The sequence below is a fragment of the Thermobia domestica genome, chromosome 13, assembly GCF_964235325.1.
Source record: "Thermobia domestica chromosome 13, izTheDome1.hap1.1, whole genome shotgun sequence".
In the NCBI taxonomy this organism is placed as follows: Eukaryota; Metazoa; Arthropoda; class Insecta; order Zygentoma; family Lepismatidae; genus Thermobia; species Thermobia domestica.
In genome coordinates, this window is record NC_137466.1 from 140,728,960 (window position 1) to 140,873,138 (window position 144,179).

General features: G+C 35.8%; 1 protein-coding gene across 1 annotated transcript; it reads right to left on the bottom strand.

Annotated features, from left to right (window-relative positions):
• Positions 1–2,877: 2,877 nt before the first annotated feature.
• Positions 2,878–110,992, bottom strand: LOC145668598 (cytochrome P450 9e2-like). The gene is made up of 5 exons (XM_081736622.1): positions 110,747–110,992; positions 25,235–26,217; positions 15,974–16,192; positions 11,977–12,228; positions 2,878–3,086 (listed from the first exon to the last, which is right to left on the bottom strand). Exons 2-5 carry the CDS (start codon positions 26,151–26,153, stop codon positions 2,899–2,901), a joined length of 1,578 nt encoding a protein of 525 aa, XP_081592748.1. The 5' UTR covers positions 26,154–26,217; positions 110,747–110,992; the 3' UTR covers positions 2,878–2,898.
• Between the last annotated feature and the right edge of the window lie 33,187 nt (positions 110,993–144,179).

Sequence of the window (144,179 nt, forward strand, 5' to 3'; positions counted from 1 at the left end):
TGGTGTGAAAAGTTAATGCCATATGCTGCGGACGCCCTTCGGCGTTCTTACAACAATTGCGCAATAAACATACATATTTGATGTAAAACTGTTATATTGTTGTAAAACAAAGCAAAAGCATCAATATCCAACAATTTTTTTTTTTTTTTTTTAAGCATTTCCGACGACCTATGCGACCAAGCTCAGCAGTCAACGTGTTAATTTGGAACGTTCAAATTTCATCCTTTTTTCACTGAAAAATATCGATAATTCAACAAGGAAATAATTATACTATAATAATTTAATTTAAATTCATCGTAATTTGGCACATGGCAAACATCAGTATGGTAATTGAAGGGGAAGAAGGAGGGAAATTCCCATTCACCTCTGAACACTTTCCAGGAACCTCGTTCATTTTCGCTTTCTAGGCGGGGGAGGGAACTTGGTAATAGCATCAAACCTTCATGTGTAATTACAAAAATTAAATTTATAAATAAATAACAAATCATCAGTTTATCACGCTTTAATTGATAATTTATGCACAAGATTCCCTATCGCAGGCGTGGTAGATGAAGTTTCTGTTCTTCATGAGTCGACATTGCCAACTGACATGGTCGATATGAAAAAGATGTTGTATGGTGATAGAGAGATGATACTTGTTGCTGAGTATTTCAAAACTGACTAAGAAAAATCGTTATCAGACTTAAGTCTAACAAGCAGATTGTCGATGAGGAGTTGCAGAAATCGGGTAGAAGTATTATCAATTTCCAAGACAGAGTGCGAACGGGGATTTCCCCTTATGAATTTACAGATGACTGACATTAGAAATAGACTAAGTGCTCAAACATTGTTTAACTTGTTGTTCATCATTGTTAATGGACCACTGCTAGACAAGCTCAAAGTAGACGAGCTAGTTATTCCTTGGATGAAGGATATCATTCCGCTGTGGATGATTTACCACGAAAAAGTTATCAACAGGAAATAAACCAGATTTCAGATTTGTTTTAAGTTGGCAAATTACGAGTTATGGAAAATGTATACTTGTATTAGTAATGGCTTATTTGTGTTATTCAACTTTGTACCTAATTTTTAGTAAGTCTCTTCTTTGCTTTAGGTAAACTACTTTGAATAAATATTCATAATAATTGCAATTATGCATATTTGTAACTTAAATTTAACGTGGTGTTTTAGTGATGACACAAATTACAATTATGAGCATACTTTATGGAGATGCTCTCACATAGGGTATCCGAACACCTTTATACACTATGAAAAACTGATTTTTCAAGTCTTTTGTGAGAAAAATACTGTGAACTGAGAAACCATAACCTTTTCCATATTGTACAGGGATATTTTCCTGCAAATAGAAGTTTCTTTTGGAATGCGTTCAGAAATTAACACTTGCAAGAATACTCTTTTAGTACAAGTATATTTTAGGCACACACTAATTTTCCCCACCTCGAACTGTTTCAATTTCCTCATTGACAAACACTTCACCATTTTATATCGTAAAGGTCAGATCCACGGTTATTCTAACAGAGTGGTACTTGAGCGAATGACTAGAAATTCAATTAGTGATTAGTGACCCGATTAGTGACCATTTCAGTCTTGTTTTATTACATGTGTAAACTCTTTAGTCAGTTGATGACGATGGATTTTGGTGAGTCAGAGTAGGTCACAGTGGATGAGAGTGGTTCATGGGTGGTGGATCACGATGGGTCAGAGGGTCACGGTGGATAGTGAGTCGTGGGTCAAGTTTTCATTGACCCACGCCAACTCTGGGATTCAGAAATGTTCACCGCGAAGAAGTGAATGTAATATATTGTAAATTTGTGATGTATTTTTGACAAAGGCTAACTATTGTTATGGCTGCTGCTGGACGACCGCGTGTGTATTCACACTGTATAGTTACATACTGTATATTTGAAATATCTTTTGTTGTAGTTATTTGAAAAGAGTGTCCCTTTTTTTCTTTTAGCAAACTTAGTTGTTCATTGTGATAAGTCGTTAATATTATTATAGCAATTTCCTTGATGTAAGTTTTTTGTGTATTTTAAATATTTTATGTTATAAATATTTGAAATAAATGTGGCTTTTGTGTGTAAGTTTCTGTCACTTATTTATGTATAAATATGGAAACACTGTCAGATCTTCTGTATATGGGATATTTTCTTCCTAATAAGATCGTTAAACGTAATGGGAATTACGCAAAGTGGGAAGACACCCCGATATTAGTGTCCAATTTATAGTTTCCGGGATTGCTGAGATGAATAGTGACACTCACAATACTATTTAAGTCGAAATGCAGCATCCTTCAGCATGGGTGAGAAGGGTAAGAACATAGCATGTCCAAATCCGATATTATCTATTATTTTACATAAACCATTTTCTTCATGCGAACAACAGGCATTTAAGCAGGTCTGTACATAAATTAAATATTACTTTAATTAAATTTGGTTATTAGATACTAAAATTATGTAATAGAATTTAGCTCCCACGACGAAAGAGACAGTTTTCAAATGAATTCACTCTTAAATAATTAAAATTTCAGTTAATTTCAAGGAAGACAGAAAAAAACAATTCCTAGAATAAATCAGTGAATTACGTAGAAAAGATGGCGCTAATGTTCACACTTTTAAGGCTAGAATACATATGCACATATATATACACACACATACATATATACTCAAAAGCACTTTATCATTGTTCACATCAACCTCTTCGTCTGTTCAAAACTGATGTAGTAGCACCTCTCGAACTAGTTTCCGCCGATCCTTTTACAGTATAGTGAAAAGTTGAAATTGATAAATTAAATATATATAAAGAAAGATAAAAAAGAAAAGTTTCTTCCATAGGAAAATAGTGCAAATATTAAAAAAAGAAAAACTACATCTATATTTAAAAGTTTTATTTATTTATTTATACTACAATATCTTGATAATATTCTCGTTCTCTTAGTTTGATCAATAGCTTCTGTTGAGGGTGTATAAAAAAGCTTCTGGGGTCTAATTTAAAACTTTGTAAGGTGTCCTCATAAGCGTATAGTTCATACTTGTTAACCACTGAAAAGAATATCACTTTGAGTACTAATCGGGCGTATTGTGCAGCTGAAATAGAGAACGAAAAAAATTAGATTATTCCATTTTGTACACTATTTTGTACACTTACCACAGTCATATACAAAGTATGTACTTTTAAAAAAGAATGGCACCCATGTTTATTGTAGAAAATCCTTAACTCGCCCTATGGATAATACATCTTCATGCTTAGATTTCTCACGAAGAAATTCAAAAGAAGAAAGCATATAAAGTACGGACAGGAATAAAATCGTCATTAGTTTTAATGACGCTTTTGTTAGTTTATTTTTGTCATTAGTTTTAATGACGAACAACTTTCCTATAATCCTATCTAGAAGAAGAAAAATAAATAAAAATGTGTATTTGAGTATGGTAAACACCATTAATCTGAACTAATTGGGAAAGGGGGATAAGTTGAACGGATTAGCAAAAGTCCAGTTTAACTTAAATAACCTATTTAAAAATAGCAGAAAGTACATTAAATTCCTGTTTATGTCAAAACAACTGGAGTTTATTATGTGTATTTCAATTTAAAGAGCATAGACCTAAATACATATACTAGCCCTACTATTATAGTAAATTGTTAAAAAAAATACACATAACGGAGTACATACGAGTACATGCATCATAGCTCGTATTATGATATGCCCGACGTACCTAGCTTTGTATGACTCGAAACTCTTGCTGCTGAACTTGGTTTGAAGTACATGTCTATACTATGTTAAGATAGTGTGGAATGCCCCTAGTATCCACAGCAATGAGCAAATACAGTAAAATATTCTTATCTGTCAATCTGATTGTTGACTTAATCGTCAATCCGACATTTAAAATCAGACACTATTTTTTGCCTGTCCGGATCAAGCGAAGTTAGTCTTATCTGGGTTCGGCTTAACAAGGTTTTACTGTATTTTTTTTTCAACATGGTTGCACAACATTAAATGTGCTGCGTTAAAAATACTTTGTTAAGTTACTACAAATTATGTTCATCAATAACAACCAAATAAAAAAATATTGTTTTTGCCCTGGTAAACATTCTAATATTATATTATATATATATATATATATATATATATATATATTTGAAAAATTCAAAATTTTAACATTTTATGTTGTTTATGTTTCTGAGATTTTGATTATTGAAAAATTACTAATATATTACAAATGAAAGATTGTGCAGATTACTATATACCAGTTGTTCCCTCCAAGTCTTCCTGCAAATTACTTGCGGGATACTTACAAATTACTTATCTTCCCGCAAATTGCTCCTCCAAGTCTCCCTGACACGTTAGTGACATATCTTGGCTTCAGATAGGAGAAAGAGAGCTCAGGAAGCGACAATTGTTGTAGACTACTGATAATCAGCGTGACTGACATGAATGAGTCCTCTTGCGTTGTTAATAAGTATTGAATATCTAAATATCTTCGCCTAGGTATTTATGCAACATGTAACTGTTATATGTTTGAAAGTTAGCATATTAACGTTACTCGCAGAGAGAACTGGTTTTGTTTTATAAATAGAATAGTGTTAGCGGATAGTTCCCTTCCTAATGAGATTTATGACACTTGATCATAGTTTACGATAGACAGAATGACACGGAGCTATCTCACTGTACAAGCTGACTTCTAATTAAAATCAGCCAGTGATAATTTAGCAGAAACGGAACAGAAAGTTATAATACTCGTAATAAAGTTTCGTGATCGTAATGGTATTATAAGGTAAAAATAAACGAGATAGGAACTCTAACAAAATTAACTCTAATAGCCTAAACTACTTTCTACTTTGTTGGTCTGCCAAAATGAAAGCTGAAACCCATCTCGTCTTATGAAAGTTTTTGTTACTAATACACAATGCAAGATGAAGATTACTGTGTGACATCCAAATCGTCAATAAATTCAATAATAGACAATGAAAGCTTTTTTGCTCTTGTTTTACTATTCTGATACTAAAATATTTTTAGATACAGTACGTAGTAGTAAATTAATTGATTTATCTAAATTTGATTTATCTAAATAAAATATCTTTCATCGAAAGAAAATTTGTCAATTTACAAAATTTTAGATCACTTTTAACTCTTGTTTTACTAGTCTGATACTAAAATATTTTTAGATACAGTACGTAGTAGTAAATTAATTGATTTATCTAAATTTGATTTATCTAAATAAAATGTCTTTCATAGAAAGAAAATTTGTCAATTTACAAAATGTTAGATCACTTTTAACTTCAATTATATTTTCAATAGTATTAAACTGATACTTAATATATTTTAAGTGACTGATCCATCCCTACTTTTATTGCCCCACACATTTTTGTGGAATATCCTAGGAATGCTCCAGGGAAGCTTTCAAAACTGAATATAACACTTCCTTGACATCCATAGTGTATCGTGTTGTCTAGGATCAGTATCTTCCAGATTACAATTTAATATCAGCATGTTCGGACTTACGTCCGTGTAATTCTGAATGCAACTTTCATTATAACTAATGAACATTATTTAATGCAAATTACTGTTTAATACATTTATTTTATTTTATGATAAACTTATTCCTGTAGTCGACTTGACCAAGTGCTGTGACTTCAATATTACGAGCCCTTTCGTTCAGAAAAAAGGAAGATAAGTCACCATGGTCATGTAGGTTGTTCAATGTAGAAAAATATTGATTTTGATTAGTATTTTTTTATTTTATAATATTTTATAGTGATTTATCAACTTTTGATATGACAGAGATTTGATATGAAGATACATTTAGAAGTGTTTGTTACTTTGAAAGCTATTTTAATAAATGTTTGGGAATATAGTTTTTCTCGTTTAGGTATAATAATAGTAATACCAATGTTAAACCTAAGATAAATATTCAAGGTTGTATAATTTATGCAGTTTGCTTAGACTTAATGATATTTTAGGACTTATAGTTATTTTCTCTTCCGTCAGGTGTTTATCTCAGTGTTCTCCGCTCTTCATCCTCTTTCATCATATATATATATATATATATATATATATATATATATATATATATATATATATATATATATAAACTAATGACTTATTTCAATTTAACTTACTCTATTATACATTTCATGAACTATAGGAATTTTATTGCTTCCAAAGTGAATCTTTTTAACAATGGTGTAGTGATTATTGTTGGTTTTAATATATCTAAAGTCGACTGCACTAATATAAACTTTTCTCGTGATATAAATTATTATTCAAAATCCAAAGTTAGAATTTTATTCAATACCTTGAATAATCTGAACTTAAATATAGATTCTAAGGTCTCAAGTCTCAATCAAATTTTAAACAATATATATATATTTAGTAAACATGTTCTACCCATGGTCCCTCCTAATGTTCTGTTAAATGTCCATCTAGAGCACCACAGATATTGAGATATCAATGTTTTGTTACATTATACTTGAGTATAATGTATCATAGTTCGTAAAATTTTGGAACTCCCTATATATATATATATATATATATATATATATATATATATATATATATATATATATATATATATATATATCACAATTTCAGATGTGATATGGGCTATGGATCAAATGTGAATGTTTTAAGAGTGATATATTTTCATGTTCTAGGTTAAGGTAATTTAGGTTAGAATAGTGTAGGTTAGGATAGGTGTAGGTTAAGGTTACTGTATGTGCCGATATTTTGATTATGTGTTCCTGTATGTTTGTAAAGTAAAATTTTAGGGAGAAAAGACACAGAAAGTGAAAATGTTTCCGTGCACAGAGGGCAGGTGACCAAATGTGTATAAATCCTGTCGCCGGAGTCACTATTTGTTTTCAGAGGCACAAAAGCAACAAAATAAGAAACATTTAATATGAGAAGTTCTAGCCCACTCACCATTGTATGAAACTTTAGTATAAATTGAACGGATTAAGTGTATTGATGTCAACTTGAAGTCGAGATACCAAGTATTATGATCCTCTCAGATGTCAACATATCTCATTAGTTTTATCAGTAGTACTATTCATAAAAAAATATTCAGTAAAAAACTCAGTATGAAATGAAACATTATTTCTATGTTGTCAGAGTTTTCCTGTTTAACTGAAAAATCGAATATTCTAGAAACATTGAAAGATTTTTTTTTTTAATTTTCATATTGCTCAAGATGGAGCTGTAGCATGTGTGTAATCAAAACAAAAGGTTTTCTTTAATAAAATGTAGAAATTGTAATCTGAACGTTTTCTTTCGAGTAGAATTGGTAATTTAAAGAATGCAGTAATATCGAATAACCTTTATAGTGAAAATTTTAGATATGTAGTTACGGTGCAAAATGCATGAGCAGTATTAGATGTATTTTTAACTTCCAGTGGAAGGTGAGATTTCACAAGTTTCGAGTAATAGAGTTCTTGGTGTGACCGTCATAAGAGACGACCGAATACTGTGATTTTTTTTATCTTCAGTTTTCTTGTTTGTTTTTTCAAAATTCTCAGTTTGGATAATGATTTTTTTCTTTCCGTTGCACTAAAAGAATTTCTGTTTTGGACTTTTTTTTTTTTTGGTAGGGTATTCAAACACGAACATCAAGTTTTCCGTAGTCCTCATTGTCAGCATAACTTAGAGGTTGACATCTTGTGTCGGTAGTTTGTGGTTTGCAACCTTTTGCACGAAGGGTTGCGGATGACAGACTGCAGGCCTGGATGCCGGGCTGTGAGTTGTAATGGAAGAGGCTCGGGAATTATCTTCTTTGGGCAAATTTGAGTTCCATTTTCCGGTGACCGCGTTTTGGTGAATGGATCAGTGATTATTGGTAGCATACCTGCACCGGGCCCAGTAGGTTCGCAACCACCAGTCAGTGATACATTTACACAGTCCATGGTCCGAAGGAAAGTGAACATCATTTTCACACACACATATATTTTTTTTATTGTGAGAGAGTTACAGTTTGTAATATCATAAGGTAAACATCTTTATATATATATATATATATATATATATATATATAGAGAGAGAGAGAGAGAGAGAGAGAGAGAGAGAAAGTTAAATAGTAACATGGAAAATATTTCATTGAATAAATATATCAACCTCGTTGCATAACAGGTTAATGATACAATGGTGGATATGGTTAATAACAATGTTCTAATAGCAGTTTAAAAAATATCCGAGACGACATTCTCGTACTCTAATAAGTTTACCTAACAAAAAAGAATGCCCATAAGAAATATAAAATAACTCAATTGACTAATAATTACGATACGTTTTCATTTAAATTTTAGGAAGCAACTTCTGAAAAAATACTTTAGTAAAGTTCAAAAAAGCTTAAAGAATAATACCCAAAAATTTTAGAAGTTTACTAACAATCGAATCCAATCAAACCTAGTCCGTTATAAAGTTCATGAACTATTGGAATTTTACTGCTTCCAAAGTGAATTTTTTGAACAATGATGTAGTGATTATTGGTAATTTTAATATATCTACATTAGACTGCACTAATAGAAAATTTTCTGATGATATAAATTATTATTCAAAATCCAAAGATAGAATTTTATTCAATTCTTTGGATGATATTAAGAAAATTAAACATGGAGTTACATTTTAAGGAAAGTAACAAGGTGGTGTTGGTAAATGATAAGGTTCTACCAAGCTGTTCGAAGCTGTTTATCGTAAGGATGATTCAAATGAAAGTTATTATTATTTAATGCTTAGTCAGGTTTGCAGTGACGAATTATATGTTACTGTTGAACAGGTAGTTGAGGTTATAAAAGTTATTAAAGCTTCTGTTGGTCTGGATTGTATATCGATTCTTATAGTTAAATGTATTTTTGTATTAATTTCTCCAATTTTGACATCTTTGTTTAACTGGAATTTTGCTTCTCATATTTATCCGAGTGTATGGAAAGTGGTAGCTGTAACTCCAATTCCTAAAACCGATGGAAAGGCCATAAATTATACACCAATATCTTTACTTGATCTTATACCTAAGATTTTTGACCCACTTATTTTTAATACGTGTACAACTTTGTTCATTATCGTGTTGTTTCAGATCAATGTGACTTTATAAAGTGTAAACCAACTGACTTAAATTTAAATAGATAAATTATTTTTGTTAATCCTGTTGTCTCTAATACAGGTCAAGTCGAACTGGTACTTTTATTTGGCTAAGGCTTCTGATAAGATTTCTTCTTTTTTTATATAAAAAAAACTTTATCTTTTTATATTCTTAAGTCTTTAATACTCTGTGTTTCGGTATATGGTTGTAAATCATCTATGTATACCATTTCTTTCGGTGTCTCACAAGGATCCAATTTTGGTCCTTTGTTATTTCTTACATATGTGACTATATCGCAGGTACGCCAAATTACTTGATGGTTTGTAGGCTTGCTAAAACACGTTTTGCGTTTATCTTTCCCAATTATGGCAGTACTTTTAGGAGTAAGAGCTGTAGCTAATATAATGATTGGTTTTACTAGAACTTTTCGATACTTCAATGTCTTCCTGATTTCGTCTGCGAGAGCATTATACTTACTGACTTTTGTACCAAAAATTGTACTATGTTGTGATTCAGTGACACTACTAGATTTATGGAAGTTCCTTCTAGATCCATTTTATTGATAATGGTAATGTCGGATTTTTTTGCAAGTACCGTTATATCCGTTGTCATTTTTCCATCCCAGTATAGGTTATGTTTATCGTTTTTAAGTAGGCTACTAGATTTAGCTATTATTATTATTATTATTATTATTATTATTATTATTATTATTATTATTATTATTATTATTATTATTATTATTATTATTATTATTATTATTTGTGTTCAAATAATAATCAGCAGAGGTGCTTCTTCTCACCATTTGTGGTAGACATTATCCCTTCCACTTTTCTAATCATAAGAAAGAAAAATACACATATACATGTAATAAATTAGTAATTGTGTGCATTGTAGAGGCGAGGAAAAGAATTTTTCTTTATTTAAATATTTTCAACACATTATCCCTCACCACCGACTTCAACTGAATATAAACTAACCTAAGTATTTCCTAACCTTAAAAATAAGATTTTTTTTTAAAAAAAGAACAAAATTATAATGGAACTATTTTTAAATCGGAAGTGGGTGAGGGCTTAGTTCACACCTACACAATTTAATGGTTTCGAACCTAAACTATAAGGATTGTACGAAAACCTCAAACATCATATACAACATATTATGCCAAAACAGAATAATTTTTACGAGTTATCACGGAATGTTTGTCAAACTAGAGAGGGGTAAGTCTCATTTTACTCGCTTATCACATGTATAATTATTAGATAATCGCAAAATAACTTTCCACATATCTACACTTCAGGAATCAACTAGAATGTTTCTGTTGGTCTGGTACTCCTTTTTACTCTTTCTATACCATTGCGTTCGTTTCTATATATTTTTCTATTTTCTCAACCTTATCCTTCATGAAATATTTTTAGTTGGTTATTTTTGTATATCTTTCCTTCTTTACAGGGCATATTTCTTCTGTAATCTGAAATGTAAGTAATCTGATATGTAATCTAGACTGTTTCAACCCTTATTTTGACGTATTCACCATTCTGAATTGAATAAAGTTTTATGTTTCTCCATAACTCCATATTAATATAAATCAATTTTATCTGATTTTTTCCGTCGGATGTTTTCTCTGATTTCTTCATAGATTAAACAATGCAAAATTTGAAATCAATTATTGGTCTTATCATAACATTCTCATATGGCATGTGGACATTTTCGTCTTCAGAAGAACGCTTTTCTTAGTTAAAATAAAACATATTGGAACAATCAATCAAAACTCATAGAGTTCATTGTGTTTCGATTTTAGCGTCAGATCGAATTTTATATTCTAACTAGCAATATAGTTACTCATTCTTCGTACAGGAAAAATATATTTATGGACAATACTTGAAAGGTTTATATGAATTTTCTTTTTCCTTAGGCTGCGTATTTGAATTGTAATGAAATGATAAAACCCAACTCAAGACCTCCGTCGTAGCTATATGGTTAGTACTCGCCTTTGGGGCAGGATACCAGGGTTTGACTACCGGTGGTTGGGATCCCACATTAAGCTGTAACTGTTAAGAAAATTTCAATCTAAAGAGGAAAAAGAAAGGCACTTCTATAATATCAACATGTCCATTTATTTACTCAGGAAGTTACATATGTGAGGGGTCGCTTAGTGGATAAGATGTAAAATTTGGTATATAAAATCTTAATTAAAAATAAGGGAATATATGTTTAAGCGTTTACTAAAATTTCGTCGTAAGAGGGATTATTCGTATAATATTGGAAGTTCTTTTTGTTTGTTTGTTTGTTGTTTGTTAAGAAAATGTTGAAATTAAGAACTACTATGTTCGAGGTGTGAAATTCGGTATATAACATCTTAATTTAAAATAAAGGAACGCGTATTTAAGCATTTCCAAAACTTTCGCTTGTAAATGAGGAAGGCGATATTCCTATTACATATAAATTTCCCCATCTTTATATCTATACTGAAAACTTGTTACAATGTTTCGTTCGAAAATTCCACTTCTGAAGGGAAAAATTTCTATAATATTCAAATTTCCGTTTTATAATTATTAAACTCCATTCTTACCATGTGAAGGACGGACACCTCTGATAATTTTTAGTAAGGATCTTTTATACCAAAGTTTATCTGTCTAACTTGATTGACTTCTAAGATACTCTATTCTAGACATACTTTTAATCTCCATTTTCTTTTCTTAGGATACTCATTTTGATGAAAGTGACATGATAAAAATCTGGTTTCAGTCAATTCTATGTTCTAAAATCCATTCATTCATACAAATTCATGTTTCAATGGTATGAATTTATATAGGACAAACAAACGTTGTGCCTTATATACTTATAATTATGATTAATTCTCAAACGACCTTAATGTATATTTTTTAACTATTTCTAATGTGGAAGAACTTACCGACACAAGTTCGTGGACCTGCCCCAAACGGTAGAAATGAACATGTTGGTCTTTTCTTCTTATTCTCTTCGCTAAATCTTTCAGGATCAAATTTCTGAGGCTCTGGGTAATAAGTTGGGTCATAGTGAAGACCTTTGATGGATACATAAACATGCATCCCTTTCTCTACAACGAAATTTGTTCCTGGGATTTGGAATTCTTTAGAGCATATCCTGTTTGTTATTGGGAAAGGTGTGTATTTTCTAAGTACCTCTGTAAGATTTTAAAAAAAAATGTATATTGGTTTACAGTATTTATACATTTAAAGTACTAGTATTTATATTAATTACTACATACACTATGAAACATGTAAAACTCAATTTCATAAATTATACCGTATTCATAAATATACGGGGGTATTCAAAGCTCAAGGAAATGAAGTTCAGTTACCAAAGTTGTAAGAAAAAGAGACAAAGTGTGTATGGTACGCGTATACATGAAAAAGTTAACACTTTTTTCACTATGAGTGTTCTTTACAAACAATATGATATATATATATATATATATATATATATATATATGTACTTTAAGCTCTGAAAGGAGCTTTAGACAGATAGCTTAAGATGAAATGTGTCCAAAATGACCAGAAATGAACTTAATTCCCTTGAACACTGAGCACCCCATACAAGTTGTTGTCACCGACCATGGATTTTGAGTGGCGTTGAGATTTTGATAGAAAACCTAGAACTGTCTTTTTAGGAAAACCTAGAACTGTCTTTAACTTCGTTATCACATTATCCTGGATATCAACGATGACATTTTACCGTAGACTTTAGTTTTAAGAACAGTTTGAGTGAAAAAATAAGATGCTTTAATTCCGGAATAAAGAACAAACAAACAAACAAACAGGAAACCCTCTTACAATAAATTCACTATAGCATCCCATCCCTCAGTTTTATACTAACTCTCAGGCGCACACACACCTCTATATGGATCGAAGAGATTCTGTCTGTCGTGGGTTCGAATCCGCCCGGGACATGGACGTAATGTAAGTTCTTTCACCATACGTTCTGCATCGTCTTCCTTAGCCTAAAAGGCAGAACCGTAGAAGGTAAAACTGAGAAATTCAACAACATTGTACAAGAAAGAATTGAATATTGCCTGGCGACATGATTTTAGTAAGTGTTTTCGGGCTATCAGCCAGGTTAAGATATTGACATCTGACGTTTCGAATGCAGACGTTGCATTCATCCTCAGGGATTGTGATGATGAATACAATGTCTACATCGAAACGTCGTATATCTTCATCTGGCTGATAACCCGAGAACACTATAACAAAATTTCTACTATATTATTAGCATTTAAGGAAAAGAAACTTTCTCCAAAGATGGAATATATACCAATTGATAGATCAAAGTGATATGTGTACAAGCTCATGCGTAGTTTAAAAAAAAAAAAAAAAAAAAAAAACTTGAAAAAATTAATTTCTTCGTAAACATAAAACTTGAAGTTTAATGAGAACCGTCCCAGCTTTACGGTAAAACTAATACTGAAGTATTTTCTCATGGAGTTTTTCATTGTTATACGAACAAGACAACAATTCATATTGATCTTAATGAGATATAGGCGAAAATTATGATTGACTCTTAAACTTTAGTTCCTATTTAGTTAAAATATTGTCCAAAGATAAGACAGACATACATCAATCGAGAGTTCGTATCAAACTTATACAAATGGTATGCTTAAGTGTTATTTCTGATGCGTAGTGTCCGAGAAAATCAATTCGTTCGTTACTTCTGTTCAAACAAATTGTTTATTTGTATTTATGTACTGTATATGTGAAAAAAATACGCTGCTAGTTATTAAAATGATCGTGGTCTTCTGACAGGACACACATAATCCTAACAGTTACGAATCTAGTATTTGTAAAATACAAAATAATACAAACAAAAATTCCAATCTTGTAATTTTTATATCAGTGTCTACAGAGATACTTTAAACTTCTACAGTCCATCACAGTGTCGGAACTGTACCCTTATCGATTTAATGGAAACACTTGCAGTTAGGAATACATCAGATATCTGGGTTGGCAACTGTCTAACGGCAATCGCAGCTCCGGGCTATTGGCGGTTCTGTGTTACGAGAAACTCCGAATTACATAAGGGACAATATGCAATAAACTGAGCAGACCGTGATATTTTGAGAAGATCAACCCTTTTTATCTCCAACGAAATACATATTGGCTTAAGTCAGTTTTGTAGGCTCTGATATTTGATAAATTCTTTACCTGTGAGCCATGAATTTTGGAAGTTTTAGTTGTACTTTCCTCGTGTTAATAAATTACGTTATGGACTATATTTCCTCATTGTGTTATGGATAATAAGTTATATAATTAAATTTGCAACGTTCACGTTCACACAGTTCCATTCAACTACTAGGTTTAGGCATTAAACGAGACAGTAACATGGTCAGTGACGCTGCAAAAGTCTAGTATTGTAAGATCTGGACATTAAAATGCCGTAATACAAGAATTGAATTAGATTGAACACGTTAGTTTTAATAAAACTATTTTTCATTGTGAATAGAACATTCAACAAACAAAACTTGTATTATATTATATAATATCAATAATGTTTTGTGATATTATATATCAAAATAAAAAATGTAGCGCATTCTTAAGAGTTATGGCCCTCAGATAATGAAAAGTAGCCCAAATAGTAGCGTGTCGCCCAATTTGAAATTTTAGCAGCGAGATCATTTAAAAAATCGCCCAATCCGCTACTTGCAGCCCAATCTGGCAATACTGGTCCCTCATCTCTGTTGGAAGTAGAAGTTGAAAAAAAAAAAAAAAATGTTATTTCTTTCTAGTTCTCTACTTCTTAGGAAACCAGTATCCATCTAATTTATACAAGATATCTATATTAGTTATTACCTACAGTATACTTCTGTCTACTAAAAGTACAATCCAAGTCTTATCGGAATCTTCACTTTAAAAAAAAAAAAAAAAAGTAATAAATATACAAATAAAAATGTGAAAATAAGAATGATATTCCATTATTTGTTCGGCCTTACTTCTGAACCTCGATACACAAAGCACTGTACAACTAAACCAAGTGAATTTTTACAAATAAATGAATATATGATCAAATAAGTTTTGAAAGAGGGGTAGTTAATCATGTAAAATTTTAATAATTCAAAAATAGTTTTTTTTACATTCAATACGCTTTTTAAAACAGCAGTCTATATCATGTAAGCATTTTGATATTTATCATAAAAATATGTGGTTTCATAACATATATTAAGTGATGTACGTATTACTCTCCCATGTTCTAACCATTCTGTAAATATTGAGCATATCATTTCGAGTACTGTAATTGAAATAGGCAGAATTTTGTGTTTGCTCAGTATTCACATTGGAAATGAACATATCAGCTAATGTTTAAAAGGTATCGGAAATATTCATATAGCTTTTACAGAAAACATTTTAAAAAAGCTGCTTCTTTAAAAAAACACAATAGCTTCTCGGCCGTTAAAATTTTGTTATTATTAGCAAGAATTATACTCATAAAAAGGCTCATATACAAAAAATTCGCAGCATATAAATTAATTTTTGTTTCAAAAGGCAAATTTCAGTCTGCAAATATATATATATGTTTCAAAAAGAGTAAACTTTAGTCTCTAGATAACATATTTTCTTACAAAAGGACAAATTTTAGTCTCTAATGACTTTTATGGTTTAAAAAATAAATTTTAGTGTATAGTAGTGTTTTTCTTCCTTTTTTCTATGTTTCGAATGGACAAATTTTTAAATCTAAATGGCAACTTTTGTTTCAAAAGACAAGTTTTTACTACTTCTCGTATATTATATCAGACCCTAGAATTGACAGTCTCATGTAAGTATTAGCGCCTAAATAGACATAGCGTAATACAATAGGGTAGTTTGTTAAATGATATTTCTATCTATTATATTATTTGTTATACTTAATAGAATTATTATTGCAGAAGTATGCTCATTTACCTGAAGTAAATTTATCCAGATAATCCATTTTCTGGAACGCTTCATACGTTAGTTTACCATCACACGTTTCCAATGTGGAGGAAACTTCATCGTAAAGTTTCTTTTGGACATCTGGATTCATTGCTAACTCATAAAAGCCAAAAGCTGACACTCTCGCATTTGATTCCCCGCTTCCAATTATGTATGTGGCACCAAATGCAATAAAATCATCTAATGTATCTGAAATAACAGTGAAAACTATATAAAAGTATTTAAAACTATTTGAATTTACGTATATCCTATATTTTATGCAAATAGTACGTATTTTGAATGAAACATTAGTTGATGGATATTGATGAGTCCTTTCTGGCTAAATTTTCTGTGTACTTCTTTGGGATGAGAGAATCCTAGGTTCATTTCTAGATGATAGTGGGTTATTTGTATTTTTTGTTATTTTAATATTTATCTCTATTTTGTTCTAAAAGTTCCATAGAAATAAACCAATGTTGCAAAATCCGGTCTTGAAAAAACTAGACGCACTCTAGTTGGCAGATCATACAAATATACACTGAGAAAATGTATAAAAAGAAACAGGAGCGAAATATACCTTTTTTTCTGGTAGGACACAGATAGATCATAAGATATTTGGGTGTTCTATGAAGTATTCGAAAAATATTATTTGTTAAAACAATGTATCAGAAAAGGAGAAAAATATCCTCTTAAGAAAGACAACACTCACTCGACAAATCATACTGCTGGCAACACTAATTACCATAGGTCATAGAAAATGGAACAATAAGTAAAACAACACTTACAATAGCAAACAACTTACAAACCTTGTTTTAATCTTGAAAAGAGGCCATCTGCTAGAAGCAAACTTGCGAATACCAGTTGCAGAAAATCTAGAGCAGAGTTTTATATAATCAAGAAATCCGCTTAATAAAAAGAAAAAGATTTGACCGAGCCATCACTTGCTGCGCTAGGCACAGTCATGATTAAGTTAGGAGATTAAAAATTCCCTGTTACCATAATTTAATTCAACGTAACGCATATACTCGATACTATGGACGAATTTTCCTGTTAATACCTTCTCCATTTTATATTATCTTTCCAATGTTTGCTACCACCTGTAAACTGTGTTTTACCTCTGGTCATCAACTGAGTCTGATTTGTTTCTGAGCTCTGACAAGCCTTTATCAAACAATTTCGAAAGACTAATTCAATCGGAAGCCCGTTAACTAAGAAGGAATCTTTCCAAAATGTTCGCTTACCCTCCCTGAAAACCCATTAACTAACTCTATGGAATCCGGAGGTTCAATGCGGCGTTCATAAAAGCCCTCCACTTACTTCTATCCTTAGCCAACTGGATCCAGTTTCTACCTTGTATTCCTATTTCTGCGAAATCCATCTTAATATTGTTCTCTTATCTGCGCCTAGGTTTTCCTAATTGTCGTTTTCAGATTGGATTTCCAGTTAAAACTTTAAAAGCGTTCCTATTCTCTTCCATTCTGGCTACATGACTTGCTCACCTAAGCCTCCTAGATTTGATGACACTAATAATGTTTGGTGCACGATATAAATTATGTAAAGTTCATTCAACGAACCCTCTGATCCTGATGTAAACATTGCAGAATGGTATTACTCCGCCAGTCATCGGATAATTGGCTATCGGTGAGCGCTTCTTTCGAGAAGCACGTGTTTGTAACCTGTCCGTGTTTTACATGCTTCCCGCACGCAGCCATATTGTAAACTGTGATTCGCGCGTAAGATGGGCCAAAGCCACCTTCTACGCATGCGTATTCTCTTTTGTTGCATTAATTCAATTTAGTTCTTAGATAAAATGTTGTTTGTGTTATTTAACTGTAAGGAAATTGCATTTCTGATGATAAGCATTATAAGCAACAAAAGCATTGAAAAACAGCTTACTTAACAATGGACTATTTTCTTCTGCCGCATGGATGTTCCAAGGCTCTTTAACCAATAAAATGAAACAATCACCACATGTATTTGTTTACATGAGGTATTGAACGTTCCTTGAATAAACTTCAGTTCCTCGTTATAAAGTTTCCGCCAATCATCATTCCCGTTTTACTTGGGTCCGAGTATTCATCTTAGAATCTTGTTCTCAAATAATTTCAGTCTGCGTTCTTCCCTCAAAGAGACAATGTTTCGCAACATTAAAATGTTTAGTGATAAATATTACTGAAATTATGTTCTATTTTATATCCCCATATTTTTCTGGGGTAATTCTACAGCCCAGCGGATCATTTAAAAATAAGTAACAACACTATAATTCTTTCCAGTTAATTTTAAATTTATTAACTAGTCATTTTGAATTATGTAACACCTAAGCTTATTCTTTCATTAAATTACTTACCTACAAAACACTCTTCATCTAAAATGATTTGTTTCCTTTTGTTTACTTTAGAACTATGTTATAATATTTGATTTCCGGATAAATTCTTATCTTATTTTATGTTATTGTAATACTGCACGTGGATTTGTAAGGGCGTGGCAAAAAATTGGCATAAAGTATACATAATTCAAACATATAAAACTCAAAGCATTTAAAATAAATATTTCTTCTAAGAATCTCATTTCATAATGATGTTACTTAAGTTTACTAATCTGACTCATCAATTTGCATATTATATTCACAAATTATGTTTACGTTGCATTTGTTTTATGGTCGATTGGACAGTGTTAATATACATACAAACCGACGCGGTAAAGCATGTCAGTTACGGAATTAAAGAATTGAACTTCCAGTTCCATTGTTGACGTGACTTTCATCTAGAGCTGTGCCATATCCGGATTTGAATATCGAAAATCGATATCGACAGAGATCGAAAGTTGATCGATATATCGAAATATTGAAAAATATCGAACTAGCTTTACCATCGAAATATTGCGGTACCAAAAAAATGGATGAAAAACCAAGTTATCTTTTGAGAAGTCTAAATACGAAATAATAGTGTAATAAATAAAAAAAGATAAACGAAGATGTTTCTCTCTTTTATGTAGAAAAAGAAAAATATAATAGGACCTCCGATGTTTATTTCAGTTTTTGCAACTGTGCTCAAGAAAAACGCATCTGCTGACCTTACGTGTGTTTTCCCTATAAATACCTTGTAAGACATTACTACAGTAATAAGGAAAAATTACTTATGCATTGTATCATCATCATCATCATAGGTATTCTGCATTATTCCCAGGTCACTTGCTGCAACTGAGAGCTTCCATGCTCCACGGTCTTCCGCTAACCTCTTCATCTTCACGTACGATTTTTCTGTTTTGATATCGTCCATTGATTGTAGTCTTCTCTGCCCCCCTTCTTTCCTTCTACCAAATCCTCTAGCATGTACCTCATGATCTAGTTCCTTCTTAGAAAATGTCCCAACCAGTTTCTCTTCCTCTTCTTAATAATGTCTAAAATTGTTCTTTTCTCCCCTACCATTTCTAACATCCTCACACTCGTTTCCCGCTCGACTCAGCTAATTTGTTCCATTTTTCTCCCCACCCACATTTCGAAGGTCTCCAGTCGTTTTTCATCACTTTTGAGTAATGTCCATGTTTCTGACCCATACAATACGAAACTCCGGACGAAGCATTTTATGAGTATTTTTCTCAACTCTTTATTCAAGGTCCTACAAAATAGTATTTTCTTCTTCCTAAAGACTTCTGTCGCCATTCCTATCCTTGCTTTTATTTCACGTTCACATTTCATATCATTACCCAAGTATTGAGAACTAGTGACTTGTTTTATTTTCTCCCCTCCTACTTCTATATTTGGCACCGATCCCTTCGTTCTAATCACCATGACTTTTGTATTTCTAACATTTATTTTTGTCCTATATTCTTCACAACCCTTCCTCAAGTTTTCTAACATCTTATTGATTTTCTTTTCAGATTCTGCAACAAGCACCATATCATCTGCAATCTGTATACACCTAATCATTTTACCTCCTACTGAAATGCAATCTTCATTTTGTAGACTTTTTCCTATCTCTTCTAGACAGATATTAAATAATGTAGGCGAGAACTCCTCTTTCAATTGCACTCTCATCTGTCATTCCTACCCCTACTCTAACACTTACTCATTGGTTCATATATAACTTTCTTATGAGTCTGCGATCTTTCCATTCGAACCGGGCTTTTTTTTAAGAACTTCCAACAATAATTCCGAATTCACGAGGTCAAAAGCCTTTTCTAGATCAATAAATACAACGTACACCTCTTTCTCTTTTTGTATAAACCTTTCACCGAAGTCACAAAACAATACAAAATTGCGTATTTGACATACTAGCATAAGTAGGCCTATATCAAATACGCTATTGGCTCTTGTTGACGACAGCATACAGTAGAAGAGTGTTGTGTCCATTCATCCCCCAAGTTGTTAACGTTCTTTCTTTCTCTAGGTGTGATTCTGAGTTCGATCTTCGGTTCGATACTTGCTTCGGATAAAATAAACCGAGCGTGGTTCAGATCCCACTGGAACTAGTAGATCTCATCTTTTTAGTCTTGGTGGTGAAAAGGGTGCGTTCAATCCAACCAATAAATGAATAAAACCTAAAGTGATTTAGTAATAAAATAGAACTAAAGGAACTTAGCATTATATTTTCAAAGGGTAACTTTATAATACCTAACAATTGAAGGGGTGAACGCAACAGTGATCTAACTCACATTTTTAAAAATGGGGAAAAATCAAGTTAAACTTAAACACATGTGGTTTTTGTACAACATATATATATATATATATATATATATACAATATATGATACATTCAACCACTTGTGGTTACTTTTGATACATTGTGCAAAAAGCACATGTGTTTAACTTTAACTTGATTTTTCTCCATTTTTTTAAAAAAATGTAGGTTAGACCACTATTGCGCTCACCCCCTCAAATGTTCTAAGGAGCAAACAAATATTAACTTATAACGTTTTGTAATATGATCCAGAGTACACCAATTGACTAACACATGAGTACAGGTATAAGTTCAATTTTCTGCCAAAAGATGGCTCGGATTACGCAGGATGTGATAAGCTAAGAAGAAGATGCAGAACATAGTGGAGAGAAGACATGAAATTCAAGTTACCATGGTCAATTTGCACTGGAAAAGTTAACAGCTGTGAGAGAAGGAGAATAAAAAAAAATATTCAGGGCCTCTTTTTATAGTTACTGGAATAAAGTTGCATAATCTTGATTTAGGAGGACAGGCCACGCATTTGATTAGGAGGCAAGAACAGTAACTGATAGCTGTCGGTCAGATTGCAAATTAGAAACACAACAGTGTAACGTGAAAAAAAAAGTAATTATCAAAAGATTGTAATTAGCTACTAGTGTAAAGAGAAGTTGGGAAATACCTAATCCAAAATGGATTGACCACAGTTAATGACTATGACTTACACACGCGCGCGCGAGAGAGAGCAAGTTTTATAAGATGAAAATATGTTATGAAATACTTGTATTGATTTATGATATACTATTTGAAAATCCTTTCTTCGCACGGGGGAAGAATGAAAGGATAGATTTATTGAAAGGATTTCAACACTATCTCCCTTAGGATACGCATTTCAGTGAAAGTGTAATGATAAAAACCCGGGGCATAAGACAATCTAATTTTGGCATAATATTTTCGACATTCTTACTAACTCATGATACGCTCTTTAATCAAACTGACATGACGGAACTCCAGTTCGAGATATGTAGTAACTATGTTCTAAAATTCATTTCAAAAGGATCAACCATTTTCCCGTGATGATATCACAAACTTCAGATAACGTCTATTTCAATATGGTGAAAGAATATGTATCATGCCCCCCCTCATCCCTTTAAAACGTCATAGAGTTTTTCCTTCCTAAAAAAATCTAGAAAGTTTCTACATAGATCTATTCGACTAAACGTGGACTTAAATTTTGCCACCAATCAGCTTAGTGAACCCGAAACCTATGGATTCGACAGTAATCTCGGTCATTTGGACGTTTTATTTTTCACCTATTCTATTTCCCCTCTCAATTACCGATTGGATTGAATTTGGACTTAAACGGCATCAGGGGTGTCATTATTTATATCAGTGATCCTGAAAACTAGGGCGTGTATTATCTTCTATAGTAAGATTTCATTTTTTCCAGATTGTAATTCATGCGTGTACTGTATCTGTATTGTGTATTTAATCGTACATCTGTATTGTGTGTTTTGAACCAAATTCAAATCTCTTCATCTACGAGTTTTTTTTTTTTTCATTTTGTCGAAAGTAACTGTACAATACGTAGTACTATTTTCCTTGTGGGTGATATGAATTTGTCTGAAATAACCGGTAAAAAATTGATTTTCTACAATCAACCAATAAATTCCGAACTTGCTATCATTTTATATTATATCATGACATGGAATCACTCAATAATGTTACAAATAGCTCACGGAAAACATTGTATTTAATAATAAGTAATCTTTCAAATGCAACAGTAGTAAGAGAACCGCACCCATTAATTAAATAGGATAATTACCACCCTTCTCTCGTACAATCTTTCTACACATTAGACTATCTACTCTAAAAAACAATAGAAATATTTGGTTTAAATTTTAAGAAAGGAAATTATATAAATGCTTACAATGAATTAGCGAGAATAGACCGGCAATATTTAAACAAAAACAAATATACGGATCCAAATAAAGCAATAGAGGAATTCTATAAAGTAATTAAAGAGCTCAATTCCAAAAGAGCCTAAGTCAAAAAAAAGTAAGTTTTTCAGAAGACGAATATTCTGTGTGTGTTTCCATCATTCCATTTCTGTAAAAGAAAAGTAATCCACATAAAACAAACTTGTAATTGCCTACTTTTCGTAAAATAACTGTGAAATAATCATCTATAGCAAGAGTTTTATAAGTGTTTTTAGGCAAGAGTCAGAAAATAATTTCAGAGAATACCGCTGACTCTCTAAGGACATTTTGGAAAACAACTCTTTTTGCCTACAATTAATTTGACTTATGGAGTTTTGGCATGAAACCCTGTTCAATATACGGAGATGTTGAAATAGAACTTAATACAACTAATATTTCAAAATTGACAAAAATTGACTTAGGCTCTTTTGGAATCCATCCCTTCAATTTATGACATATTCAAGAAGTACTGTATACTCTCATGAAAATACCGACGCCAAAAAGATTTCCTTGCCGATTTACTAAGAGTATAATATAAGAAACAAAAATTAAATGGCAACATCACACTAAATGGGTTAAGGGGAGGAGAACGACTAATCACCAATATCATTACAACGAATATTGCGAACTACGTAAAGAAATTATGCGTAAAATAGCAACAACACATAATGACTTAATAATGCTGAAAATAATATAATCCAAGACACAAAACATTTCTGAACTTACAATAAAAATAAATTCCGACATCTTTCTCCTGAGTCCATGACGTATATCGGACAGAGTTTGACTAAGAATGATGGAATTACGAAAGCTTTTGCTCAACACTACCAGTCCATTTACAATCAATCCTACTCCTTAATTAAAAATAATATTAACTCACATGAGAAAAAATACCTACATGGGGAATATCAAAATTTATTCCATATAATGAAGATCAGTACAAGAGATATTGAAAATGCAGTAAAGAAACTGAAACCGAATAAGGCAATTGGGTCTGATAACATGCGACGTTATATTGTGAAGGGTTTCAGTAATATTTCGAAACATCCGATATATAATTTATTTAACCTCTCAATAAGGACAAATGTTTTTCCGGACATATGGAAAGAATCAGTATTATGCCCGGTCCCGAAACCCGGCAATAAAAATAGTTTAGAAAACCTTTGTCCAGTAGCTATATTACCAACAATTGCAAAGGTACATGAAGGTGTCATTTATGATTAGGTCATATGTCATGTTAAAACTGCAATTTCAATATACCAATATGGCTTCTTACAGAAGAGATCCACGGTAATAATGAACAGGTAGATATTATATATACGTTTTTTTTAAATAAAGCATTTGATACTGTGGATCATGATGTACTAGTTCAAGAACTTGCCATGTTCAATTTTACTCCCTATGATATTTTTAAAAAAAATCTTAGTTATGTCTACGTACTCAAGACATGAACATAACGTAGATAAACCGTTCTGTATTTAAAAAAAAAAAAAAAAAAAAACAGAAGCTTTCGTCTAAATTTCGGAGTCCTTCAGGGATGTAATCTTGGGCCTGTTTCGTTTCCATTACTTGTATTTATTAAAGATCTGACACTTGATATTCCTAAGTCTCATAAAGCACTCTTTGTAGATGAATTGAAAATATTCGTAAATGTGAAATCTACAGATGACTGTCTACTCTTGCAATAAGGTCTGACCAATATACTGAAATGGTGTATTAGCAATAGAGTTGAAATAAATAGTAGTAGGTGTAAAATCATTACATACAGTATACGTGAAAAAAAAGTTTGACTTCACTTATTCGATCAATAAAATAAGTTCACAAAAAGTAAATACAATTAAAGATCTAGGTGTGATATTTGGCCAAAAAAGTAGCTTTTTCGTATCGTGTGGCAAAAATGCATATAGAAACCTTGGGTTTAATATTAGAACAACCAAAGAATTTACGAATGATAACTCTTTGAAAGCACTTTTGCTTTCTTACGTAAGATGCAAACTTGAATATGCCTCACTTTTTTGGAGCACTTCTGTGAAAACACACAGTCAAAACATTAAGCAGATACAAAACAAATTCTTACGTTTTCTCACATAGGACAGGATTTTACCTAAAATATGAACCGTATGATAATTTACTTGGTAACTTTACACTTCAGACACTCGAACAAAGACGAACGTTGAATGACCTTCTTTTCTTACACAGACTTTTGCATAACAACATAGACTGTATAGACATAATTGCAAAGATAATGATCAGGTTCCATCACTTAAAACACGCAAGGGAAATAGTGGCCTGACATACAATTGCACTGCATGTCACCTAGACTACATGGAGAATTTGTGCTACATACAATAAAATCAGTAAGGGTTATAAACATGTAGACATATTTAATTGTTCTGAAAAATCGTTTAAAAAACTAATATTGGGTATTTTTCCAAACAAAAAAAGGTTTCAAGGAAAATGCCTTATTGTAATTTAATATTGCATATTCAAATATCAATATCTTTATAATTTAACATTATGTATTCAAGTACCATATGTAGACACTATAATTGGCCAGTAATGCCTGTTGTGTTGATAAATAAACAAATAATAAATTAGTCTAAATTGTATTAAACGTACCTTTTATGTTATCGGTGCTGTCATCATGTTTTGGCAAAACATCCTTCTCACTTTTATCCATCGAGTCATTCATTATAGATTTCAACTCTGAAGTTTCACTAGATGACATCCAATCCACAATAATGCTCACTAGATCATTTCTCACTATCTGTTTTTCAACTCTCTCTTTATAAATGTCCTTAATCATTCTTTTACTAATTTCAACAATGCTATCTTGAGCAATTGGTAAATGGATGTAACGCACAACCCAAGGATATTCTGCTGCAATGAAAAAAGCAAGCATTGTCCTGATGGATGGGGCTACTGCCTTTTTCAAATTTTCAACAACTTCAACAGCTAATTTGTCACTAATCCCACCAATAGATAGTGAAAGCTCAAGTGCTAAGGTACAACCAATATCTATAACATCCACTGGTTCTGACGTAGCAGCCGCAGTTGCAAATTTTTTAACAGAAAACCGTCCAGCTACTATGAATGGTAGAAACATTCTTTTAATTTTAGTTATTCCGAACAGTGATCTCGCTCTCTTAGAAAATTCTTTATATTTTGGTCCTGTAACAAAGAATCCTAACTTAGATGCTATTGGATCACCATCTGGGTCAGGTTGAAATGATCTATCATAAAAATGTTCGAAATCGTTAACGAGCATACTTTTAACCAAATCGGGATCACATATCACTATTACAGGGTTCGGACCCAGAAACATGCCTCCAAAACCTTTAGATTTCAATTGTTCATACACACTAGCAAAAAAGTCTGCTATACATTGGCGAAATAGTACTATTGGTAAAGCGTTACCAACAAATGGAAGAGGTTTCAAGTATGGAACTTTTCTGTCCTTGAAATATCCATTGTTCCACGTGAAAATTATATAAGCTATTATGAAAAGCAAGATAGCTAATATGAAAAGTTCAGTCATCACGATATATATTGGGTTACTTCTTGAGGACTAGTACCAGGTAATGTGTTTCTACTGGATTCGCCTGAAAAGACAAGAAAAAATATAAGAACACAAATAATTAATTTGTTTATTTTCTTATAATGCAAGTATATAATTTACAAGAATTAGAATTACATTGGATATTACAAGAATTAGAATTATTTATAGGGATGAGCAAATGCAAGACCAAGACGGTCTTGGTCTTGTTCTTGCACACCCAGTCTTGGTTTTGGTCTTGCACTGGAACCCTTGGTCTTGATCTTGGTCTTGGTCTTGCATACCCAATCTTGGTCTTGGTCTTGGTCTTGCATGCAAGAGTCTTACAAGTCTTGCATTTAAGAAATCTCAAGCTTTTCATAAGTAAATTTTACTATGGATATAAGGGATAATAAACTCTACGATGTGCCAATAGTAACGGAAATACAATGCATGTTACTAAATGTAATATAGTTTAACTTTGTGTAAGTATGATGATAGTGTACAACATAAGGTGATGACCTTTCCGTTTTTAATGGGGTGCCCACGCTTCACTACTTGTAAGATATCCCTAAATCACAACGTTTCGTAATCTGTTTATATTTTTTAACAGATCCAACACTCCACTGGTTCCCAAACTGGGGAGGCTACCCCTGAGATGCATGAAAGACGGCACAGATTATTGAAGTACCATTAATTGCAAAATTATTTTTACACTCTAAAGGCGTCAAATTTTTCTTTTCAACCACGATTAGCTAATCCTTGTATTAATCAAACTTCTAATTAAATATTGAGATTTTGTTTTATTGATTCCAATATGTACTCTATGGGGCAGAAACATTAACATTACGCAAAAGTGATGAAAAAATCGCAGGCTTTCAATACATGGGCATGGAGAAAAAAGGAGAGAATTAGCTGTGTTGAACGGACAACGAATGAGAATGTGTTTTTAAAAAAAATAGCAGTAGGGGAAAAAAAGAAGAATTTTAGATATTGTTAAGAGAAGGGAGGGGAACTGATTAGGATATTGTCTGGTGAAGAACAGTATTATGAGGGACGTGCTGGAGGGTATTGTGGAAGGAAAGAGAGGGAGGGAGCGAAGGAGACTAGTTGAAGGAAGGTATTAAAACAGAAAATTGCTACCTCAAGACGAAGAGACTAGCTGAGGACCACCAAACGTCGAAGCTTCTCAGTTGCAGCAAGTAACCTGCCAATAATGGCAGAATAGCTATTATAAAGATGATTATTTAGCAATATTGTCTAAAAAAAGAGAGAGAAAATTAAAATAATAATTATTATAATCAAACCTCTTAATATTTTAGAATAATTAGAGTGAAAACTGAAAACGATTCAACTTCGATGTCCTTTGTGGAAAATCAATTTATATAAATACTTTTGACTTTGGAAATACAAAATAACGGCATCAAACTCCAAGTTGTTTAAAGTCTCACTTGTGAATATGGATTACTGGCATCAATTACCCACTTCGTTGGGTTAAACTTAAAATAATAGTAATAATAATAATAATAATAATAATAATAATAATAATAATAATAATAATAATAATAATAATAATAATAATAATAGGTCTAATAATAGTAATATATGCAGTTATGTTGGTGAGATAGTTGTTTGAACAGCGTTGAACATATCGCATTGTGCTAGCACGAATTCGATATAATTTCAAGAAATAGAAGAAATAGTTAAATATGCTCAAGAAAACATTTTGCTCCTGAATTACCATGAAATTTGCTGTTACAGTGAAACATATATTTCTTGTCAGAAATCATTCGATGAAAAGTGCATACCCTTGACAAGTACATACAAGTGCTGAAAGCAATTCAAAAACACCCCCATCCTTTTATGGTAAAAATGGGACGCCTGTTATCAATGGAACGCCTCTTATCAGCACAACTATAATGAAAAGAAAACCATCAGCAACTCGACATGCTTTCAAGATTCAGTCCTGTGTACAACTTTGTTTCAAACCATCAGGTTGTATTCTAGCTGCTGATGCATATACTGCTGCGTATGTACTGATTAAGTACTTTACTCGATTGAACTGTAACGTAAATCTTGTACTCGATTGGACTGTGTAGATACCATGTTTGGAAGTCAACCACCTCAGCCGAACCCAGCTAAAGAACGAGACGTACGGAGTTTGTCCGCTTTCTGGATCCAGATGATGTTGTTTGGTACAAGGAAGTGTTCCGTCAAGCCACACATCAGGGATGGAGAGGATAACCTTCACGAGTAGAATTTATCAGCTGTGCATAATGCATAGACTGTTTCCAGTGCCCAGGATTGTTACATGTCCAGTTTCTACATAATACATAGACTACTTCAGTGTCTTATTGTTGCATACATATTGTTACGTTTACTTTATCTGTGTTTCTTACTTTGTAATTACTTTTCTTATTCGTTTTCACAAAGTGTATTACACGAGACGTGTGATACATATACACAAAAATCCTACAAAGTCGTTCTCCCTATATAAAAAAAAAGTCTATAAAAGACTTTTTCCAAACATTCATATTTATGTTATAATGAAACGAACTGATTGTTCATTTGTATTTTGTAGAAAAAAAAGAATAAATCTATATTTTTTCTTGTAGGGTGCACATGCAGAAACGTTATATAAAAGATAGATCTCTATTTGAAATGTTTACACGCAATTTTCTCAAAACATGCTTTTTCGTTATGGGACCTTATTACATAGAACTCCTCAATTAGTAGTTGTAATGGAGTAAATTAAAAGCAACTTGCAAGTAAGAATACTTCTTGTGTTCTTTGCTGCATAAAATTTATCGAAGATTGTGCTGGTGAACGGCAGGTGCAGTGTTCACAATGTTTCAAGTGGTAGTGTGAAACTAAACTGAATATCGTGTGTTTGTATGTATATGTATAAATAGCCAACAAATTGTATAATCATGTATAGCTAAGGAATGCTCAAATTATTCTGAATGGATAATTTTATCTAATAAATTCTGGCATAAAAAGAAAGTTACTAGTATTATTATTTCCATTCTTAAATGTCATAATAACTACCTTATGATAAAAGTGATATTTCGTTGTTGCATATGAACAGAAAGTGAAACAACATTCATTTTATGGTCGTAGAAATCGAAAGTTTCCAGTGGACTCGTGGGTCCACTTTATCCGACCATCATCTCATCAACCTTTCATACTTCTGATATAATACGGAAATAACCACAAAAATGAACACAATGTAAGTGAAATTACTGAATTCAAACATAGTATAAATGAACAAAGAATTGTTTTATTACAGAAATGTTCAATAGAGTTATATAGATGGCCATGTGTATTGAAACATAAATGTAGAAACCTGCACATGGAATCCATTCCTGGTAGAAGAAGAGATGTTTTGCTTGAATCTTTCATAATTTGGCTATTTTTGCTTGGACATATGACAATGAAAGACACATGCTTGAATCGTTCCCCACATAGTTACACAGAAGTCGCCGCCGCTGGGCCTACATTACCAGAACTTCCTCTACCGCAAGACAAAACATAAATAGTTTAGCCAAAGAAAAAATTGAATCTAGTCTTCACAAGAATCCTAATGTTCTCGAATTTGTAACATTTGCAGAGTTACTATTCCAAGGTAGGAATAAATTCTATGCCCCACTGCACTGGTCTGTGCCAATGTGAAAAGGAGCTTTAATATCTACTAAAATGTTTTTCCTCGAAATAGAAACGCGCTTAGTGAGAGCTACATAGTTTATATTAAGTTCCTTTCAAGCAGATAAAATAACAGTTATGAGAATAGTTGAGGGACTTATAAGCCCTTCTATTATCATCAATTATAAATTTACAAACCGAATAGAACTTTATTTTCCTTCCCTTTTTTCCTACGAAACTTCCCCTAAAAGTCCTAACTATGGTTATCACAAACATCATTTATGTTTGTGGCAGTCATTTCTCCCACAACTGCATTGAAATCTTCCATTACAATTAAACATGCACCCGTCTTCTCCCTGTCTATAATTTCTTCTATTTTCTCTTAAATTTCCTCTACTTCTTCAGTTGTATGCGAAGTCGTCGGTGCGTATGTCTATATCACAATTAGATCTTTCTTTCCTTCTTTAAGTTTTAACATCATAAGTCTATCATCAACAGACTTACCAAGAATTATTCCTAAATTATTATGCCGTCCTTTTCATTACCTGAGTAAAACATTCTGTATCATTTGCTGTTCAACACCCCATTACCTTCCCATCTAACTTCATAAACTACTACCAAATTCAGATTATTTTGTTTCACTTCCTCTTTAAGATTGTCTAATTTCCCTCCCTGTAATATTGTATGTACGTTCCATGTCCCTATCATAAATCTTTCGTTCTTGTATGTCTTTGTTTGCCCATCTTCCTTTCCCACGTTGTTATTTTCTCGTCCAATAATCCTTCCCAAACCATCCCCCTTCTAGAGATCCGAATAAGCATATTTTATCTCTAGAACTATATTTGACTTGTGAAAGACCATTGTACATATGTTCGTCTTCTGCTGTCAGCAAACTAGAAAAAAAATAGTGGTTTTCCGTCGCCTTCCATCCTGCAGTATACCAACCATTAAAATCACTTTGACCATGCCTGAGATTAATGTCCAAGTTGCCGTACCAATCACCATGATTTCCGTCAACTTGGCTACTGGAGAACTGTTACCTTCTCCCAGAACACTCTTTGTTTGGCTACTCTATTTAGACCAATTCGGTAGGGGTGGCCCTTCTGGTAGTGAACTACCGCCGACATAGCTCTAAATTTCACTGTAGCATGCAATCCACCCCACCCGACGCATAAGCGTCTTCGTAAAGGTGGTGTTTATCTTTGTACTACCACTACCCATATTACCACATTACAACTAAATACACAGTACAGTATTGCAGTCGTAATACATGGAAACTTACAAACAGCAAATCATGTATATACAAGTATCATGTATAAATTCGTTGATGTATCACTACTTTATTATGTTTTGATTTCGAACTAGAAAAACAAATCACTTAACAAAGATATGTTTATTTTAAAATAATAACTCTGTGACAGTTTCGCCAACTAACTGAACATATTAATCAGATATTGTAATAACAAGATCTTCAGTCATCATCAATTATAAATTTACAAACCAAATAGAACTTTGGCGACAGCGAGCGAAAGTTGGATAGTTGGCGAAACTGCCACCAGGCACGTAGCCAAGGGGTGGGTCCGGGGGGTCCGGACCCCCCCTTCAGACCAAAAATAAAAAATATTAAGGAAGGATGAAACAAAAAGAAAAAAGAAAAAGAAGAACTAGCGTTAAAAATAAAAAAGCCACACCAAGCGTTTGGTTACCCTTTGCTATGAGGAGTTTTGCGTGGAGGAAACGAGGGATTTAAGTTAAAAATGGATATTATTATAATGGAGCATTACGAATTCCGTCTAGTTCCATGCTAATCCTATGGACCACAAATGACGATCGATAAAATGGTTTGATCATATAGACTGTCAGGTAGAATTTAAGAAATGCTCACAATCACCAATGATATGAGCCTGGCAACATAGCTTTCAGTAACACTTGTTAAAGAAATGTTCAATTTCGCGGCAACACTAATCTATTTTATAGGATGTATTAACTGCCAAAATATATCTCGTCGCTATCCTTAAACGAAGATAAGAAAAGAAGAAGAAAAAAGACAAGAAGAACCGAAATCGAATGACCTCGGAAGGCGATATCTTTTCACTTTTTAAAATATTCTTTTACTCGAGATTTCTTCATAGTTTGTTATTAAAATACTTACTAATATATTCTCATTTTAGTGTTCTAATAAACCAATATGGTATGTTGCCAGTAAAAGAGTTTAGAAGGATCGAGCCCTGCCGTGTAACCACAGTATTTCATGTCACGTCCTCCCCCCCTATTACGAAATACTGGCCAAACGAACCAACAGATGTTCCCAGTAAAATAGTTTAGAATGATCAAGCCGGTGATGTGATAACCACAGTATTTCGTCGCGGACCCCCCCTATTACGAAATCCTGGCTACGTGCCTGCTGCCACACAGTTATTATTTTAAAATAAACGTTGCTTGGGACTATAACGATATGTGTATTTTTATATACTTGTATTTTATACTTGTAACTTGTATTTCAACATCTTTGGGCAAAATGTTCTTTCAATTGATTCATAAGATATTAAAGAAAAGGAAGAAGAAATATATAAAGAAAAAAGGATATATAAAAATGTAATTGCTTACCTGTTAATATTTGTTGCTGTTTTTGTCAAAGATCTTATAAAATAGATCTGCCCGATATATATCTTTTTCCTATTAAATAATGAAGCCAAAAAAAAATCGAGCATCGGCACGTCTGATTGGCTGCTCTCGTTTCCGACATCGTCTGATTGGCTACTTTCGTTTCCGCCATGTTTGTTGGCTCAAAACATTGCGATCCTATTGGGCGGAGTGGGCAGAGTAGGAGTAGTAATCGCGTCACTTTGCCTCACTTTGGACTTTGATCCCGACCTTTGTGACGTCATAGGTCAAAGGTCAATGACCTTGGCCCGGGGTCAATGACCTAGGGGTACCTAGGACCACCCCCTCTAAATTTTGGCAGGGGTACCTTGGCCCACCCCCTAAATTTTGGCAGGGGTACCTAGGACCACCCCCTTAAATTTTGGAAATTGCCAAATCTAAATTTTGGTATGGTAGCCTAGGACCACAGTATGTACCTCTAACAGTATTGGGTGTCTATGTCGTTCCCTTTTATGGGTAAAAAATTGCCAAAAAGTCAAATTTCGGGGGTTTTTGACCTAATTTATCCCCTTTGATGAGGTGTTATTACCCTATATGGTTATATGGGCGTATACAGGGGTCCATTCCCTTTCATAGCATATGGGTATCTTAATGCACCCCTTGAAATTTTTGGGAGGGGTACCTTGGCCCACCCCTTCAATTTTGGAAATTGCCCAATTTCAACATTGGGTATTATAGTATAGGACCCTAATATCTATTATGATAAATTTGGGTGGTCCACCTCATTCCCTTCTAGGGGTACAAAATTGCCAAAACTATAAACGTAAGCAATACGTTATACCACGTGTTTGGTTTTTGGCTCAATTTATCTCCTTTGATGAGGTGTTATTACCTTATATGGTTATATGGTCATGTATAGGGGTCCATTCCCTTTTATAAGATGTGGGTATATTTGTGCACCCCCGGGAGGGGCACCTTGGCCCACCCCTTAAATTTTGGAAATTGACCAATTTAAACATTTGGTATTATAGTACTGCACCCTAACATGTATTATGATAAATTTGGGTGGTCCACCTCATTCCCTTCTAGGGGTACAAAATTGCCAAAACTATAAACGTAAGCAATACGTTATACCACGTGTTTGGTTTTTGGCCCAATTTATTTCCTTGGATGAAGTCCTATTACCTTATATGGTTATGTATAGGGGTCTATTCCCTATCATAAGACATAGGTACATTTGTGCACCCCCAGGAGGGGTACCTTGGCCCACTCCTTAAATTTTGGAAATTGCCCAATTTAAACATTTGGTATTATAGTACAGGTCCTCAATATGTATCATGATAAATTTGGATGGTCTACATCGTTCCCTTTTAGGGGTACAAAAATTGCCAAAATATAAACGTTGTACCACGTGTTTGTTTTTTTTGGTCCATTTTATCCCCTTTGATGAGATCCTATGATTACAAGGGGTCCATATCCTATCATAAGACATGGGTATATTGTTGCACCCTTCTTAAATTTTGGCAATGGGGGTCCACTGAAATTGTCCAATTGAAGCATAGTACAGGACCTCAATATGTTTCGGTGGTCCTATTTTCAAATTTTTAAGTACAACCATGTGTTCGGTTACTGACTCAATGTATCCTCTTTGATAAGGTATGGACGGTATCTCCTTTCAATTTGGTAGTACCCTTCGGGTGTAGTACGGTCACGTGATCAATGATTTGGTTTTTGATGCGCGACGAGGTCCCTGGTCAATGTTCTCTAGGAAAGATTCTTGGCATTTAAAACTTTTTTTTTCAACTTTTCAAACTAAAAAAAATGAAAACAAAAATTGAAACGAAAAAATTTCGAAACAAAAATGTTCAAACAAAAATTTTAAACAAAAAATTCGAACATTTTTTAAACTTAAATTTCAAACAAAAAGTTATTTTAGTTTGAAACAAAAAAATTTTAAACAAAAAAAATTGGAAACGAAAAAATTTCAAAACAAAAATTTCGAACAAAAAAAAATTTAAACAAAGAATTTTTGCAACAAAAATTAAAAATTTTCAAACGAAAAAAATTTCAAACAAAATTTTGAAACAAAAAATTTCAAACAAAAAATTTGGAAACGAAAAAAAAAATTGAAACGAAACATTTTCAAACAAAAAATTTTGAAAGAATAAATTTACAAAAAAAAATTTCAAACAAAAATTTGAAAAAAATTTGAAAAAAAAATTTTCAACAAAATTTTTGAAACAAAAATTTCAAAACAAATTTGAAACGAAAAATTTTCAAATAGAATTTAAATCAAACAGTGATCAGCTTTCACGGTTAACCGTTAAACTTTATCCGGTTTTTAACTATTCGATTAACAAATAAACGGTTTTCAACTATTCGATTAACAAATAAACGGTTTTCAACTACTCGATAAACAGATGAACTGTTTCTTTCCTTTTCACACCAGTGAGTGCAAGAATTTACAAACTAAAACAAAAAATTTGTACTCGCTTTAAATACGCATCATTTTTGAAACAAGGTGTTAGTGTTCATCATGGATACACAGTGGAAACATCCATTTACCTGTATTCTCGCAGGGCCTAGTGGGTGTGGAAAAACGTATTTTGTGAAGCGATTACTGTCACATCTCCCAACCATGATCAATGCAAAATTTCGTAAGATATACTGGTATTATGCAGAATGGCAAGACGTGTATGCAACAATGCCAGTTCCAGTAGAATTTCACGAAGGACTTCCACGAATGAAAGATTTTCAGCCTCAAGATGGACCACATTTGATTATTATTGATGACCATATGCGAGAAGTGAATAGTGATATTGTTGATATGTTCACAAAAGGATCACATCATCGAAATATTAGTGTGATTTTTATAACACAAAATGTATTTCATCAAAGTAAAGCAAATAGAAATATGAGTTTAAATTGTTCGTATTTGGTGTTGTTTAAAAATCCACGTGACAAGTCACAAATCAAGCATATGAGTTATCAAATCATGCCTGAGCATCCACTGTTTCTACAAGAAAGTTATGCAGACGCAACAAGAAATCCACATGGTTATTTACTGATGGATCTTAAACAAGATACACCCGATGAAATGCGATTTCGTACAAATATTTTTCCCGACGATTTGCATCATTATGTTTACGTACCAACAAAACATGTTTAAATTATTGTGCATGTGAAAAGAATGATTTAGTCTGTCACGATGTCTCCTACAGTGAAACACGCTGATCTGCTACGTGCTCTGCACAAAGCTAAACCAAGATTGCGTAAAGCTATTATTGCCAATGCAGACGCTTCATTAATTCATAGTATTTGTGAATGTTGTTATAATGTCTTAAAAGGCAATGTTCCACTGACAAGTGCGCAGAAGTCAAGATTAAAGCGTTACAAGAACACGCTCCGCTATCTGGTGGACAATACAAAATCATTGGATAAAAAGAAGAAACATTTAGCCGTACAACAAGGAGGATTCTTACCTGCATTACTTGCACCTATTGTAGGAAGTGTGTTATCCAGTATTTTGTTTAAACAATAAACATCATGGAACATAGCAAGAAGATGGTTTTAGTGCCACCAGAAATGCTTCAACGAATGCATGCATCATCATCCCGTGTGAGTGAAAATCGAGAATCTAATCTCGATCGTGAAATGCAATCTATATTGAATACATCGTATCCAAGTGATGAAGAAAAATGGAATCAGTACAATAGAATATTACAGAAATATCTTTATGTGATACGTAAACAAGAAGAACCAATACCACTTACAATTACATCAATGAAACCTGATGGTGACGTCCCGAATGTTGGCGATAGCACGAAACAAGAAATTTTAGCCGCAATACCACAAATGTATCGTAAGAAAGCCGAACTACTATTCCGTCGTTTAAAACAAGATGACGCAATTACGTGGGATCATAAAGGAACAGTGTACATCAACGATAATAAACTACATGGATCCAATATTGTAGATTTAATGTGCGATGTGACTCGACCGAGGAAACATTCTAATCCTCAAGGCTGGGAATTGTTTTGCAACTACCTTGCATCGTCAAACACACCTCAAGAATTGATCGGTAATCCACGGAGATTAAACTATATTGTCAAGCATAATAGTACAACAGCATCTGAAGGATCTGCACCACCAAAACCGGCACCTGAATTATTTTCTTCCGGAGAAGCAGAAGAAGAAGATGATGATGATGATGTTTTAGAAGTCCGACCAAAAAGAAAACGTATCATTCCACAATGGTCAACGTACAAACCATGAACAAAAAGTTGAAATCCATTTATTACAATCCAGCACATCCTGCATCATTTTCTACTGCAAAGAAATTATGGCAAGCCACAGGAAAATCTATACCTCTAGCCAAAATAAAACTTTGGTTAAACAAACAACCTACCTACACGTTACATCGTCCTGTACGTCGTCGTTTCCGTAGAGATTTTTATCTTGTCAACAATATTGATGATCAATGGGAATGTGATTTAAATGATTTACAATCACTTCAAAACTATAATGACAATTACCGCTATATTCTTACAGTGATTGATGTGTTTAGTCGGTACGGGTGGGCTGTACCACTAAAATCAAAAAGTGCCGAGGATATAGTGAATGCATTTGAAATGATTTTCCAGGAGAGGAAACCAATTGTGCTACGTAGTGATCAAGGAACTGAATTTACCAACAAGACAGTACAAAAGTTTCTCAGGAAACACAACGTGCAACATGTTACAACAAAGGATCCAGATATTAAAGCCAGCATCGCAGAAAGATTTAATCAGACATTGAAACATCGTATGTGGAAATACTTTACCAAATATCAAACATACAATTACATCAAAGTATTGCCTTTACTTGTAAAAGCATACAATGAAAGTCGGCATTCCAGTATTAAAATGGCACCTGCAAACGTTTCTCAGGACAATTTACTGGAGGTGTGGCATAACTTATACGACAAAAAGCTACAACGTTCAAAACAAGATACGGATTTATCTGTTGGTGATACTGTTCGTATAAGTAAAACAAAACGTATCTTTGACAAGGGTTACCTCGAGAACTGGACTTGGGAAATATTCAAAGTAAAAGCCATTGTACCAAGAAACCCACCAGTGTATCGACTAGAGGATTTAAATCATCAACTTATCGATGGTGTTTTCTACAGAGAAGAATTACAACCAGTACCGCTCCCTTCGACGTTCCTCATCGATAAAATATTACGTACAAGAACAAATGGTCGCAGAAAGGAGTATCTCGTCCAGTGGAAAGGATATCCTTCCTCATTCAATTCGTGGATATCTGCAACTTCATTGAAGAAGAAGAAGAATGGAACCTGATCAAGATTTTTACGTTACACTTCCCAGTAATAGTTCCATGGATTATTTTCCAGAAAATACATTGACTTCATATATTACGAAATTACAACGACGTGTAGAGTTTCGCCAGAAATGGGATGTGGCAATTGTAGAGATTCATTATACACATTCTTTGCTGAACATTAATAGTGAAAACAATAAAATATATTACAAATCATCAAGTAGTAATGATCAAGAACCGTGGAAGGTTGTAACGATCCCTGTACGCTATTATAACAATATACGGGATCTTATTCATGCAATTAATATACATCATAAAGAAACCAATTTATTTATATCTCATGACGCAACTAATAATATATGCCTCATAAGACATCCCAAAAAGGAAATCCATACTTCTGTACAAATCTCACCAAGTGTTAGTTTAATGCTTGGATTTGAACCGAAAAGTGATTTAAAAGATATGGAAAAGGGACAATATACACCGGATGTACGATTAGGCTTACCATCACAAATGTACGTCTATTGTGACATTATTGAATCTGTCATTGTTGGAGATACAATGGTACCCTTGCTACGAATTGTCAACATGGATCCTGTGAATCATACTTTTGGAAGTCATGCAGTACAAATCTTTAATCCTGCACATTATGTTCCGGTGGAAAAAATGAATTTTGAGCAAATACAAATCGATATAAGGGATAGCACAGGTCATCGTATGCCATTCACCTTTGGAACGGTGTGTACAAAACTACATTTCCGTCGTCGTCGTCATGACTGATCCGTATTTGCAATACTACCAAAAACAAGCGTTGTCCGGTATCGGCAACGTCTATGTGAGAAGTCCCTATCAAGCAGGACATGGCATTGGAAGTTTCCTTGGTGGCTTATTTCGTTCAGTGTTACCACTTGTGAAGCAAGGCGCTAAAACTGTGGGAAAAGAATTATTAAAATCAGGTGCCAATATAATTAATGATGTTGTGATCTCGAATCAACCGCTGGAAGAATCGTTTCATCAACGTATGCAAGAGGCAAAATCAAATTTACAAGAAAAAGCTAAAAATAAGTTGAAAACTATGCTGGGAAGTGGATATCATAAACGAAAATGGGATGACTGCTCTCAGTTTGAGGTTGACCTTCCAACGATCAACAACACCATCAATCCTACAAAGAGACGTAAATTATCACATAAGAAGAAGAAGAAATCATTGGCATCGTCACCAGATATTTTTGATTAATTCAACGATGGCTTTCTTACATCATCAATCCTGTGAATGTGTAAAAAGTGAATTGGACATTTTTTCAACGTTGCCCACGCAAACCAGTGTTCTGGACAATCGTATTATAGGCTACAAACCAATTAGTTCAATAGCTGAAAATTCACCAATAGAATTTGTAGTGAGTGGTAGCAGTGATGAATATATTGATTTGCCACAAACCTTATTGTACATCCAAGCACAAATTGTGAAACCAGATGGTTCCTCCTTCATCAATACGGATAAAGCAATTGCACCTGTCAATGATTTTCTAAATGCTATGTTTAGTGAAGTACAAATCTACTTGAACAATAAACTGATTTCATTTCCGTCACATAATCATCCATATCGTTCGTACATGGAAAAACTGCTCAATTATAGTGATGGAGGTAAAAATACACATTTACAAACAGCAATGTGGTTTCAAGATACGGCTGGTCATATGAACGCAACCACAAGTGAGAACAAAGGATTTCAACAACGCTATGAACTGACAAAACAAAGTATGAAATTCGATATGATTGGACATCTTCATTGTGACATTTTTAATCAAGATAAATTTTTAATTCATGGAGTGGAATTACGTGTGAAACTTATTCCTGCAAAACCAAACTTTTGTCTCATGGCCGGTGAAAGTGGTGTCAGTGCAAAAATCAATATTCTAGATGCATCGTTGCAGGTGAAAAAAGTCAACATTAGCCCTAGTGTTAAATTGGCACACAATAAAATTTTACAATCTACACCGGCAAAGTATCCTCTGACAAGGGTTCAAATGAAATCATTTACCATCCCGAAGGATATACAATCCAAAACTATTGATAACCTGTTTATGGGAACATTGCCAAATCGTATTATTGTAGGATTTACATCGAATGAAGCATCCAGTGGAACTATTACCACCAATCCATTTGAATTTCAACATCTAAACATTAATTTCTTTACACTGTACGTGGATGGAAAAGCTGTACCTTCAAAACCATTGCAACCCAACTTTGAAGAAAATCTCTACATTTCATCGTACCACACATTGTTCTCAGGCTCTGGCATACATTTTACCAATACTGGAAATACAATTTCAAGAGCCGACTACAAGAATGGATATACACTGTTTGTATTTGACCTAACTCCCGATTCTTCTGCTGGAGATTGTCACTATTGGAATTTACAACGACATGGAGCCATCCGATTGGAAGTTCATTTCCAAGAGAAATTAGCAGCACCTGCAAACTGTATTGTGTATGGAGAGTTTTCCTCACTCCTAGAGATCGACCACCAGCGCAACATTATCCTGGACTTTTAAATTACAAGGTACGTATACGTTATGTATCATTTCCATTCACGATGTTGAATACATTACAATTAGCTAGTGCTTTACACGGTAGTCCGTTGTTCAGAAATCATTTTACCGGGGTATTTGCAAGCGATGAGTTGCCCTCACGGATTTCTCTTCCTCTGGCAATGATTGTAAATACAGATCCATCCACAAAACTAGGAAGTCATTGGATTGCAATTTATATTGATCATCGCGGTGTTGGAGAATATTTTGACAGCTATGGCCTTCCTCCTTATGTACCACAACATGTTGCATTCTTAAAACTTCATTGTATGTACTATAAATATAATAATAGCCAAATGCAAAGTCTTGGTTCATCCGTATGTGGCTATTATGCTTATTTTTATTTGTGCTGTAAAGCCCAAGGAAAATCTCTGCGTGAAATTCAATACTTGTTCACAACAGTACCCACGGTTAATGATCGTAGACTGCTGCAATATACCTTCCAGGTAATTTTATCATATTTATCATTGCAAATGTATTGTTTAATCATCATCTATTTCTATACTAATCATCTTTTTCCTCGTTCTTTTTTACAGAATTCACAATACGAAGCTTTGCAAACGGGTGCTATGCTGCAAAACATGGAAATAAATCATTACAATCAAGAAGAGGAGGCGGTCTAATGAAGAAACCCAGCTCAATATACAAACATTGTCAATAAGAAAGAAAAAGAAGAAACCAGAAATATGAATAAAATACAATTTATACTTATTTATGTGTTTTTATTGTTCATTCCACATACAACGTTATCAGATTCTCCTAAAGAACTGTGCGATATAAGACGAGAACCCTGGACAAAGTTTCCACCTAATTCCTAGAGAACATTGACCAGGGACCTCGTCGCGCATCAAAAACCAAATCATTGATCACGTGACCGTACTACACCCGAAGGGTACTACCAAATTGAAAGGAGATACCGTCCATACCTTATCAAATAGGATACATTGAGTCAGTAACCGAACACATGGTTGTACTTAAAAATTTGAAAATAGTACCACCGAAACATATTGAGGTCCTGTACTATGCTTCAATTGGACAATTTCAGTGGACCCCCATTGCCAAAATTTAAGAAGGGTGCAACAATATACCCATGTCTTATGATAGGATATGGACCCCTTGTAATCATAGGATCTCATCAAAGGGGATAAAATGGACCAAAAAAACAAACACGTGGTACAACGTTTATATTTTGGCAATTTTTGTACCCCTAAAAGGGAACGATGTAGACCATCCAAATTTATCATGATACATATTGAGGACCTGTACTATAATACCAAATGTTTAAATTGGGCAATTTCCAAAATTTAAGGGGTGGGCCAAGGTACCCCTCCTGGGGGTGCACAAATGTACCTATGTCTTATGATAGGGAATAGACCCCTATACATAACCATATAAGGTAATAGGACTTCATCCAAGGAAATAAATTGGGCCAAAATACCAAACACGTGGTTGTACTAAAATTTTGGCAAATTTGTACCCCTAGAAGGGAACAAGGTGGACCACCCAAATTTATCATAATACATGTTAGGGTGCAGTACTATAATACCAAATGTTTAAATTGGTCAATTTCCAAAATTTAAGGGGTGGGCCAAGGTGCCCCTCCCGGGGGTGCACAAATATACCCACATCTTATAAAAGGGAATGGACCCCTATACATGACCATATAACCATATAAGGTAATAACACCTCATCAAAGGGGATAAATTGAGCCAAAAACCAGACACGTGGTATAACGTATTGCTTACGTTTATAGTTTTGGCAATTTTGTACCCCTAGAAGGGAATGAGGTGGACCACCCAAATTTATCATAATAGATATTAGGGTCCTATACTATAATACCCAATGTTGAAATTGGGCAATTTCCAAAATTGAAGGGGTGGGCCAAGGTACCCCTCCCAAAAATTTCAAGGGGTGCATTAAGATACCCATATGCTATGAAAGGGAATGGACCCCTGTATACGCCCATATAACCATATAGGGTAATAACACCTCATCAAAGGGGATAAATTAGGTCAAAAACCCCCGAAATTTGACTTTTTGGCAATTTTTTACCCATAAAAGGGAACGACATAGACACCCAATACTGTTAGAGGTACATACTGTGGTCCTAGGCTACCATACCAAATTTTTAGATTTGGCAATTTCCAAAATTTAAGGGGGGTGGTCCTATGTATCCCTGCCAAAATTTAGGGGGTGGGCCAAGGTACCCCTGCCAAAATTTAGAGGGGGTGGTCCTAGGTACCCCTAGGTCATTGACCCTGGGCCAAGGTCATTGACCTTTGACCTATGACGTCACAAAGGTCGGGGTCAAAGTCCAAAGTGAGACCAAGTGGGGCAATTACTACTGTAGGGGTGGCGAAATTGTGACGTATGGCTTCAAGATCTTATTGTAAGGGCAGATCCTCTATTTATAAGATCCTTGGTTTTTGTATTAATATAGAGATTCGTTGTCATAGCAACAAAATATAAATAACATATAATTCCAGAACCATCTTGTAAAAAGCTACATGCAAAAATCTTTAAGATGTGTGATTATGTGCCATGTAGTGATTATGTGTTGTAGTGATTATGTGTCATAATAAAAAGGGAAATATTAGCATGCAATGTAAAATGTTTTGTGGTGTTTTAGTAGCCTTATTTTATATACTAATATTAACTGAGGACCTTTATATAAGCAACGTCTTAGAACAGTGATTTGTTTTTCTAGTTCAAGTTATTTAGATAGCGAAGCTAATATGAACCAGTTAGTTATTACACTGATTCCGGTCTGACAACGAGAATTAGCAAAAAGACAGAGTCTGATGAAACCTATATATTCAGTTAGTTGGCGAAACTGTCACAGAGTTATTATTTTAAAATAAACGTTGCTTCCTTCGGTGATCTGTTGTTCAAGTTCAATTTATTTAAGACAGCAAAGCTAATATGAACCAGTTAGTAATTTTGATTTCGTATCTTTAACCTATGTTCATCGCCCAAGAGGAGATTTGTCTTTCTCCAAAGGACCCTTTCTAGATTCATTAATGTCCAAAAGGAATTGTCTACGTCTCCGAAGAGTGATTTTTTTTTTTTTTTTTTTTTTTAGGTAAGTTTGTCAAAAACTGTTTAGATGATCTTTCTCATATTTTATAAGTATATTTTCTTAATAATCATGCAATACAGCATGAATAATTTCTCATGAAAAAGATCACAAGAGTAGTTTGCTCTTGGGAGATACGTGTCTTTGGGTCCAAAAGTTTTCCGCAAAGAAAAACTATTTTAATTTTGTTCATATTTCATAAATAAATATTTCCGCAATAACTGCAGCATAACCTAATTGAAGTTGGAGCAAGAATATTTAGTACGATTTCACGTACCATTTTATCTGATATGCTTACTAATACGCAAAATTTGAATTATAGTTAACTTTTAAAATTAAATATATATATATATATATATATATATATATATATATATATATATATATATATATATATATATATATATATATATATATATATATATATATATTGTTTTGTTTACATTGTTGAAAATACTAAATGAATGCTAAATTGTTGCCTTAGTTACCTAACGAAAAATCCAGTTAAATAGACACTAAAGTAATTTTCTTTAAACATTTTTTAGAGAGTTTTCAGAGAGCTGTCAAAAATTTTAAGTTTACTTAACCAACGGTAAACGAAAGAAACAAAAATGGTGTTAGGGCTAAGTTGGCCACATGAGCAGCCGAATGGAACGTTCCTGAGAGATATCACCCAGAATGTAACGAATCTGATGCCTAAAGGATTTGAAGAGTACTCTGAAGAATTTGAGGAATTGGTCGCAAAAGTCCTTGAGAAAGGCATTGAGGAACGTAAAGACATAAAAATTCATGTGGTTTGTAAAGTAAGTCCGCTGCTGGAATTACCTGAGGAAAATACACTTGCCAGCCCAAGAGGTGAAGAAGTAATCAATGAGGAAAAGATTGACGACCTAGTAAGATTATGGGATGAAGCCTTCGAAACTAAGGAAGAAAGAGATAAACTAAAGCTGGTTGTTTTAAATGACGATTCCGATTCGGAAGAAAGAGGTAAATTAGAGTTGGTAGTTTTATATGACGATTCCGATTGGGAAGAAGTCGAAGAAACAGATGACAGTGATGAAAATGATGAAGACACTGCAGCAGAGATAGAAAATATGGATGCAAAGCGTAAGCAAGAAGGAGAAAAACAAGACATTAATGACGCTAAACGATTGAAAACAGAATTAAACACTGTCAGTAAATTTGTTCAGTGTAATAACTGTATTGAGGATATAGCAACTTTTGAAGAAGTAGGCGATGCTGGATGTGGTGACAATACAGAATATTATACCAAGTAAATCAGCTGAAAGATCCTCTGTCACCAACAGACTCATTGCTTTTATTATTATCCGCCATTTCAATACACTAAAGAAAATGTACTAACATTATCGCGGCAAGAAATCCTTTTTACTTCGTTATGTTCATTGTGTAAAGCTGCCAAAATGGAAACTGTTATATCAAATTTACAGTACCAATAAACAAAACGAATACTATTCAAACTTGTTTAATTTCCAACATCTTTTGTAATAACATATAATATGAATATAAAATAATACTTTTGTATAATAGTATTGAATATGAAATGAAGTTGGAGAGCTCCTTCGTGACTAAGAGGTTAGCGTACGCGCCTTATAATGAGAAATGAATGAAATGATGGAATGAAGTTAGTGGGAGGAAACGGGAAAACCTCAAAAGAACTCACGCACACGGTGTTTGTCCACCAGAAAGCTCACTTGGCGCGAGCTGGGATAGAACCAAGGACCTCATGCACCAAATGTGAACGCTCTACCACTAAACCACCACGGCCCCCTATTTTTAAAGGAATAATATTATACACAGTACGGAAATTTGAAATCGAGACTGAAACTGTAGAAAAAGGAGAGAGAACGTGGAAGGTTAGGGTCCCTATTGGCAGTAGCAATCAGTTCTTTGCAGTGATCAATCCTACCCCTTTGTTGGTCATTTGTTAAGGAATGAGCCACGAAACGAAACAGAACTTCCTTTTGTCGAAATCGTGGGTTATTCTTTGCCACCACAGCAGCGGATGTAGAAGGCAGTGTTTACCACATGGTTTCATTATACACGTGCAACTCGTCAGCAAGGATTCACAGTCGTCGCTTTTAGGTCCTCCATATTCGAAACGATTCTTTATATTTATTTATTGATAACTTTGGATTGGAGGAAACCAAACTGGATTGGACACATCATGGAAGAAGATGCTTTCTTCATAACGCTATGAAGGAAAAGATATGGAAAAAAGCGGGGAAGAGGAACACAATTGGAATTGATCTATGATTTGAAAAATGGATGAAAGTATTGAACGAGAAAGCTGAAGATAAAGAAACGTGGAAGGAAATATTTCGAAATCTATCGATTGTATACAACTATTACTACAGCTATTATTATTATTATTATTATTATTATTATTATTATTATTATTATTATTATTATTATTATTATTATTATTATTATTATTTTAGGTGGCGAAATTAAGGTTTAGTTGCTTTTTGTAAGGACTTAAGCACATGCATACATTTGCTTCTATTGATATTAAAATTATTTAAATGCGCAAAGAATATAAGCAATTACTACGAAAAGACTACAAATTTCCACGCAGAGGGAATGCATCTAAATATAAGAAGAAATCATTAAATTGAGTATTGCATAGCCTATCTATAAAAAATTAATATATGTCACAAAAGAAAATGCGTTTTTTTTTTTTTTTTTAGCAGGGTAACATCTTTTCGGACTCACTTGGGGAAGTAATACTCCCGGAAGTAGGAACCAAATACGCGTTCTGATTGGTTGGCGTTATTATTATTATTATTATTTATTTATTTATTTATTTGGCACGTAGCTTACATTTGGCAGAAAGCAAACACTTGCTACTGTCGCCCTTCATGGCCAAACGTGCTACCGCATCGTTCCCCTAAACCAGCGTTTCCCAACCGGTGTGCCGCGAATGGACCGCTGGTGTGCCGCGAGGAAATCGAAACAAAATTATTAATTCTATAGCAACCAAATTGCAAGACATAGGAAAAATGTATATTTTTGTATTTCACATTAGTATGAATTTCTACCATGGAAAAATTACTGTAATTGTAATATATTATTCTACATCTATTACTGTGTAGCAGACAGTATTTCGGCTCGTACACATTTCCGCGGTTAGCTGCTATGTTACGCTTGAATTGAGAGTCATACTAACACCGAGAAATGGAAGCTTTTGTACGGTACGCGTCAAATGAACGTTCGTAGAACACTCATTTGCATGTGAATGACATAACAACACTTTGTTCAACAGCTGTGTTTTGACTTTGACGCATCGCAAGCTGTGTGATTGCAATAATATGCACCGGTTTTGGTTAAAACAGCAAAGTTAAAAGTACAAGACATTTGTTTATTCGTTCGTTATTTAGTGATCATCGTTCTTAGTGAAAGGTTGAATACAGTCTTCGAAAAAGAAAGCGTATTTTTAAAAATCTGAGTCGTATATTTTATTGCAGTTGTTTTATATTTTAAAATTAGAATAAAAAATAAGCATAATGAATTAGCATAGGGGAAAACCAGTGATCGAGCTTTCATCTCGGTAAGAAGGAAATCAGTAATCACAGAAAAAATTACCATGGTATTTTATATTTGCAAATAATAATAATAATATTTATGAGTGTGCCGCGAAAATTCAAGTTACACCCGTAGTGTGCCGCAAGTTGAAAAAGGTTGGGAAACGCTGCCCTAAACAGTAATCGTGTTTGACGTGCGTTCAAACCCCGTCCAAGGAAGTTTTTTTTTTTAATTTTTGTAACACTTTTTCCATTAAAATAAGGTGAAAATAATACCAAGAAAGGATTTACTTACTTTTGTGCAGAGTAGTAGTAGTAGTAGTAGTAGTAGTAGTAGTAGTAGTAGTAGTAGTAGTAGTAGTAATAAGAGGAGGAAGAACGTGTTAGAAGACTGCAGGGCTCGTTTTGTTCTACCTTCATCCCATGATATAAATTTTGTAACCAACTTAAAACAGCTAGCTAGGGTAGCGCGTAAAACAGCTGGCTACGGTAGCGCGCGAAAAAGTTACTTCCGGGAGTATTACTCCCCCGAGCGGGTCTCATCTTTTGCCCTTTGGAGCAATGGAAGATATGAGAAAATCAGTTCACCTGATAATGTAATTGACTTACTCAAACTTTTAAAGCTGTGGAAAAGAACAAAATATATTGGGCCTTAAGCAGAGACGTTCTGACGCGTGATGACTGCCATACTAAAAAATCCGACTAACATATGTTTCCTGTAGTAGTCAGATCTTTAGTATGACGCTAATCAAACGTCACAACGACTCTGCATAAGGCGAATAATGTTTGCATGTACAGTTTATACAGTACATAATGCAAATTGTATAACAAGCAGGGAACAGAAAAACTGTTATGTAGTAAATACCACACAACAGAAGAATAAAAATCTCTTGTATTTTTCAAGTTTTTAGCAGGAATGCAGCATGTCAGTATATGGCGTACCTACCAATCAATTGATCCATGTTCGAATCTTTATCATGAATACTACATTGTTTTTTTTTTCTTTTTCTCGAAGAACAGTTATTTAATGTAATATTAGAGTTATATATATGGTTTCATTCTGTTCTTCTTATATGGAGTTCTTCTTACTTTTTAATAAGGTACTAATATAGGACTACAAGTATGAATCTAGATCAAAAGTAAAGGTGTTCTAGATTTTCTCCATTAGTAAGTTATACAAATAAGCTTACATCCGAAATTAAGTATACACTAATTGAAACGAAAATAGCAAGTATTAACCAACATTTGTGTCTCTGTCCATTCGTCTGTCTGTTTCACCATAACTCTCGTAAAACTTATTCGGTTTGAATGAAACTAGATAAATGCCTTCCCCAATCTTTGAAAATAACCTCATTGTTTGATGTTGCAAGAATCTATCAAAAATAAAGGAGTCAAAGGGAATAAAATGCTCCTCATGCTGGAAGTTTTCATATATAGGAAATCATTTTCTGGTAGAAATTATGTAAACTAGTGTTGAGCGCAAGAGTCTTGCATGCAAGACCAAGACCAAGACCAGGAATCTCGATGCAAGAGCAAGACCAAGACTAAGGGGTGCAAGACCAAGACCAAGACCAAGACTCTTGAGCAACAGTCTTGCGCAAGTACCGGTTCAGTGGTAGAACGTTCACTTTTGGTGCTGGGGTCACTGGTTCGATCTCAGCTTGCTCCATGTGAGCTTTTTTGGTGGATAGAGACTGTGTGTGTAAGTTTTCTCGGGGTTTTCCCGTTTCTTCCTACGTTCTTCATTCGAACATTTCATTCCTCATCGTCACCGTCTCTCTTAGCCTCGGTGTATAAGCGTAGCACGTAAAACTAGATATTACTTCATTTCAATACATATTAGTGGTGTTCTTCTTTTAAAACTAAAGAGAAATGTAGTATTGAACATCGGTAATTCTGTACACCTTAGGTGCCGAATGCATGAATATGGGCTTGGCTCCAAGGATCAAGCATACGTTAGACATTTTTAATGTGTGCTCAAAAAATTAATATTGAAATAACATATCCATGACATTGACAAAAAAATTATTGTATGTGACCGCAAGTTTGATTTCATGGGCGGGTGCTTAACGTTGAATAAGTGTTTATCAATATAACTTTTAACCTCCTCAGGTATATGGCATACAAGAATTGAGCGATGTAACATTATACAACAATAAATAATCCATATTCACAAGTGAGAGTGAGTCTGTATAGTTATTTCAAATAACTTGGAGTTTGATACTGTGTTTTTGTACTGCTAATATAGGTCAAAAGTATTTGTATAAGCTGAGTTTACACAAAAGACATGGACAGCAATTGTGAGTCGTTTTCAGTTTTTACTCAAGTTATACTAAAATATTAAGAGGTTTGATTATAACCATTATTATTTTAATTTTTCTCTCTCTTTTTTTTTTGGCCAATATTGTTAACATATCATCACCATATCTATTCTGCCATTATTGGCAGGTCACTTGTTGCAACTCAGAAGCTTCGATATACGGTGGTCCTCAGCTAGTCTCTTCGTCTTGGCGTAGCAATTTTCTGTTTTAATAAATTCCAACAACTACAGTCTCCTTTGCCCTCTCCCTCTCTTTCCTTTCACCATATTCTCTAGCATGTCCCTCATAATAAAGTTCCTCCTCAGCCAATGTCCCAACCAGTTCCTTTTCCTCCTCTTAATTACATCTAAAATTCTTCTTTTATCCCCTACTGCTACTATTTCTAGCACCTTCTCATTCGTTTTCCGTTAAACCCAGTTAATTCTCCCCTTTTATCGAAAGCCTCCAATATTTCTTTCAACGCTTTTGCGTAATGTCCATGTTTCTGTTCCATAGAGTACATATTGGAATCAGTAAAATAAAATCTCAATATTTAATTGGAAGTTTGTTCAATACAAAGATTAGCTAATGTTAGTCGAAAATTATATATATTGATTTTCTTTCATGCATCTCCCCAATTTTGGAACCAGTAGAGTATTGAAACTGTTAAAGTGAAATGTAGGGACCCATTAAAAAAAATGAAGGTTATCACCTATGTTGTGTACTATCATCATACTTACACGAAGGTAAACTATATTTCATTTAGAAACATACATTGTATTTCCGTTACTATTGGCGCATTTTAGAATTTATCCAGAGTAAAATTTACGGATGAAAAGCATAAGATTTCTTAAAAGCAAGACTTGTAAGACTCTTGCAGCAAGACCAAGACAAAGACCAAGACCACCCGGGTCCTGGTCTCGACCTTGCATTTGCTCATCACTAATGTAAACGTGATTTTAATTCGATAAAACGAAGTTTTTTTTTTTTTTTTTTTAATATCCCAATCATCCTCAATGGTTGCGGTTCAAACCGATCAAGGAAAAGTTGGTAAAAGATGTAAGTTTCCAGAACTTCGAATTTTCATTATTGAAATAATATGATACTATGAAAATAATTTTCTTCTCTAACTTTACAATGATGAATCAATTTTGATGTGTGGCATATCCTTTCTTTTAGGCTTCTCAATCACCTCACTGTATGGGTTAAAGTCTGTCTAAAGGGTGAATCTCCATTTAAATATATATCTACATAGTTAATTTTGAGGTGTTCAATGATTTTCCTTGGGTACAGTTAAAGTCAGCAAAAAAATAAGGAATGGATTTACTTTACCGATAAAAAATCCACGATAACATTCGTAAGATATTCCTTCAGCATATGAGGGCTGCACAAAAACTGAAAGCGGCACTTCTTCCACTGATATTTTATTTTACGGTATGGATGACAACGGAGCCCAGCTGGAGGTATGACGATGATGGCGGCGGTGTATTTATGAATGATGATACAAAAGTACGTCTCAATAAATATCCTAACATCTATTTCACTACAATACCATTATTTTTTAAAAAAAATGTTATAGCATTTGTTTTATAGCAATGACTTTATAACAGCCCTTTTAACAATGAGGAACCCATGTAAATTAAAAACGCATTACTTTAACAGAAATGTAGACTAGTTATATAGACAGTAGTGTATGCAGAATTTTATAAAGAGGGCGGGGATTCAAGCCAAATTCGTATCATTTCAAGTATATATGGTAAATGGTTATTTTCGTGTATTTTGCTCAAGTGAGTTTAAACCCGAAAACAGCCTTATTTAATTGCCACTGGCTATATTTATTGAACTAAGGTTTTGATCAATTGTATGCCACTTCATGATGACATGACAAACTCCGTGGATACGAAACAGAGAGGGATTGGGCTTCATGGTCAAAATACGAAACCATACGAATTTTACCGTATAAAGAATTTCGAAATGTGTGGTATGTGCTGTGGAAGTCCCTGAGATGATCTCCGTAACCGGTGCTTTAGATCTTCATATGTTGTAAACAGGTCAACAAAATTGAAAAACTCTATTGGCGGATACATGGCGCACAGTGATGTAAAAATAGACTTTCTAAAGAAATAAATAAATATTTACAGTGACCATTATAATGAAACGATGTTATCGTGTGTAAAATCTAACTCCACTTTTCAACATATTTGCACATTTTAAAGTTTTCATCTGATATTTCGTACGAAACTTTTTAATTTACCTCTTCGCACATAAATACGGAAGTTTATTGAGATGTAAGACTCATAGAAATGATTCGAACTATTGAATATATAATAATTGAGTTTCTTTTTTAAATTCTGTTTTGTTAATACAATTAGCATAATGTTTGACAGCGTGAAGAAAAACAACTGTGGGAAATATTCCATGAAAATAAGCGATAAGCGTGAAGAAAAACAACTGTGGGAAATATGCCGTAAAACTAAGCGATAACCGTGAAGAAAAACAACTGTGGGAAATATGCCGTGAAAATAAGCGATAAGCGTGAAGAAAAACAACTGTGGGAAATATGCAGTGAAAATAAGCGATAAGTCCGTAAACGATAGTGATTGGAACGAAACGTGTATTATTTGATGAAACTATGTTAAAACTAAAGAGATTACATGTTTCTGGGTTCAATCTCGGTAAGTGCACATGTAATTCAGTTCCTTCGTTAACTCTTGTTCTCATATATTCTAAATTCGCTGACGAAAATAAACATTGAAGTTGAAAACCTAAAAGAAATAGAGTACATAGGCAAGTATCATGATTGACACACGCACCAAAAACACGTACTTCAAATCTGCTTGCTATAAACCCTATTATATTGCGAAACAGTGTAGACAATCAGATAGCACGCTGCATACAGGATAAATCTTACACAAACAATTAAGAAGAGTGAAAATATTTACACTTACATGAGATCTTTGACTCTAACACAACATACTGAAGCAAGTATAGAACGCCTTATTATTGTGTATGTAATGCTTTATTAGCTGTTTGAGTGCGGCTATATATTCCTAATCGTGATAAGAAAAAAAAAACTTTGTTTTAAGTTATTAAAACCAACTTTTGAGCTCTGATTGGGCGTAGAAATTATACTGAAGTTAAGGATACTATAGTGTTGAACACCAAATCTTTTTTTTTTTTTTTTTTAATTTTATTATTAAAGAGCGATGTGATTGAACTCCGATCCACGTGTATGCTATTTCGTCTCGACCTTGACACTGAATGCCCACTGGGAGAACTACCAAGACACGTGGAACAACTTGTTAAGGAGATGTGTCCCGCACGAAAAATATTAAAGACGAACCTACCAGACTTACACAATAAACGTAAAACTATCACTTCGACAGATATCCATTCTCGTCTTAATATATAAAAATGTTTTTTTGTCCAGTATACAAATTCACATCATTGACTCCGCACACTTCAAAGTAACTTTAGCAAAGAGACAGACCTTAGTTCGTAAGAAACCTTAGGCTATATAGAACTTTTTGGTTTATGTCCTAAGCGGAGAGGAGCGCACTTCAAAGGGTAAGAAATGTTTTAAAATGTATGTCAGACATGGGCGCCCAAAGGGGACAGGAAGCCCCGGGGTCCGCTGGCTCACGAAAACAAATTTCTTAATACAAATAAAAAAAATACCAAACGTCATATAGTAACCAGGGAGATGAGCCCCCCTAGAAAATTGTCTTCAGGTTCCCATGATGTCAGACATGGAATATCTCACTAATTTCTCATATTAGAAAGATTCAACTCAGTATATAACCTGATTTCTAAATATAAGTTGACATATAAATATGATTTACAATCTGATAAAAATACTGTATTGGGTAAAACATCCCTGGGAGTTGGTGTAAAGGTGTGACATGTAAAAATAATCAAAAATGACCGATATTAGTGTCGAATAAATAGTTTTTGGAATCACTGATGTGAATTATGATACTTTCTAAGCCGTTTAAGTCCAAGTTCAGCCCCTATCAGCGTGGGATGAGGATGGAATGTCCAAAAGGACCGAGATTAGTGTCAAATACATAATTTTCTGGATCAGTAAGCTGATTGATAGCACTCCGTATAACATTTATGTCCAAGTATAGTCAAGAACTTCCATATTAGCTGTTCCGATGTTTGACAGGGTCACGCCGAAGGCATTGTTCGTAGATGCTTGTTTTACTTATTTCTTTATTTTGACAGGCAACGCCAAAGGAGTTGCTTGTCATTCATTCTATTCAGTCCTTATTTTCTGACAGAAACAACGTCAAAGGCTTTGCGCATGTCAGTTGAACCGGAATTCACAGTGGCAAAGCCAAAGGCTATGTCCTTAATTGTTCATTCTACTCAGTTATTTATTTTCACATATTATGCATGAAAACATTATTCTTCAGATGCAACGCAGGGTATTTCAGTTGTTTATAAATATGCAAGACTTATTTATAGTGAACAACGGACATATTGTTTACAATCTGAAGAAGACGTTAATCCGATTAGTGGAGTTATTTAGGGAGGATGGAATAAATTGCCTTTCCTGAGTTTGGGAGACATATATTAGGTTGATGCATAATTCCGTAGCTTTTTAAATAAAGGTTTGTAAAGTTTGTTCGTTTAGTGTTTTATTTATAAAATTCAGTTAAAAACTTGATATATAGACAGCATTTTTAATAATCAGTAACAATGTGTGACAGGAATTATTAATGTTGTGCAATAGAAACTCGGTCACGAGACAAAAAAGGAGCACAAATTATCAAACGATCATTGTTCACTATGCGCGTGCGGTACCCATGAACCCACCTTCTGGAACTTTCCCATGGAATGTAAATGTCGAACGATGGTTACTTTGTCACATTCCATCATACTAGCCACTTCTCTGGTTGTCTGACGTGGATTTTCGCGGCGTTCGTCAACAAAATCGGATAGTCTTCCTGTGCGTCATCCATCATGCAAATCAAACTGATTCGCTTTAAAACGAAAAACCATTTCCTTGGTGTCCTTTCACCGACGGCATTAGTTTCGTACACTTCACAGATATTCCTAGCTGCATTTGCTGCACTTGAACCTAAGTTAAACTCGTACAGCAGAATATGTCGGATATGCTCTTTTTTTTCTCGACCTGACACTATAACAATCGTTTGTAACAACCTCGCTGACAACTCGTATTCCGCAAGACAACCTAGAAAGTAAACAGTAACAATGTAAAAATCAAGGATCTTATAAAATATAGGATCTGCCGTTACAACAAATTATTGAAGCCATACGTCACAGTTTCGCCACCCCTACTCTGCCCACGCTGCCCAATAGGATCGCAATGTTTTGAGCCAACAATCATGGAGGAAACGAAAGTAGCTAATCAGACGATGCAAGAAACGAGAGTAGCCAATCAGACTTGGCGATGCTCGGTTGTTATTTGGCTTCATTGATTTAATAGGATGAAGATACATATGGGCATATCCTCTTTTTTATAACATCCTTGGTAAAAATGGTAAACAAATGAACAGCAATGCAGTGTTGCCAGGTCAATTCAAAACACCACGGAATTATGCCTCAACCCAATATTTTAATCAATAGCATTAGTAATATAGGATATACCGAATATCTGGGATCAAAGACCAAGTCCGTTATGAGTAAAAATACGAAGAAATGGGAAAAAAGGAAAGTTGCTGGAAATAGGTGGTTTTCAATATAAAATAGTGGATGTTTTCAATCACACCAGCTGCTTGGTCTCTACAGCGGTAAAGCGTCCTATGGTAAATAATAAATTAACGTTTCCAGTTCAGCAAACTGTTCCAAACGGAACGTAAAAGGACACGGGCAACATGCAAGCTATAAGAAGGAACCTAGAACACGTCGAACCAATTGCTTTCTCATTTTATATAAAGCACCTTACCAATGTGTGACTTAAATAGCTAGTATTATAGGAAAGATTCCACCATTTTAAATCGAAAACCACCTATTTTCAACATTTTTTTTGTTTTTATTTTTCTCTCATATCTTTACTGATAACGGAATTGGCCTATGGCTCCGGACTTTTGATATGCCCTGTATATTAATAAATAACGTGAGACCCTATTGAAATATCTCCTCTTCCGAATCCACCCACGCAAACCTGAAATATCAATCTTGGATTCGGGTAAAAGAAATAAATTGCTGCTTGGCTACATCGATTTTTAAAAAATTGCATCGGCAAAGTTTTTTCTTTTAATGGTATAGAACAGTACCAAAGATTTCTCACATTTCATACTACCATCTTTCAAATCTTATCTTTCCGTATAAAGTTTTCAGGAAAGTGACTGTAGCTCCAGCGACTTCCATCCTTTATTTCTAAGCAGTGAAGGTTTATTTACTAGGTTTTAATAGTTATGTCACAGTGCCTGAAAAAGTAAGACCTGTTTCTGAAACTGCCCGGGAACATGGAATTTTCGGTCGAAAAGCAACGAGTAATTGTGAAATTCCGCCGATATTCATAGCCAATTGGAAGAGGTGTGTGGTGATAGTGCTCTTACAAAAAACACTGTTATAAAGTGAGTGCGTGAGTTCAAAGTAGGGAGAACGAATGTGAAAGATGAACAGGGGTCTGGACGTCCGAAAACAGTATCAACTGAAGCTAATCTTGCCCATGTTGAAAATTTCATCATGGAAGATTGGCATGTCTTCATGAAGGAGATTTGTGATACACTGGGGCTAACAATGGGAAGAATAGAACGAATAATTATGAATTTGGTGTGTAACATGTTACTAAACTAGAAAGAATCTCAGTAATTACTGGAATCATTCTGTAAGTTGAACGAGAAGTCCACCAAAGAGGAGAGATTATTTCTTTATGTTTGTTGTAAACTGGTATTGTTTTAAAATCATTTTCTTCAAAAACAAAATTGCTCCATTCTTATTGGTACATACAGATAAGACTTCTCCTTTCTTCGGATTTCGAGGATTTAAATATTTCGTTCTCTTCATTGAAGGGATTTTCTGAGTGCATCTTCGTGTTAAAATTGTTGTACGTGAAGACAAGCTAAGGACGAGATTAGGTCCCGATGTGTAAAGCAAATTTTTGAGGACTAGCTCAGGAGAGTAATGCTCCCGGAAGTAGGAACGAAAAACACAGTTCTGATTGGTTGGCGTTATTCATTTCTTGCCACGTTATATTCAAATAGCAGGAATCAAACGACTACTGTTGTCGGTCTTCGTGGCCGAGTGGGCTCGCTATATGCTAGTAACAAAAATCTCTTTTGGCGTGAGTTCAAACCCGGTCCGAGGAAAGTTTTATTTTAATTTGTAATACTTTTTAAATTAAAATAATATGAAAATAATACTCAAAAAAGTGATTTACTTACATTTGTGCAGATAAGTAGTAGTAGTAGTAGGAACGGGTTAGAAGCACCGCAGGGTTCGTTTTGTTCCCCTTGTACTCCATGATATAGGACTCGTCTTGTTTCCCTTGTACTCCATGATATAAATTTTGTGACCAACTTAAAACAACTGGCTAGGATAGCGCGTAAAACAGCTGGCTAGAGTAGCGCGCGAAAAAACGTACTTCCGGGAGCATTACTCTCCAGAGCGGGTCGTCATTTTTGGAGGAATATCATGCAACATGAAATCTCTTATTCTGAAATTCACCGATGCATCCATCAAAGAAGTATTCTTTCAACATTTTGCAAGCTACTGACTTCGGACCGTATGCCCAAAAAGCCATACTACGTTCCAAAGAAGTAGAAGCTATTCACTCTTGGACAGATGCAGACAGCACACAGGAAGAACCAGATGGACTTCTCCAAAATCCCTCTGCTTTGTCTCAACAATCTGATGGTGTTTTACCATCGAAGCACGTCACACCTTTGAAACAGTTCAATACATTTCATATGAAGAAATCATGCATCCTAAAACACAAAATACTCACATAAACGAAAAGAAGAACACAAACGCCACTCACACAGGATCTAGCAATGCACAAACAAAGAATAACTCAGAAACAGCAAAATCAGTATATCGGCAGCAACTAATGAATAATACTTCTTACTACTACAAAAAAGCCACAGAACACACAGAAGTCTACCAATATGAACCGTGACGCAGACGAACTAAACAATCAGCATCAACCAACACCGAAAACTTCCTCAAAGCACCAAACACAACCAACATCAACCAAGTTAAGAAGAAACAAACAAACACACAACATACACCTGCGTCATTAAAGGAGTGGATCCCAAGATTCTCATGCAGCACATCAAGAAAGAGTTAACCAACCTAAAAGTGGACTATGCAAATATCTCCCGGATACAATGAAACCTTGGTCCTGTACCACTAATCAGACTCCTCTCCAAAAGTCCTGACCAAATAAATATCCTCATTCAGAGCAGGGGCGGATCCAGGACCGACTTCTGGGGGGCGGTGGGTTGTTATACTGCTACTTTTAAGGGCTCCAAACTTTGAGATGGGTTTTATTTATATATATAAAATAAGAAGGTTTTTTCCTGGGGGACCCCGATCGCCCCCCCCCCCCGGATCCGCCCCTGATTCAGAGTGGAATTCAGATGTTCCAGACTCACCTCAAGATTGAAGCCTGAAGAGCAACCGCAAGACCACGAACATGCTGGAATTGATATCAGTATGATCATCCTACTGACCTATGCTTTAATAAGATTTGCTGTAGGTGTGGAGAGAGTCTTAATGAAGAACAAGATGCCTAAAAACCCAGAATTCTGTGCCACATGCAAAATTATCGATCATTGAACTGGACAAAGCAGCTGCCCACACAGACCGTTTACAAACGCATTCCCAACATCATCAATTCCAAACCACTCAATGCCGCTACTTCTGGCTCTCACCAGGTTCAGAAACACAGCAACTTCTCGAACCGAAACTCAAACAGCAGAAAATGAATGACCAATCAGAAAAGAGCAAGCAGCTGGAACACAGTCAATAAACACACTCAACCAAGAATCCATTTAACAAGCCACTCAGATCATGAAATGGGTCACCTCCATCCTTACAATGGCAAATGCACCAGCTTATCACCCACTACTAACCAAAGCCATCCAAAAAAGCATCAACCCAAATTATTAACGTAAATTTAAATATCTTAACTTCTATGCTTGGAGACGTATACATCACACATTCACAATCAAGTGAAAGCATTCACAACCAAAAAAAGAACTCATATAATCAGTCAACCTAATCCTCACCACTCACACACCTAAAAATACAGTTTTTCAACTAAATCCCTCAGGTTTCTAACTTTTGCACTCCTCATGAAATACAAACATCTCCACCGGAGAAGAAACACGAAAATAGAAATCCTCAAGACGACGCTGGATGTTAATCATTCCTACAGATTCCAACAGGACCACCAGTTCAGGCAAACACACACACAAAGACATACTTCACCTGCACTGCTCCTTAGCATTTTTCGAAAATAATTGCGTGGTTTTAACACCATAAAAAAAAAAGCAGAAACAAGATCCAAACACATGAACATACAACACTTTGGATAAAGTAGCCTGCCAGCTAGATACCCTTCCCCATGTGAAAGTGGTAAACTGATATGATTTGATCTTGATCTTGAGCTATATTGTTTAATTAGAATTTATTTTCAAAAGTCTTTATTTCATGGATCTTAGTTCGGTTTTGTTCTTCTTTCTTTATGTTGGATACTGAATAATTCTTGACGTAGTTCTGGATATTTCCTTCACTAAATTGACGTTAATGAGAGTTCTTACCATAACGTGAGTACTGTAATTCAAGTCATTACCCTCTTTGTGAGAATTCAGTGCTGCCATAACAATTTCTTCCATGATTTAATTATGTGAAGTTTTCATTTCCTTTCTGTTTGTTCTTCTTAACTTGAAGTGGTTTGCCTTCTTGCTTTCCGACCAATAGAAGTTGTGTATGAGAAGACAATAAACTCATCCAATTTAATGAAGATTGTTATCTCTACTGAAATGACTTTTTCGCAAATTCACCTCAAAGTTACTTTTCTTAAAGCTCAGAGCTACATAATTAAATCACTTTCAGACGCACGAAAATATTAAATTCATTTTGATTCCATAGAAACTGTGACGCCCGTTTTATAATAATAATAAATAATAATAATAATAATAATAATAATAATAATAATAATAATAATAATAATAATAATAATAATAATAATAATAATAATAATAATAATAATAATAAAACCTTTTCTGAAATTTATCCTAAGGTGATTTTCTTCAAATTAACATTTAGTTATATCGTTTTCTTACATCTGGACACGGCAGCTTCACCAAGTTTCGTCATAACGATTCATGAGCAATAACATATAGAAAAATGTCATTAATACATTAATATATGTAAGGTCATATAATGTCTAAACCCTAAAATTTGAAAGACACTCAAAGAAAACACAATCAACACTTCATCTGCATGAAGGAAAGTAGGAGTTACTGAATGCTCTCTCTCAACAGGAATGTTGACATTTCTACCTAAGTTTCGAGTTCTCTAAATAAATATAGTTTCTACTAATTTTTCTAATGTCTAAGCATTGCTAGCTATAAAGAGAATGTAACTATCTCAAAACCACCCATTTTTTTGACGAATGAAATATCTTTAAAAATGTTTTGCACCAATTACTGTGTTATCATAATCTTAAGACATAGACATTTGTCAACTCATCGTAGGGTTCATAAAAACAACTGAGTCCGGGGCGCTGAAGTTAAAGATTCCTTACTTATTATTATTATTATTATTATTATTATTATTATTATTATTATTATTATTATTATTATTATTATTAAATTTTGTCATTAAGTTTGAAACAAAAACCTAAGCGTAACACAGCTGTAATATTGTCCATAGAATTGTTTTCTCTCTACATAATACTGATGCATAAAAACTTGATTGACTCCTCCCGAAGTTATTCATAAAAGCATACTTGTCTCTGCTGATGATTTAACCATATAATGATTCATATTTATGGATACAGAAATGGAACTTTTCGGAAAAACTGCAGCAGTCTTAATTCCTCTCCTTTCCTTGTATTTTGGATATGGCTGTATACTCTACGATATTATGAGTGTTACCTGGAAACATATTTAAGTAATATATTTTTTGCCTTGATTTTCACTTTCTTCGCCTACGGAACATTCTGTCGTAACTTGCGTATAGTTATTATATTTGACCTTCAATCTTACTCCCAAAATCTTCTGTGAATCTCATTAAGCAATAAAATCATAAAATAAAATAAAAAGCACTACATAATTAAAACGTACGAAGCGTAATTAGGTAGCTTGTTCATTTGCAAATTATATATGATTTTAAACTAAAAGCCATTTAACAGTGTCCTTACTATATTTTTAGGTCTATATACTAGAGTTAGTAAATCCAATATAATGAACCGAATTCTTGTCAAGCTGTATGAGTTACTGACCTGACTGAGAGCCAGTTAAATGTTTGTATTGGTATATTTTGAATCTCTGAGTATGATTCCCAGCTGTTCTGGTTGCGTTGATTAGCAATATAATATGGCATTTCTAATTTTAAATACCACGGTTATCCCTGTTGGCTAAAGGAGACAGTAGATGATTAGTAAAAGTCAATGGTCATGAAAGACTTGGTGAAATAAATATGTGGGAGAAAATTAGAGAAGCTCGAGAAAACCCACATATATTATGTTATCCAATACAAACATGACTCGAGATTCAAGCAGGGAACTCTCGCACCAGAGGTCGGCGGGTCCCATGCTTCACAACATATGACGGCATTTTTAAATACGTCATGATTCACTTTTCTTTCCATTCATTGTTTTAATGCCCAGGAATATAATTAGATCCTCCATGGATACTGAAACATGAATACGTAACATGGATACATTTAATAGCAAATTATACGGCATTGTTTCCAGCTTTGTCTGTAAAGAGTTTAACACCTTTTTTTCACCACATATACAAAAGAATTGTAGAGTCACACATAAATCTACAGGGTGAGTCAAAAGTTCCTTACTGTCTCTCATGAAATGGAAGTAAGTATAGATAGCCGGAACTGGTAATTGTAGGGAGTTAGGCCGAGGGAGAACCTTTATAGTGCGTGTCAGGTAAACGGACGCGATCTTGCTGTCTTCTCATTTTGAGTGTCACTCCAAAAGTTTAAAGGGGAAGGGGGTCATGTGATATATGAAATATGGTTAGAGTTCTAAGAGAAACTCAATCATATAAGCAGATTTAACTTAACAGTCAGAACTTTGAAGTTATAAGCACATGGAGCTCAAATTTATTTCTTATTTCTAGGTGCTGAACCATGCCATTAGCCAAAGCCGGCCGCATCGAGATCGTCAAAGAGTGTTGGTAGAAGTGCCCGTGCTGTAGCTCGTGATTTCAATGAAAAGCATTCTCAACATGTTCCAGTTTCATACGTTGCAGTGGCGCAGTTACTGACCAAGTTCAAAGAGATAGGCACAGTTGAAGACAGGAGACGATCAGTTAGACCCAGAACTGTCACTGGCAAAGACACAGCTACAGCAGTGCTCGCATTCTTCATTAACTCACCACAGTGCAGCACACGCCGATTATCACTGAAATCTCACGTCAGCCAAACTTCCATTTCTGCAGGGAAAATTATGGTGTGAGCAGGAATCTGGGGACACATACTGAGGGAACCGCGTGGGCGGTTCCCCCAAATTCATGTGGGCCCCACATTGTATTTATGAATATACAATATTTGGCATAATTTGAATGTAATTTGTCTTAAAATCCTCATATATGCCTTCTGCATCTCAGTGCTCTACCCCCAAATTTAGAGAGAAATCGGCCCTCTTGGACACATATCGTTGGTGCATTTGTTACCCTTGGTATCTTAACTTCAGATTGTTACGTGCAAATGTTAGAACAACTCGTTCTTCCCTCAATATCGGCCCCCGGATGGCAACTTTCCCTTATTTTACCACCTTGATGGAGCACCAGCTCATTATGGACTCAGCTTCGTCAGTATCTGAATGAACAATTTTCTACTCGATGGATTGATCAACGTGTGCCAGTGGAATGGCCTGCGAGATCACTTGATTTATCACCATTGGACCTTGATTTTTGGGGCCACCTAAAGGTGAACAGATAAGTGATCTGGATTATTTGAAGCAACTAAAGAACGCATGTGGACAAATCACACCTGAGATATTGCTCCCTGTCCGTACAGCTTTAAAGACACGTCTGCAAACATATATAGCTCAACACGGCCAGCACATCTAACACATTTTGTAGGAGGTAATCTGAGTTACATGTGCTTATAACTTCAAAGTTATTGCAGTTATTAATGTATTGAGTTACCTGATTAAACTATTGAGTTTCACTTAAACTTCTATACAGGATGTTTCAAAACAACACCGACAACGGTTTTGTCTTATTATGGGAGGTGATTCCTGACACCAAAATAAGACAAAAGGTATAGATTAACCTGGGTGCACAAATGCTTTCTTTCGGGGTTATAGGCTGCCAAAAACGTGAAAATATGAACTTTAAAGGTCCATAGCTCCAAAACTAAGGGACTTACCGTAGTCGGTCAATACTACACTTAGGAACTAACTTGTGTCCTATCCAAAAATACATGTTTCAAAATCCTAAGGTACTCACGCAAAAGTTTTTATAGAGGAAGTTGGGCTACGGGCATATAAGTTGAAGTACTCACCAACTACCTCTATAAAAATTGTTGCGGAAGTACCGCAGGATTCTGAAACATGGATATTTGAATAGGGGACATACTAGTTCCTAAGTGAAGTCTTGACCCGACTACGATTGGTCCCATAGTTTTGGAGCTATATACATTTAAAGTTTAGTTTTTCATGTTTTCGGTAGCCTATAACTTCGAAAGGAAGCATTTGTGCACCCAGGTTAGTGTATACTTTTCGTCTTGTCTTGGTGTCAGGAATCACCTCCCCAACGTTGTCGGTGTTTTTTTGAAACACCCTGTATAGTCCTGGTTGCTATATCACATGGCCTCCCTTTCATTTAAACTTTTTGAGTGAGACTCAAAATGGCAGGCAGCAAGATGGCGTCCGTTCATCTAACACGCACCATAAAGGTTCCCCTCTCGGCCTAACGTGTTCCTACAATTACCACCACCTACAGTTCCGGCTATCTACCTATCTACTCTCGCGTTCATTTTAAAAATGGTGGCAAGGGATTTTTGACTCATCCTATAGATTTACGTGCGACTCTACAAATCTTTTGCATATGTTTGATGGTGAAAAAGGGATATTAATAAGGCTACCAGACGTCCCGGTTTAGCCGGGACAGTCCTTTCTTTTCAACTCTTGTCCTGACTTTTTTGAAACTGTAGTCGGGACGCAAGAATGTCCCGATTTTTAAACATTCACTGAGACACGTTAAGTGACCTTCGTATTGAAAAATTGTAAATAATTAGAAAATAATCCTTCAAAGGCTTTCTTTTTAAAAACTTCTTCTTTTATAGCTTACCAGAACAAAGAAATCGTACAACAATAACACAACCGCTTTTCAAAGTCAAACATATTGTTTGCATTTAAACAATCACGAAACTGTGCCGTTGTGAAGTCTCCTTTGTTGATAAGCTGCTGTGTTGTTGATTGTTGTCGGATCAAATGTCAAAAACAAACAATGGGAATGAGAAAAATATCAATAGAATAACTACGAACTACCATTGAAATTTATTGCTTAGTTTAGTTTCATTGGGAGCCTTGTGCTGTGAACGCGCTACTTTTCGTTCGCAGTGTTTCTTCATCTCCAGCACTGTGATGGGCTTGTTGACAATATTATCTGGACCTTATAAGTGCCGAATTATTTGACGTGTCAGTGATGGCACTAAAACGTAAGTGTGTTTTTAACGATATACTTCAGAAAGAATATCCATTTCTAAAGAGAACCATTTCTGATTCTGACGTACGCTGTAACACATGTTCCTCTACATTTAATATTAGTCACGGAGGACGGTCAGACATTAAACATCATGTGAATAGTATGAAACACAAAAGTGCTGTGAGTTCTAAAGCGTCCAGCTCCTCCATAACAGCGTTTTTTAGAAGTGAAAGTTTTGGTGAAAATGAGCTCAAATTAGCTGCCACAGAAGGGACGTTCGCGTATCACACTGTACAACATAACCATAGTTTCAAATCTATGGACTGCACTTCCAAAGTAATCCAGTGTATATTTGAGCCAAAATTTAGTTGTGCTCGCACTAAAACCGAGGCAATTGTGTTGAACGCGTTAACACCATATGCTACATCCGAACTTGAATCAGACATACGAAAGTCAAACTTCATCTCGGTCATGACCGATGCATCAAACCACAAAAACATTAAAATCTTCCCGGTGCTACTAAGATATTTTGACAGTGAAAAAGGTATACAGATAAAACTATTAGAAGTGAAATCATTACCTGGGGAAATAGCTGAAATTGTGAATACATATTTAATGAAGTGTTTGAAAAATGTCCACGCCGGTGAAAAAACTGTTGCTCTGTGTGCTGATAACACTAATTGTAATTTTGGAGGCGTCTATAGGAAAGGTGTTAACAACGTGTACAAGAAACTCCAAGAGAACTTGGGCCATAATATACTCGGGGTGTGATGTTCAGCTCATATTATTCATAACACTATTCGAACTGCTGCTGACATGCTTCCAGTTGATATTGAGTGCATCGTTTCCAAAATATATTCTTATTTCTATTTATACACTGTGCGTGTAGAAAACTTAAAGGAATTCTGCCAATTTGTCGAACAGGAATACCAAAATATCCTAGGATACAGCAAAACAAGATGGCTCGCACTTCTTCCTGCTGTGGAGCGACTACTGAAAATGTTTGAGCCATTGAAGTCGTATTTTGAGTACATTTATCTTGAAGTTATTTTTCGAAAACTCTTTGTCCGAGGCATGGCTATTTTTTGTTCACAACCAGGCATCTACTTTTCAGGCTGCAATTGAAAGAGTAGAAGGGCAGTGTGTCACTGCTTTTGAAGTTATTGAAGCAATACAAAATTTGAAAGTAAACCTCCTTTCTAAGTCTGAAGATTGTTTTCTCTCCTCGTCAGTAAGAATACTTGATAAGTTAGAGAAGGAGGGACTTCATTCCGAAGTTCATAAATTTCGCCAATACGTCCATGTATTTTATCAAACTGCAGTAGATTATTTGAACAAGTGGACTGAACATTTACAAAATTTGGAAAATTTCAAGTGGCTGTTCTTACGTGGGAAGAAATAGAAAAGACTGTGAACTTCCTTCAAACTCTTCTGCATTCACACAAGATTGATGAATGTGCACTGTATGATGAATTTGTGTACATAAAAAAAAAAAAAAATTGTCACACTTGAGAAGTTAGACGAGTGGAAGTCAGGGAACACATCATCAGATGGGCGCTGGGTGGAAATTTTCTCTCACTTTAGAAGTAACGAAATACCCTATTCAAATTTCATGAAGCTCGTCGAGTTTCTCCTGTGTTTGCCAGAAGCCAACGCGCCGACAGAACGAATGTTCTCCATCATGAATAACCTTTGGACAAGTGAGAAGTCTAATCTCTCAGTCGAAACTTTAAGATCTGTCTTAATCACAAGAATAAACTTCGATTACACTTGTGTGGACTTTTATAAAATGTTATGTAAGAAGAAAGACCTGTTAAAGAGAATCCATGGCGCGCAGAAATATCTGTAAACTGATTGTGTATTCTGGTTTTGTGTGTACTCATCTTGATGGTGCGAACTTCTCAGAAAGGATTATTGAATGACTTCATCATTATGTAAGTAAATCTTCCATTATTAATTGCTATTTCAAATTACTTCCTAGTTTTATTTTAAATTAGTTACTTCAAACAAAGAGAAAAAAAGCCGAACGTAATTTGCAGTTCTATTAAAAATTTCAATGATTTTGTTTCTTTTATTAAATTCTTTAGAAATTCGCCAAAAATTCGGCACTGTTTTTTTTTCTCTGTTTTCCGGAGACGGTTATGCTTATTCACTCTCTTCTGTAGTGATCTTATAGTTGAAAATTAAAAATGTTTTTCGTGTTGCTTTGAACCTTCTTTCCGAACGGACGTAGTGGCTCAAGCCTTGACGTAATAGTATTCGAGGGGTAGCAGGTTCGATCTCAGCTGCTGGCCATATAGGATTTTCCAGGGTTTATCCAGTTTACTTGTTTACTAATGCATTGAGAGAAGGTAAATAAAAATATATATACAAAATTTCGGTGCTGGGCTCACCAATGTGATTTTTAAAAATGTCCCGATTTCGTGCTGTGAAAATATGGTAGCTTTAGATTTTAAACTCTTCACATACAAACAACATTAAGAACACACAAAGCTGGGAACAACGCCGTGGTCCTCTGTTAGTGACACGGAGAAGCCTATAATGTGAGGGTTGATAATGCATAATGATCTGTACATTTGCTAGCTGCTCCGAATTCAATCCCCGGTATTAGTCCGGAACTCACGTTAATAATAAGTTCCATTTTCCATATAGACGTAAAAATCATGCAAAAACTATATACGGAAGAAACAATTGAGTTCTAATTTGGTCTTTTCGCTGCAACAAAACATAAGTTTGCAGCAACAATTTGAGCTCTTCAAAATAGAATTTAAAGTTAATTCTTGCACTGCTTATATGCTAGGTGAGTTAGTAAGTTAGTATATTTGAAATTTATACGTATATGAATTAAAGAAACCTTCCGGAAACTCAACTCATTATGCCCATTGAATTTTCCAGCCATTTTTATTATTATTTTCTTTCTGTACATCACTGGTCACTGCCTTTATTTATGAATGTTTCGTTTGATTAACATAAATATTTCGTGTTAAAGTTAATCCGAATAAATAAAAAACTGCATACTAAAATCAAAATCTCAAATGAGAGGTTTAATTCTTTATTTGACCCAAGATATACCAAAATAACTTTAATTGGTTCAAAGTTCGTTCAAATTGCAAGTGCTATCCTGCTTTCCAACACTGCATGTACACTAAAAGATATGTTATTAAGAAGACTAGAATTGTATCTGGAGAATACATTGCAAAATTGATAAATGAATAAGCAAATCTGGCTTATTAATTTTTTCCGTTCTTGTTCTCAATAATTTTGAAAAGTACTCCTTATATCTAACTACATTTACGGAATGGAAATTACACTACAATTTTTTGTACTTATTCTATAAGGAGTTTGCTTTATCGAAATTCATTTATATATTTACCTTGTCCGTCCAGATGTCTGAGAGACAAAGAATATCAAGAACAAGTTGACCAAATGTCACCAAATTTGGTGAACACTTAGAGATTTAAAAGTTAGGAAATGAATTCTTGTTGGAGCTGATTCTCAAACCGTAAGTGGTAGAAATTACTAATTTCCTTCTTTAAAACATTGACTACTATAGAGTCAAAATGGTAATAGATAGAAAGAAAATGAAATCTTTCAGTTTTACGTCCCACGGTTATGCCAGTTAGGCTAAAGGAGACGGTGATTATGAGAAATGAATGAAATGGTGGAATGAAGAAAGTGGGAGGAAACGGGAGAACCCCGAGAAAACCCACGCACACGGTGTTTGTCCACCACAAACTTCACTTGGTGGGAGCAGGGTTTGAATCCGGGACCCCATGCACAAGAGGTGAACGCTCTACTACTGAGCCACCGCGGCCCCAATAGATAGAAAGATGTAGTTTTCTGCATTCGGTTAAGCGTGCGTCGGGATCATTACATTTCCCTCCTTAAATTTCTACTCAAACAGGAAAAAGTAGAAACACTGCGACTTCTGGTTTCAATATTGATCTAGGTAGAACGAAAACGCAAATACACAGCGAGAAGCAGTTTTAGGTTTCTATTTAGCGTTCTATGAATAGATACCTTTTCTCTTAATCACTTATTCAAACCAGAAGTGGTAGAAATCAAACACTTCCGGTTTTAACATATATTGTTATACAGAGAACACTGTAACAGATATGCGAGAAGCGATTTTCAATAATCAATTAGGTGGCCCAAAATATAAATCTAACCAAGAAAGTTCTGTCGCGTTTTCACCCACCACCTTCGAACATCGATATGTCACCTAACACGTACCTCGAAGATCAAAAATAATCCCCATCAGCATTGACGACCTTCTGCCCACGTTCTGGAAGGCCATGGATTCCATCGCGGTAGAACTTTGTGGGCAGTGAAGCGAAGAAGGTATCAAGTGCATTTTGCACCTCCACTAGGGATTTCAACTTGTGTCCTCTAAGATCATTGTCCAATGAGTGGAACAGGTGATAATCGGACGGTGCAATGTCCGGGTAGGATGGTGGATGCAATAGTGTTTCCTTCCAAGGCGTAGAATGATGTCCCGGATACTCCTAGTCACGTAGGGTTTAGCGTTGTCCTGTAACAGGAGGACCCTTTTGCGATTCAGAAGTGCTGGCTCCAGAGTTTTGAGTTCTTCTTGTACACTTGTCAACTACTGACAGTACACAGTTGCATTGATGCTGTCACCAGCTAAAGCAGTTCCCGATGCACGATGCCGCAAGCAATCCACCAGACACACAGGAGGACCTTCTTCTGGTGCAATGCTGGTTTCGGCTGGTTTGTAACCGGTTCATGAGATACTAACCAATGATCACGGCGCTTTGGATCTTCGTACAGGACCTACTTCCCATCACATGTCAACATCCTGTCCAGACATGGCTCCTTCCTCAGAGGAGACAGCAAAGAAACACAAGTGTCTTTTCTTGTTGCCTTCTGGCCCGGAGTCTCACCTAGTGCTCTCAACGGGTCGGGTCGGGTCGGGTTGAAGACCGACCCGACCCGACCCGTGACCCGACCCGATGACCCGACCCGACCCGACTGACCCGACCCGTGATCCGATCTGATTGACCTGACCCGAATAACCCGACCCGACAACCCGACCAGAGCTGACCCGATTGACCCGACCCGACAACCCGACCCGAATAACCCGACCCGAGCTGACCCGATTGACCCGACCCGACAACCCGACCCGAGTAGCCTGACCCGACAACCCGACCCGAACTGACCCGACTGACCCGACCCGACAACCCGACCCGACCCGTTTGAGAGCACTATGGTCACGACACTGGGTGAACGCCAAAATGCACTCACATTGGGAAACTAGTTTTAAAAGCATAATTTTAGAAAATAAAGTATAAAACATAATTTAAAATATATAGCACAATTCTTGGAAAATTCTCTTTAACTGAAAGTTTAACATACTGTGTTAATATTTTTAAAGCCAATATTTACAATGCAAAATCATTGAGAACATAACAATGCAACAATGAAAAGCTTATTTTCATTTCTGTAAACTTTTCGGTGTAATCCTTTGATGTGGAGAAAAGAAAGTAAAAGAAGAAATTTTTCCACCAACAATGAATAGTATGCAAGAACTCCATACTATATTGTTACAGTGACGACGCCAGCTTTAAGTTCTTAGGGGGGCAAAGGAGGGGCAGATACATTTTCGGGGAGCGGCTATTTGCCATACCAAAAATGACATATTTATTACGTTTGACTTATTTTACATTACATTGTGTATTTCGTTGTTATGTTAGATCTATATAATTATAAATTAAACTTATTTCAAATAAAATTTGTAACTAACAAATAAGTAACGTCTGCACATGAAATATTTTTCAATGAAACTTTTGAAGCCTAAACATAAATTGAATTACTTTCTCGTATGCTACAAGTAACACATTCGTCTATATGTTACGTATCTCTCGCTCTCTTCCTCTCTTCCTCTCTCTCTCTCTCTCTCTCTCTCTCTCTCTCTCTCTCTATATATATATATATATATATATATATATATATATATATATATATATATATATATATATGTAGAGAGAGAGAGCCAGAGAGAGAATTTACGCGGAGCTGCTGAAAATGTCGTAGTCCAATCCAGAAGGAGTGTAGGTACTAGGTAGAAAAATGAAACCGTAGTTTAGAAAAACATATCTCTGTATGTACAAATATAAATTTTCATATTAATAATGAAATTCTTATTGTTTCTCAGGCCTCTGAAATGATAATGTGTGCCCAAACAGATAATTTCACGAACATCCAGATCCTTACTGTTATAACATTTTTGTTCCACCAAGGAAAGTCACCGAAGTAAATTAATTAGGAAATCAGTGAAACACCACGGGACTCTCCTCCGTTATATATAGTGGTGAAGAAGTAAGTGGCTTAGTATAAACGTAGCAATTTCTCAACAAATTATGCTTTACATCCAGGATGATTAAAAGCAATGACTCTTTCTGGAATCATGGATGCAATTTGTGACATTATTCTTGAAAATTGCAGCATTTCAGCCAGTGGTGGATATAGCCCGGCGCCGGAGGGCCTAGGCCACCCCAGTTTTTGTGTGACAAAAATAATTTAAGCTATTAATATTTATTATAGTCTTAGGTCTGCACCCCGCTTTCTCAGTTTTTACCTTCTCAGCAAAACTTGTGTCAGGGATTCTGGGCATTTCTTTGGAACTCGTCGGTAGCATAATTCAGAATGGCTTGGGTATGCGCCTCGGCATAATGGGTTCCCAAAATATATGTCAGGAGAATAAAAGGGTAACGGCATTAATAGAAGTATTCTTCCAATTTGACCGTAATGCTGATCAATTTCGCTGACGAATAGTAACCATAGATGAAATATGGTTGTATCACTATGATCCTGAATCGGAACAACAGTCAATGTAGTAGTAGCACTCATTTCTCCATCGCCCCAAGAAGTTCAAGACACAGAAGTAGGTTGAGAAACTGTTTGGAACATTCTTCTGGTATAAGTATGGAGTGGTAGACTACCTCCTCAATGGTCAGATATTTAATCCAGAATCTCTACATTACTTACAAAACTGAAAGAAAAAATCAAAGTTCAACGCTGCGGAAAATGAAAAGAAAGGAATTCTGTTCCTTCAGGAGAATACACCTGTCCATCAAGCCCCTGCGAACATAACTGACATTGCATAATCTAGGATTTCAATGTCTAGATCATCATTCTTATTCCGCAGATTTAGCTCCGTCTAACTATTACGTGTACTTATTTCCCAAACTTAAATAACACTTGAAAGACGCCATTTTAGATCTGATAGGGGTAGTGCTACGAACAGTGGCGCGAGGAAAGCTAGATTTTTTTTAACTTTTCTGCAAAAGCTGGAGCACTGTACAAGGTAGTATATTGACTCTCGGGGGAAGAGAAGAAGAAGTAAAACTTCACCAATCCACGTTCACTCCTTCTGGGTTGGGCTACGAATTTTTCAGCAGTTCCTAATCAATATGGTAGACGTCACGTCAGTACTTTGAAACAAAATAAGTAAAGGAGCACTAGTATAAACCAATTACTAACTAAAGATCAGCACTCTATAAATACATTTTATTGGGAATCAATTTCATTCCATAATTTTATTATCATTTGCAGGAAGGGGAAACACAACTCTTTTTATCTCCTTCAAAAAATTAAGCCCTGGTAGTTGCAAACTCAAGCTATTATAAGCACATCCTCTGAATATTGGAAGCCGAGAATAATGTTTCAGAAAAAAGAAGTTTTAAATAAAACAAAATATGAAACTGAAAACTTCAAACCTGGACAAATACAAACAAGTTACGTAACTGGTTTTACCTTTCTTTTGTTTCCAATCGAAGTTGATCCAATGAGAAGAAAACAAGTCGACCAAATCTACTATTGTTCGCTAGGCACAATTATTAAAAATCATAAGAAAGAAGTATAACTAAAATTTACCTCAAAAGGGGCTAAATTAGAAAACAGAAATATGCGTGCATACCCAGACGCTCAAAGAAGAAAGCTTGAGGATTAATCTGCCACATAGTAAATTCATGGAAAGTAGACTACAATTTGTCAATGAGATTGGTTATGATACTGATATATAATACTACATGAAGAATGTTTAAAGATTGTACGAGTCTGGGGGGGCAGTTTTGGTGGCAGTCAGGGGGGCAGAAGTAGCTACTAGGGGGGCGCTCGCCCCCTTGCCCCCCTCTGGCGTCATCACTGTATTGTTATGTTTACTTTTTGAACTTAAGCACTTTCTGTACTTTTTGGTGGCATCTTTTACTTTCCCTTTCTGCATATATGTACCTGTAAGGCGCACACAAATGATAGAAAAAATTTATTCGAGCAAAGTACATCTCTTTACAATGAATTAAGTAGAAAGTTCATTAAATATGAGAGAAACTAGTTGCAAAAAAATATCAATAAATAGATCAAGATATTTAGAATATTTGATGTATAATAAATATACATTATACACGATTAATGTAAAATAATCATTGAAATAAAGCATAATTAAACAAGAAATAAAGCATAATGTGGGTTGCTCTAACAATTAAGTTGTATGAAGACGAGAAGAAAACGAAAGCTGATTCCTTAACGAATTTCGTTGGTCTTCTTTGTGTCTACAAAAACGCATTCCTAGAAACCTACAAGCTAGGTATCATCTCTGTGATTATATCAGTTTCTAGTGTTACATGTGAAAGGTCATTCTCTTCTTTGAAAAGATTAAAGACTTGTATACGCAAGTCAATGACTCATGATAGGTTGAAAAACTTAGTGTTACTTTATATTGAGAAGAAAATTGCTAAATCGTTAGATCTTTAACAAGTTGTGGATATGTTTGCTGCTGCCCACACGAATAGAAAGATCCTCTTCAAGTAGAGGCATGAACCTATAAGTTATTTTCTTTACCTGTAAAAGAGTATTTGCTTCCACTTAAGTCAACCAGCTATACATATTTTAAACGCTATGATTAAATAACTATTTACTTATATTAGAAATCAATTGCATTAATGAATCCTAGTTGTTTGAGGAACTAAATTCTTATATTTTCACTGTTTTCCAAAGAGTAAAATCATGAACAATAAAGATGGAAACATTCACCTTGAATACACACACACACACACACACGCACCCCCCCATATATATATATTGGAGATGTCCCCCTCAAAATCCTCTTGGGCCCTTCATTGGCCCCCCCTGAAAAAACTCTAGCTACGCTACTGGACACTATGCACCAGAGTTGAATTCTCTACCACTGAGCCACTGCGGCCCTGCTTGGGCTTGGTCGTTCATATCCAATCTCTCTTTTAGCGTTGCTTAAACAACTTCTAGTTTTGTTCTAAATCCAGACTCCATATTGGCGTAGATATTAATATTACAGTCGATTGGTAAAATCAATCTTGCACATTTAAAAATTAAAGTACACACTAGTAGAAAAATAAGCATTTATCATAAAAACACTAGCTGCAAGTGTTCAAAATAGATTTATGGTTTCTATAAAATCAATTGAAAATTGCTATTTTTAATTAGGCAGCTAGTGAAAAACAGCAGCTTTCGACTCCAGCCGAGTTTAAACTCAACCTAAACTCAGTTGACCAAAGTGAACTGACCCGACTGACCCGACCCGACAACCCGACCCGAGTGACCCGACCCGAGCTGACCCGATTGACCCGACCCGAATAACCCGACCCGACAACCCGACCCGATCTGACCCGATTGACCCGACCCGACAACCCAACCCGAGTTGACCCGATTGATCCGACCCGACCCGAATAACCCGACCCGACAACCCGACCCGAGCTGACCCGACTGACCCGACCCGACAACCCGACCCGAGCTGACCCGACTGACCCGACCCGATAACCCGACCCGAGTTGACCTGACCCGACCCGTTTGAGAGCACTAGTCTCACCATGTGGAAATCATCGGCCCAACCTGTAGTTGACGGAGGTGTTACCGAATCTTTTCTACACTCACACTAAATTGTAGTCCCAGTTTCTCACATGTGTGGTCACCGTTCGCCTCATTGCTGCTTGAAGATCTTCATTTTGTACATGTGTTGGTCTTCCGGCGCGTGGTGCGTCTTTGAGTGTTTCATCGCCGTCCTTAAACTTGTTAAAACACCGCTACACTGTGACGTAGTTACGACACCCTCACCAAAGGCCTGGCATATCTTCCGTCTCGCTGCAGCGGCGTTTGACTCCAGTTTGAACTCATACAGCATACATGCCCTTCTGACGCTCTGTGGAGGTCCCATGTTCACTCTGTCCTTACGCAAGTTCACGGTGTAACTGAACTGCCACAATCAGGTAGTATGTTGCATATACCCACACCAACAAGTGCCCTTCGCCTTATTTCCATTCGCATTTAACTCACGGTGTAAAGGCCAATTGAACACAGACCTCCACAAAGAGTGACAGAACTTTGTTACCTTTATATGTTCCATCTCTACTCTAATCTCTCTACTGAAACCGGAAGTGATATAGATCTACTAGCACTTCCGGTTCAAATAGTAATTGATAAAATATCACACCATACAATCCAAACTCCTTTATGTGTTGTACACGTGACACTACTACTTACGTGATATATCTTTTGAACATATATGCGGACCATTTGTCTTGAAATACCCTTATAACTTTTAAAGTAACAGATAATTATCAATAAAAAGTTCTAGGATTTTGGTATTGACAGGGAGACATTGTTTGGTTAGACTACAATATCACTAGTCTAACAGTGTTCTCAACACATGAAGTTTTATTTGCTCCAATGGCACATATATCAGGTGATTACACATTTCAAATCCAGATGTTAAATGTAAACTTGCAATGCCATATCACTAGTCTAACAGTGTTACCAACACATGAAGTTTTATTTGCTCCAATGGCACTATATCAGGTGATTACACATTTCAAATCCACATGTTAAATGTAAACTTGCAATGCCATACTTATTTTCCAGTATAAATAACTCTGGATGCTACAACGTTACAAGCATTCATAAATATTTAAATTGTGGAAACATACTGAGGCCATGATGACTTATTTTAACATGAAGCAACATAGAAAGATTGAAAATGTTTTTATTCAAAAGATTTTACTTTACAAAGGTGCTTAGATGAATCACGTCCAATGGACAAATTATTTTCAATAAAGATAAAGGTTATAATTCCCTTTACAGCAATTTGATATCTTAAATCGTACTATGATAAACATTGGTAAAGTTCGTTTTATTTCTTAAAATGACGTAGTTCTGGAAAATTGTTAATATTACATCGTTGTTTTCATGCGATTCTATAAAACTACAACAAATTTTGGTAGTTGTAATTACAAAATGTTCTCAGAGTTACATAATTTTAAGCAGTCTTTGAAACTTTAGCGATGTTCATCACCTCTCTGAACCGGTTTGAGATATTAAATTGCTGTAAACGACACTACGATCTTTGTTCGTTGAAACTCAACTTTGTAATTGGATATACTATTTATCCAAGATACAGGGTGTCCGAGAAGTCCTTCCCTGATTACAGAAATTGATAACTCAGGCTAGAAATAAGATAGAAATATGAAACTAGTGTTGAATTGTTTACAAACTATAAAAGTTTGTGTCTGTGTTAGGTTTGTTCTGTTTTACCAAGTCTCAATTTTGTTTGTTTTAGGTTTGTAGTACGTAAGTAAGAAGCCCAAGAAGCCATGCCAACCAACCAGGAGAAGGCACAGTGTGTCCTGTGGTACCATGAGACACGATCACCAACCACGGTGCAGAGACAGTTCCAGACAACATTTGGGAGGACTCCGCCTGATGTCAAGAGCATTAAAGCCTGGTTGAGAAGTTCAAGAACACAGGGTCGGTTGCTGACCTTCCGAGGTCTGGTCGACCAAGAACCTCAGCAGACCGGTGGAGGCTGTGCGGCAGTCTTTTCTGAGAAGTCCTAAGAAATCGGTGCGCAGGGCATCACGTGAATTACACATGCCAAAAAGCTCTATCCATGACATTTTACACAAACGTTTATTGTATCGTGCTTACAAAGTTCAACTCGTTCAGGCCTTGTTGCCCGACGACGGTACACGTCGATATGACTTTGCGGTCGAAATGCTATAACGTATTGAGGACGATAATGGTTATCTCAGACGAATTGCCTTTTCCGACGAAGCGACATTCTTTGTCAGTGGAGTAGTGAATCGCCATAATGTACGCATTTGGGGTTCAGAACCCCCCAGGGAGGTCAGGGAGTTCACCAGAGGCAGTCCAAAGGTGAATGGCAGTCGTTGCATCGATCCCTCCAGTGATGTTGGCTAATGTGTGGATGGAAATTGAATATCGCCTAGATGTGCTACGTGCTACCAAGGGTGTTCATGTGGAAGTGTACTGATGTGACCAAAACTTTTATAGTTTGTGAACAATTCAACACCAGTTTCATATTTCTATCTTATTTCTAGCCTGAGTTATCAATTTCTGTAATCAGGGAAGGACTTCTCGGACACCCTGTAGATCATTCCTCTCAAAAGTTGGGAACTTCCTTGGGTATTTTACCAAAACAAAAAGCAAAAGGTAAAACTGCCGTTAACACGTCTCAAATGCTGAATGGAGTTAATATTTAAGAATGCATATTTAAGCCATGTGCAATGTGTGAGCAAGAGATTCAGCAAAGAGCTTATAAGGAATACTTAGACATGTTCGGACATATGTATAAGTGGGTTCAAAGTAGAGAGCAGTGAATACGAAATGTGTCGGCTGGAATCGGAAGTGTTATGGATCACCAGCTTTACGGTGTCTCGTATTCGAAATAATGCGTGCTGCAAAGTTGACACAATATTTTCATGTTTTTGAAGGGCCCTAGGTCCGAAACTTATCACTTCTCCTCCCATGATCAGATGAATATTTTTTTTTCTTAATTTATTGTAAAGGATTACCTCTTATAGTTTGTCACGCTAGTTCACTCTCTGTAGCTTTCCTTATGTATTGTATAAACGTTCATGGCCAATAGCAAATGAGATTAGTAGTTACAAATATTTACATTTTATTTTCCACAACATACACGCGTATCACGCCAAGATCTTAGTAATGGATCATTTCCTTACAGGAAATTGCAAGATCGATGCATTAGCAACATTTACGATTTCATCTAATCGGAGTTTTGACAGGTGCATTTAGGAGGTGTGTTTAATTTTTCTCCATATTTACATCCTGGTCTTGTACAAGGTTTCTCGTCTAGAGTGCCAACGACTCCACTATTCATAGCAGTGCAGCATGGTGGACATGGTGATTTTGGGGGGACTGGAACACAAGGTAGTTTTTGTGTCATGGCTTTAGTACTTATCTTTGGCGTTGGAACTGCGATAGTAACAGTCCTACTTTTACTACCGCTTGCCCGAGATACTGCACTAAGTTTCCCCAGAATTGAATCTACTATTCTTATAGTTTCTCTTCGGAATTCTGATCTTCTGATTTGTTTCATAGTTAATTTATGGTTTATGGAGTCAGAGCACCCACAACCTATGTCTATATCAATTTCGGTTTTAAGAATTTTTAAGATCTCTTCTGGTGATTTCGGACAAGGTTCTGATGATGGTTCTTCATCCTCGATTTCATCAGTTACAGGTTCTTCTCCTCCTCCAGTTTCTTCTCGTACAGAGGGTCCTTTCCGAAAAGAAACATCTTTAAAAGGGCACTTGATACGGTGACCATTACTTTTATCCTTTCGTGGACGCCTTGATGTAGAACTGCACTCACATATCTCGGATTCATAACTAATAGTTTCCAGTTTGACTGAAGATTTCGTAGACTCATCGGAAATAGAACAACCACATGGTTCTTGTTTATACTTCACATTTCCAATACATTTCGGAGTTATATCACATAAAACTTTCTTTCTATTCTTTTCAGTGTCATTGCGAATAGCTCTCACAACCTGATTTACAATATTTGCCGCTTTAAGCAGTGATTTCCTACTTAAGTTTTTCTGTTGATCTAATAGACGAGTGGAGACTTTGTGGATATACTTACGAAAAATTGGTTTACATTTATTATTGACTGATTCACCACTGCAAGCATTATAACAACAGCACTTCTTAGATACTTGAATTGCCAAATGTTTTTTACCAGTAACAGTATCCTTCATTTTGTGCAAATGATCTTTAGAATCTCTCCGCACCAACATACGAGTTATTGTTGTAGACAATCCATATTTAGACGAATGGCATAGGCATATTTTACGATGATGGGACAAAGGTCTGTTAGACATTTCGTCAAATGTACAACGAAAAGTGCGTAGTTTACTTGAATCTGGGTGTTCCTGGCAACATGGTGCATCTTCTTGAGTAGGTTGTGGTATACAACATGAGGCTCGTATTCCGTCTCTTGAACAGCAGGATCTCCCACCTCTCATAGCAGAGCAACAACGAGGTACCCGACGGCACCTTCTTTTTATTCGAATATCTGAAGATACGTGGCATCTGCTCACTCCTGTGCCTTTCTTACGCGGTCTGGTCAGAAGTCCTAATTGTTTGAAATCAAGTTTATCTTTATATATACTTTGCACCTCTTCTTTCAAACTAACTCTTACATCATCAAGTAAACGATTAATATCTTTTAACGTAGATTTTGGATCAATTTTTGAAAAGTGTAAGCGTTCTGCATACTTTCCACTTTTCACTTCATCGATTTCTTTCTGATACGAGAATTCTCTACTGCCTTTCGCGGTAACATTTCTGGACGGACACTCGGAAGAACATTCACAATTTTGCCCCTTAGGTACATATTTTGGTGCACAGCTTACGGGACCACAAGGTGAATCTCCTCTTCTAAACATGATGAAGTGATAAAGGGAAATTCTAAATTCTTACTTACGTTGCTTCATGAGAATTAATTGTATACCAAACTGAAAAAAAAAATCCTGTTATCACCAGAGATTTAAAGTATCCATTGCTGGATTTAATATTATTTAATACTTGCTACGTAAATCTGCAACACGATATATAAGTCCTTTAGTCGTGGTAATTAACACGGGTCTTCTTAGTCTATTTCAATCCATTTTTTCTAATCAATATCCGTTGTTAAGAAACAATGAAGTAAAACATTTTTAAGCTTAAATTGTTTTGTTTGCTTCAGTTAATAATTAGATTTCGCTCTTTTAAAAAGAATTTTGTTTTATGTCATTGAAAACAAAATTTTAACTGATATGAAGTCTGTATATATACTAAAATAAAATAAATATCTATATATCAGTGACGTAGAAGAGGACCAGCAAACCAACCGCGTTCCTTGTGATCTAACAAACAAAAGTACTAAGGGACTTTTCATTCACTCGCTTCAAAAGTTTATGTATTCCCACGTATTACAATTTTGCATTCTTTCTTCTGCACTTTCATATATTAGAATTAGTTTAAATTCGAAATCTTCTACAAAATTCGAACATCTCGTATGAACATCTTCCGGAAGCATGCATGGCCGCTGCCGAGGGAGCCCGGAATTCCCACGGTTTTTTGGGGGGATACCAAGATTTGAGGATATTTGCTTGGATCATTGCATGTATATTTAACAGTGAAATACAGATATCTGAACTGCCTCCCAAAGATATACAGAAATCGGCGCCACTGCAAACATCCAAACCACTTTTTCTTCCATTCTAGGTCAAACATCTAAAAGCGCTGGAACACATAATTTGTCTCTAACCTTAAAAGATTCCAAGATACGACTAAATGACATGCCTCTAGACTCCTAGACTTAAGGGACTCCAAGAAATATACATCTTTATGTAATAATTGTGGTATCACCCCTTTTGCTTGTCTAACCCATTTTCTTCCCTTGTCGTTCAACTATCAAAAAACGCTGAAACATATTTTCTTATTTTAAATGGCAAGTCCAAATGCCAAATATATACCACATTTTATGTCTCTAACCTCAAGAGATTTCGAGTTATGGATTCCTATTAATAATTGTGATCCCCGCCGCTTTCTTTTACTTTTTACTGTCTAGATTTTCTCCAGAAAACTGAATAACACTACAGTCAGCAGCGCAAATCTGTCTTCAATATTAGGGGGGGATGGGTAAGACTGTTCCCATAATCTTTTGTTTTTTAAGCGATGTTCAAAATGTTTATGAAGTTAAAAAACAATGCTGTGGAGGATCAGGGGAGCAGAGTTGCTTCAACATTGGGAGGTGGGCCGATTTAAGGCTTATTATGGAGGGATATCAATTTCATCTTACTTTCCTTTGTGACCATCGGACAAAAATCGTCACATTTCTCCCCAAAAAAACACATTTCAAATCGGATTTATTGGGAAGACAGTTCCAAGATTGAAGGGGACATGTCCCCCTCATCCCCCCAGAATTTGCGTCAGTGACCACAGTATAGGGTTGTCAATGATATATACTCTAAACAAAATCGTTGAAGCAATTTTCGATAAAATCATAATTTTAATTTTTACCCTTTAGTAAACTGCCGTAAGTTTCGGAGGTATGAAGACAATTCGAAACAAACAAACAAAATTATTTATTAAAATTTAGTGTGATACGTTGAATGGTATGGGCTCTAGGAAAGTTATTCTACATGCTTCTGGACAAACGGACAGACGGAAAGACATTCAAAAATTATTTTTCCGGTATGTAGGGACCATGAAACGTTTAAATCTGTTTAAATATCGAATTTGATTATTTCACGATCGCCATACTTCCTTCTCTTCTACAGTCATTCGAAAGTGAAAATAGTTAGTCTGTGATGAAACAATAAATACGATGCTTATTCACGATTATATTGATTACGTGCATCTTACAGAATTGAGCTTAAAATACTGTACATCATTATATGAAGTAGCATTGAGTAAAGCACATGATTTAATCTTTAATTATACTTTAAGTAATTGCCCACGGCACTAGGTCAACATCGAAATTTTTATGTGTATCTCTTGGGCGGAACCACGTCTACTAGCAGGTCAAGTACGTGCGTTAATTAATATCTGGGCTAAAAAATTTTAGATTGGAGCTTTTAGAGTAATACTAGTATAGTCAGCGACAAAAGTAATTGAATATCTGACTGCTCTAACTCGATTGGATGAGTCCAGTACTTTTACTGATATCACAAACATCTGAATAGATGTAACCCAACTTACTTGTAAATTTTCAAGCAGTTGGTAAGCCTGCGGAGCATTGAAACAGACTCTTGCTGTGCAATTGATGAACGAAAGTAGTTGCCAATTTAAGATTAACTTCTATTCTTTGGAGAATGTTGTCCAATAAGTGCCGTATATCAAAAGCATTATAACTCGTTGTCTGTATAATGTATTATTTCACTACGCATACTCCATATGACAAGGAAAACAATATTGATCATATATGAGTTAGAAAATGGTTGAAATTAGCTGAATATATCAAATCTGGAACAATTGAAGGAAATACATTTGTAAATCTTTGTTTCCATTCATAGCCCTACTCCAATTTCCCCCACTCCCAACATGTTTTCCGTCTCCACAGAAGACCTTGCTTCCTGCAAAGAGTTTGGATTAAAATTGAAGCCTGTTAAAAAGTTCGGACCTGCCAGGACTCGAACTCAGATCAGGAGCCGCGGTGTTTGAGTGGTAGAGCGTTCAACTCTGGTGCATAGGATGCCCGGTTCGATCTCAGCTCGCGCCAAGTGAACGTTGTGGTAGACAAATACCGTGTACGTGGGTTTCGTCGTTGTTCTCGCCTTTCCTCCCACTCTTCATTCCACTGTTTCATTCATTTCTCATCACCACCGTTTCCTTTAGCCTAGCCGGTATGATCGTGGAATTCAGATCTTCTGCTTGAAGTCTGTGACGTAAACGAAAATGTGACTTGCGCAAAAAATACGTTTATACATTGCAAGATATGTAATTTTCAATTATCCGCCGCAAATTTAGTCGTATCTGACTTTAAATAAAATTAATGTGGACCACCACATAAATTAAACTTGAGGTAACGTACAAAAAGAAGTGTGATATCACAGTCGGTAAAGCGTCTGCTTATCAATTGGGCGACGTGGGTTCGAATCCTAGTGTAGGTTTGAACTTTCTCACCTTCCCTGTTAGTCAAGTGGATTACGCGTATTCCTTTGGTGATCGTGGTCCCATTATGGTTTGTCGGAGAGAGAGCCTTTGGATTTCTAAGTACCCTTTATCATTCTGTGTTCGTTCCCTGTCGTATCCTATAGTCCTGAATACTTAAAAAGAGTAAAGTAAGTCAAGAAGTCTTTTCAAAAACTCGACAGGCTCTGGTGAGTAGCTTGTTAATCATGTTTTCGTGTGTCACATCCTGCAGCAGATCTTCTTGTGAGGACATTTCTTTGAATAACTCTTTATCAATTCTCTTCTTCTAAAAAACGATTAGGAAAAAAAATATTATAAGAACCGTATCTGTTAAATGGCATAGCTGACAACAACGTATTAAGTATCTTCATTATCCTATTAAACCCTCGAGCGTGAGAGACCACGGCTCGATTCTCGGTAGGAGCTCATGTGGTCCGGATTTCATGTTTAGTTGCGGGTTCACGTCTCAAATAAGGACGATAATTTCCAATTAACCAACTATTATTCTCTGAGTCGTATTACAACATTATTCTCCTCTTGTTATACAGTTTGAAATGACAAAATCGTAACTTTTGTAGAAATAAATGGAGAAATATTTACGTTGTTCTTATTGTAACTACCGTGTACAATCCCAATTAATTAATTAATTAACTTAAAAAAGTAATAAATGTGGTACAGTGTGTCGTAGAAAACTAAGAGTAATACCGAGTATACGTAAGTTAGGATTGGGTAATATCAGGTTGTCTAAAAGGTCAAAATTGAGCCTTTGAAGGTCAAAATTGAGAAGATATTTATTGTAATTTAGAAATAACGTTCTGAAACCACCTATGCACTATTTTATACTATAACCATCTGCTGTTGTTTCAGAACACCATAATCCCGTTGCTATAGAACCTCTGTTGTTTCTGGTTTAAAAAATGTGACACATGTTTTCTACCAACTCTGGCTCAAACTAACTGAACACCATTCAGAGAATTCTGCAGAAATCAAATAAAAGTACAGATATTAGGCGCGGGATATACGTGGATGCATTAGAACCTCTGCGCCAAGTTCTCGAAACTTCTAAAGGGTCGTTAAAAATATATAAGGTGAGACGCTGTTAGCGTGGTATACGTTGTGGTCCCCTTAGCTTGCTTGACTTCATCGAGAAAGGATTATTCAGTAGTGTTTACGCTTGGAAATCTGGAGATCACAAATTCAAATCTCGCACCTATGATAGGACTTTAATAACTCCTTCAGTTCTACCAGGAAATGATGGAATCATTATACTAGGTATTATTCCATTACTTTGAGTTATACCTCAGGATAATCTAGTTAGATCTAACAGTTACATCAAAATCTTTCTGAGTAAGTAAATAGTACTAGACTAGTACGGAAGTTGAATCTAATCTGTGTATCTAATGAGTAGAACAACCAACATTATGCTTTATTTTTTGTTTAATTATGTTTTTTAAATTATGCTTTATTATGCTTTATTGTTAATTTTAATCATTGTTTTACATTAATTGTGTATAATAAATATCTTGATCTATTTATTAATCTTTTATGCAACCAGTATATGCAGAAAGGGGAAGTAAAAGATGCCACCAAAAAGTACAGAAAATGCTCAAGTTCAAGAGATACATATAACAATATAGTGTGGAGTTCTTGTGTACTCTTCATTGTAAGCGGAAAGTTTTCTTCTTTTTTCCTTTCTTTTTTTACTTCACATCAAAGAATTACACTCAGATAAAAATAAGCTTTTCATTGTTGCATTGTTATGTTCTCAATGATTTTGCAATATAAATATTGGTTTTTAAAAAATATTAATACAGCATGTTAAACTTGCAGTTAAACAGAATTTTCCAAGAATTGTGCTATATATTTTAAATTATGCTTTATGCTTTATTTTCTAAAATTAAGCTTTTAAAATTAATTTCTTCTGGACCCTTAAACAACAACAACCATGTTCAAGGTACCAACCATATGTGTAAATTGCTGTTATGTTTTTTTATGCTTTTGGGTTGCCCTACTAATGAGTTTTAATCTTCGTACCTACGCAATGTTAACTAGAGAATGTACCTTCTAAAGTATGCCTAAAGCAGAAGAAGCAGTAAAATCATTTTCATGTTATAAATAAAATTCAGCAGTGTGCGTATTGACGGGAAGATACAAGGCCTTTCCCTGAAGAAGAAAATTTTCATCCCTAACTTATCCTCCTTCACATTTATCTCGAATGATAATGAGGATCATGAGAGGACCACAACATATACCACGCTAACAGCGTCTGACCTTATATGTTCCGAGAACATGCATCCAGGTATATCCTGCACCTACGTATGTGCCGATCTCTGCAGAATTCTCTGAATGGTGTTAAGTTAGTTTGAAACGGAATCTCTAGAAAACATGTGTCACATACAGTATTTTAAAACTAGAAACACCAGGTTCTAAAGCGACAGGATTATGATGTTCGGAACAGAGCCGTAGCTAGAGATCTCGGCGCCCGGGACGAAGTAGAATTCGGCGCCCCACCCACACTCACCTTATCAATTTTTTTTTTTTTTTTTTTTTTTTTTTTTTTTTTTTTTAGTATTTAAGAGAAGCAACTTTTGTTCTTATGCCACGTTGAATTTTTATCACGCTCTTCGATAGACCACACTGCAACAGTCAAAACCGATCATTATGTATTCTGTTACAAATAAGAGCTATTTTCAAGAGGCATATTTTGGACTTCTTGTTAAACTAGACAAAAGTACCTTTGGTTGTATACAAATGCACTTAGAGAACAGTTATGAAAATTTAGAACTATTAAAAACGTTTGATGCTATCGATAAAAAATGAAATTTTCAAGCTTTCAAAATATTTCGACCACCCCACCAAAATTTAAAAAAATATTCAATTTTGAGCACGTATGATACGATAATTCAGTAAGGGGTGGGAGTAGGGGGTCAAAAAATTTTTGAGGTAGTTTTAGGTCAAGAATAACATGTTGAGTTAATAACGACCCAATGTGGATCAAGGGCCGATTTCACTATCTTACTAAGAAAGGCCCTTTTTGATTGAAGTATACATATCGTACTTTTTGATCCAACTCTCTGTCGTTCAGTGCCATAAACAATCACTCAAACGGACGTTGATCAACTTTCACCATTTATATTTGAAATACAAAGAGATTAAAAATAATAATGATGATACGTATATATATATATATATATATATATATATATATATATATATATATATATATATATATATATAATGAGAGAGAGAATGTGTGTCCGTGATGATTGATGAAATTCACCCATCCCTAGGATAAGATATTCAATTTTCACTAAAATTCAATGTACGTTTGCATGGTTGTAGTTTGTTCATTCACTCACTAGACAAATTCATATTTTGAAGCGTTTTAATTGATTTTGGAACATAGTTACTATCTCGGGTTATCTATTATGCCACTAATTAAAATGCGTCTCATAAGGAAAAGAAAGTGGTTGAAAATTCATACTACAAATAGTTTATTAGAAGTCCCTCAAATTAAAAAGATGAAATTCAGTAATGCAAACTCCTCACTAAAAATAATTTGTGATGTCTCAATTTAAATGCGAATTTTAGGAATATCGGGACTTCCTGCATATTTTGCAAATATTTTCCCATAAACATTTTCTTCCTGGGGCAATCCAGGTAGAGTCAGCTAGTAATTAAATATATTTATGCAAATATATGACATGATGGAAGACAGATATAAACACTACTCTTTTTGTACAACGTCAAATATTTGCAACCTTGGGTCTACGTGCGAAACTTCACGTTCAGACTGTATATACATATAAAGTAAACGATCACCACTTAAACACGCAAAAAGTTAAAACAAAAACTGCGTGTGTGTCTTTACAACACATTTAACATATTAACATTTCTTTTTCAAATGTACTAGATGCTCTGTAAGTCGCACTGAAAGTATAATGATCTTGTTTTCCAAATTACATTTATTGCAAATAAACACTGTTTTCGTTTTAGTAATTACAGCTACAATTACAGAAATTCACTTTTTCCGTTTGAAGAATAGTAAAAAAAAAAAAAAAAAAAAAAATCTGAAACATGATAAAGTTCTAAACGTATATTATAATTAACCAAAAAGGAATAACCTGTAGCACACAGAGACACTATTTGTTACAATACCTCGTTGCAAGGTTATTGACTAGATAGGTTTGTAATTACAAGACGGCGCAATCTATACCGTCTACATGGTATTTAGCCTAATTTCTTCATCCAAGGTTTCTTCAAGATTGCTGTAAGAAGAGATTTATTTGCTTTTATCAGTAATCATAGAATACATGCTCTACTTTCGCTTGTCTTGGAGACGTCTAATTTTCGATAAGAACAGAAGTGTCTACAGGTTGGGGCGCATTATTTTTCACTGAAAATGGTACAATCAAACTATTAAAATTTAAATCTGGTGGGTCGGAATGATAAATTTCGGGGGATGAGAATGGAAAATGTGAGAAGGGAATGTTAAAGTTAGCCGGGGCAATGGCAAAATTAGAGTTTTGCTCCCAAGCCCCTGGGGAGATGGACACTCCCGGGTAGGAAGATTCGTATTGATACGTAGTTTTTTCTCGTCTTCCTTTATAAAGCTTTATTAGTTCAGCAAGATAGTAAATGTGTTTATACCTTTCTCTTAAAATGCTCAGAAATTACATGTCGATTTTACATGTGTAATTGAATTGGGCTAAAAATATTATCATACGACGAAATGATTGACACAATATTGATTCATATACAGGGAGATTCGTTATTACTATTACAGCATAGGTGGATTTATGTAAGACAACAAAGAAAAAAAGTTAATGTGTCAAACTTCAAACTCGGCGTGGTTTCAGAGTTACGGGTATCAGAAATCTTTACACAATAAATTTTGAAGCTTTATAGCGGAAAACTAGTAATGATAGAAAGGGCGGGTTTGAAATTTACACAGAAAGGGCATACATGTAGTTTTCAATAATACCACATTCACGACTCTGGGAAAATTGCACATTGGATTACACAAACGAAGTACGAGATTCCCGGAAATTCCGTGAAGAAAACGTAGATTCAAATTAGAATGAATAGAAGGATTGCCAACAAGGAAACCTGCTTCGTGTAAAGCATGTAGATACTTCATACAGAAGAAAGGTGGTTGGGAATTACTTCAAACACTAAGCGTCTTGCGTATCTCCAACAATACTGTACTACATATTAGGCTTCAAGTAGGAGACTTTCCTGTTACGTGATTATTACAACACGGAAAACATGTTTCACCTCAATAAAACAATGGTTACTCCTAAAAGTTCCTTGCAGTATTGGTGTAGCCACAGGTAACCCAAGTGGCTCGAGGCCCCTCTGAGCCTAATTATTGAAACTCAATGTTGATAAATTCAAAGGTCATTTTCTAGACATTTTACTTCAAATACAGATAAATTGTGAAGAGAGAGAGAGAGGAAAATAACCTTATTGGTTTGCTTAGTTCTTGCTAGAGCAAATATGTTCATATGCATTTATTACAGAACTCCTGTGAACTGTTTTCTTTAATAACATGTTATAACAAAAATACTGTAAGCAGATAATGAAATGTAAGTGTTCAATTCGTAAGACCACGGATTCACGTTCCAAGTGGATCGAATATCATCTGGTGAACAATAATAATCTCACCTGTGTATAATATCTATCTAATCAAATCAAAGAGATAACTCGATATTGCTCCACGGTATTAACATGTTCGAATCTTAAGTTTAGCTGAGATAAGGTACTTAATTAACCGTCCCAGAGTATCCTTTTTAGTTATTATGTTTATTTTAAATAACTTAGAGTGAATAAATAAATATATTTATGAAGGCTATTTTTGGACATTTAACTGCCCTTCGTGGCCAAGTAGCTATCTGCGTTCTTACTCGGATCTGGAGTTTCACTTCAGATAGTGGAGTTCACAAATATTGTACGCCCGGTAACTAAAAACACAAATAACATTTAATTTATCATAAAATGTTTAAAATTATAGTCAGACTGTCAGAATGGGAATTAATGGAATATTCCCATTTATCTCCAATACAAACATTTTGAAGTGCAGTTCATATTTCCTTCTGTTTGAGGTTTGCAGGGGGAATGAGGGAAATTTCCTCCTCACGTGCAGTTTTCATTTCCTGCATATTTGAAAATGAAGGGGGAGAAAAAGAAAGTACATTATTACAGTTAGCTGTCAAATTTTTTGGGTAAGCGTTTCTTACTTACATCTCCCACTTTAAAGTAAGTACAATACTGCATTTAATTAATGCATCACGTGATAATGACTTAACAAGAAATGTTAATCCTCAGAAGGAACTCCATTTGAATCAATGCAAGATATTTAATATTATATTCTATGCAGTGATATATTTAAGAAGGTGGCTTCTGGGCTTAAGCACTCACCAAAATTTTATCGCAACTCTTTATATATTGCAGAATTTTCACATTCCAGGAATAACGTTAACAAAGTCCCACCCAAAACAAGCAAAGACCCCGAGACAAAATCGTAAATACCCCACTGATTCTATGAAATGGAAAACTGAACTAAAATTACACACAAATATTATTATTTTATCCTGTATGGTAGCGTTTGGTAAATGTATATATGCATTTAATATATCAGACTTATATTCTACAAGCTATGGACCAGGCCCTATGCAGGAAAAGAAAACAGCTCATCTGAATAACTCATGAGAGTATATACCTAAATTAAGCAAGTTATAACTAATAGAAATACATAATTCTACATAGAAACTTTTTACTCTGTATTAAAGAAATCATTTTATAACATATTAGCATTGAAAGATAATTTCAACGCTAAAACTAAACTCCCAGAGGTGAGCCTTCGCACCTTCCCAACAATGCGTACAATCCCCACCGATAATAGCTTCGCTCCCTGAGGAGCATAGCCCGCAAGCTTGTCTAGCAAGCTGGTGAGGCTCAGAAAGAAGGGTCCTGGTAAGTGTTTCCAACCTACTATTTTGTTACCGAAAAAACCTAAATATTGAAGTTTTGACTTTATTTTATAAGAAACCAAAGATAAAAAATATATACGATAGAAAACATGGTAGGCCCGGCCTCAGAGCGTCTAGTACGCTTCGCCACTGGTCGAATGTAAACTTGGAATTGAAAATAACCAATTAATCCAGATACTGTAATAATATCCAATTAGCCTTAAAAAAATAGTTCTATATCTATGATGATGTTACTAATAGTAATTCTCAGTAGAATTTACAAACCAGTGATACTTGCACTGTATGTTTTTTTTTTTCATTTCATTTTCAAACGTATGAAAATTTACCACTTACAATGAGACCCAAAGTACTATAAAAGTGTATAGTGTTCTCATCGTTTGCTCCAACTGGGAATTCGGTTCGGGATTACGCGCATCCAAAACTAGGGAAGAATATGTTATCTTGTTGCATGAGTATCTCATGCAAATATATATATATATATATATATATATATATATATATATATATATATATAACAGAGAGAGAGAGAAAGAACTAAGTGAAGTGAAGCCTACTATTTAAGCTGCGATTCACATTAGTTTTGTGTTCGAGACCAAGTTCCACTATCTAAAACTAAACCCAGAATCACGCACGAAAAATATTTCGCCACAAACGGAGCGCATGAAATTCAGAGAAGGAGCCTTCTCAAATTTGTCCATCAAATCTAACGTTAGTTGCAAAATAAATGTGACAAACAGTGAGGAAATTTCGGGACCGTTAGTTACGCACCGTATCTCTTTTAACTACAGTATTCGAATATTTTACTAAAATTTCTAGTGGTTATATGGTTACCATACGCGCATTCACCGCGGTGGACCCAAGTTCTATTCCCTGGGGAAGCTCAATTTGTTCGGATCCCACGTTACTCCATGGTCGACGTCTCACATAGTCTCGATGTCAAACAGGACAATAAACTTTAAATCAACTACCGTTGAATACATTTATGAACATTTGAAGTAGAGATAACTGCCGTTCTGTGAAAATGATGCAGTTGTTCGTCCCGGAGAATGCAATAGGTGGACATGGCATGCAACAACAAGGACATCAGAACTCGTACATGCTGTATGAGTAATAGTGAGTAACTACTGTATGGGTAAGACAAGAGACAACACATTTTATGTCGGCCAGATTGTCGGTGTCCCTCGTGGGCCATTCCATCTCTGAAGTCGTACAGACATTTGGCTTTCCAAGGAACATCGTATCAAGAGTGTATGACTAGTATATGAATTCATGCAAAACCACCGACCTCAGGATACACCAACTATCACTGTGTATGACGTGTTGACGACAAGTATCATCTAGCTCGGATGGTAATAGTGGATAGATGGGTCACAGTGCATCAGATCATTCTGTCAGTTCAATGCTGGATAACAATGTATGAACAGCCATACCATCCAGAACCATCTCCTTGCCATGGAGTTCAGAAACAAGACTCCACGAGGGCACTTCCGCTCAAAACCCATCACAAGCCACAACGACTTACATGGGCAAAAGAACACAGAAATTGGACACTTGAAACATAGATCATATGAACTACCTGTTGGTACACTCCAACAGCCGGATACGAATGAGACCTCAATCACATGAGGCAATGGATCACTCTTGCCTGCAGGGTACAGTTCCGGCAAAGTGATGGTAGTTCACGTGAGATAAAATGAGATCGTTAGTACATCTGACAACAACCTTAACTGGCGAACCTTACACGAACCTGCTGGCAGATCATGTTTACTTCTTTTGTCGCGTACAGTACACTACAGACAACCTGTGCATACAGCAAGGTAATCGCTCCCGAACCGTAGCTGATTAATTTGATAAGTACATCATGGATATAAAGATGTTTACCTGGCACCTGGGGAGACTCGATCTCAGTCCCATTGAGCATATGTGGAACGAAGTCGAGAGGAAGATATTCCCAGCATCCTGCGATCCCTACGATCATAAATCACTATGAGATTGTGCAGCGCTCATACATCTCTATGGCTACTCAACACTCCTGATATCTTGTGGAGTTCATGCCATGTCATCGCTCCGTCATCATGGCAATAAAGGATGCAATGCGCCCATTAGCCAGGAATCTGAAGCAATTGCTCATGAGTGTATAATACTATAGAAAGTACGATATTTTTTTGAGTGTTATAAGGGAAATGAATTAGGGGTCAAAAGAAATGGGACACATGCATTTCAATATTCATTAACACTTTATTTTTTGTTTGTTATAACATGTTATTCACGAAAATATTCTATATGAGTTTTATTACAAATGGACCGCTTGTACTAACCTAACTCCAAAATTTGCATTTTCTAGTAGTGAAATTTGAAATTCAGTATCTTACAAACAATTCATATTTGTTATTTTGGCAATCAAAGCAATAATTATGGAGCTTATATTTTATGTTCACAAAAATCTTTTTTAAAAAGTTAATTATTCATAGAAGTGAATAAAAGCATTAGTCATTTTTTTCATTTGTTTGGAGTTAGATCACTTGGCAACTGAGCGGTCCAAATGCATATCAACAAATTTACTCTAACAAGGTCCTACGAAGAAACCATAAAGAGGGCTACTTTGACATATTTTGGAAAGTTCATTGAACATAACTCTCGTATTTATTTTCGATATTATATTGCATGTGTGCAGTTACACCAAATGGACCTTCGGCTACAAACCCTTACTAATAGTGTTTCCTTACACTAAGTCTTACACCAAAATATTCTGACTTAAATTGGTGACTATGTAGCCCCACGATTTGGGGCTAGTTTGACACGTTACTTCTTTTCATTTTAGGTCAAATTTTGGTGGCTTTGGGGCTTGTTTAACACTTGATTTTATTTTTTAAAAAACATTTTTTTGTTAATGGATGATAAAGGCTAGATTTTGGGGTAGTTTTGTACTTTTATTTACCCTTTCTACATTTGACAACACTTTTAACAAATTCTGAAACTAAAACTTGGCTATCAAACAAAGTGAAACAATAGAAAATTAATTAAAAGATTGAAATCGAAACTACAATATGTTTTGTAATAAGAACTGGTACAGTAATGAGTTCTATTACATATCATCTTGGCAATTTTCGCATTCATAGAACGGATCTCTGGATCCTTTTGTTACATATCCCGCAGACCCACAACTTGCATGACACAACAAATCCAATCTCTTCCTCGGTAATAGGCGAAATTGCACTTACAAATTGAACAAAGATTGTCGTCTATTTTCCTTTTCTTGGCCACATTGGAACACGCTGGCTCATCCAGTGGGAAGTCATCACTTTGCACTTCAAGTTCTGGAAGTTCTTCAGATTCGAGTTGATTGTTTTTCTTGTAGCTTTTCAAAGTAACTGGTGCTCCAGGTGCTAAGTTCACTTTCTTTCCTCTTCTGTGGCGGATTCTCTCTTCGTTGAAACCTCGTCTTTCCTTAGAAATTTCAAAATTCCTTCATCCAAGATCCTTCCAGATGTACCACTGTCACCGCCAGGAAGATTCTTGAGCACAGCCTGCTTATCGAAGGGATAAAGTCCAGTTGTTCTAAAAGCACTTTGGAGTTTGCTTGGAACTTTAGCAGCCAAAGCATGCATGAGTCTTTTCAATAAAACTTGAACTTGCTCCTTAGGTATAATTTCCTTCCGACGTGATTCTTTCCTCCATTTTTCCAAGATCTGTCTCCAGTGATTTTGAGGGAGGCAAATACTCGGACATCTAAACGTGGCAGAAGAAGCGTTAAGTGAGGCGACAGACAAGTGAAATAGGTTCCTTCTTTCACTGCAGCTTTTACAACATTTGGGGAGAAATGAGATCCCAAGTTGTCTCCTATTACAACAACCTTTTCTTTTCCGTCTCGGTATGCTTGGATGTAAGTCAACAATATCTTGAAGAACATGGTGTCAAAGTATCCTCGCAACTGTCAAAGTTTCCTTTAAAGTTTAAGTAGGCCTTAACTGTTTCATTTTCTCTTCAACAATTTTTGCCTGTATTTGGAACAGGATGTCTAGAAAACTTCCTATACATTTACAAAGATTAGTTTCAATAATTTGGCATGGACGAGTCTTGAACACTTGGGCCTCCTATAGTTAAGCAATACTGCAAATTTTTACATTGGCACTAACCATTTACTTTACTGAACTAAGACATTACTTACTTCCACCAGGTAGTAGTATTTAATGAAACTCACTCACACTGTTAGGGCATACAGAGATCGCCAACTATCTTTCGTCTTTGAGAGAGATCGACATACCTTACACGAAGTACATTTCCTTATTAACCATTCCATCCTTCTAAACATACTAATTTGAACCTGCTTTCTTTCACAGAATTCATGGGTATCTATTATTTTCTTTCTGGAATCCCATGCGTAATTATCCGAGAATTCTTGAAAACTAGGAGTATGACATTTTGTGTAAATTTCTGACTTATCTTTCTTATTATTACTAGTTATTCCACTATAGGGCTTTAAAGTTAATTTTTAAATATTTCTGATTCTCATAACTCTGGACGGAGACGAAAGCGTTCGAAATTTATATATATAGATTTTTTGTATTCTTCATTACATACAGTGACCAATGGAAGGGTTAGGCATCAAAAGAAGAGAAACATTCATATGGACCTGTAAGAAAAAGTACATTGTTTCGGAGGAGCTAGATAAATACAAAAGATTACATTCAAACATGGGTTACTTGGAAGATGAGCAACTCTGAAGCTAGCGGTCTATAATCGCGAAACAGGAAATCACACCTACGCTGTCCAAAAATGCACAGCATATTTCAGCAATGCTCAACAGGTGCACAATAGATTCACAGACATGTTCATACGTAAAACTGGGTCCGAAGTAGGTAAAAAAGGGAGCCTTGACAGCACTGAATACCGAATGCGTTGGCAGGAAGTCGGTATTGTAACTAAAGGCAAGCTGGAGGACATTTTGTCCTTACAGAACGAGGTTGTGTAAGAGCACGGGGAACGACAATTTAACGATTTCGATTGAAAATTCGTCATTTTGGAAATCAACTTGAGAACTCCCGTTGTGCATGTGGGTCACATTGTAGGTAATGATAGGAAATATCATAAACGTTTGGTGGTCAGGTAAAGATAAGAAAAGATTTATATCATCATTTACAATATCATGAAAGAGCACACAGATATTTTTGGAAACAATAAGTACAATCTCTACTGAAACAAACCTTTCCCTTTACCACCACCCTTTTAGAGTTATCAATAACATATGAGAATGAAACATGAAGAGCGAAAAAAATGGAGCAAGTACATAAATTGAATACACGCTGTTTACTGATACATTCATATAGTACGCAGTGAGTAAGTGGAATCATATGTTGCCTCGTAATCAAGAGTTTTCGTGTTAATCTTTGACAACACTTAAATGCAGATGTGTGTCAGTTATGGAAGTTAGACATTTATATAAATTCATTTCTCTGTGTCCCGACAGTCACGTTTACTGCGACCAGTATGCAGTGCTGAAAATTTTCCGATTCATAAAAACATACTCCACTTATTCCTACATCGTTGTTTGGCCGTGATGTGAGGTGGAAAATTTTCTTCTATATTTTTCAGGAAAATTTTCCGTTCTAAACCAATTGTTAAAAAGTGAAAGATCGTTTAAAGAATCTGAAAATTTTCATGGCTCAGACAATTTTCAGTACTGTGTAGGAACATGTAAAACAATTTTTCATGAATCGAAATATTTTCTTTCTTCTATGGAAAAATTGAAAAACTTTTTATGAGTCGAAAAACTTTCATCATTTTGAAGCAAAAAGTAAAACAACTTTTTGTAAATCGGAAAGTTTTATTGCTCTGTAGAAACGAGTGAAAGGAATTTTCATGGATCGGAAAATTTTTATTGCGATATAGAAACAAGTGGAAAAACTTTTATAAGCCGGACAGTTTTGGATATTATGTATAGTGATGTTAGGTGTAAAATTTTCTACTATATTTAACTGCACATTGAGATATAAAATTCAATTTCCTGTAGAGGAAAATTACACAGCAACAAATTATAATTTTCAATTAGCTTTCGGTAACCAGGAAATTTTTTAATATTTCAAGTTGGGAAGTAAAAATTTAGACAGTGTTTCTCTCTCTCTCTCTCTCTCTCTCTCTCTCTCCCTTTCTTTTTTCTTTCTTTCTTTCTTTCTTTCTTTCTTTCTTTGTGTGTGTGTGTGTGTGTGTGTGTGTGTGAAGTGCAGGGAATATGCATCGGGTTCGTAGAGAACAAATATCCCATTCCAATATTTAAAATTTAACAAGAAATGGAAAACAAACCTTTGTGAATTTATCAATTATTTGAAAAACAGAAAATTCCACTATTTCTTCACATATAAGCCTGGTTATGTAATGAAATAACTACATAAAAGTTCCTTATGAAGATTATTTTTGTAACAAAAAATAGGAAGAAATGCTTCGATTTTATTGTGTTTAACACTCGTAAATGAAATGAAATCTTTAGTTTTACGTCCCACCATTATACCGGTTAAGCTAAAGGAGACGGTGATGAGGAGAAAGCAACACTAAAAGAATTCCATATTACTGCTTAGCGTACATTTTTCATGGCTTTCGCTTTCGAATGGAATCAGGTACAACGACTCACCAAAGGTAGTCGTCAACCTGGTTCGGCTAATGATATAAGTAAATCTTGAGTGGTAGTAATTGTTTACACATAAAAATATCTTCAATAATTATATACACTATTATTATCACCTTTTCTATCGAAATTACAAGTCGATGATCGATATTAAATGGTTTATTAGTTGATACTCTTTTAACGTATTTTCACTCAAACTGTCTTGCAAACATACATGTTGATTAGATATCCATAAACAACTACATAGCAACTAATTATACTATAATGTATGTTTCTTACATATATTAAAAACATTCTTCTTTTGTTATTTTTAAATTAACATTATATCTGGTATAGTGCTTATGTAGAAGCACTTTCTGCCCAAAAATACAAGTAATTATCAATTTATTCAAAGTATCTCGTTGTATAAAAATGTCGCCCGACGATGGGACTGAATATAAAAGTTACAAGGGAGCTTGGTTTTTATATTTAAGAACCACTGGTCCGTTTACAAGAACAATATTCCATTAATTATGTCCTATACATTTTGATCGACCCTCGCATATATATAACATTATTTATTTTCTCTCTCATAAAAATATTTTTATAATTAATCTTTCATTTCATTATCATTTATCTTTTATTACATTAATATATATATTTTATTATTAAAACGTCGTCGCTTATTTATATAATTAACGAAGGGTACGAATTCAAAATAGTAAGAAGCAATTACATTTTAAAACATGAGTCACCATGATCAAGGGCGCATTATATATTAGTTATTTTAGATGATATTCTACAGTATGCATTGTATCAATCGGGCGTCAGAATATAGAAGGATCTTATTCAAGTAACATATAAGATTGTGCATGAAGACAGACGTCGAATAATTAGCTTAATAGAATGAATTATATACTTAACATAATCTTTGACAATTAAGTTTCAACACAAATCAAATATACTATAAATAACCTTTGCTTTTAATGAATCGAACTATAATTCTTCATATTAACAAGAAAGAGTTAAAATCATTTGAAAATTATCATTTGTTGAAACAAATGTGATAAAATATTTATGAGTCCATTAACCAATCCTATCAAGTATAGTGCTTGTATATCGAAGTCATAAGAATTGTTTTCATTATTGATATTAACACATAAACTTAAAAATAAATATTCACAAGAATCTATAGCTGGTATGGGTTTAACCCTTACTTCATTAACTAGAGTCAGTTTAAATTTGTACTAGCATATGATTCTAATAAAGTACATTGTACTGCACTATCATGATTAGGTTCCGCAATATTTTGTACATGTATTGCGTCGTGATTCTGATTTTGATACGACATGCCATCTCTTGAACAACGATTATGTCTATACATAGAATTTGTTGCATTTCTAGAATTTCGCCATGTATTTCGATTGTTTTTGTGTCTACTTCGGTTGAATGATCTGACATAATTATTGTCACGATTGTTTAGGTTAGGTTGATTACCAACATAGCTTTGCCTATTTTGCTCGTTCTGATTGCTTGAATTCACTCGGTTTAGGTTGTGTTCTGTATCGTTCACACTACGGATATTTAGATTCCGAACAGGTACAAAATGATCTGAATTATTTTTACTTTTGCCTATTCCTGCTTGTTGATTCAGAGCATGGTATTGAGTTTCATAACATTGAACAAGCATTAATAAATGGTTAAAACTCATACACTGGGTAGAAAACAGGATCTGTTGTAACTTAAACGGTAGCAAATTTCGAATTGATGCTATGATTCTAGATTCCGATTGCAATGGATTTACGACTTTTAATTCGTTGTATGTATTTACAACAAACTCGACAACAGATTTGTGCAAACGAGGATTGAAATGTTGGTTTCTAATCGTGGCATCTCTATTTGCAAGCAAAAAGTCATTTTCGTAATTTGCGATTAGCGCTGCTTTGAATTCCTCATATGTATTGATGTGATCTCGTACTGCTTTAAACCATAAAGAACATGGTGGGAGTAATAAATGAGGGATTAGTTTCATATATTGTGATCTATCTATACACATTATATTGCACTCGTCCTGAAATTTTTCTAGGAAAGAAGTAGCATTCTCATTACATTTACCACTGAACTTACTCATAGCACGTATTTCACTCATCTTTACGCTTAACTTTACCTTCCTTTTATCATTCCGTGTTCTTGTTGAGTGACAATTCCTACCTATGGCGTGATGTGTAGTTGCACCATCTCTTTTCCGCCCATCTGTACTTCTCGGATGAATTTCTTCCAAAATAATGTCCTCATCAGATACGGGTGAAGGCGAAGTCATCTCTTGTGAACAAGGGAATTCTACACGATCATTATCCATGTTGTTGTGGTATGTGTTGTCCTGGATCTGTAGTGTCCTGATTTTCTCTTGTAAGGTAGCTATCAACTGTGTATTCGCACGTATCTGGTTGGAGTTATCCGTGACCTGAATCTTTTGTTGCTGTACAGAAGATTCTATTACTTCCAAATCCCTTTTTACACCACTGACTTCTTGGATTAGATGGTTTTGATTATCCTGGCAATCCTCAGATATTCTTTTTAACTTTTCATCAAACTGCGAAGTGATGTCATTCATTGCCTGGATAATAAATTGTTTCGTCTCATCTGACTTCTGCTCCAATCGTCTGTTGGATTCCTCGGACTTCTGCTCCATCGTCTGCTTTAATTCTTCATATTGTCTGTCTATCGTCTGCTTTAATTCCTGCTTCATGGCTTCCATATCGTCTTTTCGGCTTTGTTCTTGCCGCTGTAAGACTAGTAAAATTCGGTCTTCTAATGTCATTCCTGGTGCTGCACTTCGTTCACCGTTATCACTATCACTGGTTTCTTTCTGCATTGCCTCACCGTTCATTTTTCTTGTGATTATTTTACCACTTCTAAGTCTTGTCAAGTTCGTAGTCATTAACCTTATTACAGAAGTAAATTCACCCTTACTTTACTTCGGGATATGAATTTACAAGATTCCCGGGTGAGGTAAACCAAAATTTTTACAACGACTCACCAAAGGTAGTCGTCAACCTGGTTCGGCTAATGATATAAGTAAATCTTGAGTGGTAGTAATTGTTTACACATAAAAATATCTTCAATAATTATATACACTATTATTATCACCTTTTCTATCGAAATTACAAGTCGATGATCGATATTAAATGGTTTATTAGTTGATACTCTTTTAACGTATTTTCACTCAAACTGTCTTGCAAACATACAAGGTCTGTATGATAAGTAATGAGACTCGCCGCGCCGCGGCGCGCGTGTCGCTGGAGCGGGTTTGTCGGTGATGGAGGATGTAGGGGGGGGTCCGAGCAAAGCAACGCACCGCGCGTCAGTTGGCTCCGAGCCTTAGTGGAGCGCGGACAAGCCTTGGACAAAGCCCTTGTGAACATTCTTGTCACGGCGGAAAATCAACAAACATGGAGGGTTCCATCGAACAGCGTTATGCGATCAAATTTTGCGTTCGCCTGGGGAAAACGGCTACTCAGACGCTTTCTCTCATCACGGAGGCCTACAAAGAGGAAGCCCTATCCAAAGTCCAGGTGTTTCGTTGGCACAGTGCGTTCCGGAACGGCCGGGAAAGCGTTGAGGATCTGGAGAGGGCTGGACGCCCGACAACAGTGACTACGGACGAAACTGTGGCAAAAGTGAGGGATCTCCTGAACTCAGACCATCGATTATCGTTGAGATTGATTGCTGATGAACTCGATATGAACCACACAACAGTGCACAAGATTGTGACGGAACAATTGGGAATGAGAAAAATCTGTGCGAAACTGGTGCCGCGAGTGTTGACTGACGAACAAAAGCAACGACGTGTTGATTGTTGTCAGGAACTGTTGAACCTCATGAACAGTGACCCTAACTTTGAAGATGACGTCATAACAGGTGACGAGTCGTGGGTGTTCCAGTACGACCCTGAAACGAAACGTCAAAGCGCGGAGTGGCACACTCCTGCGTCCCCGCGCCCCAAGAAGGCCAGAATGTCGAAGTCAAAGGTGAAAACAATGTTGATTGTTTTTTTTGACAATGTGGGGGTGGTCCACAAGGAGTTTGTACCCCAAGGACAAGCCGTCAACGCCGCCTTCTACAAACAAGTCCTTGAGAGACTGCACAGGAGCGTCAAGCGGAAAAGACCGGCGATCGCTAGCCGGTGGAAGTTGCATCACGACAATGCCCCTGCCCACACCGCCTTCTTAGTGACCTCCTTTTTGACCCGGATTGGGGTGGAAGTCCTTCCACAACCACCCTACAGCCCAGATGTGAGCCCGGCCGACTTCTTCCTCTTCCCGAAGCTGAAGCCACGCTTGAAAGGAACCCGTTTTGCAGACGTCACAGCCATCCAAGCAGCCGTGACCACATTTCTAAAGGACATGCCGGCTGCTGACTTCCAGGGGGCGTTTGCAGCGTGGAAACATCGATTGCAGAAGTGCATCGACGCAAGAGGAGAGTACTTCGAAAGCTTTTAAGTCCCTGTACAGATCAGATCAATAAAACAATGTTTCCAGACCTGGTCTCATTACTTATCATACAAACCCTGTACATGTTGATTAGATATCCATAAACAACTACATAGCAACTAATTATACTATAATGTATGTTTCTTACATATATTAAAAACATTCTTCTTTTGTTATTTTTAAATTAACATTATATCTGGTATAGTGCTTATGTAGAAGCACTTTCTGCCCAAAAATACAAGTAATTATCAATTTATTCAAAGTATCTCGTTGTACAGGCCATGATTTCAAAACGAGGTAAAACAAGCTGAACGAGCGAGTCATTTATCAAACTCGACTCGACTCGAAACTCGACGTCAAAAACAGTGAATCCGCTTGGAACTCGACTAGAGCATATTACCTTTGACTCGACCTGAAACTCGACTTGAATTCGAGTTGAGGTTTAGCTTGACTCGTGCCCATCCCTATCCGTTAGAAAAAATGTCTGCTTATTATTATTCTGCTAAACTAATTATATAATAATAACAATGTCGTTATGTAAAATTTAAAATACAGAATATAAAGAAGCATTACACTACAACTAAAAAATTAGAACACGTGAACTGAGGGTGAATCAAAACTTGTCATTAACTCTAATGTCGATACATGCTTTTTAAAGCTAGTTGTTCCAAACTCTATAATCCACGGAACTTTAGGATACGCAAATTGATCTAAAAGGACTGTAATATTACATACCGGTACCATCTTCATTACATCAATAAAGTAAGACTACTCATCAGAACACAATTTATTCATATTAACCTCTTACTGTATATCGTTAATTATGGCACCCTAGTTGTTGATAAATATTTCCAGCCGGGGTACCACTTTACTTTTAAATTCTGTCCACCATCATCTTCAGCTTTTAAGAAAAAAATATGCTTTCATATGTTCGAACGATAAAATATTTTCTTCTTCATCTTTACAAAAACAACACCAATCCAAGTAAAATAAACTACCTGTGCCATTGCACTCGTAGTTCATTCACTGGATGTATTGATTTGGAGCTGTCAAAGTCTATAACAAAATCTTCCAGGTGCTTGCAATCAGTACACGTGATTTCCCTGAGGCTGTCCTCATTTTCCAAGAAAACAGCAAGTGGTACTATGGTCTTATTTGTTTCTTCGTGTGTCGGTGACTGATCGTCGTTCACTGATATACATAGTTCATGATCCATTGTTCCATTCTGAGAAATTCACTTACAGGAAAAAAACATTTGTTTCCGAAAAAATACACATATATTGTAGTTACTCATCCGAAATGTAACGCGAAAAAAGTAACGCAAACTAGGTACGTTATTTAAAAATTTGTAACGCGTTACCGTTACAGTTACTTTGAAAAATGTAACGCGTTACTAGGAAAAGTTACTTAAAAAGTAACGCGTTACAAGTAACGCTTTACTTGCGTTACGTTACTTCCCAAGACTGATTTCTAACACCCTCTCATTCGTTTTCCCTTGACCCAACTAATTCTCTCTACTCTTTTCCACACCCACATCTCGAAAGTTTCCAGTCATTTTCCATTTGTACGTAATATCCATGATTCTGCCTCATAGAGTACAATACTCCTCATGAAGCATTTTGTGAATCTTTTACTTTTTCTCAACTTTTTGTTCAAGGTTCCACAAAACCGGCTTTTCTTCCTCTTAAACGATTCTTTCGCATTTCTATCCTCGCTCTTATTTCACGTTCGCACTTCATATCATCACTAATAATACTAGTCAGTTATCGAAAACTAGTAATCTGTTCTATCCCCCTCATTCCTATATTTGACACTAACTGCTTAGTTTCAATCACCACGGTTTTTATCTTTCTAACATAAATTTTTATTGCACATTCTTCACAGCCACCTTGACAAAGACACTTATACGATGTCGGATTGGGAGGATTTCATGCCACAGTGAAATTCAGAGCTATGTTGGCGGTAGTTCACTGCAAGAAGGGCCATCTCTACCGAATTGATCTTAATGGAATAGCCAGACAAGTGTTCTGGGAGAAGGCAGCAGTTCTAGAGTTGCCAAAATAGGCTGAAATCATAGAGATTGATACAGCAACTTGGACATTAGTCCCAGGCGTGGCCAGAGGGACTTAAACGGCTATGATACTGTGGGGAGGAAGGCAATGGGAAATCACCACTCTATTTTTCCCTAGTTTACTGACAGTAAAAAGAGAAATGTTTACTGGAAACCATTAAATATTATGGCTTTCAGTGGCTCATTTATGGTGACCTTGAAGTAAAGGTCTGCAAGGGCCGGATTTTTAGCCCGAGCCCGGCCCAGCCCGTGAATTTATAATGCGAGGCCTGACCAGAATCCGAAATATGTTTTAGCATTTAGGCCCGAGCCCGGTCCCAGCTCGTGGGGTAATCAAATGAGCCCGAAATAAGCCCGAATTACAGAAACTTAATAATTAACGCAAAATTGTATTTTTATTTACAACTATTAGAGGTTTAATTTTGTAGTTTTGCTTTAAAAATTCTCCAGAAAAAACGGTCCAATAAATATCGTTGTACAGTATATTTACAAAGCTAAGCCCGAAAAGGCCCGAGAATGAAAATTTACGACCCGAGCCCGACCTGGGATCGAAGTGATATATACTTTGTGGGCCTGAGTTGGGCTTAGGCCAGAGCCCGTGCAGACTTCTACCTTAAAGTAATAGCACTGTTGCTAGGTATATAGTGAGGTTATTCAAACTTGTGTTGCTTTGTTTGTGAACTGAACAGTAGATATTGTGACTCTCACTACTGCAAAAGTGACTGACGTAAGAAAAAACTCTTCACCCAGGTGTGAAAAGGGCGCAACATAAAAGACTTGTAGATCCTAAACGAATTTCATTTCTCTCGCTACATATTAAATTATCTTATGAAATGTTTTGTTCATGGTGTAAACTGCGAGTGGGAGGCCTATATGTAATCGCTTGGATGATTTCCTCGATTAAGTAACACCAAAGTAGGGATGGCCAGATCCCGATATTTTGGATCCGGATCCGAAAATCCGGATCTTGGATCCGGACCCGAAATTTCGGATCTTGGATCCTGATCCGAAAAACCGGATCGTGGATCCGGATTCGAGAAACCGAATCTTGGATCCGGATTCGAAACTCCGTGTCAGAAAATTCGGGTGTTCCGAATCAGCAAAATTTTCGAAATTATTGACAAAGTGATTTTCATTCCTATGCTTAAAATAAGATTTTAAGACACTTTTGGTATCTGATCGTGTGACAGCCTTGCGTTCACTTCATTCTGTTGATATTTGGTTTTCGTGCCTTAATATGTCACTATTACTCCAAATTTGATTAAGTAAAACTGTCGACTTTGGTGAGAGAAATCTCATTGTCAGATTCGATTCTAGTGGAAAAATTTGACCTTTGTTTTCTGTAACACTAGTCAAATGCTGGGATGAAACCTTAGTCTCAAGCCCAAGCTTCTTCATTAGGCTCAGGCTGCTTACTTTTCTAATTCTTTCTGAGTTATTGTGGTCACTGAATGAGGCCATTTCCTAGTCGTGATGGGCTAGGCCATTGCTAATAGAACAGTCCATAAAATATAGATCAAATCAAATTAAGGAGCAACTTCCTTTTCTTGCTCTTGATGAGCTATTTTTCTTTCTTTAAAAATACGTTTCTCTGTGACCGTACCACTCCAGTTAGAATTAAGAATTGTAGTGGAGATGAAATTCTAAATGGCAATTAATGTATCAAAATCAATGTATTAATGTACTGTATGTGTATACAAAATACCATATGGAGCCTCGAGCAGTAGCACGTATCTTTGTAATTAGTAATCCACTACTATTAACTCTGCATAGGTTGTATAAGGAGCCATATCATTCATGTAAACACATAGGCGGATCCAGGGGGAGGGCGAAAAGTCGTTCGCCTCTACCCAGCGCCACCATTAACAGTGTACTTTAGTAGTAATTTGTGGCAATTTCAGATCATCTAAGTAATTTTTCACTGCTAGCATCCCCAACCGCCCCCTAAGAATCCATCCGCCCCCTCCAGGAGTCCGTTCTGGATTCGCCCCTGCGCAAACATAATATACAACTCATTCAAGAGTACATTTTGGTAGCTTTTTAAAATTTTTATCCTAAAGGATTGTCATTTCTCGTGGCTACTTATGCAATTTTGTCCACAGGCATACATGCAATTTCCAGTCATTACGCAAATACATTTATTTACTTAATAGATCTCGGCTAGTTGGGGGCTTCGCCACTAGACCCCCGTTACTAGGGCCTCGCACCACAAAAGCCTCTAATCATAATCAATTTAAAAAGAAATGTCTGGGGATTTGCCCTTAGACCCTCTGATATCTCATTTGATCGGCCTATGACCTCGTACCTCGTAAACCTACAACCATACCGAATCTGAGTTCAAATATCAAAATCCCGAGACATACCGAATTTCAGTGCGAGTACATGGGGGCTTTCCCCTCAGCCCACACATTTGCTCGGTCTACGGCCTCCCACATCATACGCCTGCAAACATAACGAATTTTTAAGGGGGCGCGATGGCTCAGTGATAGAGCGTTCACCTCCTGTGCTTAGGGTCCCTGGTTCGATCCCAGCTCGCGCCGTGTGGACTTTGTGGTGGACAAACACCGTGCTCGTGGGTTTTCTCGGGGTTTTTCCGTTTCCTCCCACTTTCTTCATTTCATTTATTTCTCATAATCACCGTCTCCTTTAGCCTAACCGGCATAATCGTGGGACGTAAAACTCAAGGATTTCATAACGAATTTTTCAAATAACAAGTTTCATTTCTCTATCATTCCAGGATTCCGAGATATAAGTCTTTTCTCCCCGCCCCTTTTCTTCCCCTCTAAGACATACATCAAAAAACGCTTAAGTACATACCTAATTATTTCAAATGTAAAGTCCAAATACCAAATTCTATGCTCCTAACCTTCAGAGGTTCCCAGATATCGACATGTTATTATAATAATTACAATCCCCACCCTCTTTCCTTTCCATCTCTTTTCTTTTCCTTTTTACTAAAACGTCAAAAAACACTGAAACACATGTCAAATTATTTTCAATGAGAAATGCAAATACCAAATTTCAAGTCTCTAACCTTAAAGGATTGAACATATTAATACAATAATTGTAATCCCCACTTAATTTTCTTCTCGCCCTTTTTCTTCCCTTCTGGGCCACATATAAAAAAACGTTGAAAAACGTATCTAATTATTTTAAGTGAGAATTCCAAATACCAAATTCCATGTTTCTAACCCTTTAAGTCTCCGAGATATAGGCATATTATTATACTAATTGCAATTACCACCCGTTCTTTTACTTTCTACATCTTCCCTGCCCCTTTTAATTTAAATATCAAAAAGCACTTTAAACAAGTATCAAATTATTTTCAATGAGAAACCCAAATACCAAATTTGAAGTATCTAACGTCAAGAATCATCAATATTTTCCACCCCATTTCCCCCCTTCCTCGTCGAATTTCCCAAAGTCCTTCCTTAGTGGTATCCTACGTCACAAAGCCTATACACTGTAAAAATTTCAAGTTTGCAGCTTAAGCGATTTGGCCTGTACGGTGATCTGTCACTCACTCACTCAGGACTTTGCCCTTTTTATATAGAGAGATTTAAGATTTTATGGGAAAGCCATGGATTTTGTCCTAAGGCCGCCAGTGTCTTAGAAATGTAATAGCTTTGCTATAAACTTTAAGCAATCAATTGACTGACCTGCGTCTATATGTATTATGTAAAATGGCGCTTATGATATTTATTTTGCTCGTAATAAAAAAATAGAAATAATGACGAAAATTCAAAGACATCCATGATTTTAGCGTAATGCTGCAGGAGTTCAGATCATTGAATTAATCATAAGAGCCGACTGTATAAGATAGACTACATTAAATTCCAATGTGGCACAAAGAAAATATGCAGCATTACTATGCAGTTTTTCAACGTTATAACTCATTCTGAAAATATTATCATAGGTCTCACAAACAATTGAGTTTTAATCCTAACTCGATTAATATACACGGTGTATAACGAAAGGTAGATCTATACAACTACTGACTTGAGATGAAAGTGGCATACTTGTAGTACGTTTAAAGATATGCTAAAGACTAAATGATGGGGTGTGCGCAACAGTGGTCTAACCCCAAAAAATGTGAAAATGAGATTTTCATGTAATCTTTTGTCATTTAAATTGAATTGTCTTCCCACTGAGTTAGATAAAGTTCACCTAGTAAATTTTATACATATGGATATTTTAGTTCTGGGTCTCAATCTAAGGCCTAAAATATTCAAATTAGGAGTTCGAATCTGAACTTCGAAATTTCGGGTGTGGATCCAGGAACCGAATATCCGGATCCGGATCCAAGATCCGAAATTCCGGATCCGGACTCAAGATCCAAAACTTTGGATCCAGATCCAAGATCCGAAATTCCGAATCCGGATCCAAGATCCAAAATTTCGGATCCGGATCCGAGATCCGGATCTTATAGGATCCAGATATCCGAGATTCGGATCCGTCTGGCCATCCCTACACCAAAGTTAAGGAAGGCAGGCTCACAGATTCAACATTTCAAGATCAACAGTTCGATTAAATCCTAGAAGGTGATGAATAAACTGCGTGGGAAAGTTTTATGTGTGTTTGTTTACAGTTCTTGGAAGACGCCGAACAACGAATTACAAAGAACTTTTATGACTAATGTAAGTTGTTTTCTTTCTACGGGAAACTTGATTGCAATATGTCCATAAAAAACCCACTTTCTTCATTCAGACCTCGGCTTTTTCCTAAGGATTGTGGAGCAGTAAGTAATGAACATGGCGAGCATTTTCATCAAGGTATTACAGCCATGGAGAAAATATATGATGTAAAATGTTCTACGATGTTGGCCGACTACTCTTGGGCTATTGCTAGGGATGCTGAAGTTGTGACGTATAAACGTAAGCTAAGCGAAAACGCTCAAAATGAACTCAGCAGGAATATATCATGTTCGAGAAATTTCAACTTTCGCGTACATTGGAAAGGTTGCTGATCTGCATTTTTAAATTGTAATGTACTTTTCTCCCTGTCAAACTGTTGGGTTTTATCTGTATCGTGTGAGTCTTTATTTCATTATACCGGTATTATTTCATAGTCATCTTACTTGTAGGATACATACATCCGACACATGTTATGTGATAATCATTTGCTCACTTTAATATTAATGCCTAAGGTTAGGTTAATGTCAAGAACCTTAACTACTGCTACTTACAAGGGTTTTGGTTTGAAATTTTTACAATTTTTTAATTCTAATTACATTGGGAAGCATACTGAAACTTTTCCTTATTATTATTATTATTATTATTATTATTATTATTATTATTATTATTATTATTATTATTATTATTATTATTATTATTATTAAAGTAGAGCTAATTATATACTTTTATCGTCCAATCCTGTCATAATGTTCACAAATGAATATAAAAATTGTAAAATAAAAGAATTCACACACCGTCTTCTAAAATTTATTGAACAATGTCCTTGATATGACTGTATTTAATTAATCATTATGTTGAGCACAAGGTTTAACCGGCAACGAGTTTTGCAATCAATTTTAATAAAATAAGGTTGAAAAGAATTAATCAAATATTGATTAACGAACTCGTGTACGACCTTATAAAAAAAATTATGAGATGACTAACCAAACGTGTGTTAAAAAATAACTTCAATGATGTCGGTCTACCGTATACATCAACCTAGAATCAAACATCTAACCATATATGTACTAAGGAAATTCGTTATTCTCCGGGTTATTCAAGCTCAGAATGATCCAAATTTTTACTGAAATATGTTTGCTAAAGTTTAGCATACCTTCTCAGCACTGAGATAAACCTACAATTTGGGGTGGATTTCGAATCATCGTAATATGTTCAATAGTTTTCAACCGGAAATCACACTATGGATAATGTAGAAGTTTAATCTTCGCTGATTTTATCTTCACCCCCAGAAGAAAAAGAAAATATTGAAATATTTCGGTTTAACGTATTACGTTTTATGCCCTTTAGGCAAACGGGAGACGCAGGGTCTGCCCTAGGCGATTTTTTGCCCCGTGCAATGGTGTCATTTTCCGCTCCCATTTCTCCAGAAACAACAAATCTTGAAAGCCACGATTTTAAGTACGCTACCCCACCATGAAGAACGAAGGACCGAGAAAGAATACTCGCACTCAGAAAGGTCTAAGCAATACAAGCACAATCTCATTGTGTCTGTTTTCCTTTTTCTTTAAATAATCATCTATTATGTTAGTGAACGATAAAGCAAACACACCTACAGAGGAAAGATGGTAATTCTTTTTATAGAATTCAATATCGAGCTTCAATCTCAATATACCAGTTTGCAATCGCAGTACAACTAGCTATTTTATCTTTATTTCTTCATTTTCCTTCTATATCTGTTAAAAAATAAACAAAAAAAAAACTTATTTCAATTTTTAATGATAAGGAACTTGTTTGTAACAAAGACAAGACTAGTTTTCATATAAAAAATGTGATAATTAACTAAATGGAAAAAGTGTTTGCTATTATTCGAGAATCGAGTTCTTGTATTTGACAACAATCAAGCAAGTCATGCTGAGATTTGTTTGACCATTTGCTTTAGCGCTGTTCATGTGACCTTAAACTAATGCGACCTAAACATTATTTATGAATGTAGTATTCATATAGATGGTCAGCTTAGTAAATTTAACTACCATCATTATTAAGTCTGTTTCAATTATTTTAAGATATAGTTACGACAGATTTTGCAGTGCATCAAAACTTGCCGCCCCGTGCATAGGGATGCGCACGAGACAAGATTTGAGGCTGTCTCGTCTCGAAAATGTGCTGTAAAAGTGATGTCTCGACTCGAAAAACGTATATTTTTCTATTGGAAGAGCTGTGTCTCGACTCGAATTTTCTCAGGAAAATTCTGTCTCGAATCGACTCGTGCGCATCCCTACCCGTGCAAATGAACGTGTTGGGCATATGGTACAGCCCGCCCTGAAGAGACGATGATTAAGGCTAGTGGATGAATGATGGAAGATTTAGTATAAGAAAATGGGAAGAAACCGAAGAACCCCGAGAAAACCCACTTACACCATGTTGAACGCGATAAACTTACTTGACCGAGGATAAAACCAAGGAGAAAAAAAAAAGATCATTGAATATGTTTTTTACACTAGGGAGGAGGAATAAACTCACTTTTTCCTTTTTCTTTTCTAAAATTGGAGCTGCATAAAACGTGATATTGGAACACTTTATGTTTAGAATGGAGGTAAATCCCAAGTGTATGCACACGAAATTTACGTCCCAATCACTCGATTTATAACAATCACACTTTTAACAATAAAGATTTTTGATTTACACTAACCAGGGGCGTCATTTGGGGCTTCAGGGGGTGGATTGAACCCCATAACTGTTGGATACAGATTTTAATCAATATTATACCTATAATAAGGTAATGAAAAAGGAAAAATTCTACTTAAATCGAAGTCTTGCTCCACCGTAAATGACGCTACTGCTGCCAACATTTCACATATTTTTATTTTTTTGATTTCATTTTACTTTCAGTTATAAATGTTCCACTAAAACAAAATTGCTACTTTCCCGGGTTCGATTGTTCGATTCACGGCGGGAGCTCATGTGGTTCGGATTGCACGTTAATCAGTAGGTCCACGTCTCATATAGCCTCGCTGCTGAACGGGATGTTAAACTCAAAATCAACCCAACTCAAGATTGCTACTTTACAGTTCGGTTTTCGAAATTAAAAAAAGAAAAAATCTTATGTGTCATGTTTATGCTAGTGTTTTTAACAGGCATTCTTTCGGGAGGGTTTGGCCTTACACCTCTCCGGAGTTGGTCAACCGCCACAATGGACACACGAGAAATTAAATTACTATTGCCATTATACCAAGATTGTGACCCAGTGCAACCCCGTCCCAAAAGTTTTCTCTCCCCTCCATCGGACAAAATTTTCTGGAAGAGCCTGGTTCATGATTAAGGCTAGATGAAAAGAGACGGATAGTTGATGGAGATCAATGGTTATGAGAGAATCAGGAAATGAGAATGTAGAAGGAAACCAGGAAACCCTGAGAAAACCCAAAGGCACAATTTTGTTCACAACGAACTCACATGGCCAAGGATAGAAACAGAAGCTCCTCGTATTATATTTGGGCTCTACTAATTTCGTTTTTAAATTCGCCTTTACCGGGATACGTGTCTCCATGGTCATATATTTTTCAATGTTCCACTTAACATGGGCACAAACGCAGGAATATCGAGGACAGTTCAAAGCGACCATGCTCTTCAGAGGGATTCGAACTCCCAATAGATCCACTTCGTGATTCGAAGCCGAACGCTCAAGATTACTCAGCTACTGCCACCGGCTACCACATAGTTAACGCGTCTATTGTTCAGCTCTCTGTAGTGCTAAAATGAGCTATTGATTCTAATTTTAATATCAAACAACAATAATATATATATATATATACATATACATATAAACATAAACTGTTAGCAATACTACAAATTTATGAATCGAAGTTTTAAAAGACCAATTTATTATCATTCTGAGTTATAAAGTAGGAAATTTAAAAGTACGTACCTATTGACACAAGCCAGAGTAATTAATTCCTGCGTTACGTATGCATTCCTAATGTGCGGATCCGAAATGTATTCCCACCACTTGTTCTTTGTCACGTCCGAGATGCAACTACGATAAATAATCGGGAAACACATGTGGAGCTGGAATGCCCCACCTGCCCTTCGGGTAAACAACTACCGCATGCGAGATGGATGAGGGGGGAAATCAGAAAATAATGTCATGGGTGCACGTAACTTACGAAACTAGTTTTTTTTCTTTCCTTACTTTTTTTATAACTTCTACTCTGGAAAATAAGACAAGAGTAAAGGAGCGAGAAGGAGAAAGTTATACTTATGCATAATTATCAGACCAGAATTCAGGTTCCATATTTCCCATCATGCCCATTCTGGCAAAAAGAAGAAAGCAGAAACTACATAAAATTAGTACTTTGAGGTAGGAGGATTGTCATATAAAACCAATGTCAAAGTCTTTAGATTTCAATTGAAAACAGCTACTGTATTGAAGAACCTCTAATTTTTTTTCTCTTTTTTCTTACGTACAAGTTTATGAGTATAATATAACAATAAGAATAATGGAAGAAAAAGTAGGAGGGGCACAAGTGAATGACGTCTGGTGGCATGTAGTGGTAAACAAGAAATCATCAAAGACGTCCTTTTTAATAGCACCTTACAACGAAATGATTGGTATGACATCTGAAAATGTTCAGCCTTGGATAAGTTCTTTTTGTGTTTTTTACTAGTTGAGTTGCCACACACAACACGAAAATGTGCTTTAAGACACGTTCACTCATATATGCAGTATCTGGCAGGCACCTTTTGCGTTTATTGCCTGACCAAAAAAAGCTAATGGGATGTATTAGTTAAAAGGCTGCGTCATGTTTGATATTTCGAAGAATTTCACAGTATGTAGGGCATCAATGTCTCCTGGTATTGGACATTGACTTGTTTTAAATCTTATAGTCTTGTATTTTACAAACAAGAGTAAAAACGCGTCCTTACATAACTGAAGAAAGTTTGAACCAGTTTAGTAGATATCTGACAACAGTTTTATTTCTTTTCCCCCCTTTTAATTCAACGTATAAGCAAGGTTTATTGCTTCTTTGTCTTAGCAAGAAAAAAAAAGGAGAGAGAAAATTGTTTGATTTCTCGGAAGCAACTAGTTCCAAGAAGTTTCTGAACGAAAGCTGCTAGGATTTGGAATTATTTCAAGTAAATCTATTATGCAGTGGCGTAACTGTAGGCTGACTCTGGACTGGTAAAAGGTCAGAGGTCTACAAGAAAGGGATCCATTTGTGATCAGTACATTTGTTTACTTATTTTTTGTATATATTTTTTTTAAACTATTCTTAATATTAAAGAAAGCTAACATACAATATTCTCACATATTAGGCTATAATGTATGCCATTCTTAAGTTTTACCTTAACAAACTCGTAAGGCTTATATGCCAGGATTTTGTAATGGGGAGGGGTGGGGTCCGAGACGTGAAAAATTGTGGTTATCACATAAGGGGCTCTATCATTCTAAACTATTTTACTGGCGACACATATTGGTTTGCTAGAACAATAAAATGAGGATATGTTATTAAGTATTTTAAAAATGAACTATGAAGAAATATCGAGTAAAAGAATATGAAATAGTATCGGTATTGAAAAAAATTTTACAAAATCTTCCTTCCTTCCTCTGTTCATTAAAATACAACAATTTTCCTTTCATTATGACTTTAACTATTATAAAAAGTACATATTCAATAATATCTAGTAAAAATATTTTACAATATCTGCGTTCCTTTCTCTCTTTATTTCCACACAACCAAGGGCGCCGATTTCTCTGTAAATTTGGAGGGGGGCATTCAGATGCAGAAAGCATATATGAGGATTTTAAAACAAATTGCATTCAAATTATGCCAAATGTTGTAAATTTACAAATACAGTAAGGGGGCCCACATAAGCTTCGGGGGGGGGGCTTACACACAACTTTTTTTTGTCTTTATTATTCCGTCAAGAACTGTCTGTTCCAAATGAGAAATTAAAGGAGCAGTAGAAAACTGTTTCTGAAACATGTTTGATACTGCAGAGAAGAAATTACGAAATATTATAATAAAAATTGTTCACACTATTACAGAACGGCACTATATTTTCGAAAGCTTGAAATTTCCCTGATTAGTAGCAGGAATTCTGAGAATTCCGTGCCTTTTCTAGAAATTTCAAATTCAATGACTTTTCCAGGATATCGCGCTCATTCGCCACCATGTATTGCAAGTAATTCAGCTAATGCGTTCCTCGTTGCACACAATACCGGCAAAGTGGGCGGAAGCCCCCATAATGTCGGTGCCGGCGATGGTTTGCACACTTGGCCGGCAATCCCGGCGCTGAGACGTAGTGTTGGACATGGAAAAGAAATGAAATTTTTGAGTTTTACGTCCCACGGTTATGCCGGTTAGGCTAAAGGAGATGGTGATGATGAGTAATGAATGAAATGGTGGAATAAAGAAAGTGGGAGGGAACGGGAGAACCCCGAGGAAACCCACGCACACGGTGTTTGTCCATCACAAAGTTCAATTGGCGGGGGCTGGGATCGAACCCGGGACCCCAAGCACCAGAGGTGAACGCTCTGCCACTTTTTTTTAAATACTTTATTGTACTGTTATCGATCGATTACATCAGAATCAATAAACAAACAAAAGTTGTACTCTTGGCAGTCAATTACATCAGAAAGCATAAACAAACATACAATGGACACATTAATAAATTGCTGCAAGAAAATTAGCAAACTTTTGTTTACGAATTGGAAATGCAATAGTGTTGTAAGCTGCCAGCCCCACCAACTGTTTTGCATATCAAAATGTACATATAGTAATTTACATATATTATTTAATTTAATTTGAAAGCCAGATTAAGTAGTAATTTTAATTATATTAGGATTAATTCAGATATAAATAGGTATAAATGGATGTATTTATATTCAAAAATGATATTCATATTAGAGTTTAAACGTATAACAGAAAAAAATCTCGGTCTAAGAAGCACTCATCTTCACAAAATTTTAACTTTCACATCACACCACAGGAAAATTCGAGAAACCAAGAGTTCAATAACCTTTGAGCTAACATAGTAGCTAACCTAAAGTAAGGGGCATGTCCAAAAGGAAGCAGGTTTATAACGTATATTCTATAAGGAATAAAAATTGGAGAAATGAAATGAAGTTAGAAGCATTGACTAGCAACTATTGTTACTTCCAAACCCAACTCTATTGTTTGCGGGTACACACTTTAATGCTAAATTTTTGTGACAATAGGTGCTAAAAATCCAATCTGACCTGTATTTTCACACCTCTGAGGAAAACCGTTAGTCTGGTAAGCGAGCCTGACCGAAAAAAAAGAAAGAAAACATAGCATTTATGTCAGAAGTATCAGATTTAAAGAGTATATTATTAATAAGTAATATTTAATATTAAAATGTTCTTGGAAATTCCGATACCAGTTAAGAAAAATGTTTTACGCGACCCTGCATCGTATTTTGTTTCCCGCATGATTCCAATTCACTCGCAAAGATTTTTCTCAGCCACCCTTGGAGGGTGTCGAGTGGTATGTCTGGAGGGGGGAGCTAGCAGACAACTCACCACCAATACCGTTTTTTTCTTTATCTAACCTCGAAAAAGATGACAACTCCAAGGACCTACAAAAATAAGTAAATTTACTTATACTTTATTGTATGAGTGACTATTATTTGTTGTATGTAAACATTTTATAGTCAATTTAAAAAAAAATGTAAAAGGAAAAACAGAAGCAGACGAGTCCACCATTTCCCGCCTGCAAGAAGGTAATTTTAGAACCTGCCACTAGAGTGCACTAAACACCAGAGACACCAAACGTCTGCTTGGAGATTCCTAACGGGTCTCCACGACTGGTAAACAAGATAGAAAATCGTGATTTAATAAAATTGTAATAATTGTTTGGTATAAAAGACATACCGGGATTGTGTGGATAAACTCTAAGTGTACGTATAGATACAGAAAATGGAGTGACAGTATGTAAATTTTGAATTATTTACAAATTTGTCAAAATGTCGCCGGCTCAACGCGGGTGGCACCTCACAAAGGGGATAAGGTCAACAACCCCAAAAACAATGAAGGTAGAGAGAGTCTCTACGACTCTTGAGAGACAACCAGCGGAAGTAAATACTGAAGCTCAAGGGGTAAACAGTTAGTTCTTAGTTAACCACCGGTCCGTTCACGTGGGAAGATGTGTTTAGTTCTGATTATAAAGTGCGGTCCAGATAGTGTATAGTTAACGCTATGATTAACACGCCGAAAACTCCCAACAAAGTGTTTCACTATTATAAACAATAATTATAGAAATAATAATAATTATCAACTACTATTGATTATCGTTACTTTTCAGAAAATTAACTTTGTTTAATAACCGATAGTGAAATTCAACCAATAAATTAACATGAAACTTGAATCAGGTGAAGTGTAATGAACAGTGTAACTACTAGCCTGTTGTTGTGTTTCATCTTGTGTTAGTTCGGCGCTATTAATTTTTGATAGACAAGACGACAAAATCTTAGGGCGAGAAGGACTTCGCTCGAAATGCCCTAAAAAAAAATCATCATGCTAACATTGTGAATGGAAGGTGGTAACATCAAAGATCTCGAAGAGAGAAAATCACATCGTCCAAAAAAAAAAAAATCGAAAACAGTAGCGTCTAACTGGAGTGACGAAGACTTATTCCAGAAGAGAAGAGGACCACATACAGTGAAAGTGTAGTGACAATGACAGTGATAATATAAATTCTTTTTTTTTTTTTAAAAAAAGGCTTAACATAAAGTGCACACATGATCGATCGATCCCCGTTTATTTGCTTACAAAGATCAGTTTTTGTGTATGAAAAGATGTATAGTGTTTGTTAGTGCCCGTGATTTAGTGTTCAAATAAATAGATATTCGTAAATCTATCTTGGAGTGGTGATCTTTTAGATGCCCATGTTACTGGAGGCAGAGGTGAGTACCATTATATATTTGCTTATCTCTCTTTCAGATGTGTCGCTTGTCCGGGTCCAGGAGAGGCTGTGAACACTCTTTCCCAGTCTTCATTTAAATTTTTATCTGATGATAGATCCTCTGGTAAGGGGATGGCAGAGAAAATTCAGTTCTAAAGGCCATAACCAGGGGAAGTCGTCAAAGGGGCAAGACGACTATAAAATATGAACTCACGTGGGAGGAGGATATTGATTTCTGTAAAAGAAGATTAAAATTAACTATCTAAATATTTTTTTTTGATTCAACTGTGTCAAATTTCTTATGAAATCCAATTCTAGTTTTATTATTATTATTTTTTTTTTTTTGTTAAGCAGATTATCTTATATCTGCTAAGGGAATTACCGGTGTCAATATTTCCTCCACCCATCTCTCATGTGCTGGAAATTTGAGAATATATTCTTTGTGATGACTTCAGGTGATCATGCAAACGCATTCATCCAGCTTTGAGCATGAGAGAACCCTTTATATAGGGACTATCCAGAGTGATGCCCTTAACAATTTGTCGCCCAGCTAAAGTGCTATTCCCATGCTAGCTTTAGGCAGCTGGGAAATTTATCATCAGATAAAAAGTTATCTTGTAAAATTTCGCGGATATATGAAATATTTTGTGTTCCCCAAAATTTCCAAGAACATTTTAGTATCCTTTTGAAAAGTTCAAAATGGTGTGTGTTAAAACAAAATGTTATGGTTATAGATGTGTCTAATTTGTGTTTTAAATAGAGTTCAAGAGGGGCATTAAATTTAAGAATTTCCAAATTTAGAGAATTTATAATATTTAGAGATAATTTCAATTTTAGAGATATTAGCAAATTTATGGTTATCACACGTAGTCAATTAAGGAAAATGGATCAGAATCTGCTACAATTTCAACACGCGCAACCGCGAAGTCCAGAATTACAAGGAAGTTTAGGAGATAGGGAGGATAACCAAGAAAATAATGTTAGTAAGGGAGGTAATAATGAAGAGATTGAGAGTAACACGAGTAATCCCACTTCAAAACCGGGAGATGAACAAAATGGAGGGTACAGTCAGGTGTTAGCATTCTTGAAAGAAATGCAGAACTCTCAAAAGGAATTTGAATCTCGTATGGTAAACGCGCACTTAGAATTACAAAAATCCCAGACAGAAATGCAAAATTTCTTGTGTAAAGAATTTGAGTCGAGGATGCTAAAATCTCAAGAATTATTGTCTAGTAAAATTGATAAAACAAATTTAGAAATTCAAAACACGCGTAAAGATTTAGAGAATGCGCAGAGAGCTCTTGAAAATAGACTAGGTAAGGCATTAGAAAATTCAAAACAAGAATTACAAGAAAATTTAGAAACTACAGTTAGACAATTGAACCAATCGTTAGGAGATATGAACCGGAAGTTAGAGGCGATCGAAGATTCAATCGAACAGACTAGAACGGATCTTAGTGTCAAATTAGTTAGTTTAGAAGAGAAACAAGAAAATATACAGGGTCAGGTAGACCAAACAAGGGTAGAGGTAGCAGAAAGAATACAGGAAGTAGTTGTAGAACAGGCTGGATTAAGAGAGGAAGTTAGGAGAGAAATTCATGAATTAGATGATTCCATGAAACGTTTAAAGGAAACATTAAGAAAAGAAACAGAGGAAATGATAAATACGAAAATAGGCGTAGTAAACAATCAAGAGAATAGACAGACCGGAGAATTACAATTACCAGTAATCCAAGAAATTTCTTCGTGTACACCCACTGCTCCTCATGACGCTTTTCCTCCGCCTGAGAGTCCGCAACCCGCTTCACAGATCACACGGACTGATAGCCAAATGGCTCAGTTAACCTCTGCTATGAATTCTTTCATTCACCGAGATCTGAATTTACCAGTGTACAATGGAATGGAAGATGAATCACAAACATTCAACTTTTTGACTGAGCTAGATAATTATTTTGAACTGACAGGTGTAAGTAACGAATCACGCTTATCTTTCATTCCCAGAACATTGAAGGGGTCCGCTAGTCATTGGTATAAGGTAATGAAACCAAAAATTTCTTCCTACTCGGAGTTTGTTGAAGCATTTAGGTCCAATTACTTGAGTCGAAAACGACTGGCAACCCTGCGTGCTAATATCCTTACCAGTCGGTATGATGTAAAAATACACAAGAGCATGTGTGAATATTTACTAGAAATTTTACACCAAAACTCGGTTCTTTCACCTCCATTAGACGAAGAAACTTTGCTTAAAGTGATCCCACGCCAGCTTCCATTATGGGCCTATCGAATAATTATTGCCTCTAAACCGCAATCGATAGCTAATCTATTGGAGGTTGTAAAAGAAATTCAGGCCACGAACCGAGTACCAGAAAATTTCCCGCAAAGAAGAAGCATCAATGTGATGGAAGTCTCACGTGAGCAAAGACATTCAAATGCAGTGAGACGGGGAGGAAGAACGGGAAATAACACACAAGACCCATATCCTCGGAACAATAGAAGGAATGCGAGACGCAACTCAAATACAAATATGGGAAGTGGCCCTGGGAACCGTTCACGAAACAGGAACGGTGATTCACCCCAAAACAATAATGAAAACAACACCTACAGGCGGCAGGGTACAAGGCCACAGCGAGGTGCTTATGTAGGTCAAGGGGGGAATCGTTTTAGAAGTAATAATAACCGCCACGATTACAACGACAATGAGCAGCTTCAAGTTCTAGAGTTGAATGACCCCTTACCCGCGGAGAGAAATAGTAACACTCAGGCAAACAATACAAATGCTAGAGAACGTACCTCACATGTACCATGAGGATTTGTTGCACACACTGAGGGAAGTTCTGATACAAACATCTTGAGTACCGCATCTTGTATTCCATCAACAAATTCTACCCAGTGTGTGCTAATTTGTAATAATAGAAGTAATAGTAATTGTGCAGAAGAAGAAGAGAAAGAAACCCAGGTCAAATTAGTAGAATATCATGAAAAAGGGGAAATAGAAAATTGTAATCTTTGTGAAAACATTGTCAAAACAAAACATTTCAACACCCTTCCAGATACAGATACACTCACATTAATGTTAAAGAATGGAAAAAAGGGTCCCTCTAGACAAGCTAAAATTTCAACAAGCTAATGCAATTTTTGATCAATTGTTAGAAACAAAAGATGATCCTGTAGTGAAAAATAATATTATCACCTTACCAGAAATTCAAGTAAGTATTTTTGCACGTCCTGTAAATGCGTTACTCGATTCTGGCAGTTCCATTTCTGCTTTGAGCTTAGAATTGTGGGAAACGGTGAAATCGTCTCACCCCACACCAGCTTTTTTAAGAGTAAGTAATATGAAGGTTACCTCTGCATTTGGAAAACGGGTTGCAGAAGTCCAGGGGCAGACGATGTTACAAATTGTCATTAATGGGAAAACCTTTAATACAGTGGGTATTATAGTACGCGGGCTGAATCGTGATTTAATTTTAGGTTCTCAGTTCTTTTCTGAAACTGGCGCAATTTTAGATTATTCAAAGTCTGCTAACTCTTCAGAAGCCACACGAAGTGCAAATTAATTTTCGAGACATCGAGATTAGTGAGACAGACTTAGTGTTGAGAAGCTTAGAAGAAAAGCTTCATTGCGGGGATTTAAGTGAAAGTTACGGTGAAAGTAGGTGTGGACCGGAAGTGCCCATCACTTTTCGTCAGGTAGAATTGTGTGAGTTTAGGGGAAAAATCCCATGCATAGGGTGGATAAGAAGAAGTACCCCACCCCTATCGAATTAGAGAATGTAGTTCTATCCCCTGCAGACTGGCTTCAAGTAGAAACTAAAGCCACAGCCAGTGAGATAAAGGAACATGTTAATCAGTATGAAGAGTTGGACATTAGGCAGAAGAATGAGTTAGTAGCCTTATTAATGAAACATCGAGATATGTTTGACGAAAGGCCCGGTACTATTAAGAATTATGAACATACAATAGAAGTCACCGACTCCAGCCCTATTAGATCTAAAATGTATGCTTTTCCCACCAAATATCAAAATCATATTAGAAATGAGCTCAAATGAGGGAACTGTGTTTACTGCCAAGACCAAGAAGAGGAGCAAGTATAGTGAACCTTTGTTAAGTGTATCAAAATCTTTCGGCACAAAAACTAGTTTATCGTCTTCTATATGCACACTTGATAGAATAATGGGCGAAGAAGTAAAAATCATGGTAGCAAATACTCAGATGTCTTGTATCCTACTTTTCAATTTTGAAGAAAAATCAGCTTCGAGAATCTCATGAAAGAAAGAAGGGAGTAGAGGAGCCAGAAACTGCTCGAGAGAAAGTGTAAATATAGCAAGTTAATTATACAAAATGTAATATTATCGCATATAGATCCTCACATGTATAAAACTCTTATTTTATTCTTTTTGTAATTTCTACTTGGTAGTATTTCTATTGCATGAGTAAATTTAGAGTAAAGTTTGCAAAGAAGTTATGTGAGCACATTAAATTAGGACAAATATAGGTATAGTTAAAAAAAAAGTAAACACTATATTATTAAGAATTGTTGAATGTGTCAATACTTGAATAAGTTACAGTGTAACATGTGTGTTCCTAGGTTAAAGCAAGTGAGTTTTTGTTAATGAATGACTTTTTTAAAAAAAATAAACTAACACTTCGCCTTTCTAGTTAAGTGTAGTAATATCTATAGGATGGTAATGAACTATGTAAAGGCATATCCTTCCAAGTTTTCTACATTTGCATGTTGTTTTTTTCAGGTGATATTAAAGTGCATGTAAAAGCATTTAATTAAAGAAAAAGAAATCGTAGATATAGGTATATACATATATGTATATTATAGTATCAAAAGAGAAAATAAATTGACTAGGTACGGAATTATAGAATATTATCTACAAAAAATCCTAAAATTCCGTAAAGGGGGGATTGTAAGCTGCCAGCCCCACCAACTGTTTTGCATATCAAAATGTACATATAGTAATTTACATATATAATTTAATTTAATTTGAAAGCCAGATTAAGTAGTAATTTTAATTATATTAGGATTAATTCAGATATAAATAGGTATAAATGGATGTATTTATATTCAAAAATGATATTCATATTAGAGTTTAAACGTATAACAGAAAAAAAATCTCGGTCTAAGAAGCACTCATCTTCACAAAATTTTAACTTTCACATCACACCACAGGAAAATTCGAGAAACCAAGAGTTCAATAACCTTTGAGCTAACATAGTAGCTAACCTAAAGTAAGGGGCATGTCCAAAAGGAAGCAGGTTTATAACGTATATTCTATAAGGAACAGAAATTGGAGAAATGAAATGAAGTTAGAAGCATTGACTAGCAACTATTGTTACTTCCAAACCCAACTCTATTGTTTGCGGGTACACACTTTAATGCTAAATTTTTGTGACAATAGGTGCTAAAAATCCAATCTGACCTGTATTTTCACACCTCTGAGGAAAACCGTTAGTCTGGTAAGCGAGCCTGACCGAAAAAAAAAGAAAGAAAACAGCATTTATGTCAGGAGTATCAGATTTAAAGAGTATATTATTAATAAGTAATATTTAATATTAAAATGTTCTTGGAAATTCCGATACCAGTTAAGAAAAATGTTTTAAGCGACCCTGCATCGTATTTTGTTTCCCGCATGATTCCAATTCACTCGCAAAGATTTTTCTCAGCCACCCTTGGAGGGTGTCGAGTGGTATGTCTGGAGGGGGGAGCTAGCAGACAACTCACCACCAATACCGTTTTTTTTCTTTATCTAACCTCGAAAAAGATGACAACTCCAAGGACCTACAAAAATAAGTAAATTTACTTATACTTTATTGTATGAGTGATTATTATTTGTTGTATGTAAACATTTTATAGTCAATTTAAAAAAAATGTAAAAGGAAAAACAGAAGCAGACGAGTCCACCATTTCCCGCCTGCAAGAAGGTAATTTTAGAACCTGCCACTAGAGTGCACTAAACACCAGAGACACCAAACGTCTGCTTGGAGATTCCTAACGGGTCTCCACGACTGGTAAACAAGATAGAAAATCATGATTTAATAAAATTGTAATAATTGTTTGGTATAAAAGACATACCGGGATTGTGTAGATAAACTCTAAGTGTACGTATAGATACAGAAAATGGAGTGACAGTATGTAAATTTTGAATTATTTACAAATTTGTCAAAATGTCGCCGGCTCAACGCGGGTGGCACCTCACAAAGGGGATAAGGTCAACAACCCCAAAAACAATGAAGGTAGAGAGAGTCTCTACGACTCTTGAGAGACAACCAGCGGAAGTAAATACTGAAGCTCAAGGGGTAAACAGTTAGTTCTTAGTTAACCACCGGTCCGTTCACGTGGGAAGATGTGTTTAGTTCTGATTATAAAGTGCGGTCCAGATAGTGTATAGTTAACGCTATGATTAACACGCCGAAAACTCCCAACAAAGTGTTTCACTATTATAAACAATAATTATAGAAATAATAATAATTATCAACTACTATTGATTATCGTTACTTTTCAGAAAATTAACTTTGTTTAATAACCGATAGTGAAATTCAACCAATAAATTAACATGAAACTTGAATCAGGTGAAGTGTAATGAACAGTGTAACTAAGACGACAAAATCTTAGGGCGAGAAGGACTTCGCTCGAAATGCCCTAAAAAAAAATCATCATGCTAACGTTGTGAATGGAAGGTGGTAACATCAAAGATCTCGAAGAGAGAAAATCACATCGTCCAAAAAAAAAAAAAAAATCGAAAACAGTAGCGTCTAACTGGAGTGACGAAGACTTATTCCAGAAGAGAAGAGGACCACATACAGTGAAAGTGTAGTGACAATGACAGTGAAAATATAAATTCTTTTTTTTTTTTTTAAAAAAAAGGCTTAACATAAAGTGCACACATGATCGATCGATCCCCGTTTATTTGCTTACAAAGATCAGTTTTTGTGTATGAAAAGATGTATAGTGTTTGTTAGTGCCCGTGATTTAGTGTTCAAATAAATAGATATTCGTAAATCTATCTTGGAGTGGTGATCTTTTAGATGCCCATGTTACTGGAGGCAGAGGTGAGTACCATTGTATATTTGCTTATCTCTCTTTCAGATGTGTCGCTTGTCCGGGTCCAGGAGAGGCTGTGAACATTCTTTCTCAGTCTTCATTTAAATTTTTATCTGATGATAGATCCTCTGGTAAGGGGATGGCAGAGAAAATTCAGTTCTAAAGGCCATAACCAGGGGAAGTCGTCAAAGGGGCAAGACGACTATAAAATATGAACTCACGTGGGAGGAGGATATTGATTTCTGTAAAAGAAGATTAAAATTAACTATCTAAATATTTTTTTTGATTCAACTGTGTCAAATTTCTTATGAAATCCAATTCTAGTTTTATTATTTTTTTTTTGTTAAGCAGATTATCTTATATCTGCTAAGGGAATTACCGGTGCCAATATTTCCTCCACCCATCTCTCATGTGCTGGAAATTTGAGAATATATTCTTTGTGATGACTTCAGGTGATCATGCAAACGCATTCATCCAGCTTTGAGCATGAGAGAACCCTTTATATAGGGACTATCCAGAGTGATGCCCTTAACAGTGTGCATGCGTAACAAAAGTTGGTGGATGTACAAAGTCACATTACCATTAAAATCATTACATAAAAGAGTATCTATAGTATGGGACGTGATCCACAGAAATGCATTATGTTTAGTACAGGGATAAAAGTGATAATCAGGAAATAACATTAGTGACGGACAAGTGATAGTAGAAGGAGTTGTTCGGGATATACGGGCAATAATTTTTTGATAGTGAGACCAAATTGTAACGTTCTTTGAACAACTATCGAGCCGGTGTTGTAAAGTATCGAGGGCATGACAGGTGCCGCAGAAAGGAAGGCTGCGGATACCCAATTCATAGAGTCTCCCGTTTGTAGGGTATATATTATGAACAACACTGTACCACAGAGATTGCAGGGCAGGGGACAATATCGGTGCCTTAATGTTCGCCCAGATTTGCGTCCAGTTTTTCATTGGGTAATGTTCTGCTATACGGGGAACAGAAACTGTGATAGAGTGAAATTGATTATATAATTGCTTTACGGAAAGGTCTTCAAGGTGACTCCGTGCGATAAGCGAGTAGCTAATATCAATAAATACGTCCTTGAGGTATGGCACAATGCTAGCCCATGGTTGTGTATGCAGGGGAGCTTGTAGCTGAATATGACGTAATGTTACACACAAAGCCTTGCTGGAAAGGGAGTCGGAATATAAACATAATGTTTGACACACGCGATTCAGTAACAGCTAGTAGCTCTGAAGTTGAATATTTTTAAGACCGAGGCCGCCAGCACCTTTTGATAAACACACAGTCTCGTGACTTACTCTTAGGCAGTGATTATGCCACAGCAGTTGCCCTGTGTGTTTTCGTATCACACTGAGGTATTTCTTCGGCAAGGAAAATAATTGTGTCAAAAACCAAAGACGACTAAAAATAAAAACATTTAACAGGTAAACTCGGCCTGCAAGACTTACATGCCGGGCTTTACTTTGGTGAATGAGTGCAACCAAAGTACATGTTGTGGTATGAAAATTGTATTCTATAGTGTCTGCTATGCGACGTTGCCAAGTTACACCTAAGATTTTGATGCGATCAGTACAAGAAATCGTAGAAAAATACACGTGTTGGTCAGCCGGATTTATACACATCAGGCGTGACTTTTGTTTATTCAGAACAGCACCTGAAATGCGCTCATAGTTCGATATGAGATTTTCAACACGTGACAGTTCTTGTGGACTGTTTAGAAAACAATGTATATCATCGACGAATGCTTGTAATTTTAAGGTTGTTGCACCAATCTGTATACCTTGAATGTGTTGTTCCAGTTTTAAAAGAAAGGGCACGAGAACCAAGCTATACAGAATGGAAGACAGGGGGCAGCCTTGTGCAATGCCTCGACGTACATTGATGGGATTTGTAAGTGCACCATTAACTTTTAATTTTACATATCGTTGAGTATAAAGAAATTTAATCAAATTAAGAAAACTGTCTCCGAAACCATATTTTGCAAGTACTGTAAACATATAATCATGTGACAACCTATCAAATGCCTTATGGAAATCAAGAGCTAATATAGCTGCCTGTGGACAACTAGTTTTCTGACACCAATGAATACCTTCTCGTATATTACTTAATGCTAAGTACATAGGTTTGGTATGCTTTAAGCCATACTGATCATTATGTAAGACCTGATTTAAAAACGGTTCTAAACGAGAGGCAAGACAATGTGACAAAATTTTCTGATCAACATTAAGGAGGGTAATCGGTCTAAAATTATCAAAATCATGCGCACCTGCATGTTTAGGTACAAGGACCATAATGCCAGCCGTAAAAGAAGAGCTCCACGTGGGTGTGACTCGGAGTTCGTTATACATTTCTGTGAGAAAAGGCGTGAGAATGCCGTGAAATTGGCGGTAAAATTCTAGTGTAAGACCATCAGGTCCCGGAGATTTGTTTAACTTCCCCGCAAAAATAGCTTGGCGAACTTCGCGTTCTGTAAAGGGCTCATTGAGGATGTTACGAGCCTCCGGGGTGATAGAACCGACCGGATGTTCGAAGCAAGGTTCAGAGGATTGGGTTGGAGCGGGGGAAAATAGGTTCTGGTATGCATCATACAGAGCTGAGAGTACGCGATCATGCTCGTGAACGTCACCGTTAGGAAAGGTGACCTTGGAAATAAGGTTTTGTTTACCTCTTCGCCTTTCACGGCTAACTGTATGTAAAGAGGCAACTTCATGCTGAAGCATTGTCGTTTTGCCTCTCGTGAAAAACCCTTGATTCTTTTTACGATGTAAAGTTAGTAGGAGTGCCTTAATTTCCTTAATACGAGGAAGTACGTCTACTCCTTGAGCAAGTTCTTTATAATATTCACATAATAAGTTATAGTAGTAATTATATTGCTCTTTAAGAAGAGAGGACCTGTCTTTACTGTGCTGTTTACAGATAGACTGAAAAGAAGGCTTAAGTTGATATAACCACCATGAAAACAAACTTTTCTTGTGAGGTTTAAATTGCATTAAATAATGCCATCTATTGGTAATGAGCAACTGAAGATCCTCGTCAGTTAAAATGCTGTTATTGAGTGACCAAACAAAGGAGGACTTTAAGTACTTACGGATGGGTAAATCAATGGTGCAAACCACAGCACAGTGATCAGAAAAGCATACTGGTTGAACGTTTATGGAGCGCACAAAATTAATTAAGGTGGTACTGACATAGATCCTATCCAAACGTGAGGATCCATTTCATCGAAAGAAAGTGTGCCCTGGGGTGTTACCTTTATAATGACGCCATACGTCAACTAACGTAAAGTCTTGAACCAATTTACGCAGTGTAAGAGAAGTATTGTAACCAAAACTTGAGTCTATAGGATCTAACACTGCGTTGTAGTCTCCTACACAGATCAAATCTCGTGTACCAGAATGTAACTCCGTGGGAACGTCAGTGAGATAGAAAGAGTTGCGCTCGGAACGATTATTATTGCCTGAAGGTGAATATAAGTTACAAAAATGTATATTTTCATAATTGGCTGTAATAATGCGACCTGACGGAATAGAAAAGTCGGTTAAAGAAATATCTTTACGATATAAAATAGCTGTGCCAGAACCAGTTTCGGAAGGATTGATTTCCCACATGTGATTAAAGAGATAGGAGAAATGATCAATATTGCACTCTTGAAGGAAAATTATGTCCAGATCTGATTTGGTGATGTAATCGGCTAATGCCTTTTGCTTAGTAAGACTAGAAATACCGTTGATATTAATGGTGGCTATACGCGTTGCAAACATAGTTAATGGCCACAAAAGAAGAAAAATACATCAAATAAACACTGCACCAAGAAATGGCATAATGCACTTGACACAACAAAGACGGGTAATATCTGTCGCACATATTCCCATCCTAAAGTGGGAGGTGCTATGATCACTTGTCTGGAGGGGCAACAACATCGTTTACCTTAGTGCTTAGTTCACTTTGATGGGGATCTGCTCGTGACCTCGTGAAACCAGACACACAATTATGGTTCACAGGGAGAACACTTTTAGTTTTCTGATGTTTATTGGCTCGATCGGGTTTATCACGAGGTGAGGACTGAGATCGGCCTTTTCTACGCCTCTTTTCGGGTAGAGCGGAAAACTGGGATGCTTCTGTAGTTGGAGAATCCATCTCACATGAAACACTCATTTCCTGGCTGGAGTCATCCGTGATCGCTGACAACGGAGTATTTACGGCGGTTTCAGGTAACTGATCCTCTTCCGATTTTGCAAATGCTGGAGCAGGAGGAGTTTGTTGTGGAAGATCCGGAGAAGTCGTCACAATGGTACTGGAGGTTAATGAGTCACTCTGAGATGTTGTATTGGATTCAAGGTTTCTCTGGGAGACAGTAGCGGGAGTACTAGTGATAGATGCATTGGTAAAACTCTTGGGGACATCGAGTTGACAAGTAGGTTCATTTATAGTGAGTGCACTTGGAAGAGTAGGATCACAAGTCATAGTTGGGGATGGAAGGTTTTCCTGTAAAGTCGGAGGACGTTTCTCACTTAATACGGGAAAGCTGGTAAATGAATGAACATCCGGTAAAGTATCCACTTTGTTCAAAGAACCGGGCATGGGCGGTGATCTAGATGTTGAAGCACTGGTGAGGGAAGCCGATACGGCTGGAGGGAGACGGCGCTTCGCACATTCCATCAAAAAATGATTCGGGGAGTCACAGATAGCGCAGGTTTTAACTTGGCCTCCATACGTTAACCACAATCGTAAACTACATATAGTCACATAAGAAGGTATAGGGCGCTTAATACACATGCGTATTATCTTTCTACCAGTTCGGACTTCGTAGATATGGCCAGTGGAATACATTTCATCTGTAATGGATTTGATATCACCATACTGAGATAGGACACGGGTAATATGTTGATCTTTTAATTCGGTGGGTACCAAATGTAAACGAACTGTCACCACATTGGAACTTGCGGAATCTATTAAAATATTGTATGTACCAAGCTCATCTGAATAAGTGACCTTTCCATTCACTCGAAAGAGAATTTGTTCACAAATCACTTGCGATATTAACTTTAGATATAACTGTTTGCGACTATAATCGAACTCAATACTGACAACTTGATCTGGAAGCAAATTGAAAGTATTAAGAATCCATTCATGTAACACTAATGTATTAGGCTTATTTACTACATCTTGGAATGATAAACGTAAAATATTCACTCGAATAACTGACATGGTTCACTGAGAATGGAAAACAGTACTTCGCACTAGACTATATAATGAAATTAGCAAATAGCAAACACTAAGTACTTGATAGCAGAAAATACTCCACTTGACAATGCGGCGTGAGTTGAAAAAAAAAACACTCAACACTGCCACTCGCACACCTACAGAGATAGCGGTGTGAACAGCACGGCGTCTGCCGAGCAACTGCTGACACTGAGCCACAACTAGGAAGTAGTTAGGACGTGAAAGAGAGAAGATGACTCCAGCTGTCAGCAAGATATATCTTCTTGCCTTGTTGTACTTACGACGTAGAAACAGGAAACGAAAGTTTTGGGTTTATCCATTGTTGACTGTGCGTCATGTAGAAAGTGCTTTTTAGTCACTATATGAGAAACTACGCGAAGAAGATGCGAAATTTTTAAATTTACTATCGTATGTCCACACAAACTTCTGATTTTCTAATAGAAATAATTGGAAATCATATTCAGCTCCAGAATATAGGAATGAGACCCTGTATTCCACCAATAGAAATATCGGCAGTTGCAATAAGGTAAGTTATTATTATTATTGTTGTTATTTAATATACTATAAAGCTCTAATGAAGTTACTGACAGATTGACTGACCACTTCTAAATTCTAACCCACTTCCATTAGAGGCAGAGATCCTGCTTTTTTTCTTTATTCGTTTCCTTGTGGTCGGTTTTAACCCCTTAAGCGGGGAATTTTCAATCATAGGTTTGTCTTTTTTTTTTTTTTTTTTTTTACAAAATCAAGTAAGTAATGTATAACTTATAGCTACTATTATTGGTACAAGAATTACTCACAGGTAATTCCACCATAGAATTACAAAGTTGGGTACATATTATGTAAACGAGATACATATATCAATTATTATCACTATTTTAGCACTACCTAATAGCACCATATTCTTCTTCACATTGTAGTTTTCTCGCAGAAGTTTTTCTCAGTATGGAAAGTTTTAAAGCACGGAACTGCACACATTCTGTGCAGCAATATTAGAAGATCAACCAGTCAGTAGCTTTATTACACTAGGCTTTGTTTCAGCCCATCTATTTATTTATTTATTTATTTCATTTTCAGCCGTAAGAACTTAGCGTTCATGGCTTCGTCAAGAGATACAGTTACAATTACAATTAATAATAATAAGAATTACAAGAGATATGCTACAATTAATAATACAATTATTAGAGAAATAATATATAATAATACAATATATATAATAATAATACAAAAGAGTCGAAAACAAACTCAACGATGGAGACATAAGAGGTGCAGTCAAATTACTAATTTCTGAAGATATCATCGCCACACCTAATGCATCTGTTTTAGTAGCACTTAAGGAGAAGCACCCTTCACATTCAGACACCTTTTCATTACCAGACCCTCCTAAAGATCACCCTAATATACCAAGAGTTTCAGTTTCTGAATTACGATACGCTGTAAAATCCTTCCCATCTGGATCAGCTGGAGGTATTGATGGTCTCCGTCCCTCGATTCTTAAGGATCTACTTTTACATCATGAGTCAGATTCAAAAGAAAGATTAACTACGATGATTCTAGAATTACTACATTTAATCCTTTCAGGTAATATACCTCAGGAAATAAGACCAATCTTTTTGGAGCATCACTTATTGCGCTTAATAAGAAGAGCGGTGGAATTCGACCAATTGCAGTGGGGAACATTTGGAGAAGAATATCAGCAAAAGTTATATGTTCCAGAATTAAAGAATCCGTCGTAAGTTTCCTTTACCCTCACCAATTGGGAGTATGCGTTCCCAATGGAGCCGAAGCCGCAGCACATGCAGCTCGCATTTACTTTTCTACTCCCCATTCACAACAAAAGGCTTTTCTGAAATTAGACTTTCCTAACGCTTTTAATGAACTGAACCGAGACGCTATGCTACTCACAGTTAAAACTAATTTTTCATCGATTTATCACTATGTATATCAATGTTATGCGCAAGCAAGTAACCTATTTCTAGGTCATAAGATTATATTCTCGCAACGTAGAGTACAACAAGGCGATCCTCTAGGTCCCGCTTTGTTCGCCATGACAATTCAGTCCATAGTGTCTAGGATTAACACTGAATTAAATATCTGGTACTTAGATGATGGCACTATAGCAGGAGATCCTGACACAGTTATAAGTGAACTACACAATATTCGAACTATGGCAGCAGACATCGGACTACACTTAAATTTTATGAAGTGTGAAGTAGGATTTTTAGGAATTTCGCAAGACCAAATAGAAGTGTTATATTCACAATTTAAAAATTCAGCACCGGGAATACAACTTATCACAACCTCGTCAGCCTTTCTACTTGGTGCACCCCTTTCACCTGAGGCAACACGTAATTTGTTAATCGAGAAAACTAAAAAGTTAGATTTTTTCTTGTCACGTCTGGCCCTAGTCTCCGCACATTCAGCTTTTTATCTTCTTTGTGCGTTGTTCTCCATACCAAGAATAATCTATTTTTTACGCTGTTCTACTTCTTGGCGTGAAGTCGATTTACTAGAGAAGTTTGACACCGTTCTGAAATGTGGACTGGAATCGTTACTCAACTGTAACCTAAATAGCAACGCATGGATACAGGCCTCCCTTCCAGTTGATTCTGGAGGTCTTGGTATTCGTCGGGCTGTCGATTTGGCGTATCCTTCATTTTTAGCGTCGTTCTATGGCTCCCGGCATGCCATTGAGATACTTCTCAACCAACTGAATGAGCCTCACATAGAATCTGACGTCCAAGACTGCATATCTAACTGGTCTGACCTAGTTGGTTTAAGCCCTCCTGAAATAACAGGCAGAGGTTCGCAATCAATTTGGGACAAGCCAATCATCAAATTACATCAATCAGTGTCATTACAAGAAGCAGACAGTCAAGAGGATAAGGCTAGACTTCTCGCCTCCTCATCAGCAATTTCAGGTGCTTGGCTACAGGCATTACCTTCACACACCTTAGGACTGCACCTTCCAAACGAAAGTTTTCGAATTGCAGTTGCACTTCGCCTAGGAGTAGACATCTGTGAATCACACAACTGCTCTAAATGTGGTGCATCAGTCAAGCAGAATGGTCTACACGGTCTGTCTTGTATAAGTAGCTCCGGAAGACATGTGAGGCATTCGAACGTGAATGACATTATCTGGAGAGCACTCACATCGGCGGAAGTTCCATCTGTTCGTGAACCTGTGGGGTGTAACAGATCCGATGGCAAAAGACCAGATGGCATGACGCTGGTACCATGGAAGAGGGGAAGGATTCTTCTCTGGGATTTCACCTGCTCTGACACTTTCGCGTCATCAAATCTCACTCTTTCTTCATCTCGAGAAGGAGCTATTGCAGCCCGCAGAGAATGCGAGAAAAGAAGAAAATATAAAGATCTGCTCAATAGATACATGTTCGTGCCCGTAGCCATTGAATCAAGCGGCATTTGGGGCCTCGAAGGGCTCAATTTCATCAAAGAAGTTGGCCAACGTATTGCACACCTTACTGGTGACAAGCGAGCTACTACTTTCCTGATACAACATATCAGCATAGCAGTTCAGCGAGGAAATGTGGCTTCCATTTTAGGTACATTACCTCCTGGAAAATTATTAGAAGTTGTTTTTCTTTTATAACCAACTGTTCAGAATTTGCTGTTTTGTAATCAGTTCTTAATTTTGAGAAGTTATTAAAAGTTACATTTGTGCTAAAAAAAAAATACATAATATATATGTAACAGTCTATGCTAACGTGGGTTCCTGTCACCACGGCATGGCGCGTCCTCAGGTTGCGGATCGAGGAGAAGGCCTCTAGATATAGAGGTTAGCTGCGAATATACTGAATAAGCAGTCGCGGACAGACGACTAGGAGTGGTCCTCCAGCTTGGGGGTTTGGGTAAGGCTAACACCCTCATCCTGTAAAAAAAAGGTACTTGTTCAGAAACATTCACAAAAGCCTCGGACAAGGACTGATAACTTGGCACGACATCAGCAAAAGAAAATGGACATGAGATTTGGAACATGGAATATTAGAAGTCTTTATAGGGCAGGCGCGTTAAAATCTGTAACGAGTGAGTTAGAGAAATACAGGATGGACTTAGTAGGAGTTCAGGAAGTTAGGTGGGAAGGAAATGGATCTGAGAATTCCGGAAATTTTACGTTCTTTTACGGGGAAGGAAATAAAAATCACCAGTTAGGAACAGGGTTTTTCGTTCACAAACGAATATTACCAGCAATTAAACGGGTTGAATTTGTTACTGACAGACTTTCTTTTATTACTCTTAAGGGACGGTGGTGTGATATTATTGTTTTAAATGTACATGCTCCAACTGAAGATAAGGGTGACGATATAAAAGATAGTTTTTACGAAGAAGTGGAACGGATATTTGACCAATTCCCGCGATACCATATGAAGATTCTATTAGGGGATTTCAATGCGAAGGTAGGACGAGAGGATATTTTCAAACCGATTATAGGGAACGAAAGTTTGCATAAGGAAAGTAATGACAACGGTGTTAGACTCGTGAACTTTGCAACATCCAAAAACCTAATCGTGAAGAGTACAAAATTCCCACATCGCGACGTTCATAAATACACTTGGACATCACCAGACGGAAAAACACATAATCAAATTGATCACGTTTTAGTAGATAGAAGAAGACAATCTAGCATAATTGACGTCCGGTCGTTTAGAGAGGCTGATTGTGACACTGATCACTACCTGGTAGTAGCGATAATACGGGAGAGATTATCGTTGAATAAAGGTAATATTCAATGTCCGAAAACGGAGAGATTTAATTTAAAGAAATTAGAAGAGAGCCAGGTAAGAGAGGAATACCAGATTGAAGTTTCGAATAGATTCGCGGTTTTAGAAGACTCGGAGTGCACTAGTGTTGAGGATACTTGGATTGAAATTAGAGATAGCATTAAAAGTTCAGCAATAGAAAAATTGGGACACGCGGAAATACGTAGGAACAAACCATGGTTCGACCAAGAATGCATTAAACTAGCAGAGAAGAGAAAACAGGCAAAATTACGGTGGCTACAAAATCCGAATGAAACAACTACACAAAATTTCGCAGATATCAGGCGGGAAACTTCCAAAACTTATAGAACAAAGAAACGGGATTTTTTGAAAGCTAAAATTAAGGAACTTGAAGATAATAGTAAAAATAAAAATATTCGGGACATGTATAAGGGGATCAACGAATTTAAGAAAGGCTATCAACCTCGTGCTTATATATTAAAGAAATCTGACGGAACAGTTCTCACCGATACGGATAGCCTCTTAAATAGATGGAAAGATTTCTTTGACGATTTGCTGAACACGCAGCCAAAAACTAATGTGCGTGGAGATAAGGAGATACACACCGCAGAACCGTATATTCCAGAACCCAATCGAATAGAAGTGGAAGCCGCTATAAAGAAATTGAAGAAACACAAATCTCCGGGTGTAGATGAAATTCCGGCTGAGTTAATTTTAGCTGGAGGCGAAAAATTGTGGAACAAGATACACAAACTCATTCTCCTTATCTGGAACAAGGAAGAATTGCCACAAGAGTGGAAAGAATCAATCATTGTTCCAATTCACAAGAAAGGCGACAAAACTGACTGTAATAATTATCGAGGCATTTCTCTTCTGTCAACATCCTATAAAATCCTTTCAAATATTCTGTTAGCAAGATTGACCCCATACGCAGATGAAATTATTGGAGATTATCAGTGTGGATTTAGACGAAATCGATCCACTATCGACCAAATATTTACCATTCGCCAAATACTCGAAAAGAAGTGGGAATACAATACCCCGGTACATCAACTATTTATTGATTTTAGAAAGGCTTACGACTCGGTTAGAAGAGAAACATTATACAACGTTCTTACAGAACTTGGAATACCGAGAAAGCTAATTAGATTAATTAAGATATGTTTAAGTGAATCCCAAAGTAAAGTCCGGGTAGGAAAATTTTTGTCCACGAGCTTCCACGTCGAAAATGGCCTGAAACAAGGAGATGCGTTGTCGCCATTATTATTTAACTTTGTGCTGGAATACGCCATAAGGAAAATCAAAGATAGCAACCAGGGCCTAGAGTTGAACGGCATTCACCAGGTTATGTCTTATGCTGATGATGTAAATTTAATAGGGGATGATAGAAGAACACTAGAAATAAATGCAGAGATCTTATTAAACGCTTGCAGGGACATGGGTTTAGAAGTAAATGCAGAGAAAACTAAATACATGGAAGTGCGTCGGGACCGTAATACGGCAAATTGTGGAGGCGTTAAAATATTAAATAATGCTTTTGATAAAGTGGATACTTTCAAATATTTAGGATCAATATTAACAGACAAAAATCATATTCACGAAAAAATTAAATGTCGACTAAAAGCAGGGAATTCATGTTACTATTCGGTTCAAAATCTCTTGTCGTCGCGAATTCTGTCGAGGAATTTGAAGCTTAAAATATATAAAACGATAATCATGCCTGTTGTTCTGTATGGTTGTGAAACATGGTCGCTTACTCTGAGGGAAGAACATAGACTGAAAGTATTTGAGAACAGGATCCTGAGAAGAATATTCGGACCCAAGAGGAACGAGAATGGGGAATGGCGGAAGCTTCATAACGAGGAACTACATAGTTTATACGGTTTACCCAACATTGTTAGGGTCGTCAAGTCTAGGAGGCTTAGGTGGGCAGGTCATGTGGCTAGAATGGAAGAAAGTAGAAACGCTTTCAAAGTCTTGACTGGTAGACCCATAGGAAAACGACCATTAGGAAGACCTAGGCGCAGATGGGAGGACAATATTAAGATGGATCTCGCAGAGATAGGAATACAAAGTAGAAACTGGATGAAATTAGCTAAGGATAGAAGTCAGTGGAGAGCTTTTGTGAACGCGGCACTGAACCTCCGGGTTCCATAGGCCATAGAGTTAGTTAGTTAGTTAATATGTAACAGTAAAACTTAAACTAAAAGTGTATTTTTAGAGAAAATATAAATTGAACCTTGTTTTATATATTTCAAAATTCAAATAAATCTTAATATTTACATTACAAAGAAAGATCACACTGAAGATATTCATCTAAACCATAGAAAAGATGTTTAAGTAACAGTAACTTGAGGTGTCTTTTAAACTGCAAGTTTGGCATTCGTTTGACACGATCTGGTAATTTATTATAAAGTTTTAGGGTCGTACTAAGTTAACGCGCCACTTTCATTACTGAAAATCGTGAAAAATTAAAGTTATTGTACAAGACTGAAATTTTGCCTTATATTAGCTTATGATTCAAAGAAACAAGTGCACTATATGATTCCATGAAATATCTCGTACGTCGCTGGGTATACGCACGTCTTTCTGTGCTTGTTTTGAAAATTGTAACGGAGGTCACACTTTCGTGATCGAATTAATTTCCAATCAAAAAATGGATTATAATTATGATCCATTTTTGTCAATATTTTTGTGATTTCTTTTGAGCATTTAATTCAAATTTATATAAAAATTTGATGTAGATTGTGAATAAAATGTAAAAATCCATTGTTTTCAGAAAAAAAGAGAAATTTAATAGTGAATTAGATTACTTACTGCAGTTAATATCGTAGCTAGTGGACCGATTGCATTTTTTTACAGTAAAGCTTTGCAAACCAATTAACTAAAACAGTAGAACATTATTAGAAATGTAAAAACCCAATTTATATTAATTATATTTCTTGTGTGACCTCCCGTTACAACGTAACCGCTGTTACAATGCCTGTGACATCCTGTTACTTACTATGGACCGCTGTTACTTCGACAGTGGCATTGATACATATCCATGATTATCGTAACTTTATCATGTGAGTAGGTCTGTTCACAAGTAGTACTTTACTACCTAATAAAATGTTGAACTGTATATGTTAAATATTTTCTGCATATATTTTTCACATTAGTTACAATAGTGAAGTACTACAAATTAGTTTGTCTTCAAAATATTGCTCCCCAAAGTTAGTGATGCATTAAGAGATTAAAATGAAAGGCTACTTGTTTCTTAAATAAAATAAAATAAGTTTAAACAGAAAAAAAAACTTTGTTCTGAACACTTTCGCAGCTAACATGGCAACTTCATCTTTTTACCGTCCTTTAGTCTAACTTAGCATAATTGCAAAGCAGAATACATTTAGGAAATGCATAATGAAATATTCGCTTCTTTGGTGTCATGACTTTCACTGGGGGATCTATTATAGCCTTCACATTACTTAAGCGATAAGGAGGTGTATCCTTTTTCTTAGGCCAACTGAACTGTCCGGGCCCTGAATACTACATTACATTTACATGTATCACATTACAACTGTCCAATTTAGTAATAGTCCCAGGGTACAATATTCCATCGAGCTTCACAATTACCCATTGTCCAATGACTAGCTCTTCTTCTGTCGTACTCTCTTTTCTTTTCAAGTTCATCTTCTGTCATTTTTGCACGTCTTCTACGTTGCCTCTCTCGATCCTTCCTTGTTTTTTCTTCAAGTGCCGAACAACTAAGCTTCCTTCTTTGCCTGACTTTCTTCTGTGAAAGATTTTCATTTCGTTCGTGTAAATACCTCCGTAGGGTGGATTCTGATTTTGAAGATGTTGGAGTCTGAACATCCATCGCTATATAGGAAGTAAAAAGAAACAAACACCTATAAAGCAGTGGTTTCAAATTTTAACTTATAAAACGTATTCGTTTAAAAATACTGATCATCTACAAAATCTCGTAGCGTAATCAGTGTTTTGCAGAATAATTCCAGCAAACTAGAAGCAGGCCCTTTTTCCTACCATACACTGTAGGACAAAATAAAATAAAATATCAAACTGAACGCAGCATCTTGATTATTTGTTTAGGAAAATTGTGGAAAATCTTCATACCATTCTGTAATAGTACAATACTACAAACTCTGATGCGTTAATAAACTATACTTTCAATTAATATTACATGCACTCACAATAAAATATTAAAAGTGCTATTCTTAGAAGGACCTAAATCACTTTTCAGTGACCTCCGCTTCTGTCTGTATTTCACTTCATAAAAGGCCGAATGGTTTCCTAAACTTATTTGTATTTAAAAGAAAGTAAAGCAATCAATAAGATTCTAAAACATGCTGAGAGATAAACACAAGCCTCTAATCCATCTCTTTTCTCAAATATTTCTAAGAGACTTTCCATTACTCTTTGCAATCCTTAATTCTGTAGTTTTATATAGCTTGATCATTAGAAAGAATCTTCTAATTGAAACATGAAGTATCGGCGGTCACGCATGTAACAGCGGTCATTTTTTGTATCGTCGGTCACGCAAAAAAATAGCCAATTCGTGACCGCTGTTACAGTGACCGCCGTTTCATTTTCGGGCTATAGATTCAGCTATCGTTCGCACGTGGGCTTAATCGTGCTGGCCTCTTCAGTAATGTTAGCATTGTGAATGTAATTTAAAAAATAGTAGTTTATTTTACATACAGGAATCAACTTATTCTTTGAATCAGGCGACCGTTGTTACGTTTTCAAAAGTCATGCCTGAAATTTTTAATATATTTTGCACTTACCTGCGTAATAGATTGCTTATCTGCTCGATTCAGCTGCAGTCACTAATCACACGCGTCATCTTTTTTCACTAGATAGTATTGCCAGTTCTGAACAGGTTTCGTGCGGTGAGTAATGACATCGCTTGATGGTATGACCTCCGTTACACAGAAATATCGAGACATGAGTTTGGAGGTCTGTGCTATCCACATAAATTGCTTGCGGAGATTAAACGGTACATAAGTTTATATTTCTATATGTTTAGTAAACTGTAACATCAAAAGAGTATACTTTCAATTTAATGTTTAATTTTAATAAGGTGCAAAATATCCTATTTTGTGTGTCGGGACGCGTGACCTCCGTTACATTTCTTAGGTTTATAGCTTCATAATATAGAGTTCGGAAACATCATTCGTCATTCACTTGTCTGTAAAGATAAGGACAACAATGGAGAATGTCAATCAACGCAAATCTACTTTACTTTACAATTCAGTAATCCTATGGAAGCCTAGGACTGAAAGTGGCGGGTTAACTTAGTACGACCCTTTATTCCTATGTGGTGTAAAGAATTTTGAGTTCTTGTTAGACGGAAATTTTGTATATGAATATGATTCGTTGTTCTTGTGTTGTATTGGTGTAGGTCCGAATTGAGTTGAAAGTTTCTTTTATTTATATGTATGAATGATGATGTTTCGAGAATGTATATACATACACGGCAATGGTAGTATTTTAAGTTTCTGAAACAGTGGTCTACTTGGTGTATGAAACGGAACTGATAACATTATTCGTAACATTTTTTTTTTCTGCATTGTAAATGCTTTCTTCACATAACAGGTATTACCCCAGAAAATGATTCCATACGATAGAATTGACTGGATCAATCCGAAATAAATTGTTTTCAATGTTTCTGTAGTTAGAATCTTACTAACTTTACGTATAAGATAGGTTCTCGCGCTTAGTTTTCGCAACAAATCATTCACGTGATCATCCCATGTTATCTGTACTCCTATTCTTTATTTAGCCAAGCAGTTGCTAATGCACTGCTGTACTGAATGCACTGCTCGGCATACCTATTCGTTTCCCTTGCTAATCATGCTGCGACTTCATCAAAAAAGAAATGTTCAAATATAGCCTCTGGTGTCACGTTTTCATCAATATTATTTTCAACAATACTACGTGCATCACAGGAAAAAGCCGGTTTTGCACTTCCAAAGTCTATCCACTAGATTGGTAACGGAACATCACAAACAGTACAATTATCATCAAACTCATTATCACTATCACTTTCACTGGAATAGTATTCAGCAGAGTTATCAGAACCTTCACTTGTTACAGTCAAATCGCTCAGCAAAGGACACTGTACAAAAAGCATTGAATTTCCACATCTGTTCGATTTGGGTGATTTTTGGATATGTTGTAGCTGAGTATACCCTGGTCAATTGCTTATATGGGACCAACTTCCTATGATCAACCCTGTGACCTCCAGAGGTCACCAAAAGTCACACCGTTACGTGGACTACCTTATTTGCCGTAGCCCAGTATAACACACAACTATCTTTTTTTTAATTGCCAAGTTTGAAACAGTTCTACCAACACTCATTGTATGATCTTTGGTGACCTCTGGAGGGCACAGGGTTGCTCATAGGGAGTTCACCCCATATAAACAATTTCCCGGGAGGTCATCAGCTACAACATATCCAAAAAATTCCCAAATCGGACAGACGAGGAAATGTAATGCTGTTTGTACGTTGTGACCTTTGGCAACCTCTGGAGGTCATAAGGTTGGTCATAGGGAGTTGGTCCCATCTAAACAATTCAGCAGGGAGTCTTCAGCTACAACATATCCAAAAATCACCCAAATCGGACAGATGAGGAAATGCAATGATGTTTATACTGTGTGATCTTTGCAGTAACGACGCCAGCTTTAAGTTCTTAGGGGGGCAAAAGAGGAGCAGATACATTTTCGGGGGGGCGGCTATTTGCCATACCAAAAATGACATATTTATTACGTTTGACTTATTTTACATTACATTGTGTATTTCGTTGCTATTTTTATATTAGACCTATATGATTATAAATTAAACTTATTTCAAGTCAAATGTGTAACTAACAAATAAGTAGCGTCTGCACATGAAATATATTTCAATGAAACTTTTGAAGCCTAAACATAAACTGAAATGCTTTCGCGTATGCTACAAGTAACACCTTCCTCTAGTACTATATCCTACGTAACTCTCTCTTTCTCTCTCTCTATCTATCTATCTATCTATCTATCTATCTATCTATCTATCTATATATATATATATATATATATATATATATATATATATATATCGAGAGAGAGAGAGAGAGAGAGAGAGAGAGAGAGAGAGAGAATTTATGAGGAGCTGCTGGAAATATCGTACTCCAATCCAGACGGAGTGTAGGTACTAGGTAGAATAATGAAACCACAGTTTAGAAAAACATATCTCTGTATGTACAAATACAAATTTTCATATTAATAATAAAATTCTTATTGTTTCTCAGGCCTCTGAAGTGATTATGTGTGCCCAAACAGCGAATTTCACGAACGTCCAGATCCTAACTGTTATAACATTTTTGTTCCACCAAGGAAAGTCACCGAAGTAAATTAATTAGGAAATCAGTGAAACACCACGGGACTCTCCTCCGTTATAGACAGTGGTGAAGAAGTGGCTTAGTATAAAAGTGGAAATTTCTCAGCAAATTATGCTTTACATCCAGGATGATTAAAAGCAATGACGCTGCTCAAAATCATGGATGCAATTTGTGACATTATTCTTGAAAATTGCAGCATTTCAGCCAGTGGTGGCTATAGCCCGGGGCCAGAGGGCCTAGGCCACCCCAGTTTTTGAGTGACAAAAGTAATTTAAGCTATTATTTATATAGTTTTTAAAGTGTATAGTAAACTCACGATACACTTATTATAGTCAGAGGTCTGGCTGCGCCCCGTTTCCTCAGTTCTGGGCATTTCTTTGGAACTCGTCGGTAGCATAATTCAGAATGGCTTGGGTCTGCGCAAGGTCTCGGCATAATGGGTTCTCAAAAAATCTGGCAGGAGAATAAAACAGTGGCGGCATTAAGAGAAGTCTTCTTCCAATTTGACTGTAATGCTGATCAATTTCGCTCACGAATAGTAACCATAGATGAAATATGGTTGCACCACTATGATCCTGAAACGAAACAACAGTCAATGGAGTAGTAGCACTCATTTCTTCCTCGCCTCAAGAAGTTCAAGACACAGAAGTAGGTTGAGAAACTGTTTGCAACATTCTTCTGGGATAAGTATGGAGTCCTACTCATAGACTACCTCTGCAACGGTCAGATATTTAATCCAGAATCTCTACATTACTTACAGAACTGAAAGAAAAATTCAAAGTTCAACGCCGCGGAAAATGAAAAGAAAGGAATTCTGTTCCCTCAGGAGAATACACCTGTCCATCAAGCCCCTGCGAACACAATTGATATTGCATAATCTAGGATTTCAATTTCTAGATCATCATTCTTATTCTGCAGATTTAGCTCCGTCTAACTATTACGCGTACTTATTTCCCAAACTTAAATAACACTTGAAAGGACGCCATTTTAGATCTGATAGGGGTAGTGCTACGAACAGTGGTGCGAGGAAATCTTCAGATTTTTTAACTTTTCTGCAAAACCTGGAGCACTGTACAAGGTAGTATATTGACTCTCGGGGAAGTGTAGAAGAAGTAAAACTTCACCATTCCACTTGCACTCCTTCTGGGTTGGGCTACGAATTTTTCAGCAGTTCCTAGTCAATATGGTAGATGTCACGTCAGTACTTTGAAACAAAATATGTAAGCGAGTACTAGTATATACCAATTACTAACGAAAGATAACACTCTGACAATACGTTTTATTGGGAATCAATTTAATTCCATAAATTTATTATTATCATTTGCAGGAAGGGAAAACACAAGTCTTTTTATCCCCTTCAAAAAATTAAGCCCTGGTAGTTGCAAACTAAGCTGTTATAAGCACGTCCTGTGAACATTGAAAGCCGAGAATAATGTTTCAGAAAAAAGAAGTATAGAAGCTTTAAATAAAACAAAATATGAAACTGAAAACTTCAAACCTGGATAAATGCAAACAAATTACGTAACTGGTTTTACCTTTCTTTTGTTTCCAATCGAAGTTGAAGTTGATCCAATGAGAAGAAAACAAGTCGACCAAAATGAAATGAAATCTTTGAGTTTTACGTCCCACGGTTATGCCGGTTAGCCTAAAGGAGACGGTGAAGATGAGGAATGAATGAAATGGTGGACTGAAGAAAGTGGAGAACCCCGAGAAAATCCACGCACACGGTGTTTGTCCACCACAAAGTTCACTTGGCGGGGCTGGGATCGAACCCGAGACCCCAAGCACCAGAGGTGAACGCTCTACCACTGAGCCACCGCGGCCCCACAAGTCGACCAAATCTACTATTGTTCGCTAGGCACAATAATTAAAAATCATAAGAAAGAAGCATAACTAAAATTTACCTCAAAATGCGCTAAATTAGAAAACAGAAATATGTTTGCATACCCAGACGTTCAAGAAGAAAGCTTGAGGACTAATGTGCCACATAGTAAATGCACGGAAAGTAGACTACAATTTGACAATGAGATTTGTTATGATGCTGATATAAAATACTACATGTAGAATGTTTAAAGATTGTAGGAATCTGGGGGGGGGCAGTCTAAGTGGCAGTCAGGGGGGCAGAAGTAGCTACTAGGGGGGCGCTCGCCCCCTTGCCCCCCTCTGGCGTCGTCACTGGATCTTTGGTGACCGCTGGATATCACAAGGTTGGTCACAAGGAGTTGGTCCCATATAAACAATTGACCAGGGGGACCTCAGCTACAACATATCCAAAAATCAACCAAATCGGACAGACGAGGGAATGCAATGCTTTTTGTACGTTGTCCTTTGCTACATTCTCGTCACGAACACGTTTCTTCAGAACAGCACCCATAGCAGAAATTGTACTGGCAGCCTTTTTGTAACAAATGACAAATACAATGCACGATACAATATAATACCAAAAGGAACGCCCATCATATAATTAACAAGTAGGAATGTTGTCAATAGGTGGCATGTTGTTTTCACCCAACTTGACGCGTATAAGCGGTTTTACAAAAGAAGGAAAAGGAAAATAGGCTTCAAAATCGCTTAAAAGCGGTTTTCCCAGTAAACACTACATATATCGGCCGTGACGGTTATAAGTGATCCATCTGCTTAAAGGATTAATAACAGAAGGTCAAATAGGGTAAATGTGCCAGTCCTCGACCACCTAACTCATTTTCTTATGGTTCTTAATCGTTTTTCACTCAATGGAACAACTTAGGAGGATGCAAGTAGCTCACATGTGTTCCTAAAACTATATTTTATCTATACTTTATCCAAAACTGAGATAACTTATACCATTTATATAATATTAGTCGGAGAAACACCAGTAACCGATTTCTTTTAGTGCTCGACCATTTTTCGTTAATGTTCGACCGCCTACTGTTTAGTCATCGACCACTACTCGGTTAATGTGCTTTTAATTACAGTATGAAGGCTAAAGCATAACTTTACCAAACTAATAGCATCTGTAGATGTTACATCATTAGTTTTCCAGGTATCACTTCGCAATTTCACACAATAGTCGCTGAGATTAAGCAATTTTGTGATAGTTTTGTCAAGAAAGGGACCATCAAATTCATTTAAGGTTCAGTGGAATGCAGCACCAAACATGCTTCGTTTTCTCTGGGTTGAAGGGGTATAAACCCCATCTTCTAAATTCGTTTTTAATTACTAATTGTGCTGCTACCTTGTATATCACTCTTTTAATTAGTGGTGAAGAAATAACACGTGTAACATTTTACTCAGTTTCCATGTAGAACTCTCGAAAACAATATGAACACTGATACGTCGCAGGGTTGAAGAATATGTGTGCCCTTTGCTGGAAGGTAGTAGAGTACTATAGCATGGCTGGAACAAAATTCGCTGACTTCCATTGCCAAGTGAGTCTTGTGGCCGTCGATTAGCAGAAGGACTGGTTTCTTAATAGAGGGATCATTCACCCATTTTAGGAAGCAGTTTGCTATCCATTCGTAGAGTGTTTCACTTCGCATCCAGCCGCTATCTGACCTGACCTGCCTATGAAAATCTCTGAAGAAACTGCACTGATGACGTCGTTTGGAAGATGTCTTACATACAGATATACGACCATCGGGGATACAATTTCTCCTGCTGCGGAAAAAGTGCAAAACATTGTTAATGTTTCTTTCTCGTTGCCCTTCACCTCGTATATATTTTTCCACGCTTTGGACCACAACGCCTTTCCTGATTTGTGACACAGTTGAAAACTGGATTCATCAGCGTTAAATAGGGCCTATTTGCTCAGAATCATTTAGAATATCAGATTGTCCCGTTTGTTTCAAGTATTTCTCAAGGTCCTAAAACCACAAGCGAATGTTTTCCTCGGTTACAGCGTATCACGCCTTGTTCAAAGTTTAGGGACACGATTTGTGGGTGTCTCCTCAAGTAAGTGTAGTACCAGGTTTCACCAGCTCGATTGTCTTTGAACGGCGTTTTGCGTTTTTCTGAATCGACAATTTTTTAACACTGTTT

What these genes read in the sequence shown, in the direction of transcription:
- LOC145668598 (XM_081736622.1), bottom strand. Translation starts at nt 26,153, where the DNA reads ATGACTGAACTTTTCATATTAGCTATCTTGCTTTTCATAATAGCTTAT. An exon ending in TCTGGATAAATTTACTTCAG is followed by an intron (nt 12,229 to 15,973) that starts GTAAATGAGCAT and finishes AAAATCTTACAG; the next exon opens with AGGTACTTAGAAAATACACA. An exon ending in AGGTCCACGAACTTGTGTCG is followed by an intron (nt 3,087 to 11,976) that starts GTAAGTTCTTCC and finishes TCTCTATTTCAG; the next exon opens with CTGCACAATACGCCCGATTA.